General features: G+C 51.8%; 2 protein-coding genes across 13 annotated transcripts; both read right to left on the reverse strand.

Moving 5' to 3' along the window:
* Nucleotides 1–12601: 12601 nt before the first annotated feature.
* On the reverse strand, nucleotides 12602–29446 carry ASB1 (ankyrin repeat and SOCS box containing 1). Of its 3 annotated transcripts, none has more exons than XM_058699403.1 (5): nucleotides 29279–29446; nucleotides 25241–25382; nucleotides 22481–22783; nucleotides 14236–14621; nucleotides 12602–12970 (listed from the first exon to the last, which is right to left on the reverse strand). In XM_058699403.1, the coding sequence occupies exons 1-5, from the start codon at nucleotides 29325–29327 to the stop codon at nucleotides 12843–12845; spliced, it is 1008 nt and encodes a 335-aa protein (XP_058555386.1). In that variant the 5' UTR covers nucleotides 29328–29446; the 3' UTR covers nucleotides 12602–12842. The 3 variants fall into 3 exon arrangements, with proteins under 3 accessions (XP_058555386.1, XP_058555394.1, XP_058555402.1); XM_058699411.1 differs by having other exon boundaries at nucleotides 22481–22866; nucleotides 25241–25387; nucleotides 29279–29428; XM_058699419.1 differs by lacking the exon at nucleotides 29279–29446 and adding an exon at nucleotides 28363–29091 and having other exon boundaries at nucleotides 22481–22866; nucleotides 25241–25387.
* Nucleotides 29447–50834: 21388 nt separating this feature from the next.
* Nucleotides 50835–114030, reverse strand: TRAF3IP1 (TRAF3 interacting protein 1). 10 transcript variants are annotated; one of them, XM_058699443.1, is made up of 18 exons: nucleotides 113757–114028; nucleotides 110951–111019; nucleotides 110395–110556; nucleotides 108492–108635; nucleotides 107976–108389; nucleotides 105454–105525; nucleotides 104246–104321; nucleotides 101793–101894; nucleotides 100246–100341; nucleotides 96690–96791; nucleotides 94493–94513; nucleotides 93542–93602; nucleotides 93051–93134; nucleotides 91840–91963; nucleotides 91603–91639; nucleotides 86107–86183; nucleotides 54020–54243; nucleotides 50835–52484 (listed from the first exon to the last, which is right to left on the reverse strand). In XM_058699443.1, exons 1-18 carry the CDS (start codon nucleotides 113877–113879, stop codon nucleotides 52319–52321), a joined length of 2154 nt encoding a protein of 717 aa, XP_058555426.1. In that variant the 5' UTR covers nucleotides 113880–114028; the 3' UTR covers nucleotides 50835–52318. The 10 variants fall into 10 exon arrangements, with proteins under 10 accessions (XP_058555426.1, XP_058555416.1, XP_058555434.1 ...); XM_058699433.1 differs by having other exon boundaries at nucleotides 93542–93605; XM_058699451.1 differs by lacking the exon at nucleotides 101793–101894 and having other exon boundaries at nucleotides 93542–93605; nucleotides 113757–114027.
* Nucleotides 114031–121896: the final 7866 nt, after the last annotated feature.

The following is a 121896-nucleotide window of genomic DNA, read 5'->3' on the forward strand; positions in this document are numbered from 1 at the left end:
CTGTAAAGGAAGCTTTCTCCTTGTAGTCACAGGGCTGATATTTCCCTTTCTCAAGGGAAAGCCAGGACACTGACTGGGAGAGGATCCTGAAACTCGGAGAGGGGACATCTGGTCAGACCCAGATGCAACTGACCATCATAAACCCTGAGTCATTCTGTGCCTCTCTTATCAGTAGTAAGTTTGCCCCACGGTGTCTTAGAAGATTAATCTTCCTTTGCTTGAAAATCCTGTGACGACCTTGCCAAGGAAAGGGATGCCTGGAAAGGGGATACTCATTCACCACAATACCCTCTGTTGCCACCAGACCCATAACTAGGCCCAAAGTGCAGAGTGCTTCAGAGGGACACACGGGTCCACACTATGCCCCAGGAAGAACGGCTTGCACACCGAGGAAACAAGTAAGACTTTGCTAGTATATATCAGCAGAAATATGGGGAACATGTGTGGATTCTAAGGGTGTCAGAACAAAGCGGATGGAATATAACACCAGGTCAGACCAAATTTATTGATGATGGTAAAGTTACTAGAGTCCAGATTTAAGGTTCTCACTTGGGCAGCGGGAGGTGGCTCTAAGAGCGTATTTGGTTGCTTAAACTGAAACCTAAACTCAAAAACGGCCTCCATTTAACAAGGTGATAGGAATGTCGGACTGGATTTATCGTGTGAGACCTGCACCTTTATCTCCTAACTACACACTTCAAGAAGGCCCGGGAGATACTCCCTTCATGAGGGCACTAAGAAACACATTCGTGAGAGGAGCACCCGCATCCTTGAAAAGCTCTGGGATTACTCTCCTTGGCAGGTAGGTGTGATGGAGGGGATACTGCCACTGGGATGGGCTGATGGCTCATTTCAGCGGGGGTGATGGGATCTGGAGGAGCAGAGGCCACACGGCAGGACTTGACCGCCAAAGGCAGGGGGCTGCATCTGCCACAAAGGACGGCAGGTATGTAGCAGTCAGCAGAATGCCACAGTCCACAGGGATCTCTGACAGTGGTTAACTGAACGCGGTGCCTCTAGAAAAGAATACTGATGATAAGACATGGCAAAAAAAACACAAAACACTTTAGATCCAGTAGCCCAAAACCTGACTTGAGTCTCATCTGTGGGTCGTGACTGCCTCTCAGCCAGTCCCTAGAACTAATTCAGTGTACAGGCCTCCAGCCCCTGGCTGAAGGGGAGGCTGGGTCCCCGGAAGAACACTGCCACCCGGCCTCAAGTACACCACCTGGATCCAAGCCTTCCCAAATCCATTCTCCACTTGTCAATAGAGGGCGCTGGGCGGGGGGGGGGGGGGGGGGGGGGGGTCCTGCGAGGAGGAAGGGGCTTCTCTTCAAAGGTCCATTGCACTTCCTTCCTCCCTACACCCAGGCACTGGGCAGGTACGGGACACGCTGGTTTCAGCAGCACCCAGCAGCTTCGCGGCGTTCCCAGGGAGCCCGGCCTGCCCCGGCTAGCTTCCCACCAAGTTCCATCTCGCCCCCTACACTTAGGCGGCTGCCCAGCAAATTCCTCTGGCACTCCAGCAGGTGGACCAGCCAGTGGCCTTCTCTGCCCTAGAGTGGGAGGCAACCACTACAGACCCCCTCTTCCCCTCCCCCACGATCTAAAAGTAAAGCATTCCTATGCAGCCTCCGGTAAGCCAGAATACCACAAAGCAAAGAAACTATGGCCATTCATTTATATGGAAAATTTTTGAGGGTTCCCAGACCCCAAAATCACCTTTTAGACTCTTCTGATTACCTCAGGACACAGCTTGCTAACAGATGCACAAAATAAATCGAGACACAACACAGATGCTCACACAGTTCAAAGCTACAGTCTCCTGGTGCTGAGATGCCGAGCGCGGGTTCCTGGGGAAGGAGCTTAGCGGGGCCGCTCTCACCGCTCGGGGTACGCGCTGCCTCCGTGATGGTCACTGCACGATGGATGCTCAACACTACTTTTGCTTTTCACCTTTTTCACAGAAGTGAAAATGCCCTTCAGATTTCTTTCAATCAGCAAAAATAGGCACTAATACAGGTCTATGGTAAAAGTGAAGAGGTGCTGATGCAAACTTTCAAAACGTGGAGGATACCTGTAGATGTGGACGGTGAGCATAGGTACAGGAGATCCGGGTCTGAAGATCCTGAGAATTTCTGCACACTCTCCTCTGGCGAAGCTACAGTCACCAGAGCATCCAGAAATGCCCATTTGCAAGGGCACATCCCTCCCAACTGGGCCAGTCTTCCCCACTCCCTATTACACCTGGTGTTTCTGCACTAATTACGGCTCCTACATCGCCCCTGCACGCCCCACAGTCAAGGACACCTGCCTCCTAGGTTCTGGACTTCAGGGGTCATGGCTCCTAGGTAGATCGTGGGCAGCTTTCTTCCCAGCTCAGCAGTGCTGGGAAATGTGGGGCATGCCCTGGGTGCAACAGACCAAACTCAGGCCGCCTGAGATGCACTGCTGGGGACTGGGGGACGAGCAGCCACACCAACCACCTCTTCAGGGTGACCTCCAGACCCCAAAATAATCCTGACATCCAGGCCACAGCACTGAGCCCACAAAGCCCTTCAGTCATTCCCTGGAGGTCTTGGGGGGCAATGCAAAGCAAGCCAAAAGCAGACTGAGAGTTCTTCCCTGTCATCAACTCTCCCTCACCACGCATCCCCTCAATGCTGCAGACCCCAATTCTGCGCTCAACGCACCCCACAGTCAACAGAAACCCCCAGACCAAAAAAAGGTGGCTTAAACAATAAGGCTTTTATTTCCACACCCAGGAGATTAATGGGAGGAAGGCAGTTCCTTGGGAAGTTTGACCTGGAAGCTGGACGAAGCCAACAAGAGCCCTATGAGGCCAACAGTATCTCTGAAAAAAGGTAAACGATCCCTATAAGCCACAAAACGAGCCCAGCTGAGGTCCTCCTCGCCAGAGCTGAGACACACATAGACCCTAACTGGTCAAGCAGAGAATAAAGTCCACCAGTGGCCTCAGGCTGCTCCTGAGTGTCCCCAGGGACTGGGAAGAGCAGTGAGATGAGTCCCTCCCAGCTGGCAGAGCTGGTGACGGCGCTTCTGTCGCAGGCACTGAGAAAGAACTTTGGCTGGGGTCCCCGCAGATCAGAAAGTGATCGAAGCTCGGAAGAGCCTCCCACACACCTGGCACTCATTAGGAATATAGCCAGCGTGGGTGTGTAACCCTACGACGTTCAACTTCCGGCCGATTGCATCCTCTCGGAGGCTATTCTCAGAGGTTCTCTCCTGCGCATTGGGTCATGCTCGACAAGAACGCATTCCCTGCACACTTAAAGCCTTTCTCCAGTGTGCTGCCGAACGAGGTAAGGCCCTTGGCTGAAGGTTGTCTCACACTGGCTGGCTACGCTCAGAAGGCCTTTGTGGAGACTTTTCTGGTGCTGAATGAGGAAGACTCTGGTGCAAGGCCTTCGTCCCCCTCTGCATTCATAAGGTCTTCCTCGAGTGTGAATTTGCTAGAGGTGAAGGCGGCCGGATCTGCAGCTTAACGCTTTCTCACACTAGTCATCCTTCCAAAGCTCTTGTGCAGCACAAATGTGGCCTTGGCAGAAGGTTTTCCCACATCGGCTGCACTCCTAACAGCTTTCTAGGCTGGGAACTGCCCAGCGCTGCATTATAGCAATTCATTCTGCGCCTTCAGAGGCAGTCTCTCCGGTGTGAGCATCCTGATGCTGGCTGAGTGAGCTCAGCTGTGGCTAAGACGCCAGCACTACGGCGCTTCGGGGACCATTCTCTCGCGCACCTTCCCCGGATGCGGCCTTCCCACACCGGCTGCGCCCACGAGGCTGTTCTCCAGTGGGAACCGTGCTGCTGGCTGCGGGCGGCCCGCTCGCGTCTGCTGTGCCTTCCCGTGGGAAAGGCGGCCCCAGCCGCCCAGCTCCTGCGTGGAAGCCGGCGCGGGCGGGGACGGTCCTCCCCGGCCCCCGGACTCGGCGGCCCCTCCGCAGGCTCTCTCCCCGCGGCTGCTTCGGAGCTGGTTCACGCGAAGGCCGAAGCCTCGCTCGCACGCCTCCGCACACGCAAGGTTCTGCCCGCGGCCACGCCTCGCCCGGACCCGCCCGGCCGCCCCGCCCCGAGACACTGACAAAACACCCCGCCCGAGGGAGCCGGCCCCGTCGCATCACCGCGCGGCGGGCTCCCAGCCTCGTCCGGAGGGGCGGGGGGTGGGAGGTGGTCCCACTCCTCCCGGGGCCGGCACCGGGCCACGTCCGCGGGCAGCGGGTCCTGAAAGCTCCCGCCCCGCCCCGCCCGCCCTCTCCGCGACGGCTCACCGGCACCGCGAGACCCCGCCCGACCGCCGAGAGTTCGGCACCAGAGGCCCCGCCCCCTCCTAGTCCGCGAGCACGGGAACACCCTCCCGGCTTTTCACTGGCCCGACGCTGTGTGACGTCACCAAAATGGGCGCCGGGAAATGACATTTCCACACGGGGCGGGGCTTCGCGTCCTCTTAAAGCAGACGCGCCAAGACTTATGGGGCAGGTGCTCCAATGACACTTCCTGCAGAGCGGTGGAGGCTGTGGTTATTGTCCGAGCACCTCCGTAGAAAGTTCTATTTTTCCAGAAATTTGTCCATGTTCTCCAAATTTTCACATTTCTTATCACAAAGTCGTTGATGATATCCGTATTAATGGATAGCAACATTACCTGTAACACTGCCCTTTTTAATAGGGATTTGTATGCCTTTTTGTCTTGACTAGCCTTTCCGAAGGTGTGTATATTTTACTTAGAAAGCAGCATATTTTGGCTTGGTTGCTGCCCTCTCGTTTTTGTTTTTTAATGAATTTCTGCTCTTTCTTACTTTCCCCCCTTCTCTCTCTGGGTTCATTTGGCTGTTACTTTCTTACCTCATACTATCAGCCTTTCTTTTAGGCTTCACCCCTCCACCTCTCCCCACAGAAAATGAGGATCGTATGTACAGCTTTCACTCACACACACTTCCCCACCCTCTGACCCTCTTCAGAGCTTTATGGCTGTATGGTTCAAACTCAGTGTTGATCCTATTAGGACCATGTCAATACTAACCCCTGCTGAGTCAGCTAGTATTACCGGGGTAACTTTTTCTTTCCCACCCACCCTTTTCTTTTCCTTGGAGTATGTCCCTTGGTTTCCTAGGAACTTGTCAGTAACTGAGTCCCAACTCCTGTACAAGTACGTTCAGAGACGAGAAGCAGTCTTAATAACTAAGACATCTCTGGGGCTCGCTCACATCTAATCGAGACTGGATGCCTTCTCTTCTGACGTACAGCCGCCATCCTGGAAGCTTTCACTGTGCCAGCTTCCACCTTGCGCCTTGGCGTTGGGTCCGTTTCCTGTATACCGTGGTTTCTCCTTTCTTGGTTTACTTCATTTTGGAGGAGTAGTACATTAACTAGTGGTTTCTGCGGTGTATGTGAGACATAAATTTTTAAAGAAACTAAATCTTTAGCTTGACTTTTAAGCTAGCTCAAAATATTCCCTCCAGAATTATGAAAGTCAAGGTCCACATTCCTCTACGGTCCCATGTGGCAACTGAGGACCATGCAGTTATTTTGATAACTGATACTTTGTACGTGTCCTGTTGATTCTCTCCAAAAGCTGTAGCATCTTTTCTCTCCGGTATGGACATTTCAGTGATGTCCTGGCAAGAGTCTTCCATTGTGTTAACACTACATTGGCTCTTGTAATCTGGAAAATTTGGCCTTTGTTCTCAGAATGCTCTTGATCTGTTGGAATCCACTGCAAGACATGTGACCATTTCTTGGCTCACATTCAGTACTGGTATGTTAGGTCTTTGTCAAAAACATACCTGCATATGAATTAAAACATAAAGACGAGGGGCACCTGGGTGGCTCAGTCGGTTAAATGTTTGATTTCGGCTCAGGTCACGATCTCACGGTTCAAGGGTTCAAGCCCCGCATCAGGCTCTCTGCTGTCAGTGCAGAGCCTGCTTCAGATCCTCTGTTCCCCCCTCTCTGCCCTTCCCCCACTTGCACTCTCTCTCAAAAATAAATAAACATTTAAAAAAACAAACAGAAAGACGAATTTATTGCAGGGCTTTCGGCCTGCAAACCAGGTAACTCAAGGCTCCAAAAGCAATCAGTTCCAAGTTGCTCACAGACTAAAGGACACTTACAAAAGTTGTTTTGCTTTTTCAGCTGATTGGTTACCTAGTGGTCTTCTTTCTTATTTGGATCAGGGTAGTGGAGTCGGGGAGTGGGGGGGGGGGGGGGGGAGGGGAGAAGTCCAGAGAGAGAGTGAACAGACCCGGTGTTTGGGGGCTGGCTGGTGTCCTCTGCTGACTTCTAACAAGAGCTTTCAATTCCTGTAAGGTTAAGTTTCCTTTACGCGCCTGTGCTGATGGGGTACATTTTGTCCCTGACATAAGTGACTCCATTTTAGTCCGGTTCTACACCATCAGGCTGGTGAGATTCCCCAAGAAGTCTCTTTCTGCTCTGCTGCTGCCTACAGGATAGGAGCCCTTTTACCCAGCTGCAGACCTTACACACTGAAGGCTGAATGTGGCACACCTCCCTTCAGGGCCCACTGGGCTGGGGCAGGCACAAGCATCCCACCGTGTGTAGTGGGGAGTCCTGGCGATCCCGTGACCTGGCTCTCTGCCAGTCCTCACACTCTCACCCTCTTTCACGGCCACTTCTAAGGTCCCTGGAACTGCCGACTCCAGAGCCTTTGGGAGCTTGGCAGTAAAGTCAGATTCTCAGATACGCTCACTTCTTACAAGGTCGTTTTCTCAGATGTGTCTGTATTAGTTACCATTCATCTATTTTCTTGAGGTTCCAAAATTTGTTGCCATTCAGTCATCTTAAGGGATTTATACTTTTTTTTAAAAAGTGAAATTTCCTATCATTTTAACAGAATTTCAGAAAGGAGTTCTGGCAAACAGCCACACCTACCATACAGGAGACTGGAAAATGAAGACTATTCTGGGAATTTAAGCGTCCAGCTAAAACTGTGGGTTCTATTATCACAGATAAAAAAATGGACAGTGAAGGAAAACTAGCAACTGTGCCACACAAATTGAGCTGGTTTTGAGACAGAGACAAGCCACCTTTTCAGTAGAGCAGGAGGGGTGTGTGTGTGTGTGTGTGTGTGTGTGTGTGTGGGTGGGTGGCTGGGGGTGAGGGGGATCAGGGTGAAGAATGAAGAAAATATCTGAAATCACACACACAGAGAACGTGCTATAGCATCACTGAGATATGAATAAATGTCTTTATTTAGTTCATCCATTCCTGGGTTCATCCCTCCCGCTGTCAAAATAAGTCACGTATAACATGGGCCCAGAGACCATGGTTTTTCCCACAGTTCTCCAGCACCTCCCCCCTGCAGAGCACTGTAGGGATGTCACCTTACTTGAAAGCCATGGGTTTCAAACACTTTAGGGGCCCGGTCTCTTCAAACTGGAAACCCCACTAAGTAAAACAGGTTCCATCCAGCAGTATAAGCCTGTGCCACACTCTGGGAGCCTCCCTACAACACAGCAAGATCCTTCAGGGCAGCTCCCAAAAGTCCCTCCTTCCATATTGTTAGAAACTTTCCAGAGAGAAACTTTCCCGAAATGTGTATTCAAAGATTTCACAAGACCCATTTCTACCCATTGAGATAAACAGTCCCCCAAATTAAGGCATGGGCAGGGTGAATTAAAGGGTAATAAAGCATTTCTTAAAGTTACAACAACGTATCGAAGACATTCATCACACTTAGAGAAACTCGTCACCAGGCACAAGGGCAGGCACAGTCACGGTCCCCGCTGCTGCGGGGGACACTCATTCATCACCAAAGCGGAAGGGAGAAGCAGGCCACGGTGAACACACCCTGCAGCACGCCTCCGGGCACACTGGCCCCCTGCCTGTCACACTCTTGTGCCCAACACCCAACAAGCACCGGGAGCCGTGCAAACGGAGCCGAGCAGGGACGCTGCTGTGGTGTCATATGTACGGGAAAGCTGTGTGCACACCCACCATACTCCAAATGCATTTGTGCACACCTGGAAGCAAAACAACTTAAAAAAAAAAGATCCCCACGTATTCCAGACACTGAGCAATTACGTGTTAAGGCAACAGAAGTCACCCCTCCTCCCTGCCTCACTCCCCCATCTGATTGTCTGTCCAGAACTTATAGTATATGTCGTGTACGTCACTACCCTCCACTTCAAAATCCGCACGTCCCTCCGTGGACACAATCCCACAAACCATTAATGAGTGCACATCAGTTACTCTACTCCACACCAAGGGGGTCAGGCTGGGGGTGGAGGGGAGGATTAATGAGTAAGCCAGAGACAAAGAGGTCACACGGCCAAATGAGGCACTTCCAGCGAGCAGACACAAGCCGGAAGGGAATCCAGACCCCTCAGGACTGGTCGCTGAGTGCCCGGCAGGCACAAGACCCACCACTAGCGTCGTCACCAACATTCGGCGGTGCCACAGGCCCCCAGGGCCTGAGGTAAGGGCAGTCGTCGCTGAGAAGGCCTGAGAAGGCCACGCGAAACTTCCCGGGGGTGCTTCTCACAGACCCAGGAAAAGGCCAGAGGCCTATCACCACAGGGAGCTTCCGTCACTGCCAGGACGTAAGCATGCACTTCCTAACGCCGCACGTGGTGATCGTGAGATCAGCGGGCAGCAGAAATGCTGTGATGCCCTCCCGTCAACAATGTATAAGCTGTTAGAAGAGTCTGAGAGGAACTTCTCATCACCATGTAAACACACGCCATAGCTAGACTGCGGTTCCCTGACTTTGAGACCTAAGAGACTGGCAAACTTAGAAAGAAATTCTGGGGCTTGACAAAGAGCAGCCACTATATGATAACCAAGAGCATTTTAAAAAATAAAAATATTGCCCTATATTATCTCCTTGATTACATAAAAGTACATTTTATCACCCAAATTAGGAAGGTCATTATCTCAGAATAAAATAGCCTTTAGGTCGAATAAACTTGACTTTGTACGTTATTTAACACATGTCCTTATCCTTGTGACCTGCCCAGAGCCCCCTGTGCCAAGGCCTACGCTGTGGGCTCCCATGACCTTCGCTGCCCCATGAGACACAAAGGACAAGCCCGATCCCCAAGGTCACAGACTCTTCAGCACCATCATCACCTCTAACGCATATCCGCTGAGAAGAAGGACAACAGTCACAGAGAGAGCAGTTTACAGTCACAGGGACCGCTCACGCACAAAGTGCCGTCACACGCTCTCCCACGCGTCCTCACGAAGTCCCGTGGGGAGGCACCGTCGACCGGCTGCCAGTGTGAGAGCACAGCCTCCACGTCACCTGGGACCTGCCTGGGCCACACGGCAGGGAGCGGAAAGGCACAAAGCGCGTCTCTCTCAGGCCGATCTCCCTTTGCTCAGGCCTATGCTCGCGGCACGGCACGTTCCTCTCCTCCTTCTGCCCCAACCTGTATTTACAGAACCAATTTGTGGGAGAGGGAAAAAAGAAAATAGGACGGCACTTAAGCCTGAAAACGGAAACACACTCAACATGAGGCAACTGCTAACTGTCCTCTCTTTTCAAAATCACCTGACAGGTGAGTGTTGACGGAACCTTAGCAAAGATCAAAACAGAACATCAAAAGCCAAGCATCGCTGCCTTAATCCCTTTCCGTGAGCAAGGCAGGGCATAAATAAATAAATACATAAATAACATAAATAACATGAAAAGGCACGGCTGGGCGTGACATCGATGGCTTTGGGAAATGTACTCAAAATCCCCACCCAGGATGCCAGAGCTGAATTCTCAGATATCGACGCTGCCCCGCACCCTAATCCCTGCCCATCTGTCCACAGCAGCCAAGGCCCCTTGTGTGGGGACAGTAAGGACACTCCTGGGACCAGGCTGGCGGGACACCAGCTCCTTCCCATTGGTTCGCTGTGCCCCTCCCTGGGGACGACTCTGGGCCCAGCCAGGCAGCAGCCTCACCACCACATTTCCTTGCTACCCCGGACTCGGGTGCCCCATGCCACAGAAACGTGATTTTATGAAGTGTTCTGACAGTTACTCTCTCTTCTCCAGGATCCTATCCTTGCCAACAAAAGGAAAGGAGGCTTTAGTACAGTGTCACTCAAAACAGGTAAGAATGACCTTAAGCAACTATCCCTGTTTTCAGATTTGTGTTTGGCAGCAGAAGTTTCAAACTAGAGGCTGAACCTCAAAGTTGCGAGGATTCCGAAACAATCAGCAGTCTGGCTGATCAGACCTGTCCTCCTCAGAGGAAATGCTGAGGCCCCAGTCCCCTGCAGACTGCCCCGCGGCACAGCGACATTCTAGGGGCAGAGTGGGAGACACCCCCGCCACCCCACCCCACCCCCCACCCCCCACTCATGCTACCTCCCTGGCCAGGTCTGGGTGAGGCCCAACTAGGAGGATCAACTCAGTCCATTCCTTTTAGAAAGACCCTGGGAAAATGGTTCCACCCCCCAGAAACCAGCCCTGCACCTGCTCCACCGGGCAATGGACGCTGACAACACTCTGTGCTGGGCCCCTGGCTCCGTGCAGCCTGAAGGTTGCACCTACAGGTGCGAGACCTCTGCACTGGCCGCATGCCCAGGGGCTGCTTTCCAGAAGGTCCGAGAACACAGCTACCCTCCTACCCTGGGCAGGGCTGGAGAGGCCCTGCCCCTCACAGGCCTCCGCAGAAAGCACCCAGCGGGGCAGACCCCGTGCGTGCCCCGAGTCCGGACGCAACTCACCCAGAGAACCTGGGCCGCAAGGGGACCCAGAGCCGGAAGAGCTGAGAAGTGAGGTGAACTACCACCTACTCCGGACTCCTCTCTCAGGCCTACCAAGGTGACCAGCCACGGCTTTCACACCTCCAGTGACACGCTGCCCCTGCCAGCATCCAGTCCACCCACGGGGCGCTCAAGCTCCCCTGTGCCCAGGCAGAGCCATACCTCCCCGAGGTCCTGGCACAGCCCGTGGGCCTGCTCCCACCCCGAGTGCACAAGGAGCACCCCCAACCCTTCTCAGCGGAAACCATGGCAGCACTCGGCCGCGGCTCTAATGGCGCTGGTCCCCAGCTACCCGCACCCGCAGCTCCCGGCTCGGCACACGCCAGCCATCCAGGGTCCCAGGTCTTTGGTGGCGGCACACAAGCCCAATCTCAGGCTCAGACAGCCATCCCACACTGACACCACGCACGGCCAGAGCTTGTGACAGGATCACTTCAGCCGCATAAAGCCTCCAGTGACTGCGTCTCCCCTCTGAACCATCCAGCGACTCCTCTGCCCTCAGACCTGACACCGGCACCCGCAGGTCACGGCACGGCTTTCCGGTGGAGCCGTCCACCGCACACAAGGCGGGGCTTAGAATTCTCTCCCCGACCGCATACGACAATGACCGACACCGCCTGTCTGCTGGGCTACGACATACAACGCTGTTAGTCATTAAATAAACCTGTATCATTCATCAGTGCAACTGTTACAAACAAGGTATCTCTTCTTACAGAATATCTACACGCAGATTGGCAATCTGCCCATTTCTAAAGCCTTCTAAAGGTTAGAGTCGCCATGATTCCACACAACGGTCCTCGGAGGCTTCAAAGTGCCACATGTGGTTTCTCCAGAAGCAGCATCTCCTGGAGGGGCTCTGCAAGGGCAGCCGGCGGCCCGGCCCGCCCCACCCCTGTGGACACAGCCGAGCCGCACAGCCCAGGTGTGAGTGAGCCCTGCCCACAACCGCAGCCTTGGGGATGGTGACCCGGCTCATGTCACCTCCCGGCACCCCAGCAGGCCAGCGGAGGCCCTCTGACCTCACCGCTATCCCCGTCCTCGGGTTCTAGGAGCAATGACCAAGACGTTCGGTCCCCAACGGTGAAGACCAATCAACCAAACGCCGCATGTTTTGTCCTCTGGACACCAAGCAACTGAGACTGTGGAACCACCCGGAGGACGACCGAGTCTCCCCGGTCCGGTGCGCGCAAGGACTAGGAGGCAGCGCCACGGGGACTCCCTTGTCGGAACTGGCAGTGAATGCTGTTGGAGCGGTCCTTGGTCCGAGTGTAGGCAGTCAGTTTACTGGCTACTTCTTCGGTGTGCGCCTCCCAAGATCAATCCCCGTCGGGAAGCTCCTCAAAGAGAAGCCGCGAGACCCGGTGGCGCAGTGCCGGGCACGGTCAGTATCAGGACAGGGGCAGCGCTGCGGAAGGTACCTCTTTAGATGGTGAGCAAACGCAGCACTGAGACAACACAGCCGATCCGTGAGGCCAGGGGACCCTCGTGCAGTGAGGACAATTAACGGAGGACACCGCCACCACGAGAAGACAATGCTCCAGTGGCAAGGGAGGGCCGTGTGTAGACAGGTGCCACAGGCCACCCCAGGGGCAGGGAAAACAACCCAGCACGTCCATGAACTGCGTTCCAGAGCTCTACTTTTCCACCAAACTCTCCTTGCCTTTAGGCATTAGAAGGCTTGAATCAAACAACTGAATGGAGAAGTACAAACATCAGCGGAAGTACAGTTCTGGAAAGTGCTAGCCGTCCTCCCTGCCGGAGCTAGCTATCCGCAGGCCTCCGACCTCAGCCCGTCCTTGCACACGCGGCACGGCCCATTTCGTTAATATGCGACTGTGAGAATCCAAAACAGAGATACTGAGGAAGAGCGAAATTAGGTTTTGTATGAACTTTCCAGCCGACAATGACCCAAGGACTGTCCGGTGCCCCAAGCACCCGAGATGGAGTTACAAGCCGTGGGAACAAGGCCGTTTCTGCTTTACCAACAGCCAAATGGGACTTGGTCAGAGGACAGGGGGTGGTTGGTTCACAGGGGCAGGACCCGGGGTCCGCTTTCACCGCAGTCACCTTCCTCTTCGCGCAGTCGACCGCTGCATCTGAGCTCTACTCGTAGAGCAGAAACTTTTTTATGGGGTCCGGCAGAGGCAGCGAGGGAATCAGATGGAGTCGGTATTTGCCAAGAGCTCTTCTCACAGCCACCCGGCACAGGTGCAGCAAGGTCCTGGGGACACCTGGAACGCCATGGGAGAGAGGGACAGAGAGGGAGGGAGGTTAATTCCTCTCCTAAGCCTGAAGACGGAAGGCTGGCTGCGACTGACAGAACGCACTGACGCTCACTGCCAACCGCCCAGCTTCACGGGGGACAGGGCAGTCCCTGGCGAGGAAGGTTTTGTCACCTGCTCCTCCCCCGCCTGCCCAAGGGGCGAGAGCTTCGTTCCCCGGGGCCCCTGCTCACCGTGACGGCCCCTCCTTGACCGTGTTTCGTTTCCTAGGGAGAAACAAGGGCCGACTACACGAGGCCCCGCCAGGTGTCAGCAAGTGACCCACACGCGCTCAGTCAGCCTCCGCGCTCGGTCATGTCCAGAAACTCCAAGGGGGGCCAGGACAGACAGGCCAAGCAGTATGTGAGGCGTGCGGGCCAGCAATGCTGCTCTGGGACAGGAGAGCCCAGCCACGGCTGTGCCCTGTGGAGCGGGCAGGACGCAGGAGGCTCCACTCCCCCGGGGTGGCTCCCGCTGGCCACCCACCAGCTCTTCCGGGGAAGCCCCGGCAGGAGCGGGTTCTAATGACAGCCTTCGGAAACCCCAATGACAAAAACACAACAAACCAAAGTTCTGTGAGAGGTAAGGGTGGGGGCAAAGGTATTCAACCCAGATGCCCTGGAGACCCAGGCGAGAATGAGGCCGGGCGCGGGCAGGTCGCAGAGGGCACGCAGCAGCCTGCAGAGGCGCACAAGGTCAATTTCTGAGTCCCAGAGACGGACTCTGGCAACAAGACCAAGCCCCGGATCAACTGCAAACAACCTATCGATTTGTTAATTCGTTAGCAAAACCGTTCTTCCGAAACAAGCGCACAATGGGCTTTATCCTAACAAAAATCAGAGGTACCACACAATAAAAACAACATATTTGTGTGGAAGCGAAGAAGGGGGTGAGGACCCCTGGAGGAGGCAGGACCGGCAGTTTGTGTCAGGCCAACATTTAAAAACCGCGTGTCAGGGAGAGAACTAGGGGGCCACAGAGCAGAGCAAAGGGGCAAAGAGCACATAATTTCAGGCACTCTGAGAAGACGCGCTTCCACGGATGTCTTTTTATCGACTCCTGGTGTCTAGGACTTTGAGAAGGAAAGACCCGTCTGGAAGCACTCGTGAAAATTCCTAGCCGTAACTGAAGATTCTGACTAAGTGCTCAGTTGGAGGCTTTTTTCGTCCCTGCCACTCGACTCCTTCAACCGACCCAAACAGCCTGCGAGTCAGAACGGAAGTCGGGCCACTTACTTCTGGCCTCTTTAAAGACCTGCAGTGCCTCGGGGTCCACCTTCCTTCTGCCTCTCGACTCCGGGCCCAAGGAGTCCCACGTCACCAGGCTCAGGTTGGCTCCAAACTCCACGAGCAGGCTCACGAAGGCGGCCTCGCAGCCGTGGCGCAGGACGGCGTCCATGACGCAGCCGGGGGAGCCCCTGTAGAAGCCCTGCGTGTTGACGGGGCCATTGCAGTTGAAGTCGGGGTTCGCCCCCGCCTGGAGAAGCAGCTTGAAGCACTGGAGGTTGTGGTAGGCCGCGCTGATGTACAAGGGGCAGACCACCAGGGAGGTGAGGCGCCGAGAGAAAGGGGGCCGGATGTCAGGAGTCAGGTGGTGGTTGACATCAACGTCAGCCCCGTACCTGCAGGGGAGGCACAGGGACAGTCAGACCCAGGTCGGCAGCTTCCCACGGTACCCTCGGGAGACAGCCCGACCTCCGTGAGCACCGGGGGGCCGCACAGGAGCCTCCGCAGATCACAAGGGTCTCGTGACTTCCAGCAAAGGTAAGACAGCGGTTAAGAACTTGGAATCCACTCACGCAAGAAATTTACAAGGGAACTCTCTAAACCCTCTGAAGAGCCAACAATCCCACAGCTATTTCAGCTACTTCAAAGCAAAGAAAAAAAAGGAAAAACTCCAAAGTCATCTGATGAAATTGGCCAAACAATCCCAAAACCCGACAAAGGCCCCACCACAAACTACCAACCGATTTCTATTGTGAATATCAATTTAACAACCTTCAATAAAATGTTAGCAAAGAGAATCCAAAAGTATATTAAAAAAGCAACGTACCATGACCTCATGAGGATTATTCCAAGAATGCAAGGGTAGTTCCAGTATTAGAAATTCCATTAACACAGTCCATCATATTCACAGAACTAAGGGGGAAATCACGATTATCTCTACAGGTGGGAAAAAAAACTTGAAGGCATGTGACAAAACTCAACACTAATGCAGGTTCGTAAATACTCAATAAAATTAAGAAGTGGTAGACATTTCCTTCTCCAGATAAGACCCAGATGTCGCAGTCTCACCTAATGGGGGGCAAACAGGGGCGGCTCTCCTCCTGGAGCCCACTGTCCTGCCTACCATCAGTCAGGCATTTTATTTTATTTTATTTTTTTTTTTTCAACGTTTTTTATTTATTTTTGGGACAGAGAGAGACAGAGCGTGAACGGGGGAGGGGCAGAGAGAGAGGGAGACACAGAATCGGAAACAGGCTCCAGGCTCCGAGCCATCGGCCCAGAGCCCGACGCAGGGCTCGAACTCACGGACCGCGAGATCGTGACCTGGCTGAAGTCGGACGCTTAACCGACTGCGCCACCCAGGCGCCCCCAGTCAGGCATTTTAAATAAAAGTATTAGTGCAACCAGACAAGAGAAAGCAATTAGCCAATTAAGATTAGGAAGAAAAGGAAAAACCTTCCCTATTTTCAGAAGGTATGATTATGTCTGGAAAGTCCTGAATAATTAATAAAAATACAATAAGCAAGGAGAGAATTTATTAAGTACGTTAATAAAGCTATAAAACCAATAGCCTTCATCTATACAAACAAAAACAAGTTCAAAAGCAAAACGGAAAAGACCTCATTTATGACAGCAAAATTAAAGTGAGATATCTAAGCATAAACCTAACGGTACGTGTCTAAAATGTACATGAAGGAAGTTATAAAATACTACTGAAGGCATCACACAAGTAGCTCTCAGAAATGGAAACACCCACCACCGTTGCCTTGGCGAGGAAGGGTCTACATTAAGAGGTCAATTTTCCCTAAGTTTATTACATAAATGAAAATCCCATTCGAGAACTAAGTAAGTTCATTATAAATATAAACAAATAATAGTAACATCCCGGGAGTTATAGAAGTTGATTATAAAGGTCATTTGGAAGATCAAATAAGGAAAGATGTAAAAGCAAAGGTTTTTAACATGAAAATTAAAGAAAAACTTTTACATAGAAAAAAAAAAAACCAGCATAAGCAAAGTAAAGCAGTATGTACAAAATTAGGGGAATGTTGCAAAGGATTAATATCCTTAATATATAAAGAGCTAATAAACGGAAAAGATCAACTGCTCTATTGGAAATGAACTAGAGAGGCTTAGCCATGTAAAAGGATGCTCAGCCTCACTCATAACACAAATGCAAATTAAAACTACCTTTACGCCTGAAATCAATACAACATTATGTCAACTATAGTTTAAAAAAAGAAAAACTAGGGATGCCCGGGTGGCACAGTCGGTTAAGTATCCGACTCCTGATCTTGGCTCAGGTCATGATCTCACGGTTTGTGAGTTCAAGCCCCACGTCGGACTCCGTGCTGATGGTGTGGAACCTGCTTGAGATTCTGTCTCTCCTTCTCTCTGCCCCTCCCCAGCTTGTGCTCGCTCTCTCTCAAAATAAATAAAAGAAACTTTAAAAATTAAAAAAAAAAAAAGAAAACAAGAGAAACTACCCTGAGATACCACTTCTCACCTATCAGACGGGGATAAACCCAAAACTTTATTGACCAGGCTCTAAAGAAGCAAGAAGTCTCGTTCAGTTCTGGCAGCAATACAAAATGGAACCGTCCCTACAGCAGGAAATTTGGCAACAGCTGGCAAAGTTACGTATGCATTTACCCTCTGACCCATCCATCACACTCTTGGAGTCTATTCCCAAGATACATCTGCACAATTCTGAAAAGAAGCATGCACACAATTCATTGAAACATCATCCACAACGGCTGAAGGCAGGAAACAACGCACAGGTCCCTCAACAGGAGACCGGCTGAATACACTGTGCTCCACCCGCATAAAGCCGGGCTGTACCACAATGAAAAGGCGTGAGGACTGTCGCTAAAGACTGCTCTGGAATGACCTCCAGAATACGTTTCACAAGTGAGAAAGGCAGGACAAAGTGCGTAGTATGCTACTGTTTATCTGGGGGAAAGCGGTTGCAACATGTACGTGTATGACACTCCTAGACACATCCACGCTAGGCTTACAACTTAACAAGGGGGAATAAACCATAAAAGTTTTTAAATGGTCATCTACAGGGGAGTCGAAGGAGACCAGCATAGAAGTTGCTAGACTTTTTAAATATACTTTGTTTTATAGATTTGACTTTGGAACCAGCTAAATCTATGTCGTGAAACAAATTAAATAGAAAGCAATCCCCAAAAATTAAAAGCAAAAGAAACCACTTTAACCCAACTGTGTAGCCACCTGGTGCCATCACGTCCTGCCTGCAGGGTGGCTCCTCTCTGCAAAACAACCAGACGATCCAGACCACTCCCAGCATCAGATTCACCTAGAAGAACCCAAGGCAGGAAGCACAGCTTGCCAGTAGGACAGCTTCATGCAACACCCCCCGCTCCCAGATGGGCATGCTCACGGCAGTCCCTGAGCTAACCCTATGGCTGTCCGCGAGCTCTTCTCTTCTGAGGCCCGGTGACAGCCCAGGCGTGAGGAAATGCATCTCTCACGGGACGGGTGCGTGGGCGGCCAGACCTAGAAGCCTCAATCTTCAGCAGGGCCCATCTCTAAACCATTCTACAAAGGCAGAGTCTTCAGGGTCCCCACAAGGGACCTGCCCTGGTCACTGCGCTCAGGGAAGTCCAAATACACAACTTACTGTCAGGATTTGGAGCTCCCCCAGCCCAAGTGCAAACTATCAACCCAGGTCACTTTAAGCAGAGGCCACTGATTAAAGCACAAAGGGTGGCCTGGCTCAGGTTATCAGTGTCCTGGCAAAGCTTAGAGGAGGTCTACTAAAAAACAGACTGGCACAGGGTGTTAGAGCCCACGTGGGGTGAGGAGGCATGTGTGGGAGGGGGCAGCAACATTAAGACATCAGTTATAGATGGAGGGACTGGCAAAATAAATAAATATGTTAAGGATAAGTGGAACCAGGCTTCTGTCGGAAAAGCCAATAATAAATCTGGAAAGGGAGAAAAGTAAGATGACCCCTGTGGTACCAGATTGGATTAGAAGTATTGGGGTGAACTCAACTGTCACTGTATTTAGAGACAGAAATACAGATAGAAATGTGTATATGTATGGGGCACCTGGGTGGCTCAGTCGGTTAAGCTTCCGACTTCAGCTCAGGTCATGATCTCACGGTGAGTGTGAGCCCCGCATCGGGCTCTATGCTGAAAGCTCAGAGCCTAGAGCCTGCTTTGGATTCTGTGTCTCCCTCTCTCTCTACCCCTCCTCTGCTCTGCTCAGTCTCTGTCTCTCAAAAATGAATAAATGTTAAAAATAAAAATAAAATTAAAATTAAAAAATTAAATATAAAAAATAAAATAAAATAAAAAATAAATAAAATATAATATAAAAAATAAAATTAAATTAAATTAAATTAAATTAAAAAATAAAAATAAAATAAAATAGAAAAGAAAAGAAAAGAAAAGAAACGTGTATAAGTAACCTTAGCTCTGTCCAGTCCAAGAGCCCGAAAAGAACAGCCCATAAGCAATAAACACTCCCAGTAACCAGATCTTGGCTTCTAAACACCATTCTCCACTAAAAAGAAGCCAGGACTCCTTGGAGAAATCTCTAATCCCAGAGCTAAGACAGGCACAGTACTAGATGAGCTTAGAATATATTGTTATAGGAGAAAGTAAGGAATTGTTCAAAGGATGTTGGGGGACAGGTCATAAGGACAAAGCTGGGTTCCAGTTTGACAGGGCTCCCTGTAGCCAAATTTAAGACAATCTGAGCATCAAAATAATAAAGTAAGGGATTATTACTCACTGGGAAACCACAGGTCTAAGACAAATAAATGAATACAGTAAAAATTTGATAAGAAATAGGATAAACACGTGTTTCATGGTACCCCTCCACAAAACACTTACTAATTAAATAATTACAGAGGAGAAAAAGAATAGCTTTACAGTGGAGAAACATGACAGACACCACCTTAATCAAAAGATCCAAGCGAACTCCAGCGGTAACGGGACAAGTGCAATCGGGTACAACCTGATAGGGTGTGATGAGAAGAGCCCAGCCTCACCCCTGTGAGATTCCCGCCCAGCACGCCCTCCCCGGCTCCCAGCTGAGTCAGCACCTGCCTCCCTGAGCTTCCCCCACCCAGCCCTGCAATGCCACATGGGCTCTATCAGCACGTGTCACTGAAAATAGGGAATCGTGGAAAGCAGTGACGACGGGCCAACGAGCAGGGGTCTAGGGCACGGGAAACAGCATCGTTCTCCACGGTTGGCCAGCAGTTGTGTTCTATCACCCGTCTCTTAAGCACTGTTCTGAGTGTCCGAAGGGACTCCTCCCTGAAACCGACACTTCTGCTCTCAGGCAGCACAGGCCTAAGGAAGAGGAAGGAGGGGCACACAGGCCGATGTGCTCACAAGACCATCCGCTGCCCCACGGATGCCACGTAGCATCGTCAGACACCACAAACGCAGACATCGCCTATCCTCTTAGACCACGGAAACATCCTAAAACACATACCAAACCAAGCAGAGACTGGTGTTTCGTTTCACACACTCAATCAATTAAGAAAAAGAGAGCTCGATTTTACACAGTGATTTTTTTTCCCTCCTTTTCTTAGGGATAGGTGTTCCAAACTGTTTGTAATTTTGGGCAATAGGACAATCTGGTATTAGCTGAGCTACGGGAGAGACAGCCCCTCATAAAAACATACTGGATAAGATCCAGTTCATTTTAATCCTGAATATTTTCCAAAATTCCCCTCCTGCTTTTAATATTCTGGCAAGGCTCCACCGGGACAACTCAGTGAATCAGTATAACTTTTGCACATACAGAAACACCACTCCTTACCTTTTTAAAAAAAAAAAAAACAAAAAAACATCAGCAACATATATCAAGGGAATTTAAAAGCAACAAAATGGAATTTACTTGCAGAGAAACAGCAAATTACAACGTGACAGCAAAGGGCCCTGCATATAAGGGACGATGACTCAAGGCAGGAGCTGACACTGTATGTAGATTGTATTACTTGTTCAGTAACTGAACCACCCCGTTCCTATTTTCCAAGTCAATAAGTCAATTGCCTGGTAATTCAGAGAAAACTTTTTAGTATATGCTCTTGGTACCTCAGTGTAAAAGTAACGTCCTGGGCTCCAGTGAGGGAAGGAGAGGTCTACTAACAGTAACACTTTCTCAAACAGCACATCTGTGTGTGGACTTCTGAAGGACGAGCCTCAGCTAACCCAAAGCAGGTATGCATCATGAACTAACTGAGATGCCTTCAAGGATTTCTGGAACCAAGATGAAATTTCACCGACCAATCCTACTCACGAATACTTCCAAATTAATGACTGACATTCTCCAAGATGCAAAGACAGGGGACTGAGGTGGCTTAGATCATCAAGCTAAAAATCCTTAAAAAGAAGGCAAAAAGCATCACAGCTTTATCACCTTCTAGCCAAACAACCATATTACCCTCATTTGTCTCTCCAAAAGCCAATTCTGTGGTCACTTAAAAAAATTTTTTTCTGATGGAGTAAATATATTGTCAGTACCTGATTCAAAACCCACATTCTGCACTGGGCATGGGGGACAGCAGACCTCCTGCTCCTCAGAACCACCCCCACTGGGGCCTGGCACAATGGGACCCTTATAATCCTTTCCACACTGCAAACTGGCTACCTCAACTACACTCTGTCCAACCGCAGAACAAAATGCCTCCAGAGCAAGGCACGGAAAAAGGCACCCCGGTAGAAAGAAGTCACTGGAGGCAAAATATGAAAACGTAATCTTGTTCAGATTTTTAAAAAGGTAACTATTAGCACAATTAAAATAAGACCAAAAATAAGTAAGTTAATTAAGCAAGTAAGTAAAAGTAAGTAAGTAAATAAGACCATAAACCATGTAAAGTAACAGAAAGCGGGGCGCCTGGGTGGCTCAGTCGGTTAAGTGTCTGACTTCGGCTCAGGTCACGATCTCAAGGTTCATGAGTTCCAGCCCCACGTCGGGGTCTGTGCTGACAGCTCAGAGCCTAGAACCTGTTCAGATTCTGTGTCTCCCTCTCTCCCTCTCTCTCTGCCCCTCCCCTGCTCACTTTCTCCATCGTTCTCCCTCTCAAAAATAAAATTAAAAAATTTGAAGTAAAATAAAATACAGAGAAAGCAAAGAAAATACAGATCATGGAACATGATACAAACTAAGGAACAGCTAAAAAATGAAAAGACAGACACAGACCTAACATCAACTATGGCAATAATGTTAACTCTATTAAAAAAACAAAGAATCCCATACATGCAAAGAAGAAAGGTGAGCACCCAAAGAACCACTTAAACCCAGAGTAAAACTAAATGGCAGAATGCTATGTAAATGAGCCTTCAGTGAAACCTATAGTTCCCTTTGGTTTCGATAATGTGCATACAACCCACAGGCAAGAACTTCTAGGGGCTCAATTAGCATCAAAACATAGGAAGCAAAAAATACTAGAAATAAAAGGGGACACTGACAAATCACAACAGTGATTAAAGACCAACAGACTTCTCTAAACTTGTGGCAGATCCAATGGCTAAAAATGTAAAAAAAGAGAGAGAGAGAGAGAAAGAGAAAGAGAAAAAAAGAAAAAAGAAAAAAGAAAAAAAGAGGGGCCATGAGATACAATTGAGGCTACCATACTGTACTACGCAAATAGAACAGCCACGGTCATGTACTTTGTTCGAGCAACCACAACAATGTAGTTCGACATTAAAAAAATAATAAACTCAAAAGAATCCCCCAAATGCAAATTACACACTCTACATTACCTGTGCACAATACTATACAATTGGTTCATAAAAATTTGTATTCAACCCTTCTCCTCCATGGCCATAAGAACAAAGAGGAGAGCGACTTCAAAAATACCAATTTCAAAATGAGGAAAAAGCTTAGCAGATATGACCGAAGCTATAGGCAAAGACAAATTAATAATCTTGCAAGTTTACACTTCAAGAAGAAAAAAAATAATCATTCGACTGCAAAAGTTTGGGGAAAAATAAAGTAAGGCAAATGGGAAAAAATTAAAACAAATTAACCAGTAAGCACAAAAATAAGATAACTGATAGAGCTAAGAAGGAGCTGTTTAGAAAGACCTACAGTAGACAAATCTTTTAACAAGCCTAACGTGAGACAGAGAGGGGCAAATACAGACAACAAGGAATGAGAACACGGCCACAGGAACTAGCAGCCATGGGGCCACCACCCACCCCCCCCTCCCCCCGCAGGGACCCGTGCGGGACAAGGGTGGCCGGGCCTCCGCAGTACTGACCTGATGAGGGCCTTCAGAATGTCAGCCCTGCCCACCCGCGAGGCGTGGTAGACTGGGGTGCTACGGTGGTGCCGGCTTCCGTTGGGGTCGGCGCCGGCTTCCAGGAGGATCTGGGCGCTCTCCAGGTGCCCGTTCACCACAGCCACGTACAGGGCGGTCTGTCCCTTTACATCCACGAGGTCCACCTCGGCCCCTTTCCGGATAAGGAAGTCCACACAGTTGCCGTGGCCGGCAGTGGCCGCGATCCTCAGCGGTGTGCAGGGCAGCCAGCCGCAGCACCACACAGACTTCTCGTTGATGCGGCTAAGAAAGAACATAGGGGAGCCAGGCTGTGAGGGGCAGCCTGGAAAACTGACGAGCCGCTCGGCTTCCTCTCTTACTGGTACCTACATGAAACAGACAGCAGGAGGGCAACCTCTTCAGACGGACACTCCTGTGCTTTAAGAATGCCCCACGTGCGTTGTTTTATGAAATGCTGGATCCGTGCACGTGGCAGAGGAGATCCGAAGGGCCCGTTCCACGGCAGAGGAAACTGAGGCACAGGCAGACAGATGGGCACTAGGGCTGAGATCTCAGATTTCCTGGTTCTCGGTCCAGAGCTCTCTGCTCCACAAAGGGTAGACGGGTCTGCCCAGGGCGTCAGTGCAGGGTGGAGAGCAGGACACTCACCGGGAATCTGGGTCAGGGTCCCGAGGCCCCTTTTCACCCGCTACCAGCTGTGAAGGCCTGAGGTCGGGCCTCGGCATCGTCACTGGAGCCAGGCGACCACTGTGGTCCCTCGACCTGTGACACAGCACAAGTCACAGCCTGCAGGAATCACTAAGGCCACACGGGGCTACCCTCCTGGCCAACATCAGCAGAGGGAAACTGGCCAGACTCAGCTCTCATCAAAAGGGAAAATCAGGCCACGGTTCCCTGTCAAGGAGTGCCACGGCCATGCAGTCCACTGACCCACCACGTCCTCAATCAAGACGCGGTTCGCTTCACGCTCCCGAGGCAGCTGTGACCAGAGCCTGGTGATCCGGATCACTGAAGCAGTGACGCGGAAATACGTAGTGGGCCAGGGGCTCCTCCTTCGGTGCACTGGCTTCCACAAGCCAAGGAGACCGAGGAACGCTCCAAGGACTCCTCATCAGAGAAGTACACAGCAACAGGAAAATATCGTCGAGACAGATTTACTAAACCCCAATATAAAAAAAGAAAAAAAAGTACTTGGAAGAGCAGTATGAAAAGTCTAAGACCCAGCTGAACTCCGTCTCATTCTGTTGTTTTTATTGTTACCTCTGCAAATTCAAGCGTTTCTTTGGGCTTGAGTCATTCATATTAAATATTCATGTGGAATCCATCTGATGTCTTTGTATGATAAGCCTTCCTAGATATTTACAGCTTTTTTTTTTTAATACTGCTATCTATTCTGAACAATAATGCTAAGACATTAGAAGTAGAAAAAGAAACCTACTCTTGTATTGTTAGAAATCCTTCTCTTGGGAGCTATTCATAAAATGTGGCATTAATTTCACCACTCATACGCAGGCTTTTCTTCTATCAACTTCCCTGAAGGGGAGACAGAAACACAGAGCATGAGGAGTTTCCGGTGGCAGGTCAGTTTCAAATCTAGCTGGGACTCCAGTCCTGGACACACAAAACAGAGAACCCCCGGAGGCAAGGAAGACTCTACGCTCTCCCAGGTGTCCCCAGTGGGAAAAAGGTAACATCAACGCTCCCGCTGCTACGAAGGAAGAGCCTGACGGGGTTGGAGGACCTGACGGGCAACACGCAGAGCTCTATGGACAGAGGGAATAAGAAGGTGAGCACAGAGCAGATCCCAGGAGGGTGAGACAGCTGACCTGAGACAGAGCCCCAGGCCCAGGAGGCAGACAACTGGGGACCAGAGAAGCTAGAGGAGAGCACATCAGGGGTGATTTATAAATGGGGTACATCAGGAAGTCCGCGCCCACCAAGGGGTAACCAAATGAAAATAACAAAGGGGAACTTATGTATACAGCTTAGGGTAAAAGGCCACGAAAGACTTGGGGGTGCCTGGGTGGCTCAGCTGGTTAAGCATCTAATTCCTGATCTCAGCTCAGGTCTTGATCTCAGGGTCGTGAGTTCAAGCCCCGCCTTGGGCTCCGTGCTGGGCGTGAAGCCTACTTTAAGAAAATTAAGAAAAATAAAAACTATTTAAAAAAAAAAAGAGGGGCGCCTGGGTGGCGCAGTCGGTTAAGCGTCCGACTTCAGCCAGGTCACGATCTCGCGGTCCGTGAGTTCGAGCCCCGCGTCAGGCTCTGGGCTGATGGCTCGGAGCCTGGAGCCTGTTTCCGATTCTGTGTCTCCCTCTCTCTCTGCCCCTCCCCGTTCATGCTCTGTCTCTCTCTGTCCCAAAAATAAATAAAAAAAAAAAATAAATTAAAAAAAAAAAAAAAAAAAAAAGAGCCGCAAGAGACTTGGAAGGGGACAGGACCACTGTCGACGAGAGTAACAGTGCTGCCATCAGGATTACCATCAAGAAAACTGACACCAGAGAGGGCCAGAAGTTTCCAGGAAACAGAAAGGTCAATGACAGAGCGAGACTTGAACTCAGGTCTCCCTACAAGTCTGACCATGCTTCCCCGGTCTCCTTTCTCCACCTGGCCTGGAAAGCACCAGGGCCTTCACCTGCAGACCAGGGAGTCACATGGACCCCCATGGATCATGCACTTCAGCTCCGCGCAGACCCACGGGGCCCAAGTACCGGGCCAGCCCCAGGACAGTGACGCTCACCTCCGGTAGCTGTCCTCTTGCAACAGGCTCCTGAGGGTCTGGAGGTCCCCCACGTAGGCTGCATCATGGAGCCTTGTGTCCTCACAGTGCTCCAACGGATGGTCACAAAACTGCTCCCTCAGCCACTCCTTCAGATTAGGACCTGCACTGAAGAGAGGGGCTCCTGTCAGCCAGGGGAAACCCTGCCAACACCAGCCAGGAGGGGGCGCCATCTGCAGCGAGCTCTTTGTCCTCTGGCTACGGGACCCCTCAAATGCTCAACAACAAATCATTCATTCCCGTGCTCCAGAAAAACAGAGAAATACAGAAAGTTTCCCGTAATGAAAGAAGCACATTCCCGACACCAAACCTGGCAAGGGCAAGAATTTTAAAAACGCTGGTGGGGTGGGAGGTAAGGAGTCAACCGTACTGAAGGATACAGAAGATCCTACATAAAATATTAGCAAGGTTCAATTTAAAATACGTATCAAAAAATCCACCATAGGGGCGCCTGGATGGCTCAGTCGGTTGAGCTTCCGACTTCAGCTCAGGTCATGATCTCGCGGTCTGTGAGTTCGACCCCCACGTCGGGCTCTGTGCTGACAGCTCAGAGCCTGGAGCCTGCTTGGGATTCTGTGTCCCTCTCTCTCTGCCCCTCCCCCACTCATGCTCTGTCTCTCTCTGTCTCAGAAATAAACATTAAAAAAAAAATTTTTTTTTAAATCCACCATAATATCACTCTACCTATCCCAGGAATGTAGGAGTGTCTTAATATTGGAAAAAAACATACGATCACCTTCCGTATTACAGAAAGACACTTGCCCTTGGCAAAATTCAACAGCCAAACAAATGCGGCTGTTTGTAACAAGCTGACCTGGGTAATGACCTCAGAGGAGTCTACGTGAGTAACTCATCAGCCGGTAACCTAAGATGGGGGCACTTCACTAAATATAAGTTACACCTCGGTAAGAAGGAAAATTTAAAAATATGTGCATATAAATAGAAGGCCAGCCTCGCATAATAGACTATAAACCTGGAAAATAACAAAGACTAGAAGCGGTGAGCACATACCATGCACCCGGGTTAAGAGTCGATGCTAGGAAACTTTTATTTTTTTTTTTAATATTTTTTTTAACGTTTATTTATTTTTGAGACAGAGAGAGACAGAGCATGAACGGGAGAGGGTCAGAGAGAGGGAGGGAGACACAGAATCCAAAACAGGCTCCAGGCTCTGAGCGGTCAGCACAGAGCCGGACGCGGGGCTCGAACTCACAGACCGTGAGATCATGACCTGAGCCGAAGTCGGATGCTTAACCGACCGAGCCACCCAGGCGCCCCGATGCTAGGAAACTTTTAAGTGGTACCACATAAATTAAGAGGTTTAACAAATCTCTTGGGAGGGGGTATTTATTCTTTTAATGTTTATTTACTTATTTTGAGAAAGAGAGCATGCCAGCGGGAGAGGGGTAGAGAATCCCAAGCAGGCTCACAAACCCGTGACATCATGACCTGAGCGGAAACAAGAGTCAGATGCTTAACCGGCTGAGCCACCCAGGTGCCCCATCTTCGGGGTTCTTATATGCAACACAAATATCATAAAAGTTTATCTGGAAATAGGAATGGGAATCATTTTTTTTCAGCACATATGACACGAAATCTACCTTACCAGTTAGTTAACAGAACTGATTATTTGTCATCAGAATAAAAACATAACCAGAATCCACTGCTCAGGAAAGACCTTAATATAAAGATAAATGGGTGTCGAAATCTGTAAGGGATAGAAAGAGTAGTTGCTATAGACTGAATGCTTGTGTCTCCCCCAAAAATATGTTGGAATCTTAACCCCCAAGATGATGGTTTGAAGAGGTAGTGACTTTGTAGGTGACTGGCTCATGAGAGCAGAACCTTCATGAATGAGGTTAATGCCATTATTAAGAGAGACCCCAGAGAGCTCCCGCTCACCCCCCACCACGTGAGGACAAGGCACTGCTGCTGTCTATGAACCAAGAAGCAGGCCTCCCCCAAAGAATCCGCTGGGGCCTTGGTCTTGGACTTCCCAACCATCAGAGCTAAGGAAAATAAATCTCTATTGCTTTTAAGCCACCCAGTAGTATATGGTATTCTGTTATAGCCTGAACGGACTATAAGTAGTCAACAAATTTATAAAATCAGATACCTACTTGCAAATTCTCGAGTTTTTCACCTGACACTAGAGCTCAGAAATAATCTCCAGATAATCAAGAGTTCTGCATACAACATCACAGACAGGGAGGGGCGTAAGGAAAGCGCACGAACTCGGCTCCCTGCAATCAAGTTCCTGCCTTGCCACCCTGTTCCAGCATGCGACCAGGCACAGAAGGACACCCCTCCGCAGGTGCACTCCTTCCAACGATGAAGTCGGTTTTTATATTCAACCCGTATCTCTTCTGAATACCTACTGTATACAAGGCTTGGCCCTGGCACAGTGGGGGTGACGAATGTTTCCTTGCCCTTCAGGACTCAACGGATCACTGGCAGATGGGCAGGGCAGCAAGGGTTCACAAACACATGGGTCCCTCAAGCTGATCCCACAACACCTGTGGCAGATCAACAGGCAGGCCCCAAGGAACCCTTAGGGCCACCCCAAACTCTCCTCCACTGCAGTTACCCACAGTCTCACCCCACAGAGTGAAAGAGTTCAAAGCAGGAGGGGGTAAAATGCAGAAAACATAGAACAAAGCCTGACAGGTTAAGTGGGGGGCCATGGACTTTTGCTAGGTTCTTCTCGGGGCCTCCCCTCGCTGGCCGCTTTTCAACCCGCTCCCTGGCCCAGCTCAGTGCAGCCTCCTCTTCCCCAGCTCCAGATCCCAGGATAACTTCAAGTTTGTGCTTTTCTGATCAGCTTCTCCACTGTCAACGCAATTACTCCGCAGAGCACTTAGACCTTCACTGGAAATGTCCGCAGCCCCTCCACTCCCGGGCCTGCAACACTCTAAATAACAAAACAGCACTGCACAGATACAAAAGAGCCCTGTATACAGGGGCAGAGCAGCCTTTCTTCCACACGGCTCCCGTCCCTACTGGGAAGGGGCCCTCAGGCCTCCTCTCAGCCCGTTCCTCTCCCTCAGGCTGAAATGACAGCCCAGGCACCAAAGTCCTGATACCTGAGGTCAAAGTCAGTATCAGCCGAATCTCAGGATGGAAGGCGCTTTGTCTGACCTGCCCTGGTTCGCTGGGCTGTCCCCCGCCCAGGCAAGGATCTGGCCTGCATGAGTTCCTCAATAAACGTCTGGTGGAAGAATGGAGGGATGAAAAGGCCCACTTGAGCCAGTCTCCAGGTGTAAGAAACTCTTGGGAGACGAACCCGTAAAGTGCAGAGCACACAGAAGCACTCGGTAGGCAGCGCGAACCCAGACAACTGACACGGAGGAAATCCCGCCACAGGTTAGGACGAGCCTCTCCTCTCCTGTGCTTAGGAGGAGGGTCTCAAGGTGGAAACCCTAAGTCTGAGGGCTATTGTGGGAGGTCGCCGTGAGCCTTCCTAGCTGCCTCCTCTGCCGGTGGGCCCCTGGACATGCTGTGTCACGAAGAGCTCGCTGGGCACGGTGTTATCGCTGTCCCTTGCCTGTGCGTGTGATGCACCTCCCCAGGCAAGCCGTGGGTGGCGGGGCGGAGAAAAAGACACCTGCCCTCCGGAGGGGCTGGCCTCTGGGGGCTTTCCTGACCCGTGCGTTCGGAGCTGGGAGATGACCCATGTCCTACTGTTACAGTTGGGGTCCTATCACATCCCCACCGGCTCAGGAGCCGGCAGTTAGAAAAGCAAGTTCCACAGGACAGTAACTCCGGCGCGAGGACGTCCACGCGAGGCCGAGGAGCGGGCACACGCAGCGGCCGGGCCGCCCCGCACGGAGAGCCGCGCTGACCCGCCCCCGGCGGCAGGGCGCGGCTGCGTGGGCCCGGCCGGCGGGGGACGAGGAAGCACGGCCCGGGCGCGGCCGCCGCGTCCCCCCCGCGGGGACGCCGGACCCTGCCCTCCGCTGCCCCACCGCCCCCGCGGCCCGGCGGCGGCGCGCACGTTACCTGCGGGCCCCGGCCCGGCCCGCCCGTGGGGGCCGCCGCCCTCCGCCATGGGCGCTCCCGACTTCCCCCGGTCAGCGGCCCCGGCCCGAGAGCGCCCCGCCGACCGGAAGCAGAGCGGCCACAGCCACTTCCGGCGCCGCGGGCAGGTGGGCCGCGTCGGGGGCGCGGCTTCCGGCGAGCGCGCACCTCCCTCGCGGGCTTCCGAGTGGGGCTCCGGCCTCCGGTCCCGACGCCTCCCGTCCCGACGCGAGGCCCAACGAGCGCCGGCAGCGGGGCGCTGGCTGTCCGGGGGCGCGGCCTGTCGGGGGTGCGCGCCGTTGGGCCCGGCGGTGCGGCGGTTTCTGCACGAAAGTGGAGCGGTCTGGAAAAACAACCTCACCTGGGGGCGGAGCCTAGCGCTCTCCCGCGAGCGCTGGTTGGGCGGCCCCATCCCCGCCCCCGGTAGGGGGCGTGGCCTTGCGCGCGCGGGTGTCTGCGAGACCACGGGCGGGTCGGGAGGCTGGTGGGAATCGGGTTTGTGCGGGGCTGACGGCGCGCTCCCGGGAGTGCGGGTTAAAGAAGGCCTGCGTGGGCAGCAGCGGCCCGCTCCGGAGCAGCCCCGGGAGAGCGTGGATGCGAAGGCGCCGGACTTCCAGCTCGGTTCCCCGCGGCCGGTTCCGTTGGCCGGGCGCCACTACGGGGTGCATGTATCAATGTGCTACTAGCAGAATGCACCCCCAGAATGCTTTCTATGAGGGCAGGGCTCTCGTCTGTTAAATTATACCATTTATTGACTGCCTGATACAAAGCATTTACTGAATAAGTGAACAAAGGAATAACTTCTGCGTTCTCGCTTCTTGCAACGTTGTCAGTACAATGTGTGTATTGAGCGTGGGTTCTGGAGCTCGGATTCCCTTGGCCGCAGACCTGGCAGGCCCGCGGGGGTGTTTGGTGGGGGAAGAGGGCTTCCTGCAATGCTGTTGGACTTGATAACAGCAGACAGCATCCCTGGCAGAGGGTTGGGGGTGACGCCCTTGGTGCTGCACCGCCGGGAGCCAGGGGTGTGGCCAGCCCACTGGGTCCGGAATCACAGAAACAACCCAAGTGTCCATCAGCGCCGGAATAGATAGAGTGTGGTCTGGTCATACAATGGAATGATATGCATGTTAGGAAGGACATTCTACGACATGGATGAACCTTGAGGACCTCATGCTAAGTGAAATAAGCCATTCACAAAAGGACAAATGCTGTATGATTCCACTTGTGTGAGGTCCCTGGAGGAGTCAAACTCTTTAGAGAAGGAAAACAGCACAGTGGAGCCAGCGGCTGGGGGCAGGGAGAATGGGGATTTGTTTAAAGGGCACAGTTTGAGTCTGTGAAGATGATAAAGTTCTGGAGATTGACCACAGATCAATCACACAACAGTGTGAATGCACATAACACTGCTGAACTGTACGCTTTAAAAAGGTTAAATACGTGTGCCTGGGTGGCTCGGTTGGTTAAGCGTCTGACTCTTGATTTGGGCTCAGGTCATGATCTCACGGTTCATAAGTCCGAGCCCCGAATAGGGGGCTTCATGCTGACAATGAGGAGACTGCTTGGGATTCTCTCTTCCTCCCTAGCTCTCTGCCCCTCCCCCGCTCACATGTGCATGCTTGCTCTCTCTTTCCCTCACAAGATAAACTTGGGGGGGGGGGGACATTTAAAATAATAAAGTCTATAATGTATAAGTTACCACAATTTATTTTTTTATATTTTTTTAATGTTTATTTATTTTTGAGAGAGACAGAAACAGAATTGAAGTGTGTTAGGGGCAGAGAGAGAGGGAGACGCAGAATTGGAAGCAGGCTCCAGGCTCCCAGCTGTCAGCACAGAGCCCGACGCGGGGCTCAAACCCACGAGCCGTGAGATCATGACCTGAGCCGAAGTCGGAAGCTCAACCCACTGAGCCCCCCAGGAACCCCTAAATGTTACCACCATTAAAAAAAAAAAAAAAAGGAAGGCTGGCCCCACTTACCCCCACCCCAGAGGTCCTGATGCAGATGGTCTGAAGTGTGGCCTGGGCCTTCACGATTTTTGAGGCTCAGGTGATTCTAATGTGCAGCCCTGTCCCAACCAGCTTCAGCAATGCTGCCTTCCCGGTCCCCAGGCATCAGTGCCTTTGTATCTAGGGGTTAAGTGGCCAGAGCAGAGCATCACTCTGTGCCTAGGCCTGGCTTTGATGTTGCCCTCGGAATCCTGTCTCTTCTTGAGAAAGATCTGAGACCCCACTCCATTCATGGCCTCCCACCCCTCCTCCTAAGCGCCCACCAGGCGAGGACAGTACTGTCAATGCCAGCAGGTGCCAGAAGAGGCATTAACCCTCCCGTTTTTCAGGAGCCTGAGGTTAAGGGGCCTGGTGCCATTCCCAAAGCACACAGCGGCTGAGACGGCGCTCGGCACCCCCGGGGCCGCTCTCCTCAGGCCTCACCTCTCTCCAGGGCCCACTTCCTCCAGGTCCTTTAAGCCCCGAACACCCACCAACAAGAGGATGATCAGTGAACTCTGCAGATGGGAGTAATTCAGCTCACGTAATCTATAACCAACAGAGTTTGCCAGTGCCAGCCCAGGCGTGGGCTCGTGGGGCATGCCAGCCCATGGACACGGGGCTGGTGCCACCCCGGGCACAGTGGGGGCTGTGTCTGCCCCCCTCCGAGTCCCGGCAGCACCCTCACATTCTCCCACACCCACTGCTTCCTCCCACCCTAAGATCACCCATGGCCTCCTGTTGCCATCTGACAGCTCAGGCCACCCCCACAGCAGCCCACCCATCTATGACCCCAGAACAAAATGCCCACTGTCCCCAAGATGAGCCCTCCTCGAAGTCTAGCCCAGTCTTCCTGGAGGACACCTTGATCAGAAATTCCTCTTCTAGGCATTTATTCTAGGGAAGTAACCAGATGTGTGAGAGATTCAGGTATGGTGCTACTCATCAGGCATCATCTTTATAGCAAAAATGTCCAACGATAGCTTTCTGGCTCAGGAGGTCTGGGCTGGGGCCCCTCGTCCCCGCTCCTGTCCCTTCCCCTCCTCCCAAAACACTGCTAGTGCTCCCAGTGGCTAGAAGCCTGAGCCCCACAGCTGCATGTGGTGAGGACCCCGGCCCGGGGTTGGGGGTGCTGGCAGCTCGATCCCCACCACCCAGCTCCGGGAACAGGCAGTAAATCACCAAACGACAGGGTGGGAGAGGGCAGCTTTCCTGGTTCTGGGGACCCTTTGGGCCTGCGTTTGGGGCATCTCCTCCCAGGAGCCTCAGGCCAGGCCCCCCTTCTCCCACACTGCATCCCGGGTTGGGGACCCACCCTCCTTCTCTGCCCAGGCTGGGAGGGAAGCAAGGGTCAAAGCAAGTCAGAGGCAGTGTCCCAGCAGGCCTCCAGCCAGGCTGGGGCAGGGAAAGGCAGTGGAGAAGGGTGGGGAGCGGTCAGTGTGGCCCACAATGCCTCTTCACACACCCACTCTCCCGGGCCGGAGATGGCCGAGGACAGCGTGGAGCCCCGGGCTGACCTGCTGACGTGTGTGTCCCCACAGGTGGCAGTGAGACCACGTGTCCTCCATCTTCTCCTTTCACCACCTGCCTAAGCACCTGCCGAGCTCCCGTCACAGGGAGGGGGAGGGAGATTCTGGGGCTTGACGAGGAAATCTCAGCCCCAGGCCTCCAGATGCAGGAAGGGCCTGTGTCTGAGTCTGCAGGGGGTAGCAGAGCCCACAGACTCAGGGACAACTCGCCCAGTCCTAAGGGACCAACCCTCCCGCTGCGCCCCCGACCGAGGGGGTTCCCGAACGCAGGACTCCCAGTTTTAAAACCAGAGTGAGTTGGGCCCCTCCCCCAGCCCTGGAATTGCTGTTGGTCGCCCTGCCCTGAACTGCCTCCCCCCCCCCTCGCCACCAGGTCAATTTTCCCTGCAGAGAAAGCTGAGATTCCGGCTCTGTCATGTGGGCTGACAATTCCTATGACATCCTGGGAACTCCCACGTGTTCCTTCGCTGGACACGTGGGGCCCTTCACCCCAGCCTCCTCCCTCGGGCAGCTCCCAGGACACATCCAGAAGCCACTGTCTGCACGACCCGGACCCTGCCGTTCCCCCACAAAGCAGCCCAGGGCGACGTGTTTCTCCGGCTCCCCAGATGCCTCCCTGCCCCCACCCGAGCCTCTCGGGGGCGCCTGGGCTCCCCGCCAGCCCCCACGCACACATCCGCCTCGTTTATCTCTTCCCACCTGGACTCAGAGCCGTGTTATCTCTGCTGGCAGCCACGGAGCTTCCTCGAAAGCTGCCTCTGGTCGGACAAATATTTTGATTCTCTCACGGGAGCTGCCCAGCACTTGTTATTGAACAAACGGATAAAGTCATTCATCGACCAGAGCTAACAAGCGTCCTCGTCCAGGCGCTGTGCGTGGTCCCGCGTGCAGGGGTGAGTGGACCCGGCCCCGGCCCCGGCCCACGGCACCTGTGGCCCAATGTGGCGGGGTGCGCGGTGGCCCCCCCCAGAAGCAGAAGCCCACCTCCCAACCTCTGAAACCGGACAGCGCGACTTTGTTCGGAAAAGGGGTTTTGCAGATGAAATCCGGGCAATGATCTCATGGCCCTGGACTCAGGCTAGGCCCTAACCCCAATGACAAGTGTCTTGATAGGAGAAGGGCAGAGGGAGATTGGAGACTCAGACACACAGGGAGAAGCCACATGAGAAGGAGGCAGAGATTGGAGGATGTGGCCACAAGCTAAGGAAGCCAGGGGCCATCAGGAGCCGGAAGAGACAGGAAGGACCTGCCCCTGGAAGCCCCAGGAGGAATGCGGTCCTGCAGACACCTCGATTTCAGACCCCTGGCCTCCAAACTGTGAGAGAATACATTTCTGTGTTTTTAAGCCACTGAGTGTGTGGTGACTTATGGGGGCGGCTGCAAGCAATGAATACCCCCAGTAAATGGAGCCGGAATCACAAATCACCGGCTGAGCGGCTGAGCGAGGGCTGTGAGAGACAGAGCAGGGCTGAGGCGCGGGGAGGCTTCCGCAGGAGGCAGAGAAGGGCGGAAGGTTAACCACGAAGGGAAGTCCGGGGAACGGGCAGTTGGGCAGTCGGGTGAAGGCCAGAGAGGGGCCGGCTTACTGACCGGGCCTCCCCTGGTGTCACAGGGAAGGCTTCGGGGTACAGGGATCAGATCAGGTTTGACAAGGGGCACACTGGCTGCCGTGTGCAGAGGGACGAGGAGGAAACGCATGCAGGACTCCAAGGAGACCGGGGGTGACCCCACGCCACCCACACCAGCCCAGCCGGAGCCCAGAGGACAGAAAACACCTGTGTCCCGTGGGCTGGGCAGCGTGGGGCACGGGAAGGTTGCGTTCATTCCTGAGAGAGGCCCGGTGGCCAACAGACACAGACCAGGCCCACTGAAGCTGCTTTTGGTCCAAAGGAGTCTTCAGTTTGGCTTGGGGACACAAGGTGGCCTAGAAAGGCTGGCTGCACTGGACTCAGAAGCTTTTCTGACTCTTGCTGTGTTTCTCTCTTGCAGCCTGCTCCGGTACGGGTCTCTGTATTTATCTCTGCCTGTCTCTTTCCCTTCGTGCCCCTTGTCTCTTTCCTCATCCATTACCAGGTAAGCGAGAACTTAGCGACTTCCAAGGACAACGATCCTGGGTCATCTCCCAGGGTGTCCGCGGGCCAAGCATTTGGATGGGGCACAGCAGGAAAGGCTTGCCTCTGCCTCACGATGTCTGAGGCCTCAGCTGGGAGTTCAAAGGCTGGGGCTGGGGGTGTCTGAGGGGCGCCGGCTCCCGGGCTGGTGCCATCCGAGCATGGCCTCCCTGTGGGCTTGGGCTCCTCACAATATGAGGGCTGGATTCCCAGGGGAGTGTCCAGAGAGAGGGAGAGAGTAGACCTTGCCCACCTCTCTATAAGGAATGTCAATGTCGTTTCCAAAGCAAGGATCGCAGTGGGGGAGGGACGTATATTGCTGCCGCTATTTTAGATAATTCAGTCGCTCTCTCGGCCTTTCCGTCGATCTCTCCCCATCACTCTGTCTCTCTGTCTCTGCCTCTCACTGTTTCCCTGAACCTTGGTCTTGCTCTGCCCCGATGTCTCACTCTCCCTGACTCTCTCCCTCTAGCACCCTATGTGTCTCACCCTCCCTCTCTCAGCTTGCCAGCCTCTCCTCTACCCCTCTCCGCAGATGGGTTTCCTTGGTCCTCTCTGAGCTTCAGCCCCTCCCCCTGTGACTGGTCGTTGGTCTCAGAGACAGAAACTCCAGCCTGACCCTTCGCGACCATCAGCTCAGGCATTCACCTCCACCATGGGTCTCTCGGTTCACATTCTGCAGACAGAGCCCTGGACAGCCAGTGGGCCAGGGTCAGGCTCCTCTGGCCCCAGAGCCTCTGCTCCAAGCCTGTATCGACCAGCAGAGTCTGGCCACTTGGATGATTACGAGTTTCTGCCATGGTCTTTGGGAAGGCGGTTCGGTTCCCCTCATTCACGCAGCCCGTGGGTGACTTGTCAGGACTCCCCATTGCTAATGAGGGTCTCAGCTCAAACCAGTAGGGACAGAAGCATCTATCCCGTTGTAGCAGACACTGTTCATGCCCGCAGCCACCATTCTGCAAAGAGGCAAGAGACAAAGAAGTACGTGGAAGTTACACCCCTTGCCGGAGGCAGGATTCCCACTCCAAGCCTCCCACGGTTTGGTTCCTGCCGATGCCTGAAATCACATTCCACCTGCGTCCCCCCTTCCCTGTCCCCTGCCACTGTCTGCTCCACTCCCCTGGGAGCCCATGCTTAATCTCCTGCACACACTTTAGGGTCTGCCCTGGGAAGCCCTCTGTATCAGTCAGGGTTCTCCAGAGACACAGAACCAATAGGATGTGTGTGTGTGTGTGTGTGTGTGTGTGTGTGTGTGTGTGTGCATTTATATGTGTCTATTATTACACACACACACACACACACACACAAAGAGGTTTATTTTAAGGAACTGGCTCATGTGATTGTGAAGGCTGGCAAGTCTGAAATCCAGGCCAGCAGGCTGGAAACTCAGACAAGAGCTGATCTTGTAGTCTTGAGTCCAAAATCCATAGGGCAGCCTGGCAGCCTGGAAACCCAGAGTCTGTATGCTGCAGTCTTGAGGCAGAACTGCTTTTTTTTCAGAGAAACCTATTTTTGCCATTAAGGCCTTCAACTGATTAGATGAGGCCCACCCGGATTATTAAGGATAATGTTAATTTAAAGTCACCTGATTGTGGATGTTAATTCCATTTGCAAAATACCTTCACCGCACATCCAGACTGCTGTTTGACCAAACAACTGGGCACCATGACCTAGCCAAGCTGACAAAACTGAATACCCCCTAAGACGTCTATAGAACAGGGGTGTCCAAGGTGGGATGGTCTTCAGGCACAGCTGGATCCTGGAACCCAAAGTCTGGCCCCAAGTGTCATCCATCTTTAGAGTTGTTTTGCTCTGTGTGCAGCCTCCCCTGTGACAGTTTCCTCTGCGTGGCGTCACCATCAACCTTCAAACACCTCGTTCAGCAACTGCGAGAAAACAGCCTCTCAGCCCTCATGCTCCCTCCATGCCAGGGAATACTCTGAGTGCCGTCCTGTGGCCCCGTGCCCACCACAGGGGCCAGTGCCAGTCCCAGAGCTGGATACCCCCCCCCAGGGCCTGGGAGGTCCCCCAAAAGTAGATAAAGGGACAGAGCAAGAGGGCCACAGAAGACAACGCAGCCACATAGCCCCTTTCTGCCACGTCACTCAAAAGCACGTTGCTTCGGTAACTGTCTTCCAGAGATTTTTTGATTTTGATTTTCAGAAACTTTTCCGATGTTTGAAGATGAGATGGCGATATTCTTTTCTCAAAGGTCAAAGCCAGAAAGTGCCTGCCATTCAACCTTCAGTTGCCTCTATCCGGTTGACCCAGAGCCACCCTTGCCCTGTCCCCTGCAGCTGTGGACACACTGCGGTCAGCACCGAGGGCACGTGCTGGCTGCTTCTGAATGCATAAAGTAACCCAAGAATGCCCTGGGCTACAATTAATAAAGATCATTGTTCCTAGACGTGAACAAAGCCAGCCTTTATTTCTTTATTTGGTGGCCCATTTGGTGAAGCACTTAGGAGGCGCCCAGGCCAACATACACATATAGTGGTTTTAATTACATCCTGTGAATTTATTTTTCCAGAGAGAAATATTTCTTGGGGAAATGTCCATAAAAGCGACGTCAGCAGACGTGTGATTGTGTGTGTGTGTGTTTCCTATAGGAAGTCTGTTTAGTTTAAGTACCAGCTTGAGCACAACTCCTTGCAGAGGCAGGGGGCTGGCGAAGGCCGCCCGCAGCCCCAGAGATGGGGCATGGGGATGCCATGACCTGGGGCCTCAGGCTGAGCTGGGCGTGTGGCCCCTGCCACCGGAGGAAGGCAGGTTGGCCGAGGGCGGACGGTTTCCATAGACTCACTGTCCAGGCAAGCCTCACGGGTGCTCCCACGGCTTTGTGCACACAAGTCTGCTGGCTGCTGCACGTGTTCCTTTGGGAGACTTCTGAGCGATCGATCAGTTTTAGAAAGAAGGAGAAGGATCCCGGATGGAAGTCTGAGATGCACGACAGAATGATGAGCAGATACTGGTAAATAGGTGAATACATTCTGAGAGAGTTGGCTGCCCAGATAAGCAACAATAAAACAGTTTGCAAACTAAAAAAGAACAGGCAAAATCGAAACACAGGGCGGGGGCGGTGCCTGGGCGGCTCAGACCGTCAAGCATCCAACTCTTGGTTTGGGCTCAGGTCATGATCCCAGGGTGGTGGGATCAAGCCCCGAGTTGGGCTCTGTGCCGACAGCTCAGAGCCTGGAGCCTGCTTGGGATTCTGTGTCTCCTTCTCTCTCTCCGCCCCTCCCCTGCTCATGCTCTGTCTCTCTCTCTCTCTCTCAAAAATTAATAAACATTAAAAAAATTTTTTTAGGGGCGCCTGGGTAGTTCAGTCGGTTGAGCATCGGACTTCCGCTCAGGTCATGATCTCGCAGTTCGTGAGTTCGAGCCCCATGTTGGGCTCTGGTGCTGACAGCTCAGAGCCTGGAGCCTGCTTCGGATTCTGTGTCCCCCTTTCTCTCTGCCCTACCCTTGCTTGTGCTCTGTCTCTCTCTGTCTTTCAAAAATGAATAAACATTTAAATAAATAAATAAATAAATAAATAAATAAATAAAATGAAATTTTAAAAATTTAATTAAAAGAAACTTAAAACACGAGGTACTACATCATATTAGTCAGGGTTATCCTCGTATTGTTGGAAGGAAGCTAAAGATATGGATTAATCTTAGACTTTGTAAACTCGTAAAGTAGCTAAAGTAACTATGAAAATAACAACCATAGTTTAAAAGCATAACTTTCAAACTAGACAGGTCTAGGAAAATGGAGTAAGAAAAATAAAAAATAGGACAAAAACTTTTCTTTTTCCAAAACAAGGCAAAAAAAAAAAAAAAAAAAAAAGGTAGGGGGGAAGTGAGCAAGAACAAAAAAGTAGGAAAAACCGAGCCCACGTAATGAGAGAGTATAATACGTCCAAATGGAATAGATTCTCCAGGTGAAAACAAAGACTGCCTGACAGCATGTTTCAAGAGACACAAAATGTGAAAATTCAGAGAGATGTAAAGGCAAAGGATGAAAATATATATCAAGGGAAATAATGTTCCTAGTGGGCAGCACACTTTTCAATACCTCTCTCAGTAAGTGATGAAACAAGAAGGAGAAACATCTTCCAGGATGCAAATTTGGGTGAGACCATCAACGGGCTTGACCGAATGGGCCTGGATGGTATAACACGGTGCCCAAGATCCTTTTCAAAATTATGCAGAACACAAAAATAAGTGTGGGCAGGGATGTGGGGGGATGGGAACCCTGGGCGCTGCTGGTGGGGAAATACAACGGTGCCCCTGCTATGGGAAACAGACCGGGGATTCCTCAAACAATCAGAGAATCCTCATGTGATCCCCGCAACCCCAGTTTCGCGCATCCATCCAAAAGAACGGGAAACGAGGACGCGAACGGGGATCTGGACAGCCACGTTCACAACAGCATTACTCGCGATAGCCAAGCACTGAGAGCAACCTGTGTGTCCATCAGCGGACGAACAGATAAACCACATGTGGTCTCTCCATGGACTGAGATGTGTGTCAGCCTTGAAGTGAAAGGCTGCCGCTGCTACAACCTGGATGAAACGCAGCCGTCGTGCCTGGTGAGACGAGCCAGTCGCAGAAAGACAGCACTGTGTGGTTCCACTTCCGTGAGGTCCCCAGAGCCGCCGTCACACCCACAGGGTCGGAGCAGAAGGGTGGGCGCCAGGGGCTGGGGGGGCTGGGGGGGGGGGGTGGGGTGGGCAGGGTGTCCTGGGGACAGAGTTTCAGTTTGGGGAAGACGAGAAAGTTCCGGAGGCAGGTGGTGGTGATGACCGAGCCACCCGGGCTCCCCTGTAAAAACGGTTTGTAAAGATGGACCCAGGCCAGCGGCCAGCATGTGAATGGGGGTTCACTTGGGAAGGCGGGGCCGTGAGCCATGTTTATTTCCCTCTTGGCGCTGGTTTCTGGCCGAACAAATACTCGGCGAGCAGAAAGCTCAAACAACAAAGGTCTTTGAGCCAGAAGCAGCAGCGGCTGTGGGGGCAAAGGACCGGGAACCGCCACCCACCTACCTCTTGAGCCGCTCGGTGCTGCTGCTGCTGGCCTGAGGCCTGCCCCACACAGGATCCACAGAGGCATCGGTGATCAGGGAAGGACACGGGGGACCCCGCCCCTCCCCTGCTTCCCAGGTCAGGACCCTGGCTGGGGCAGCCGATCTTCCCTGGGGTGGAGGAGGCAAGTGCTGCCCCATCTGCAATGCCCCCCCACCCCCAGCCCCTGTGCTCCAGCTCTTCTCTGGTTCTGGAACCCCCCTGCCGCATGCCAGACCCCTAGGAGCGCCTCAGCAGCCTGGAGCCACTAAATTGACGGGGAGGAGGCCACATCCAAAGCCCCCAAATGCGCCTGTTCCAGAAAACAGAGGCTGAAGGAGCTAGAACCTCAGGAGGCCGTTTTGTCTGCTGCAGGGTGGGTACGGTTGTTTGTAAAGCGATCAGCTCACCTTCCTTGCGCTCCTCCCGCGGCAGCCCCCCCAGATCCAGCGGACCCGCCTTTACAGGGGCCTGGGGACTCGGGAGGAATGCCACCTGATGAACCACTTCTGGAAGGAGATGGTCTTGGAAGGGAGGATCACCCCAGGCACCTAGGGGGGTTTGCAGGGGCTGCCCTCCGGTGGGCGGAGCCGGCAGGGGGGAGGCCCCGCACCACAAGGAGACCCTCCTGCCCCCCAATCCCAGCCAGAGGACCACACCTGAGACGTCTCCTCCCCTGGTCGGGGTGGGGCGGGGAGAGGTGAATTATAAATATTAACAGGGATATAATACATCTATTCTCATAGAAGAAGTTGCTGATTTTGGCTGGACTCCTGTGTGCGTTGTGGCCGCGACTCACAAGTGTGGCTCTGACACGTGCGTCATTATTGGGGTCACTCTGTCACTTTGCCCGTTTCCACAGTGTCACTGCTCCCAGCCTGGCTGAAGGGAATGAAACGAAACAGCAGCTGGGAAGAGACGAGCAGTCCAGATAAAAAATAACCTCAGGGGCACAGGAAGATAATTAAGCGATGAATTCTCCCTGCTGACTACTTCTGTTTTTACTATAAAGTGTGTGGGGCGCCTGGGGGGCTCAGTCGGTTGAGCGCCCGACTTCGACTCAGGTCATGATCTCACAGTCTGTGAGTTCGAGCCCCACGTCAGGCTCTGTGCCGACAGCTCGGAGCCTGGAGCCCGCTTCGGATTTTGTGTCTCCCTCTCTCTCTGCCCCTCCCCCTTGCCTCCTCTGGGTCTCTCTCTCTTTCTCTCAAAAACAAATAAATATTAAAAACTTTTGAAATAAATAAACATTAAAAGCAATTCTTTACCGTAAAATCACGCACAATTCCCGGAAGCGTGACATTCGTGGGGCACAGGCGGCTCCGGCCTGCCCGGCGCCCGGCGACCAGAGCTCAGGGCCTCGAGTGCCAGCATCTGGGGGTCGGCCAGGCAGGCAGCCAGGCGGCCGGGTGTGGACTGGAGGCGCCCCGCAGGCTGGGCCCCGCCAGGCCCCTCTGCAGGGCACGGGGAGGGGAAGCCGCATGACACGTGGTCCACCTCACCCCCCGGGAGACCACCTTGCTCTTTACAAGCTGTGACCTTCCTCATTCCACTGCTGAGGGGTCCGAGAATCTAAACAGCACGCACGGTTGTTTGGGCAGGTGTACAGATGAGGGAGATACAGAAACGGGTGTGCAGCCTTGCAGGACAGGAGCCCCGTGGGGTCGGGGGTGGGGGGGTGGGGACCGCCCTTGGCTGAGGCACGGGGGCCACTGTGGTGGGGGGGGGGGCATCGGGGAGGAGCACACGGGCTGAAAGAACCAAGTCCACGGCCAAGGTTCTGATTTCACAACCATCCCCATAAGCTGAACGCTACAAATCTGGGTTTAAGAGGGGTTTTTTTGGAACCTTCTATTTTTAAATGCATCCCAGTGTTTGTATTGAACGTGCCCCAAAGACAGTACCCTTCAGACGCATAATCCCTGAAGCGGAAAACCCACCGGAAGAACGCCAGCTCTGTGGGCCCCCTGGACGAGGCGCCGGGCGGAGAGCAGAGAGAGGGCAGCTCCGAGGTGGGCCCAGCCGCGTGGGGGACGGGTTGGGACCCGGCACCCACTCAGCCTGCGGGCACTTGTGTCTTCGTGGGCCCTTCCTCCGCCAAAAGCATTAAAAAATGATCTTCTACAACTTTGTTGATAGAAAGACGACTATGTTAATAGTATATATGAAAACTTCTACTCTGACCTAAAAGTTCCTTTTTATCTGATTATAAAAGAAATCAAAACACCTTCACGGGTCCCTAAGGTACCGGGGGCCCCACAGACCCACTCAGATTTAGCGGCTGCGGCCCGCAGGTGGCTGTGGGTCCAGCCCGGGTGCGGGGTTTGGAGCAGGGCCGGGGTCCCCCACAGCGCGCTGGGCTCCCTTAGAGCAAGGGCCTCCTTAGCGCTGTGCTCAGATGACAGGACAAAGCAGCCCCACCGCCAGCAGCAGCCTCCAGGGCTGCTCCTCTGGGCCACACGCTCTGCAACTCAGCCCCGGCCCCGTTTACCCCAAAGGTGCCTGGGATTTAGAGCTGCCGGAGGCCTGTGACTTGCCCCCGCAGCCTTGGCTTTCTCATCTGTAAAATGGGTAGGAGGCCTGACTCCCAGCCCCGGAGAGGCTCACATGGGACACTGGAAGCGAAGGATCCTTGTAAACGATTTCCCACCAAGAGGGTTCTTTTTCCCCGAGGCCCCAGCAGAACGGGAGAGGAGACTTCCCGGACAGGGAGCCCTGACTGAGGTTCAAAGCCCAGGGTGACTGCAGCCAATCCAGGCAGCCAGGCAGCCAGCCAGCGCCGGGCCCGTGATCGCAGAAGACAGCCTTGCCCCGGAGTGTAAATGACAATTTTGGAAAATCCCGGAAGGATCTCACACAGGGAACGCCCTCGTCCCAATCAGTATCTGTTCCGAGAGGCACATCTCATCAAGAGCTGCCTGCAATGTTCCCCTGGTGTCCCCGGGGCCGTGGCGGAGGCGGTTTCCGTGCAGGAGAGAAGGACGGAAGCTCCCTGGCTGGAGGAGGGCACTTGGGGCCCAGACAGGCCTCTCCAGGCAAACTTGAGCGGTGACAGGGGCCTTGAGGGGACCAGCAGCCACAGCCAGGCTCAGCCTGCCGGGGTCCTGAAGATCTTCTGTGCTGAGGCCTGAAGCTCTAGCCTTTGTGCACCAGGGGGTGTGCGTGTTAAGAGACAGCAGACAGGGCAGTAAGGGGCTGGGGTGGGGACCCGGGATGGTGGGCTGGTTTCTTCCTTCCTGGGGGTGGGCAAGGACCGGGAGTAGCTGCAGGAGCATCCAGTGGAATCGTCAACAGCTTCCCTGAGAAGTGGTCACCGGTTCTGCCTGCATACCTCCTGTGACGGGGCTCTCACTATCTACCCGGACCAGCCACGCCGTCTCTGAACCAGTCTGTATGGGAGTGGAGACTCCTTCCTTATTCAGACCCAAAGTCTGTCACTGCACGTTTGTCACCCAGGGGTCAGTCCTACAGCCACAGAGAACAGGTGCTACCCTGCTCCCACCCTCCAGACCTTTTATTTGTCGATGGCGGTCATGTGTCTGCTTCAGCTTTCTCCTGGGTCGGAAAAAGATTTCCCGTTTTTAATTTTGAGAAGTACTTCCAAAACACCCTTTAAAAATAGTGAACAAGTTAGGGGCGCCTGGGTGGCGCAGTCGGTTAAGCGTCCGACTTCAGCCGGGTCACGATCCCGCGGTCCGTGAGTTCGAGCCCCGCGTCGGGCTCTGGGCTGATGGCTCGGAGCCTGGAGCCTGTTTCCGATTCTGTGTCTCCCTCTCTCTCTGCCCCTCCCCCGTTCATGCTCTGTCTCTCTCTGTCCCAAAAATAAATAAAAAACGTTGAAAAAAAAATTAAAAAAAAAAAAAATAGTGAACAAGTTACACCACCACATCCTCGACCACACCACGTAGTATTGGGTCTTTTTAACTTTTGCCAGCTGCAAACTGCACCCTGTGATACTGACACAGATCGCGATGAATGGCCAATACTCGTATAGAGCCTACTGTATGCCAATGACTGATATTTATACTTTGTAACCAGGAATGCAATTTCTGACGATAACCCACAAAGTAGGTGCCATGTGGATTAACCCAAATACAGGGGAAAGTGAGGCAGGAAGTTTCGGCCACTTGCGCAAGGTCACAAGCCAGTAAGGGAGCCCAGCACAGGCCGAAGGCAGGGCGCCCTGACCTGCTGGGATTCCAACCCAGGTTAACTCTGTCCTGTCTGGATTCTAGACTCTCGGCCACGTTATTTCTTGACAGGAAGGCTAAATGTCGGTCTCACCTGCTTCTTCCCCACTGGCATCTTCTATGAATTGACTATATCTTTCATCCATCATTCAATTGGGCCATAAGTATTTTGCTTATTAATTAAAAGTCTTCATCTATTATGAATATTAACTCTGTTAGAGATGTTGTAAATATTCTTCCAAGGGGGCCATCTGATTTTTACTTTTGTTTGGCTAGACCCTGAGATATTTTCCCCACAACCCTGGAATCATGACCTGAGCCAAACTCAAGGCTCAGACACTTAACCGACTGAGCTACCCAGGTGCCCCAAAATAGAACTATTTAAAATTTTTAATGTTTATTTATTTTTGAGAGAGAGAGAGTGAGCAGCGGAGGGGGGGGGGGGGGGTAAGGAGAGAGGGAGACACAGAATCCAAAGCAGGCCCCAGGCTCCGAGCTGTCAGCACAGAGCCCGACGTGGGGCTCGAACTCACACACCGTGAGATCATGAGCTGAGCTGAAGTCGGACGCTTAACTGACTGAGCCCCCCAGGTGCCCCAAAACAGAACTATTTTAAATGACATAAATATATAAATAGTATGATAATAAATGTGCTAAGAAATAACAAACACATCTATGAATATGATCAATGCAAAGTGTTCTTCAATTATTTTCTTCTAGCCATCTCATATTTTTAATTTTTTTGGAACTTAGTTTTGCATGTGGTCCGAGGCAAGGTTATAACTTTAGTTTTGCCACGTGGATAACCGTAGGCTTCAATACCATTCACTCTCACAACAATCCGAACCGCCTGTTTTGAAATACCACATTTATCAGAAACGAAATCCCCGGGTTTACCTCTGTGGTTGGAAGTTCCTGTGCTGTTTTATTGATTAATTTATGTTTTCCTATACTTCGTTTTAATTACGATAGCTCTGTAGTATAGCATCGGCTTAAATTTCTTCCATATCCCCATGTGGACATTTTTTTTTCACTGCATTCAATTTACAGATTGGTTTGGGGCGGTGGAGGGCGTCTGCGCCTCAGTCCTCCAGGGTTGCTGGCGCTTGGGACCATGACAACGTCCAGGGCCCGGGGGACCCGCACCTGACCAGCCATCGGGTGGGCGGGCAAGCGGCTCCTCTGCCTGGGGAAGCCCAGAGTCTCACTGGCTTCTCACTGCCAAGCCAGAAGGGCCTCACTCACTTTGGGAAGAGAAAACAAATCTTCCCAGAAGTGCCGGGCCCCGTTAGCTCTAACGGGCCCCGTGCCCGGCTTCGAAGCCACGAACCTCTGGCAGGCGTCTCTATTTTCAGTGCCACCACCCGGCAGGCGGGAGCCCCCACGTAGGGGCCAGCAGGCCATGGCAGACCTGTGCCCTTCCCTGCCCTGTTTATCCTCAGGCTCGAGGACCAGGCAAGGCTTTCCTGCGAGACTTCAGCTCAGACCGCCGTCCTGTTCCCTCCCAGGAAAATGCTAGTCGTGGGCTCTCTAACCGCACAAGACTGGACTTGTATCTGGACTTAACTGCGTGTCTGCGGCACATTTCAGTAGGCGGCTTCCCTCCGCTAGTAGAAAATCAGGTGTGAGAACCTCTGCCCACAAGGGGATGTGGGCCAACCAGCTGGGAACACCCCACGGCTCCTGCCAGGCCCCCGGAGCCTGAGGGGGCCATGACCACAGGCTCAGAGGTACAGGAGGGGGTGTTCAGGCCACACGGACCCCAAACCCCAAGCTCCACTCCCAGGCCACCGTGGCCTTCTTCCCACCAAGATCTTGTCTTTGCCTTGGGGGTTTCTTAAGGGAAAGGGAAGCCTCTGTCACCAGATGAGAACAGTTCATCAGGGCAAAAGGCACCTGGTGGGGCGCCCGCCCCCCAGGCCTCACCAGACTGTCCTTCTCTGCCAGCGGAGGCGAGGTGAGGCGAGGACCGACACAGGGCCCAGGCCGTGCGTGTCACCAGCTCCTGCCCCCCTCCCCACCCCGTCTCCTCCCCGTGGGCGAGGGGCACAGTCCCATGGATGACCCCAAGGCCCGTCGTAGGGAAAGCAGGCCTGTTGTGCCCCGCGGGCCAGCAGGCCGAGCTTCTGGCCTGGGCTCCCGCCTTGTTACGCTTGAAACCCACACCCGTCCACCGACTATCGCTGATACAAAACTGACTGTGCTTCAGCAAAATGCGGTGACCCAGGAACATGGCACAGAAACCAGAGATGAAAAGTCACCCGAGCGTCCGGGTCCTGGTTTTGATTTTCAAGTCTGCCAAGGGCCTTTCCAGGTATGGGTTGGATTAAGACCCAGGAGGGGACCATCCATCCGAAGTGACAGTGGGGAACACAGCCCGGCCGGGAATGCGGGCTCCCTGGGTGGCTGCCGGCGGGCAAGAACGTGAGTCCCGGGGGCCGTGGGCGGCGGGGGTCTGCACCCTCCTCACAGGTGTCCTCCACACCGTCTCGGAAGGCACCGGAGAAAGCTTTCACCAGTGTCCCTTGTGGTGCAGAGGTGAGGAAGGGAGCGGCAGCCTCTGGCAGGGGACGCACAGCTCCCCGCACCGTCAGCCTGCGGCACTCCAGGAGCACTGGGGGACCACGCCCCAAGGACAGGGCACCCACAGAAGACTGGGGTAACTGACAACACGGCGGGGGGGGGCCCATCTCTCACAACCAGATGGCAAGCACTGGGCGACAAGAAACAGGGATGATGAATACGTAACAGAACTAATCGATGAGTCAGAATAACCCATCCCGATCATGGGGAGTTGAATCTATGAGTGTAAGAGGAGTTTATTAAATTTTTTCAATGTTTATTTTTGAGAGAGAGAGAGAGCGCAAGCAGGGGTGGGGCAGAGAGAGAGAGAGAGAGAGAGACAGAGCATTAGAGGGCGAGGGGCAGAGAGAGAGGGAGACACAGAATCCGAAGCAGGTTCCAGGCTCCGGGCTGTCAGCCCAGAGCCCGACGCGGGGCTCGAACTCACGGACCGCGAGATCATGACCTGAGCCGACGTCGGACGCTTAACCGACTGAGCCCCCCAGGCGCCGCAGAGCACACTTGAAAAGCAAGGTGTGGAACAGTGTATACGGCATGCTACCCTTCGTGACTCTGTGTGTTGTGGGGAGTAGAAGAGTGTGTACTCAGTCTGCTTGCTTTTCCCTAAAGAAACAGCGAGGCCAATGGGACGGCTGCCTGCAGGGGCAGGGACGGGAGGGAGGGAGGTCTCCGTGTGGTCTCCTTCCTGCCACTTACGTTACTGATCCGTGTCAACAGATCACCTCTTCAAAAATAAAGACGACCTTAAATGAAACTGTAGAGCCGTGTTTTAAAAATTATAATGATGCCATACAGAAATACACAAAAAACTGGAATGATTAAGGATAATGATACATAAAAGAAAGGGTAAGTTTCTTTTTAAAAAAAATCATCTTCAGGCACCTGGGAGGCTCAGTCGGTTAAGTGTCTGACTCTGGATTTTGGCTCATGTCATGATCTCGTGGTCATGAGATTGAGCCCTACAGAGGGCTCTGTGCTGACACTGCAGAGCCTACATGGGACTCTCTCTCTCCCTCTCCCTCTGCTTGCACTCTCTCTCTCTCTCAAAATAAATATTAAAAAAAAAATTGAACGTTTATTCATTTTTGAGAGAGAGAAAGACAGAGCGTGAGCAGGGGAGGGGCAGAGAGAGAGGGAGACACAGAATCTGAAACAGGCTCCAGGCTCCGAGCCGTCAGCACAGAGCCCGACGTGGGGCTCAAACCCACAAAGAGTGAAATTGTGACCTGATCCAAAGTCCAACGCTCAACTGACTGAGCCACCCAGGTGCCCCTCAAAATAAATATTGAAAAAATAAAATAAAGTACATTTAAAAATATTAAAAACTCATTTTCACACAGCACAGTCCCAGGGTGCCCTGCTGGGCTCTGGTGGGAGCCACGATCAGTCCGTGGCCCAGGGCCAGCCGGGCCTCGTCTCCTCCAATGCCTCCCAAGGTCGCAGAGTCCGGCTTCATGAGACAACACGGGGGTCTCCACGGTGCTTCCAAGGCCACGCAGCCCCCGAGGCCACGCAGCCCCCGTCACGTCCTGATTCTTCCTGCCATCTTTCACCGCGGCAGGGCTGGTCCCGATTCACGTTCCCACGTGAGGAGTCGGTTCTCCAGTGTGTGGGTCCGGCCCACACACTCAGACCGGGTGTGAGTCACACAGACCCGCCTGCCACAGCTCCCCCCAGACAGTGGTTGGGAAGGATGTCCAGGAGGCAGGCCCACCGGCAATTCCCTCCAAGGCAACACCATTCACAGACGCAGCCTCTTTGGCGAGGTCCTTCCACTGATGACGAATCCGGACATTCCCACATCTGTCCCCAGGGGAGCGGACACCTCGCCAGATGCCTGAGGTCTAGACAGCACAGCCGCGATCTGGCTTAACAACCCCGCCGGCTGCAGAGCCCACGAGCGCCTGATGGTCCTCGACGCCCCGACGGCCACGGGCCACCACGCACGTCCTGGGCCGTCCCTACCGGGAGGGACCCTGGAGAAAAGCCAGAGCCCGTCGGGGCGGGACCACGCCCCCGCGGGGGAGCAGCAGCGCCCGTGTTCACACCAGTGTCCCCCGGGGAGGGAGCCCCGCGCACACCAGCTGGTAGCGTCCAGCAGGGTACTGGCTTCGAGGAAGGTTCTGAAGGGCAAGCTTAAGTGCTTTCTGATCGTTACGGTCGTGGCGATGATGGCGCTAAAAGGCTTTTTCTGAGACCCAAGTGGGAGACGTGAGAGCACAGTGAAGGACAAAACAGACGACGTGAGGGTGACCGATGAGCCCGGAGGCCCTCCGTCCTGCGTGCCCTTGCGACTGCCTGGCAGGTGACAAGGGGGCGGGGGCCCGAGGGCGCCCTGCTGGCAGCTCTGACCCGGGGAGGGCAGCGTAGGTTTTGATCACACTGTGGTCTACAACGCCCGGACCCCTCCCTGGCTAACCGGGCACAGCCTCCGTGTCATTTACGGACTTCACGTTTTGAACCCTGTTTTCTTACCAGAAAGATCTCCTTGCTTGGTTTAAGAAGCCATCAATTCGGAACTCAGCTCTAAATATGGATTTAAAATTTTTTATAGTTCCAAAGCCATTTAAATGTCTTTTCTCTAGCTGAATTTTAAAAAAGTCCTTCCCTGGGGCGCCTAGGTGGCTCAGTTAAGCACCGACTTCGGCTCAGGTCATGAGCTCACGGTTTGTGAGTTCAAGCCCCGCATCGGGCTCTGTGCAGACAGCTCGGAGCCTGGAGCCTCGTTTGGATTCTGTGTCTCCCTCTCTGTTCCTCTCCCGCTAGCACTCTGTCTCTCACTGTCTTGCAAAAATAAATTAAAAAAAAAAAAGTTTAAAAAATGTCCTTCCCAATCTCCCTTTATGAAGACGCTCGTTAACGAACAAAAAAGGAGTCTTGTAGGGTCTCACTTCTGCCTTACTGTAAGGCTTGTATAAACTATAGTTATCAAAACACCTCTTAGAAAAATATAAAAGCTTTTTATTTATAAAGCGCATCGCAGGACAGCTAACCTCAGAGCCCAAGTGCAGGCCCCAGCTCGGCTCCGGAGCCGGACAGGAGTTCCGGCCTCTGCCGCTAGGGGGCCTCCGCGACTCCCGTTCTCACTTCCACCCTCTGCTGCGGACCGCGTGGAAGCCTGCTCCAAGGAGGCGGTGCTTGGCTCCTGGGAGGCGAGCGGCTCTCTGCATCGCCGGCGTGGGTGGAAGATTCCGGAGCTGGGCTCAGAGTCCAGCTCTGAGCGGAATGTCTTCCCCATCGGCGGGAACGGCTGCGCACATGGTCTTGCTGTGCGCGGCCTCGTTTGAGCCGGATTCTTGCGGAAGCTCGAGCAAACGGGTCACCCTCGGCCTGTGACCTTTGACATCTACCTGTTCATTCGGATGCGGGTCCCGGCCCTGCTGGCCCTGCTTTCGCCCTGACACTGCGCACAGACGGAAGATGCGTCTCAGTGAGCCGGGCGCAGCTTAGCGATCAAGTCCAAGTACACTTCAGGGGACCTGTCAGCACGAATGCAATTCCAAGCCACCCCAGATCCTAACCCGCACTTCGTGCCACTAAATGACATCATCTTCACAGATTTCAGTCGTTACTATTTTTTTAAGTTGCTTACTGAAAAGAAAAATAAGCGTGAATACGGGAGCAGAAAGCTCAAATTTTAGTCCCGAATTAATTTTTCCAAAGCTTTACGCATTCTCTTCGAAGAGCTCAACTTTTAAATTAAAATTCCTGCAGTGTGACTTCAGTACTTCCTGGAAATGTCTCAGCCGAAGTAGAGGAAAACACTTAATGATCTCCTTTGTGTATTTTCTCAAAGTAATGAATAACCTGAGGACTGACTGTGCCTATGATAAGATACGGTCATAATCACATGCAGAGACTTTCTACAACTTCATGAATGATCCTGAAATTTCTGATAAGTGCTTACCTGGCTTATAAAACCTCAATTTACACAGAAGAGGTGTAAGTGTCATGATATGAACGAAAAGATAAATTTCCCTGAACTTTCTTCACCAGAAAAAGCAAAATACGCACATTTGAAAATAAAAAAAACTCCCAAATGCTTATAAATGTTTTTTCCAGGTGTGAACTGAATTGCACAACCCATACGCTTCTAGCAAAAATATGTGATCGTTTTTAATGATTTATGTATAAAATAAAAATAAATTTTATGATACAATTTGATAAACTACTTCATACAAAATCTGACTCACATAAAATGTATGCAATTTTTTTGCAACACAAAAACTCTATTCAGATATACAAATTCATAAAAGGCAGACATCTTGAAGCAAAACAGTCCCTGTAGGGCTAAGTCGTTCAACTCAGTAGGAGAGAGAGAAGTGTACAAAGGACAGTTAACTCGCCGGCCGCCCGCCTCCCACAACATACTCAGCACAATCTGATCACACAATTTAACGGTGCGCTGTAGAAACGAGGAGATGGCCCGGGTGTGGAAACGGCGGAACTTAATCATCGGATGTCAAGCGTATTCAGCTTGGAAGATCACGTGACTACCTTAGAAAAGGACGTATTTTGGAAATGCCAGGAAGACAACCTACCCATGCCACTCGTGCGAATCCTTAAAGAAGCAAAACTCCTCAGGCAATTCTAGCGTTTCAATGGCACTGCGTGGGTCACACAACAAATATCTAGAAATAACGGTATCGGGACCCAGAACCCAAGACCTGTGAGTATGTCTCTGACCAGGGGAAATCCTTTACATACCAAGTTAAGACTTTCGTAAGTGTTGACGATATCGTACGTGAAAAACTAAATATAAACCATGTTTTTAAAAAGCCTTGCTTTAAAAAACAATTTCCAAAAAAAAGTGGTAACATCAAAAAAATGGGGTCAACTGGTGCATCCTTCGAAGCCTTCCTGCCTCCCAGGGACGCACGACTGAGCGCGGAAGAGGGAAGAGGGAAGAGGCCGAAGCCGCGGGCGCAGGACAGCGAGGCCCCCCCACCCGGGCTCACTGCTGCCTCCGTGGGGAGAACCCGGGGGCCAGACGCCCGCCAAGGACATACTGAAACCTCCTCAAATCTCTGAACTTTAAGGCTGTAAACACAAGCCAGAGGCAACAGGGACCCATGAGAAAATGACCTCGAGCAGCGCGGGCCGTGGGTAAGAGGTTTAAAAACCTCCCGCGTGCCTCCTAGAGCTACAGGCTCAAATGACCCCTCTGCAAGGGGGGATGAACTCAAAGTCAACCTCGCTCACCTTGGGGCCCCGTTCTGCGTGTAAGTGCCGGTGCCCGACTCGAGGCCTGAGACCTGAAGACGAGGGACGCGGGTCTCCCTCGGCGCGCCAGCACCGCTCGCCTGCTGGAGGATTCTGGCACAGAGCTGAGCACACAGGCCGCGGCCGAGACACGGAGAACACGCGTGCGGGAGTCCCCTCCACGGGCCACACGCCCGCGGGAGGAAGGTACGAGAACACGGCCCTTCCGGGCGGGAGCGTGCCTGCGCGTCGGTCGGAGGACACCGAAAACTTCATTTTTTTCGGGAAACTGAGCTTAGAGAGGAGCAAGGCTCTCTCTCCCTTTTTATTCTCGGCCCGAGGAGGACTGGCGGCTTCCGAGACGTCCGAGCGTTCACCTTCTGGAACTCAGAGTGATGCTGCACACCATTTTCTGGATCTTCTCGTCGTTCCTCAGGATGTTGGCCTTCACGGCGCAGATCTTGTCCTGCTGGTCTCTGATCAGCTGCTCCAGCTCCGCCAGCTCGGCCTTCAGGGGCTCCACGGCACAGTCCGTGATGCTGGCGGGAAACAACACAGGGGCTCGTGAGGACCACGCGGCCCCGCGGACGCGCGCTTCTTGACCAAAACGACGCAAGAAGACAAACGGAGGTTATTCACGGCATCCAGAGAAAAGGGCTAGGAGTACGAACACGCTCGGGTGATGACACGGAGGGACGAAAGCCTCGCGCCTGGGAACGACGGGGGTCACAGCCTCACCGCGACCCGAAGTGGAGTCAGACGTGAAATTATACACAGGAGCCTAATGTGTCTGAAGTCCTTACGTGACGTACGCTGCAGAGAGCCCTGGGGACGGCGCGGCCACCAAGACCGCCGCCCCGGGCAGCCCTCCGCCTCCCTCACCTTCCTCCAGGGGGAGGCTCACCCAGCTGCAAGGGCTTCCCCCCAGAGACCCTCCCTCCGGAGTCCCTTGCCCAAGGCATTGAGGCCTTTCAGTGCTGGGTTACATGCCTGGAAAAATCTAGAACATACTTGGGAAGGCAGAGGTCAGATCAGCCTTTCCCTTTAGTTTTTTTTAAGCATATCAATACAGAATAAATACAAAAAGAGTGATGGTGTCCAACCACCCTGCCATAAAGCAACATCAGTTTTGCGAAGGAAGAACCATCTGGGTGCTACTTTTTAGTACGTTAAACGAAACGTAAGACGTGCTAACAAGTAACCACGCTGGACCCGGCACCAAAAAGTTCTCGGTGATTTCCTAACTCCTGTCGTGCTGGAATTTAAAATCTTAAGGAAATTTTTAAGAATAAGCAGACTAATAAAAGAGTATAGCTTCGTTATAACACAGCTTATTATATGGGCTTAGAGATATATCACTGAGTCCAATCAGACACTTTTCTGAAAAAAAAGAAAAAAAAAACATTAACAATTGATATAGTTTCATGCTGGGACGATTATAAATACAGACTGTCAAACATTTCCCCAAGATAAATCTCTCTTTAGTGGTTCCATTTCCTTCACGGTAGCAATTTCAAAATGGGTTCACCTGCATTTATTTGTTCTGGAGTAAAAAGTGAAAACACTGTCAAACTACAAACAGTTACAAAATTGGGGGGATTATGGCAAGACACATAAAAAATAATACCCCTACTGCACAGTTCCCCATAGTTTTTACTGCCTACGTCTAATCGCGTGCGAAAGGTAACTCCAAATCTTTCCTACTTGTTACAAAGAAGTGCATGTTGCGGTATGAATGCAGAAGATGCTGCTTTTGGGGAGGGTGGTGGTTTCCTGGGAGATGCCCCCCGGCCCTGGGCAGATGTGGGGCCCCCCTCCCCAGCCCCATGCCCCCACTGACCGCTGTTCCTCCTGCAGGGGAGATGTCCCCGAGGCCCTGGGCAGAGGTGAAGGCTCCCCATCCCCCCCGGGGCCCTGGGCAGATGTGGGGGCTCCCCATCCCCCCGGGCCTTGGGCAGATGTGAGACCCCTCGCCCCTGCCGACCTCTATTCCTCCTTCAGGGGAGATGTCCCCCGGGGCCCTGGACAGATGTGGGGGCCCCTCGCCCCCCTCGCCCCCCTCGCCCCTGCTGACCTCTGTTCCTCCTGCAGGGCCTCGGCGTGCTGCTTGTTCTCACTGTGCCACAGCTGCAGCTCGTTCTGCATGGCGTCCACGTCCTCCTGGATGTAGTCCATGATCTTCCCCAGGGGAAGCGCGCTCTTGCACAGGGTCTGGATGGACACACGCAGCTTCTCTATCTCCTTGGAAACGATGTCCTTCTCCTTCTTCCACGCTGACTCAGAGACAAGCAATTTCTCCTGTGGTCAGTGGAGGAAACAGGAAGAGAAGGAAACATCCTCATTTCTGCGGGCCTGCCGAGGGCGGAAAGACACGGGAGTGGGGACAGTACTGGCTCGGGACCCACTGTCCCTCCTGTGAACGTGACACTTGGGCCAGCCGCAGCCCCGAGCCGTGGGAGCACGTACACTGTGCCCACCGGGGGTCCGTGCCTTCCCTTCTCAAGGGTAGAGGGGTCTTGACCCGGAAGGCTGTCTGAAGGGCAAATTTCTATAAAGTAAGATTTATTCCCCAACTGACCAGAAACTTATTGTAGTTACTGTTACCAAGGCTTAGGGACACTGATGATTTTCCCAGACAGACTGGCAGAAAAGGGATCTGACCCTGCACCTCACTCCTTGAACGGACCTCTTTTCCATCTCAAATGACACCGCAACCCAGCTCGCCAGGCGAAAGGAGGAAGGGAACCCTCCAGAGAGGAGGAAACATGGCAACGTGGAAGGGAAGGAGAGGAAGTCTGCAAGCAGGGCATGGCCAGCAGCACCAAGCCAAGCAGAGGGTCAGCTGGAGAGGGCTGGACTGAGCTGGCTGGTACAGAGGTCAAGGAGCCTGGGGCCTCGGTGGGAATCACTGGGGCAGAGGGTAGGGGGGGAGGTCTCACACAGTAGCAGGCAAAGGAGGGAAGGAGACAGAGGCAACTGGAAAACTTCATTCGCTTTTGGCCAGGAGTTGCTGGGCTCTTTGGCAACCAACGTTTACAATTCTCTTCATGTGAGCTTTTATCACAGACATCTCTGAATTTCAGAAATTGATGTAAGTGACAAGAACCAATGAATAGTTTGGCTTCTTGGAAAACCGTTCCCAAGATAATGGATACTGTTTAGGAAGCCCTCCCTGGATGTTCCCGCTCCACAAGGCTGGCTAAGGTGTCGCTGCTTTACTGACTTAGAGTATGAGTCAAATGCTGTTAATTAAATTATAATTAACTTGGGGGCGCCTGGGTGGCACAGTCGGTTAAGCGTCCGACTTCAGCCAGGTCACGATCTCGCGGTCCGTGAGTTCGAGCCCCGTGTCAGGCTCTGGGCTGATGGCTCGGAGCCTGGAGCCTGCTTCCGATTCTGTGTCTCCCTCTCTCTCTGCCCCTCCCCCGTTCATGCTCTGTCTCTCTCTGTCCCAAAAATAAATAAAAAACGTTGAAAAAAAAAATTTTTTTTTAAAAATTAAATTATAATTAACTTGTTTTTATCATATAACCATTTGTGTTACTTCTAATGTCAGTTTCAGACTGTAGGATCCAGGAGGGCAGGAGCCCTGTGTCTGCATCCACTGTGGCCCATATAGGTTCTCCTTAAATATCTGTCAAAGTAACAAATGAAGTGACCAAATAGTCTGCCTCTCAAGATTCTGGCTCTACTACCTACTGAACTTGGACAAGCACGTGGAAAGTCTTAACATAATGCCTGGCACACAGAAAATGTTAAATAAACGTGAGTAGAAACAAAAGGTAAAACTCATAGAACTAGTAAGAGTTAGGCAAGGTTGCAGGATATAAGATAAATATACAAAAATAAATTATATGCCTATATATTGTCATCACATGAACACTGAATTTAAAAATACAGTGTCATTTACAATTGTATACGTAAACAAAAGAGAAAAGTATCTAGGTGTAAATCTAACAAAATATGTGTGGAACTTGCATACGAAAATTACATAATGTGGATGAAAGAAATCAAAACAGATCTAAATAAATGGGGAGACATACCATGTTCCTCAACTGCAAGATTCAAACATCGTGAAGATGTCAATTCTCCCCAAATTGATATACAAGTTTAATAAAATTCCTATCAAAATCCAAACTAAATTTTTTGGAGACACAGAAAAGATTGTCCTGAAATTTATCCAGAAAGACAAAGGATCTAGAATAGCTAAAATATTTTTTAAAAAAGAAATAAAGAGGGAGCAATCAGTCTATCTAATTTCAGGACTTATTATGTAGCTACAGCAATCAAGACTGTGTGGTATTGGGGCGCCTGGGTGGCTCAGTCGGTTAAGCGTCCGACTTCGGCTCAGGTCACGATCTCGCGGTATGTGAGTTCGAGCCCCGCGTCGGGCTCTGTGCTGACCGCTCAGAGCCTGGAGCCCGTTTCCGATTCTGTGTCTCCCTCTCTCTCTGCCCCTCCCCCATTCATGCTCTGTCTCTCTCTGTCTCAAAAATAAATAAATGTTAAAAAAAAAAAAAATTAAAAAAAAAAAAAAAAAAAGACTGTGTGGTATTGGCAGGATAGACACATAGACCAATGGAACAGAATGAAGACTCTAGAAATAGACCCTCAACCAAGTATGCCCATCTGGTTTTTGACAAGAGTGCAAACGCAATTCAATGAAAGAAATAGAGCCTTTCAACGTGTGGCACTGGATAACTGGATATCCAGAGGGGAAAAAGGAACCTTGACCTAAGTCTCATTTCTTGTACAAAAATTAACTCAAAGTGGGTAATGGACTTACATATAGAACGTACAAGTTCAAAACTTTTAGGAGAAAACCTTTGGAATTTACGGCCAAGCAAAGAGTTCTCCCACTTGACCCCAAAAGCATGACTCATTAAAGGAAGAGGTGACAAAGCCGACTCTGTCACAGTCAAAAACTTTTGAAGACCCTGTCGAGAGGCCGAAAGACAAGTTGGAGAGAGAACATACTTCCAAACCGTGTATCTGACAAAGGACTAGTATCTAAAAAATATAAACTCTCGAAACTCAGTAGTAAAAAAGCAAACAGGAAATCCAATTAGAAATGAGAAAAGACGCAGACAGACATTTCACCAAAGAGGATACACAGATGGCCAATAAGCTCATGAAAAGATGTTCAAAATCATTACTTATCAGGGAAATTCAAACTGAAGCTACAATGTGGTATCACCCTACACCTACCAGGGTAGCTTTAAAAAAAAGGAGTGACGATACCAAAGGCCGGTGAGGATGCAGAGAAACTTGATTACTTGGACATGGCTGGTAGGAATGTAAACTGTACAGGTTTTGCAAACAGGTTTTGGAAAACAGTTGGGCAGTTTCTTGAAAAACTAACATGCAACCAGCAGACGACCTAGCAACTGTACTCCTGGACACTTATTCCAGAGGAACGAAAAGTTATGTTCACACAAAGTCTGTACGTGAATGTTTACAGCAGCTTTTTTCTCAGAGTAGCCAAAAATCAGAAACAACCCAGATGCCCTTCAACAAGTGAGCAGTTCAAGAAACGGCGCTACACTCACAGGTGGGACAACACTCAGCAATAAAAAGGAACGAACCGCTGATTCACGCAGCCACCCGGATGGTTCTCCAGCCAGTTATGCTGCGTGCAAGCGGCCAATCTCCAAAGACTACACGCTCTCTGACTGCATTCACAGAACATTCTTGAGATGACAACATTGTAAAAGTGGGGAACAGGTGGTGGTTGCCCCGGGCTGAGGAGGGGGTGAGGTGGGAGGGGAGGGACTAGGCGTGGTTGTAAAAGGGCAACAGGAAGGATCCTTGTGGTGATGGAACCGTTCCGTATCTTGACTGCATCAAGGTCAACATCCTGGTGTGATATTGAACACGGCTTCACACGACGTATCGGTGGGGAAAACGGAGTATACGGGAGATCTCCAAAGGCCGGTGAGGATGCGGCGAAACTCGGTTACTTGGACGTGGCTGGTAGGGATGTCAAATGTACACTATTTCTTGCAACTGCACGCTGAGTCTACAGTCATGTAAAAATAAGCTTCGCTGACGAAACAAGTTAGTGGCCACACAAATGCCTTTCAAGTAAAATGCTAAATGACTAAAGTGAACTCAAGACAATAAAAAACTACTTCTCGAGGGAAAAAAAAAAGGGCTGTCTTTATTATATCCAGATTAGTAAAACTCTGACTGAGTTGAGCAATTTAAAATTCTACTAAAACCCATTCGTAACGCTTAGGAAATAATTCCCACGTACTTGGCATTGCGTTGAGTCTGATACAAAACTGTTCAGGGTGCAGAGCTTAGCATGGCTAATATGTGTAAATGTGCGATAAAACAGGTGAGTTGCAAGGGAGACAAAGACACTCAGGGGTTATCTGGCCAAGCTCCCTATTTTGGGTCACCGTGTCAAACTCCCTCATAGCTCTGAATCACAGCGCCAAGCAGAATGGGGAACACTAATCTTACGTTTATAACTTTATTTTTAAGGGGTTAAGAATTCAAAACAAAATGCATTTGGGCTGGGATTATGAGTCGGGAGAAACTTTCATCGTTGCTGCAAACACGCTGTGGCAAAACATCAAAATTCTGGCATTAAAACAAAAAAAACCCAACAAACAACTTCCATCTAAACAAACATGGCAGGGTGGGGTGGGTAAGCCAGTGATTATTTGCTTTAAAAGCACACCCCTCTGACGACAGACTGATTTATATACAGCCCGTATAGCTGTGTCAGCAAACTTCCAGACAAACGTAACCATTATAAACCCTTGTTTTATAGACTTTTAATACGTATAGTGAAATATGAGAATCTAGCACCGTATCCACCACCCAGGAATCAGTCACACGAGCCACGCTTAATTTCTGGAAACACAAGAGCAAGATACAGTGAAACTCCACCATTATACGTCCACTACCGAAACGACGGGGAACACAGGGAGCCTTTGGGGAAACGCGCGGGCCAGCGGTCGGAACACGTGCTCTGCACGTACGAAGCCTCGCCACGTCCTCACTTTATGGCCCCGGGAGCCTCGCTTGACCTGCCTGTAGCTCAATGTCCTCACCATAAAATGGAAATAATAATATTTACCCTGTAGGTAAGATTAAATGGAATCATATAAAATAGGCAGCCCGGAGCCTCGCACGTAGTAAACCTTCAATGGGCGTTAACCGTTGCCATAAATTTCTCGGACAGAAAGAACGGAAGCACGAGCCCCTGCGGGATGAGGCCCGCGTGCTCTGCCTCCAGTGCGGCGACGTGGCCCTTCTCTCTCGGGCGGACTCGTCAGCTACACAAGACTCGAAGTCGGGCCTGCTCCGAGCACTCCGGCACGTACCGGAAAACACGTGCGGGTGGAGCGGCGGCACCAACTGACCAGCTTCAGAGAGACAGGACCGTTCATCGAGAATACGCCCTCCTGCCCGACACGGTCCCGTCCCCAGCTCTACTTTGTAAACATGTAAATGCCCCGCTGCCACGAAATCAGATCTCGAAACCCTTTGCCGGGAGAGCACATCTCCGGGCCACACTTTTCCGCGGCACTCCGGCCACGGCCTCGCTCTCCACGGGCGACGCGCACGGAGGCGGCAGCGGCGGGTCTCGCGGGGACACAAACCCACCGGCCTGTGGCCTCTGGCTCCTCGTGCAGGCTGCACACTGTTTACTCAGCTGCTTCTCCGGCAGGAAGGGCCTCTGACAAAGCGTTTCGGCGTCTGGCTGCCCACTTTGCACATGTGCCTCGGAAAGCGTGAGTTTCCAAGACTATCCAGGTGAACGGCTACTTGCTTCTGGGACTTCATACGATTTGCATTTACCGCACGCACACTTGTCCCCAGAAATGTAAGCGTTTGTGTTTATGGTGACTTTTTAAGTTTATGGTGATTTATTCTAAGTCAAATAAATAAGAACCACTGACGTGAAAGATTTGTTCCTTTAAATTTCAATCGCGATGCTTCACCAGAAGAAAATGCTGTTTTTTTTTTTTGTTTTTTTTTTTTTAAATTTTTTTTTTTTTTCAACGCTTTTTATTTATTTTTGGGACAGAGAGAGACAGAGCATGAACGGGGGAGGGGCAGAGAGAGAGGGAGACACAGAATCGGAAACAGGCTCCAGGCTCCGAGCCATCAGCCCAGAGCCTGACGCGGGGCTCGAACTCACGGACCGCGAGATCGTGACCTGGCTGAAGTCGGACGCTTAACCGACTGCGCCACCCAGGCGCCCCAGAAAATGCTGTTTTTAAAAGAATGCCTTAGAAGCCTGACCCTTAGGCACCGCCAGAAGTGTCTCAGGAGCAGGATTTAGGGTGCAACACGAGGGCTGTGGCATGTGCACACTGCCTTCCACTCTGTCTCTGGATCCGAGGGGTCACGAACGCTGCCGGGCAGAGCTCTACCCTACGTTAAGCAAACCCAATGAACAAAGGCCTGAGTAATGTCGGGTGGGGAGAGGGAATAATAAATCAAAGAGTGTGAGTATTTGCTTTAAATAGTATACTCTCCCATGACCTCAGGAACTGATTTATGTACAACCTGCCAAAAGTTCATTTTCTTCGTAAGCCGACACTGCCTGCATCCGAGTTACAAGAGAAAGGCAGAGATCGACAGAGTAACTATTCAGAGTGTCCTGTTCATCCAGAGATATTCTACCGCCAAGCTTCTCTGTCAACCAAACATGTGTCCCTAGCGTGGGTCAAACCCGATCCCTTGAACGCACAGTAAAATAAAACAGTCTGCCATCAAATGCTTTAACCTTTTTGCACACATACAAAAAAGCGCATAAAACATAAATGGTACAACAAAATGCTAAAGTGACTCCAGCAGCCTTCACCTGGGTCAAGAAAACCAACCTTCCCAGGGTCCCCAAAGCCCAAGGCTACGACCACACCGCCCTCCACGTGGTCCACTACTGGGTCTGTGTGCACCTGCGTGTTTCCCTGTGTGCCCGTCTCCCTCGTAGGGTGCAGACGGAACCACACAGTGCATTTCCACACGTGTCTGCCTCTTCTGTTCAACGTTGTATTTAAGAATCAACCATGTAGCTACAAGCACCTGTATACTGTTCATTTGCATTGCTGAACGGTAGGTATTTCATCACACAAATATACCACGATTTTATTCACCCGCTCTACTGCTGATGGACATTTGGGTTGTTTTTGGTCTGGGGCTCTGACAATAACTATTTAGGAAAAGTGATTACTCTGAACAGCTAAGTAATGAGTCACTACAACTGTTAGACCACTGTGGACAATCTTATATATGTCCCAATACACACGTGCACAGGACTCTCTGGGATGTGCAATGACCAAGGGCATTGCTGGGCCAAAGGGTGTGTAGGTCTTCACCTTCGTGACATAACGTCAAAGAGTTTTCCATTTAATGGTTGTACCAACTGACAGCAAACATTTTTCATGAACCGGCATTTTGTTTCTGTGCATATAAAGGAACATCAACTCCTATGGCATTTCCACAATCTGACAGCTGCGGGTAATATCTACTCAATTATTTCACGGGCAGTGGAGAGAAAACCACCGGCACGTCAGGAAGATGCTGTTAAGAGAAACCTTCCAGGAGAAGCCACGTGCCCGGACAGGGCCACACAGCCACGCGGGTGATGACCCGCCTCTGCCACTTACGGTCTAACAACCTCAGACACAATAACTCTGTGACTCTGTTTCCAGGCCTAGGAAACGGGGATGGCGCTTATCTAATAAATTACGGTCAAGTTAAATGACGCGATGTCTGTAGCTCCTTAGTCGTAACAAGTGCTCTAGAAACGGCAGCTGTTGTTCTAGTGGTCTCTGACTGAGAACTGGTTGGTAAACTTCCACGGGAGGAAAACGCACGCCACAGCATACCTCGTAGCACCCGGCACAGAACCAGAGCTCGCTACACATTAGCTCCTTCCACAGACACTGGCGGCCGTGGACGGCAGGGGGCGGGGGAGGAACCGTCGTGGAAGTCTGTGGAAAGTACGAGTGAGGAGGCTCGGCCTGAGGCCCAGCGGGGTCACCACAGCGGCTGCAGGTTAGGGCACAGCACAGAAGAGACGGCTCTTCAGATTGGCCTTTCTGACTTCCTTGAAAATTGGAAATAGTTTTAAAGCCATCTTTTATCCCACAGGGAGCCGATTGACTGACAAAGCCAGCAGGCAACAGGGAAATGCAGAGCTCCACTCCTCAGCCCCGACAATCTCTCCTCTACTTAAAGTAACCAGAGTCATACTGGCCTAAAACTGGTCCTTTCAAACATTTTTATGAAAAGCTATTCTCACATATTTACTCTCAGATGAACCTGAGAACATTCTTTGCCAAGCTCCAGAACATCCACTGAATACTTACTGTAATTCCATTAAATTTATACAGTAAGCCGAGGGAAATAACATCCCTATCGTATTGATTTTCCCACCCAGAAACACTCTCTTGACTTTTTCCAGGCCCTTTGCATCTCTTGGTAAAATTCTGCGGCTTCTCAAAATAGTTACTGTAAACTTCTTGTTAAATGCATGGCTTGGTAAGTTACATTTTTGTTCCCAGTTCTGAAGAGGAACTTCAGGCACATTATTTTCAATGGGTTATTGCTGACTTGCAGGAAAAACATGGACTTGGGATATTTATTTTGTCACTGGCCACCCTATGCATTTTTTCTCTAACAGTTAACCTTTTGGGGATCAATTTCCTTGGCAGACTGCTGTCATTTCAATTAATGATGACCCCGTCTCCCCCCGTTAAAGAACTCCACGCCTCGCCTCTTTCTGTGCTGGCTAGAGCCCCCAGAATAGTCGGACAGGGTTGTGTTTCGCAGCCCTGTTCCCGAGTCTGGTGGGAACACACACAGTCGCTCGCTGCCACGTAGGTGCTGATGGGGACACGCGCTCTCCTACGGAAGCACCTTCCCATTCCCAGGTCACTGCACACTCTAGTTGCAAAGGATGCTGCAGTTTGTAAGCGTCATGTCTTCTTAAGAGGCAACACACTCACGGGGCGCCTGGATGGCTCAGTCGGTTGAGCGTCCGACTTCAGCTCAGGTCATGATCTCATGGTTTATGGGCTGGAGCCCTACGTCAGCTCTGTGCTGACAGCTCAGAGTCTGGAGCCTGCTTCGGATTCTGTGTCTCCCTCTCTCTCTGCCCCTCCCCTGCTCACAGTGTCTCTCTCTCTCTCTCAAAAATAAACATTAAAAGAAGATAAAAAAAAAAAAAAAAAGAGAGAGAGAGAGAGAAATAACACACTTACTAGTGACTTTTTTTGGTTCAAGAATAGATTCTTGGGAGGTAAGCCATGGTCAAAGGGTGCTGCAACCACTGACCTCCACCTGGTTTTAGCTGAAAGGCTGCCTCTTCCCTGGATGTGGCGGCAGAGATGAAAAGGAAATGCTATTCATGGAAACAGAACTATATTTATCTGATAGAGGTGGATCTTCAGTCCTAGAACATATTCTAGTTCACTCTTAATTATATAAAATACATGACTTAGGAACAAAATATTAGTTCCTAACCATGATTTCTAGGGTTCTGTAATTCTGTTAAAATATCCCAAGGAGACTCTGGCCAGAATGGAAAGGCTGGAGCCGAAGTAGGAAACAACTAGAAAACAACAAAACATCGGATGCAGCTGTTTCCAGCCCACATCTGACTGAGAGCCCGAAGAGGGACAGGGGCCAGCCCGCCCTCACCCTCGCTCGCTGTGTGGGGACAATCTCCCGGCTCTGGCTCAGAGCGTGAGGGTGTTGGTGAACCGAGGAGGCAGAGAGCCCTCCGTGAGGCAGCAGACGGGGAGGGCCAGCCTCCAGGAGGGGCCGGGAACCGTCTTAGACAATTACCCATGGACGAAAAGAGCCTGTGTGGAAACCCCGGTTTCCAGAGAAGTTCCAGCACACCGATGGAGGAAAAAAAAAACAAAAAACAAAAAACAAAACACACACACACACACACACACACACACACACACACACACACACACGAGTTTGGAAGCATTGAGAAGGGTAAGAGGAACGGTCTGACTCTACCCCGATCACCTCTCCAAGGGGGCAGGGTGGAGGGCCAGGAGAGACCTCAGCTCGTGATCTCTCCCATGGGGGAAAGTGACAGGGTGACAGGGGGTGAGGGAGCACCTGGCCTCCTCAGCCATGCAGGACGCTGCCGAAGAGGCCCAACATCTCTCTCACCCTCGCCAGACCACTGCATCTTGAGCCGTATGACTAGGGAGTCGTATGCAGGGAGCAGCTGGGAGAAGGCAGACAGGACTCTCGGAGGGCATCAGAGGGACCCAGGTCCTACTGCACTGCAGACCCCGCCAGAAAATCCACCCTGCCCGTGGATCCCCACCCCCACGGGCCCACACCCACACACCCCCACCCTGCTGCTGGCTCCCTGTGTGCACTCCTGATGGCAACACAAGCAAGCTTTGACAGCCAGCCAGGGAGAACTGCAAAGCCAGTGCGAACCTGCGGGCCAGGGAGCGGCCACAAACAACAGCTGTAGTCGGCCCCTGGGGAAGCAAAAGGGAGCTGTCAGCGCCTGCCCGCCTGCCCGCCTGCCCTGGGGCACTGCAGCGTGGAGAGAAGGCACAGAAACTCAAGAATTCTGCCCCAAGAGGGAGCAAGAGACACAGGGCAGGTGGGTCCACACAAGGTCTGAAAAAGCATCTGAATCCCCAGCAGGGCTGACAGAGGTTACGTGTCTCCTGAAGTCGGTGAGGCAAGATGAAAGCGATCACTGCTACTTCAAGGGCAACACAGCAACACAGGACTCCGTGGAACATGACAGGGAAACACCGACACCACCACGTATCTCCATAACTGTTCGGTAACTGACCCCAAAACGGGGAGATCTGCGATCTACCTGGTGAGGAATTCAGAACGGGTCTTTTAAGGGAGCTCAGTGAGCTACAAGAAGACACAGAAAGACAGTTCAATCAATCAGGAAGATTATACATGAAAAGAATGAGTGGTTTAACAGAGAGAGAGAAATCATAAAAAAGAACCGCACGGAAATTCTGGAGCGGAAGATCCTATGAACAAAATGAAAACAACACGACGGAGAATGCACCAACGTCATGATGCATCAGGAGGAAAGAATGTGTGAATTACAGGACAGACCTCTGAGGACAACAGAACAGGACAAAAAGAGTGAAGGGGGTAAAGAAAGGCCACGTGATCGTGGGATACCATCAAATGAGGCAATCTGAGCATTACTGGAGCCCAGAAGGAGGGGAAAGGAGGGGCAGAAGGCTTCTTCAAGGAACAATGGCTGAAACGTCCCAAGTCTGGAAAGAGGTCTGGGTATTCCAAGTTCACGAAGCTCACGAGGTTCACCAAACAAACTCACCTTCAGGAGATCCTCTCCAGACACCTTATAACAGAACAGGACCACACACAAAGAGGGAATCTTCAAGGCAGCAAGAGAAGAGCTTGCACCTCACAAGGAACCCCATAAGGCCGCAGATTTCTGGCCAGGAGGGAGCAAGAGGATACGTTTAGAGTCCGAGAGACACCAAGTGCCCATGAGAACACGACCCCACAGAGCTGTCCTTCAGAAATGAAGGCGAGGAGACAAACACACTCCCAGACAGAGAGGAGGAGATTGCCAGCAGCAGGCCCGCCTCACAGGAAATCCCGAGAAGAGTCACCAAGCCGCAGTGAAAGGCGCAGATGAGAACGTGAGCGGGGCCGAGGAAACACTGGCGGAGATGAGCAGCCAGACTCAGGCCCCTCACGCTGCCGGGAGGAGGGGTGTCAGCCACTTAACTCTGCATAAAGGTGAAAGAACAGAGTACTAAAAATACAGTCATAACCATTTGTTAATGAACACACAATATAAAGAGCTGAGCTGTGACACTGAGAACATAAAAAGGGGGAAGTCAAAGGGTTTTAAAAAGAGTTTTTGTGTGCTTTTGAAGTCAGCTTATGACCAGTGCAAAGTAGAACCTTACCTATAAGATGTTTTATGTAAGCTTTGTGGTAACCACGAAGTAAAGACCTGCAGCGGATTCCCAAAACACAGAGGATGGAATCAGAGCATACCATGTGGGAAACCGTTAATTCACAACAGACATCGCAAGAGAAGACCAGAACAAGAGAACTACAAAACAGTCAGGAAATAAGATGGCATTAGTACATCCTTACCTATCAGCAATTACTCTAAATATAAGTGGGTTAGATTCTCCAATCAAAAGGCAGAGAGCTGCCGGACCAATTAAAAAAACGAGACCCAGCCATACCCTTCCGACAAGACTCACTGTAGCTTTAGGGACACACAAATTGGCTCAAAAGGATGGAAAAAGATCCTCTACAAATGGAAACCAAAAGAGAGGAGAGGCCACATGTATTACAGCGGACGAAACAGACTTTTAGCCAAAACCTGTGACGAGAGACAAAGAAGGTCATGTCACTATTTGCTGAGGAGGGCCAGCTCGTCCAGAGGACATGAACACTGTAAACACACATGCACCCCAGGTCAGAGCACCCACGCGCCACGCAAATGCCGACCAGGGGAGGAAGATCGCTTCTGGACCCCAGCTGCTTAGCCCCAGAAGCTCCATGCACACAGCCCTGAAAGACACCAGGCACCATCTTGCATGCCGTCTGTGGCGAGAAAACCGGTGGCGTTTTGTGAACAGGACGGCGGGCTCCAGGAGAACCCTCGGAAAACCAAACCAGAGGAGCAGACTTAACAGACTGGGAAGAACTGAGATCATCGCAGAAGTCGCTCCCAGGAAGGTCCTTGCAGACCTTTCCTGCCGCCGCACTAGCGTTTACGCAACCCCCACACATGTGCACGCAATCGAAGTCACGGACACGCGTCTCTCCCACGTTCATCCCACCACACACTCCCCTGGTCTCTTTACGCCTGTGTGTTACATAGGTTTCGGGGCTCAGAGATCACCAGGTGTGTGCAGGCCTCTCACAGCAGTGCTACCTGGAGGGCAGAGCGCCATGAGATCAGCGAATGTGCTCAGGGAGGGATGGGCTCATCCCTGGTGCTCACACAGCAACCTGGGCACATGGGTCATCCAGGGATCCGTCCAGGTACCCACCCACTCATGGGAGCAAAGGGAAGATGTATAACTGGCCCACACCCAGGCCACCGGGCAAGGGCAGCGGGGCGCGCTTTCTATTGGTTAGGAAGAAGCTTTAATATCGGCCTCACCTCCATAGGTTCCCGCTCAAATGAGCCAGATCCAGTTACCACCACCACCCAGGGACCCAGGCAGGGACAGGCTCTGTCCTCTCCTAGCATTAAGACTTCTGGGGGGGGTCTTTGGAGGGGTTGAGGTGATTAGCCTTGTGCACAGGAACCAGAGGCCGGCATAGGCAGCTTCCCACCTTGTTCCTCCAGGGCCCAGCACCATCTGGACCAGAAGCCGCCGTAGAACTTCTGGTCCCTGGCTGTGCATTAGAATCACCTGGGGGGGGCGCCTGGGTGGCGCAGTCGGTTAAGCGTCCGACTTCAGCCAGGTCACGATCTCGCGGTCCGTGAGTTCGAGCCCCGCGTCGGGCTCTGGGCCGACGGCTCGGAGCCTGGAGCCTGTTTCCGATTCTGTGTCTCCCTCTCTCTCTGCCCCTCCCCCGTTCATGCTCTGTCTCTCTCTGTCCCAAAAATAAATAAAAAACGTTGAAAAAAAATTAAAAAAAAAAAAAGAATCACCTGGGGAACTTTGTAAGCTACCGATGCCAGGACTGTGCCCAAAGATTGATCTAACGGGTCTGAGGAGGGGCCCTGGCACCAGTATTTAATAATATGGTCCTAATGCACCAATGGCTCTAAGCAGACGTACCTGTAAGTACCTTTCAAAGGACGTAAGATTCCAGGTTCACTTGCTTTACATTTTACAATCACTTTCCATGCTACAGGCAGGGGCCACAAAAAATCTCAGTTTAAAAATACACTTTAGGGGCGTCTGGGGGCTCAGTCAGTTAAGTGTCCAACTTCAGCTCAGGTCATGACCTCACAGTTCGTGAGTTCAAGCCTTGCATTGGGTTCTCTGCTGTCAGCACAGAGCCTGTTCTGAATCCTCTGTCCCACCCCTCTCTCTCTGCCACTCCCTTGCTCGCACTCTCTCTCTCAAAAATAAATAAACTTAAAAAAAATACACTTTAGTGTTTATTTATTTTTGTGAGAGAGAGAGCTCACGTGAGTCAGGGACTGGGGGAAGGAGGAGGAGGAGGAGGAGGAGAGGGAGAGAGAGAGAGAGAGAGAGAGAGAGAGACACCCAACCAGGCTTAGAGACCGATATGGGCCTTGAACTCACAAACTGTGAGACCATGACCTGAGCCAAAATCAAGAGTTGGATGCTTAACCGACTGAGCCACCCAGGTGTCCCTAAAAATACACTTTAAAAGTATTTTTCCCAGAGTGCCTGGGTGGCTCAGTCAAACATCTGACTTCGGCTCAGGTCACGATCTCACGGGTCCGTGAGTTCGAGCCCCACGTCGGGCTCTGTGCCGACAGCTCGGAGCCTGGAACCCGCCTCGGATTCTGTGTCTCCCTCTTTCTCTCTGCCCCTCCCCCGCTCACGCTCTCTCTGTCTCTCAAAAACAAATAAACATTAAAAAAATTTTTTTTAAGTATTTTTCCCTTTTCCCTATCATCTCTGGCAATGACCACCAAGATTATTAAATTATTTTGCTTTTTATTTCCATCCCTTTATTAACTACTTGGATTTGCTATTTTAGATTTCATCATTTTGTGCCAGGCCTACTGCGATAATCTTTCTGACAGTTCTGGTTCCAGTTCTGCGTTTACATATTTAGCCTCCTACGTTCTGACTGTATTTCCTAGCCCCGAAGTACCAGATCGAATTCACCATCAATCATACCCGGCAGTCTCCGGGCAACGTGAAGGCCACGCGTGTCAATGGTCGGCACGTGAACTGGCAAAGAAACGTGCAGGCCTGTAACGAGAAGTCAGGCCATCCGAGGTCTTCGGCGGAAAATGAACGTCATGGGGTTAGTGGAGACTGTACGGAGTGAGTCGAAACACTAGAAGAGCAAAGGCAAATTCAAATACAGGAAGTCAGGTCCCAGGTACCCCTGCAAGTGGCGAGGCCACGCTGGCAACCACGTGCGGCGGGTGCCCTGACCCACTGGCGCAGACGAGGCGGTGAGCTCTGGCTTGTGCTCGCCACGCCCGACTCCTCCAGCCACCAAAAGTCAATCCAAAACCACAGCCACAGTCTCAGTGAGCGGTGGACGCCGGGGAAGGAGGTCAAGCAGGGTCAGAGACTGGTGGGCGATGGGGTGGGGGGAGGACTAATGGAGCCGCTGGACAGGGAAGGCCCCTCTGAAGGGCGGCCTGTGTGCAGGGACTTGCGTGGTGACGGGAAGGGTCTCTAAGCGAAATGGGAGTTTTCTCCGACAGGTCCTCCTACAGTCCAGCAGGCCCGAGATACCAGCAGCCTGCCTCCAGAAAACTCTGGACCGGCAGCACAGACGAGGGCAGGGAGAGACCTGGGCCTCAGGAAAACAGGCCCCCGATTATGTAGAGACACCTGCTCCTCCCTACTTCCCAAGGACAGCAGGAGTACCCGCGAGGAACAAACCGCGTAACTCTGGGATCCTGCTGAGCCCCTGCCACAGGGCAGCTGGACTCTGTTCATCCCAGGGCTCCTGGGGCCAGGACGGAAGGGGGACAACACGAGGAGTCACTGGGACCACACCGGAGAAGGACTCTCCCAGGCCCCCAGGCCTCACACCCACGTGCCCCGCAGGCAAGAGCAAAGGAACCCGGGCCGTGTCGGCAACGGCTGCCCACAGAACCACGCAGGCTCCGAGCTGCTGGACCTCAAGTCGTCATCGAATAGGAAGTGAGCTCCTGCTTCTAAGCAGCAGCCCTGGGGAGACGCACCCCCAGAGAGGACGGAAGGGCACGCAGCCCCACAGTTCCACGACCTCCGTGAACCAGATCACTCCTCTGACTTACACTATTCTAGGGCATGGGAAAAACTTCTATAAAAATTAATTACACAGGGGCACCGGGGGGGGGCCCAGTCAGTGAAGTGTCCGACTCTTGGTTTCGGATCAGGTCACGATCTCACGGTTTGTGAGTTCAAGCCCCACATCGGGCTCTGCGCTGCCTGGGATTCTCTCTCTCCCTCTCTCTCTTTCTGCCCCTCCTCTGCTCACTCACTCTCTCTCAAAACAAATAAACTTTAAAAAATTACATAAAATGAACATAATCGTGTTCCTAACAACTAACAACAACAGCACACACATGTGTGAAAACTTCAGGCCAATGTCACTTGAATATAGACTTCCATTTAAAAATATTAGTAAACTGGGGCGCCTGGGTGGCGCAGTCGGTTAAGCGTCCGACTTCAGCCAGGTCACGATCTCGCGGTCCGTGAGTTCGAGCCCCGCGTCAGGCTCTGGGCTGGGCTGATGGCCCAGAGCCTGGAGCTCGTTTCCGATTCTGTGTCTCCCTCTCTCTCTGACCCTTCCCCGTTCATGCTATGTCTCTCTCTGTCCCAAAAATAAATTAAAAAAAAAAAAAAAAAATATTAGTAAACTGAGGGGCCTAGCTGGCTCTGTGAGAAGAGCATGTGACTCCTGATCTTGGAATTGTGAGTTTGAAACCCACTGGGTGTAGAGATTACTTAAGTAAATAAATAAAATGTAAACAAACAAAAAATAAATTAAATATTAGTGAATTGAATATGGTTTTGCATTGGATAATTAATAGACTATGACCAGGCAAAGGTTATTTTAGGAACATAAGAACTGCTCAGCTTTAGGAATCTATTAATAGATGATAATCTCAACAGCTGCCAAAAAGACATTTGGTAACGTTACACATCCACTTCTGATTACAAGCCTGGGAGATCGCCCAACAATCAGCAGGTGATAAATAAATGGCTGGTGAGGGAATACGGACTCACAAAACACCGTAACTTGTAATCATAAAACAAGTTCATATTAAGGTTTAAAAGAAGGCTAAACAAATATTAGTAATGTGAGTGTCCGACTTAGAAATCAAAAGGACAACAGAATAAACACAAAGAGAGAAAAGGAAGGAAATTAAGAAAACAGGAGAAATCAATGAAAAGAACAAAGATACAAAACAGAAGGTCAATGGAACCAAAAACTATTGGTTTAAAAAGACTAACAGACAAACTTCTGGAAGCACTGCCTCAAAAAAAGAAGAAAAAATACAAATTAGTAGCATTATTAATAAAAACAGAACAAAACTGAATTTCAAATAAAGCAGATGTTAAAAAAATTCTATCAAGAGCTTCTTTCCAATAAACTTGAGGACTTAAATTAATAACCAAAACTGACTCAAGAAGAAACAGAAAGCCTGAATGCTCCCATAATTAATACAAAAATAACAGCAGGAGCCTAAAATTTTCCTATAAAGGAAACATCACACTCAGATGGTTCTATGGACAAGTCCCACCAAAATGTCAAGAAACATACCTTTCTTTCCATCATCTACTGTATCTTCTAGAACACAGACAAGAACTCTCCCTGGTTCACTCTTAACCTTGGGACTAACACAAGATAAGGATCATATGAGGAAAAGAAAATCATGGGCCCATCCCATCCGCGAATATGAATAGAAAAATACTAATTAGCAACCAGAATCTACCAACAGATGAAAAAGAGAAGACAGTGTAGCAATGTTGGTTTCATCTCAGAAATGGAACGATCACTTAATATCAGAAAGCTATAAATGCCATTTAGCGAACTAAAGAAATAAACGGAATTACCTCAATGCAGAAAAAGCATTCAATAAAATTCAACGCCCATTCATGAGAAAGCCCCATAGGAGGAAAAAATCAGACTTTGTCAGTCTGTTAGGTTGCTCGATGCTACGTTAAGTCAGTCGGAAACGGGTAAATTCCAGAACTGTTACTAAAAATCAGAAAGGAAGAAGGTGTTACTATCACTGTTATCGCTCCTCTCGAACTGGAGGTCCAGTGGGAGTAACTGGACAGTGGTGAGGACAGCGTTAGGACCGGAGAGGAGGAACAAGGCCACTGGGTCTCGGGGCAACGGCGACACGGGCACAGCGCAGGGGAGGAGCTCAGACGCGGGCCACACGCCTGCACCTGCGCCCGGGCTCTGGTTCTCAGCAGTCCCATGGCCCCAGACAAGTCCCCGCTGATGCCCCCGCCTCAAACCGGGGGTGACAACAGTACCTGTCTGTACCTCACTCCTCTCTGGGTTAGTATCCAGCTGCTCCCATGGCACAGGAAACACAGAAGGATCAACAGACGTCTTTTTCAAACAACAGTTTTATCGAGGAAGTGATTGTAAGCACTCAACAGCTTGTACCCACCAATGACCAGGAAAAAAACCTAAAGGAGAGTCTTTCCAAGAGCAGAACAACCTCTAGAGTGCCCAGATACAAATCTACCAAATGATGGGCACAAGCGCCACAGAAAAAAGTCACAGATGTTCACTGAGAGGCATCAGAGGAGGCCAAATACACGGAGAGATCGTGTTCACCAACACTCCTGCTGAGTTCCCAAGAGGGTTTTTTGTGGCATTCATGAAGCTGCTTACATGGGGCGCCTCGGTGGCTCAGTCGGTTGAGCGTCCGACTTCGGCTCAGGTCGTGATCTCGAGCCCCGCATCGGGCTCTGTGCTGACGGCTCGGAGCCTGGAGCCTGCTTCCGATTCTGGGTCTCCCTCTCTCTCTGATCCTCCCCCCGTTCATGCTCTGTCTCTCTCTGTCTCAAAAATAAATAAACGTTAAAAAAAAAAATTAAAAAAAAAAAAAAAAAGAAGTTGCTTACAGTACCTCTACGGGAGGTAAGGACCGGGAAGAGGCACATCACCAGACACAAGGCCTGTTCATAAAGCTGATCGAAGCTGTGTGGAATCGGGCAGGGCCAGGGAGAACAGAACTTAGCCTGCAGCCGGGCCCACGGCCTCTTCTTTTGGTTCAGCCCACAAGCGAAGAGCGGCTTTCACAAAACAAATAGTTGAAAGCAATATCGAAAGGGTAGTATTTTGGGACACAAGAAAATTCTAGACGATTTGCCTCTCAGCATCCGTAAATAAAGTTTTACCGGAGCCCAGCCACACTCGCCTGTCTGCATGCTGTTTATGGCCGCGAAGCTGAAGACCGGTGACAGAGCGGGCGTGGTTCTCGCAGCTGCAAATGCGTGCGTGCCTACCCTTTCTAGAAAAAGCCTGCTAAGCTCTGGGGTCCAGGATCCAGAGAACGCCGCAGGCACGCGTAACTTTTGCATACAGCAGAGGTAACATCACGGAGCCATGTGGGGAGGATGAAAAGCTGGTTATTCCTACTGGGCAAAAAAAAAAAACCAACGGCACCTCTGTCTCAACACAACACAGGAAAATCAACTCCAGGTGGATTAAGGACTGAAGTGTCAAAACACAGTTTTCATCTTTTAAAGAGAATAAGTATCTTTCTGGCCTTAGGACAGAGGAGGATTTCTTCACTAAGACACCAAAAACATGAAATGTAAGCGCGAAGGCCGAGCAATTTAATTACATTAAAATTAAGAACTCAGCCATCAAAAAACACCTAAAAGAAAGTGAAGGGGGCAAGTTCTGAATGATGATTTTAATGTGACTTTACCTCCCTTGGCCCTCTACCGTCGATTCTTATGTTATTCTTCCATAAAACTGTGTTTCAGGCCAGACTGGCTGCTTTTCTTCTCTTTGCAAAACTTACTCCTGAGAGAGCACACGCTAGCAGAGGAGGGGAAGAGAGAGAGGGAGACAGAATCCCAAGCAGGCTCCATGCTGCCAGCGCAGAGCCTGACGCGGGGCTTGAACTCATGAACTGTGAGATCATGACCTGAGCCGCGACCAATGGTCAGATGCTTAACCGACTGAACCAGCCAGGCACCCCCCTACTGCGAATTTTATACTATGTGTTTCAGGTCGGACTGGAGCTTTTCAGGTGCTTACACACCCCAGGGGACAGGTGGCCCCTGCACCCGTCGGCACAGGTCTGCACGCTGCTTCTGCAGAGGTGTGGGTTTTTCACGTTTGCTTTTCCTAGTTCTCTGGGTGAACTAGGTCTTAGGCAATTTATTTTTTCGAGAATCCAAGAGCAATGTTTTTTGAGCCCCTCCAACATCTGGGTAGATCTTTCCTGACTTCTACATCTGTAATGCCAACGTAACTAAATAGTAAGAATCCCGAGTCCACCTGTTTCCCTACAAATCCTGCAGTCCCAGCTCCCTCTTCTTCCAGCAGTTAGGGCTGCAGAGCAAATCTAAAAGCAACTCTGACTGGTTTTTTTTGAAAAGAACCTATTGTTTCTTACAATATGTTCTCTCCTGGAACATAAAAGCCCTTTTAAGGGCAGACCCACAGCAGGCTAAGTGCTCGCTCTCTGTGAAAGGACCCAAGTGCCTCTAAAAAACCATACTTTGTTCAACATCCCATCTAGGTCAGAAACTTACCATTCTCATCACACTTTACTTTGAAATCTGTATTACTGTCCAAACTACAACGTCCACGTTGGGGCAGAAAACCACGGGGCAAGACAGCCGTGCCTGCTTCCCAGGCCTGGGGCCAGGCCACGCAGGGCTCCGCACCAGGACACAGGGTGAGGGGTCAGTGTGGGGCTCCCCGAGGCTATGGCACCTGCTTACCAGGTCCCCTTTTCCTCCAGAAGCATCTGAAAACTTCCACTGTCTTTCCGCACAGGGTTTTAGTTCATTCTGCCAGGTGCTGCCCTCATACGTGATCATTTGTTCCCGTCCACTTACCCGTCTCTTGTAACTTGTGTTTAGTTCATTCGCTGAAATTCATCTAGTCGACAAGTTAAGGGTAACTTTCGTCTAGCACCTTGCCAGCCACAGAAGAGACATAGGTCTCCACCTGACGAGATTCCATTCCAGGGGAAAGTCGGTGGTGGTTCTTTCCTCCTGAACCATTCAGTTCCGAAGCCCGTTAGATGGGCCAATCGAGGGAGCACCTGCACCGGGGTTGGGGAGGGGAGAGCCACAGGGCCCAGAGTGAGGACATCCGCGTGGGGGAGGGGGAGAGCCACAGGCCCGGAGTCAGGACATCCACGTGGGGGAGGGGTGCAGCAGCCAGCACAGGGTGGAGGGAGTCCTATCCGGGGAAAATGGCTAGCCCAGCAGCGATGAGGCGCCTGCCCACGGGGCAGGGGTTGCTGGAGCCCAAGGTGGGTGTAGACGACACGCACCCTGGACAGCGGTGACAGCAGCAACAGGAGACACGGGATGCATTCACCAACTCGATCTATTAAGGACAACAACATGTTCCTCATGACCGGACAAGGGAATTATAAACAAAGGGAAGAAACAAGCCCGATGCCCATGGTGTGCACACACACACACACACACACAGTTCCCGTGGCTCGGACACTGAGCGGGCCTGGGAGCTGACACACCACAAAGGCAGTGGGCACACAGACAGCAGATCTGGCTTCCGCCAAGAGGGAGGAGAAATGGCGGCTCCGGGGGCAGGGAGAGTAGAGGAGGCGCTGGACACCCCAGTGAGCTAAGAAGGCAGCCAGAGCCGCCGGCAAGGGCGCAGACGCCCACCTGAAGGGGCCCCCACTGGACAAAGCGGACACACCGTGAGCACCGACACAGGACACAGGAGGCAGAGCGTCTACGCCCTTGAGGAACCCCGCCCACGTGAGCCCGCGATGATATGAACAAGAGGTCACACTGAGAGTAAGAGCAGGACACTCACACTTCACGGTACTTTCCAGAAAACGCGACTCATCACAGGGGGAAAAGGAGGCAGACAGTGGAGCAGCCTGGCAGGGTCCTCCACGTGGGGAGACCCGGGCGAGCACCGCAGTCACGGGGTGGCGGGAAACATGCCCTGGGACGGATGCTGGGCCATCAGCGGCCTCCCTTCTGGGAGATCCCTGCCCCCGGAGGCACTACCTGCATCTAACTGTGAGCAACCCCCGCCACCCCCACCCCCCAGCCCAAGGGCCCCTCCACAAAACAGCTGACCCTCTTCAAGATCGACAAGGTCACGGAAGTGCAGAGGGCGCACTGTTTCCAGGCTGGGCGCTTCTATGCAGGGTGCACTGGGAGGCCCGGGCTCCTGCGGTGCTGATGCAGAAGGTCCCAGTCTGCAGCAATGGGTCAAGTACTCAGGGATGAGGTCGGCCATTGGTTCTTGAGCAGTTTGCGGGTGGGGGTGAGGGGCCCTTCTCTGAGCCACAGAACACCCAAGCGAAGCTGGCCGAGCGTTGGGACATTATGGCGGCCGCTACCACGCACGGGGACACGCAGTCGGAGGAGCCCTTCCTTCCCAGACCGGGGGCCGCTCCACCTGCTGGAGGCTGAGCGCAACCCACAAGGCCCCAAATGGGCCCAGCAGGGCAGACCCCGCGAGGACAACGCGACATGCTCTGCCAGGACCTTTAACACGGTGATCAGATCTCGGGAGGATCTGAAAGTTCCCAAAAGTGCCCCTCACAACTTAAAATGTTTGACCTGCTTCTAAATCTGCTTCTCTTCAAAAGTTGCTTTTAACGCTGTGTAAAATGATTAACTCCATTTGGCTTATTTGTTACAATCACAACATAATTTTCTATCATCTTTCAATGCAAATGAACTCTATTCGTAGTACAACGAAGCTTTCACAAGCTACCTGGAAACCTAGTGAGTACCAAAAATATGCGTATTTGGAAATTACTCCTGAGTTTCAAAACCTAATGAAGAAAACATTTAGGATGCATCGTGTTTGTAACAGGAAGCACACCTATAAGAGTGAACTTCAGACCGTGCGTTAACACGTGGTGTATTTTATTCATAATTTACAGAAAACCAAATGTCTGAAATAAACACATTTCTGTTTTATCTTAATTTTTTTCTTGTAAGGGATTTAAGAATATTCTGTGAAATCAGAAATTTTTAATGTTCATTCTTATTTTTGGGAGAGAGAGAGAGAGCGTGAGAGCCTGAGTGGGGGAGGGACAGAGAGGGAGACACAGGATCAGAAGCAGGCTCCAGGCTCTGAGCTGTCAGCGCAGAGCCCGAACTCGTTAGCCCTGAGATCACGACCTGAGCCGAAGTCAGACACTTAACCGACTGAGCCCCCCAGGCGCCCCAAGAATTTTCTGTGAAGTTTAAGGCTTATGTAGAGCAAAACCCTGACATAATGCAAGCTCTTCACTAAGTGGCTGTCAGTCCTGGCCTCGGTGAGAAGGCTTTCCAAGAGGCTCTGTTAGTTATTTAAGGGGTCCCGGCTGGTGGGGAGGGGTCTTTGGCCAGAAAGAAAGGTTTGGAGAATTCAATCAGAAAACCTTGATAATGCTCCAATATGAAAAATTATACGTGCATCACTGCTACAAGTAGGAAATCAAAGTATGTATTGTGATGTCAAGCATTTCAGTTTTTTACCCGAAAAAATTCCCTTGAAACCCATCTCCCAGAGAAAAGGGATAAAGCCATGTCACTGGTTGGCCATGTCGGCCCCTTCTGAGCCCATGTCGCCCAGGTTAACGGGTCATTTATCCGCCAAGCCTGTCCCTCGGGCAGCAGAGTGCTTCACGGGAAGCTGCTTCTCAAGTCAGAAGCAAACAGGCAGGAACAACACAGATGGGAACTTGGAAAATAAAACAAATGCATTTCTCACTTAAAACAATGAGCACAAATGTGTATGTTTTAGAAAAGACAAAAATAAGAATAAGGAAAAAAGTCACCAAGAAATAAATTTGTCTATAGTGAAGCCAAGAAACATGGAATTTCGGGATGAAAATAACTCTGGAAACAACTGCTCCACCTACAGCCGAGAGCTCCACGCACGACAGGGCCTGTGTCCCAACACGTGCGGGGCTTCCTGGAAATCTGAGACCCGCCTGCTGTGGCCAAGGAGCCCGTGTGCCTTCCTGAGTTAAGACCCTGTGTCCAGGAGCCAGATGACAGATGGGGCATAGGCCTGGAGCACAAGGCCTGGGGCCGGGTGCTGGGGCGCCCCGACCCTGTGGGTGCCGGGCGCCAGGGTGACACTGGAGGTGGTCACGTGTGGGGACGAGACCCAAGAGGGGAGAGCTGCCGTGGCTCTCCTCACCGCTGTCACTTGAGGAACCCCCCCCTCGCCCCCGGGCAAGCAGAGACCCCAGGGCCCCCGCCCAGCAACATGGCTCCCAGACAAGAATGAAGCCAGACCACGCCAACGGCTCGCCCAGGCTCAGCCCGATCGAGGGTAAGCCTCTCCTCTCCAAGGGTCTTTTTCCCTTTAACACCTTCGTGAGGTCTCACTGGGTACTTCTGAAAGTCTTCATGGCTCTGCAAACCGGAGAGAACTCTCCAGCAGGGCCGGGGCCTCACCAGTCTCCCCCGCGGCAGGCCCACACTCGCTGGGCGGCCGTAGCTTCTAGAACTGCTCCCCGACTGCTCTCCGCACAAGCGCACTGGGGTCCGCTGAGCTTCGCCCACCTTTTACAGTCACTGTGACTGACCTCGATCTGCATTCTAATCCTTACTAACTGATTTTCTTCCCGAGGCTAGAACTCGATCCCTCATTAACGTGCTGCAGGGACCATGTGTAAACACTGGCACCTGCACTGAGCCCCCAACTCCACAGACTCAGGCTGTGAAAGTCAAACTCAAGACTTGTTTACACAAAGCAGATAGGATATTGATGGACACGAGGCCACAATGACTGGTCAGGCCAAAACTGACTAAATCTAGAAAAGTGACAAACATAATGATACGGATTTCAAGTTGACGTTTTGAGTAAAAATAAAATCTTTATTTGTGTTACCATTCCCTGAGTGAACGTACGAAACAGAAGACGATGGGTATTTGAGTTGGAAATGTTTTTAAGACTACAGCTAGTCACAGTTTTGCAATCCAATTTTAAGTCACCCATATGTATTTTCAGGAAAAGGACTCTGATACTTTATCCACATTATGACCTTTGTTTATACAAAGAAGGCCTATTTACTCGTAATGATCTTCACAAAGTTCACATACATGTGATATTTTGATGGTGTCCAAACCATTTTCACAGTCTAGGATATATCCATGGCATGTATCTGTAAATATTTTTAAGTGATATTGTTGATAATTTGCTGGTGACAATCTAGTTTTACATCCAAAATCTAAAATCCGCAGCCTGCATACTGGAAGAAACTGCACTTCTTGGGAACATGAAGCGATGGCCTTATTTCCTGAAATAAACAAAAACTCACCCGTTCTGACTAAAGTCAGGGCCAGTGGTTCCCCGTTTGGCCACCAAAGTCTCATCAGTGAAGAATATCGTAGTATGTGTCCCCTGTTTCCTTCATAGAAATTTAAATGGAAAAAGTATTTCTATTTTCCCAATAATACCGGGACCACAAACGTCCAAACTAAACATACTTTTTATCAGGTGCAGAATTTCAGTTAAGGGGGGATTCTGAAGAGCATTTTTCAGACAGGGTTCAAGTATTTGTGATGAAACTGCACCACCTAGTGGCCAAAATGAGACATAACTTAAAGATGTATTCAGATCGCCAAGCTAAGGGAATAAAATAGAAATCCCCGATGTTCATGTAAGAATTTAGCTAACAATTGTTCACTATATACGACTTACTGTAACTAAAATACAACATGTGCGTGATAAGGTCATTTCATCCGTCAAGTCATTTCAAGGGGTGCCTGGGTGGCTCAGTAGGTTGAGCGTCCAACTTTGGCTCGGGTCATGATCTCACGATTCCCCACCCAGTTCATGGGTTCAAGCCCCACATCGGGCTCTGTGCAGTCGGTGTGGAGCCTGCTTGGGATTCTTGGTCTCCCTCTCTCTCTGTCCCTCCCCCGCTCTCTCTCTCTCTCTCAAAAATAAACATTAAAAAAAAGATGCACATTCCCACAGAAATGCTTCTTTCAGATGACTGTCCATAATCTCTATAGACAGCTGATAGCTACATTAGTCCCTCGTTACAACTTTCACCGAGAAGGGCAGTAAAATACATACATTCACGTCAAATTAAACACACACACCAACTTCACATGTGAAAAGATGTACAACCTCCAGAAGATGCAGTTTACGTGGCCAAGAAAGAAGGTGAAGAGAGTTGGGGAGGGTGGCTCAGTCGGTTAAGTGTCCAACTTTGGCTCAGGTCATGATTTCACGGGCCGTGAATTTGAGCCCCGCATCGGGCTCTCTGCTGACAGCTCGGAGCCTGGAGCCTGGAGCCTGCTTTGGATTCTGTGTCTCCCTCTCTCTCTCTGCCCCTCCCCCACTCACTCTTGGTCTCTCTCTCTCTCTCTCAAAAATAAACATTAAAAAAATTTTTTTAAAAAGGTGAAGAGAGTAAAATCACAAAAACTTTAAATAAACTAAAAAAGAATCCAGTAAGAGAAATACTCTATTTCAAAATAAAGAATTTGAATGAGGGGCGCCTGGGTGGCTCAGTCAGTTAAGTGTCTGACTCTTGATTTCAGCTCAGGTCATGATCTCACGGATCATGAGTTCAAGCACCACACTGGGCTCTGGGCTGGTGGCAGGGAGCCTGCTTGGGATTCTCATTCTCTCTCTCTCTCCCCACCCCAACTCACACCATCACTCTCAAAATAAATAAATTTTAAAAAATAATCTGAATGAAAAGAAAAAGGATCTAAAATTTACATTCGATTAGAACGGACACGAAGTGGAGAAACCCAAAAGAGAATGTAGGAGGAGACAGAAGCAGGCCCGAGAAACCCCGAGCAGCACTTCCCGGTGAGGGAACCATCTCTGAATTGCCCCCTATCACTCTCAAGCATCTTATTTATGACGTTCAAAAAGCAAGTATTTTTAAAGCGTAAGAAACACTAATAAAACTGCTCTTCTGGCTGGTTTTCAAAAACTCCTTCATAAATGTGAAGGAAAAAAAATGCTGGCATGGGCTTCGTATCTTACTCTTAGCAGAGTTTATATTTCCTCTTGAAAAGAGAGCAAGTTGGTCAGGACAATGAAGAAAATGCCCAAAGCGGCCTGATTCACATATTTATTCTATAATGTGTTATTCAAGTCCATTAGTGCAATAAGAAATAGCTTTTCTTCCAACACAACTTCAAAGACCGGCTGGAGAGACAGCTGGGCTGCAGGCATGCGGAAAACACACGCTGCCTCCAAAGAAAATACAAAGTACCGAGACTAAAGGCAACTACGATTTATGTGAAAAGCAGAGGAAACCTCTACCGTTTGAGTTTTAAGTGAGAGACAGAGAAGGCAAGCAATTACTATTACGACGGGTATGTATAAACCAATAACGGCAGCAGGCAGACGCGGCCGACGCAGCTCGAAGAGATTCTCACAGCCGCCTCTCAGCAAACCAGGCGCGTTGGAGTCTGGATCCGAAGTACGGAAGGTACACACACCTTGCGAGCTTTCCGGAACACCTGTGAAAACTGCCCTCAGACTAGGCCTCAGAGAAAGCTCGACTCCAGATAATCGATCTTATATAGACCATATTCTTTGAACGTGAGATTGTATTAGAAATCGCCAGTAAAAAGACTTTTTAAAAACCCTTACGTTTCAAAGCTATGGAACAGACTCCTTAATAACCCACATGATAAAAAGAAATAAAGTATTTCATCTTAAAGTTCAAGGAACTGTTAATATTCATATTAAAAATTCAAAGATAAAGCATGCTTAAAGAGAAATGTACGGCCTTACATATATTTGTTTAAAATGACAAGAACTCAGGGGGCGCCGGGGTGGCTCAGTTGGTTAAGTGCCCGACTTTGGCTCAGGTTATGATCTCGCGATTCACGAGCTCAAGCCCTACACTGGGCTACACACTGACAGAACGAAGCCTGCTTGGGATTCTCTCGCCCTCTCTCTCTGCCCCAACCCTGCTCTTGCACTCTTGTTCTCTCTCTCTCTCTCTCTCTCTCTCAAAATAAATAAATAAACTTAAAATAGATAAATTAATTAATTTTTAAAAATGCCAAAGACTCAGGCACCTGGGTGGCTCAGTCGGTGGAGCGTCCGACTCTCGATTTCAGCTCAGGTCATGATCCCAGGGTCGTGGGGTTGAGCCCCGAGGCAGGCTCTGCACTGAGCGTGGAGCCTGCTGACAATTCGGTCTCCCTCTCCCTCTGCCCCTCTCCCTGACTCATGCTCTCTCTCCCTCTCAAAAAAAATAAATAAATAAAATAAAATAAAATAAAATGATAAAGGCTAAAAGAGCTAAGTATTTTACACAAGGACTAAAAACATAAATAACCAAGGAAATTAAAAGGAAAAATAAAGAATAGAAATCAATGAAATGAAAACAAAAGTTGTCTATCTACAAAACCAAAAGTTGATCCTTTGCTAGAGGGTGTCTATTTCAACTGTTTCTTTAAAGTCTCAAGGTAAAAGGACACAAAATTTTGGGAAGAAAAGGAAAACTGGAACTATAGGCGTATTTTTAAAATCATAAAGGCACAGCTGAAACATGTTTATGTCACGACTTTGGAAAACGTGGACGCAACAGTTGCCTGGAGAAAGGCTGGAGAAGGCACAGCCAGGGACGCCGATTTCCGCTCTCGCCTCTACAGCAAAGCTTCTTTGCCCCATGTGCAGCCCGCATGTGGGAGATGCTGGTTCCAGAAACCCTCGGGCCCTAGCCAGGCGGCCAGCCTCCTCCACTCACCCATGTGCCTTGCAAATATCATCTTCTGAGCACTCCAGGCAGTGAGGAATTTTGGCAAATTCTCGTCTATGTGAAAACCTTGATTTTTAACTGAGCACGCTGACTCCTGGAATAAAGATTTCACTTCATGGCCCCTTAGTGACAAAGATCTGGCCACTATCGCCGAAGTGGAAGCGGTAGGCACAGCTTCCAAGGAAGAGTCTGGAAGGAAAGGGGCATGCTTTTCTCCTTCTCCCCTTCCTGCTGGCTGGCAGGCAGTCCTGGCTGGACCTGGGACAGCTACCTTGGCCCATGAGGTGCCCTGAGGCACGGGGGTCACACGGGCGCCACCTCCAGACTCTGACTCAGGAGCTAAAGCACTTTCCACGTCATTTAAGCCACTAAGGTTTTCGATCTCTCCTTCACTCATAGGTGAACCTAATCCTAACTGATTCAAATATGAATTACCCAAAGAGACTCAAAAAGGAAATAGGAAAACAGAATATACTCACTCGAGAAATTGACTTGGCAAAACAAAAAGAAAGGATTCGTTCAAGAGAACAGAAAAGCTAGCAACATTAAGACTTCAATACGAAGAAAAGAGCAAGAGGGGGAACCAGCAGTGAAGAGAGAATAATCATCAGCCATTAAGGAAACGCAAATTAAAACACAAAATATTAGAAAGACTGACCGTTCCGAGTGCTGACGACGACGTGGGGAAGCTGGAATTCTCCTCTGCTGTGGTGGAAATGTAAATGGTACAACCACTTTGGAAAACAGCCCGGCGGGTTCCCGGAAAAGATAAATATACGTTTACCACGTGAGCCAGCAATCTTACTCTTAGGTGTTCACCCAAAGGAACGAAAGGGTTTGTCCCCACAAGGGCTCGTAAGGGAATGTAACTGGCCGAAACTGGAAACAACCCGACGGCTCATCAGCTGACAAATGGGTACACCCACTACAGAGGATGATAAATCCTTACAACTGCAGTGGGTGTATCTTACAACGCGCTCACGACTCAGCAAGCAAAAGGACACATGCTGAGAAATGGATACATCTCAAAGTAACACGATGACTGAAAGAAGCCAGACCGAAAAGGAGCACACGCCATGCGACTCCATCTGCGACTCTGGGAAACAAACAAGAGTGACCAGGAGCAGAGGAGCAGCTGGCGGGTCCTGGCGGGAGCGGGGCGTGGGGAGAGGTGGCCGGAAGGGATCCCGAAGGGCACAGGCCACTGTGGAGGGCGACGCACGCGTTCACCGTCCTGACTGTGGATGGCACAGACGTGTGGAAACAGAGTCTCACTCCGCTGGGAGAGTAAATCAGTGCAGCCACTCGGGGAGTAATTTGGCGGTATGGGGTGAAATCAAAGCTCTGTGCACGCTCAGGAGCTCTGGGTCTGGGCACAGACGCTAAAGCAAGGTCGCAAACCCCAGCCCCAGGCTGGGTCCCCGCTGCTGTGAATAAAGTTTTATTGGAACACGGCCACGCATACCGTTTCCTGTTGTCCTCCCTAGGGCTGCTTTCAGGCTATCAGCAGAGCTGAGAAGTTGCAATAGATTGTATGGCCCGTAAGCCTAAAATATTTACCGCGTGGCCCTTTGCAGAAAATGTTTGCTGACTACTGTTCCCGGAGACACTGGCTCCCATCTGCCTGGAGACGTGGAGGTGTGTTCACAACAGTGGAAGGCGGAGTCAACACGACATCCGTCAACAAAGGAATTAATAAACCACAGAATACTAGTTACCAGTTAAGAGGAACAAGCTAGATCCACAGGTATCCAAACGGGGGAGGTCTCAGAAGCACACTGTGGCCTGAAGAAAGCGACCAGCAAACGTACCAGCACTGGGGGGAAGCACCGAAAACCCCCGAAGCAGTAGGAACTGCTTATAAAGTAAGGCTCACACCAACTCTTCCCTGTGACTGCCCTGGGGACAATGGGCCTGGGGCGAAGGCAGAAAAGACATCAACTTTTCCGGTGTGTTTTAATTTCTTTTATTTAAAAAACTCTAAGAGGTTTTTAGAAGACCAGTCAGTGAAATGTAAACCTGACATTTTACCAACACACTAAAGAAAAGACAGCAGCATGCGTTTCCCCTGCCTGTAATACACAGACCTTGAAACACTTACTAAACTGTACTTTTTTGGGGTGCCTGGGTGGCTCAGTGGGTTGAGCGACCGACTTCAGTTCAGGTCATATCTTGCAGTTCTTCAGTTCAAGCCCCGCGTCAGATTCTGTGCTGACAGCTCGGAGCCTGGAGCCTGCTTCCGATCTTGTGTCTCCCTCTCTCTCTGCCCTTCTCCCACTTGCGCTCTTTCAAAAATAAATGTTAAAAATAATGAGAGAAAAAATAAACTGTACTTTTTTATTTTTCTGAGAGAGAGCGCGCGAGCGAGCGCTCCTGCACACACAGCAGAAGGGGCAGGGCAGAGAAAGAGTCCGAAGCAGGCTTCACGCCCAGCGCGGAGCCCAACAGGGGCTCGATCCCACAACCATGAGATCAGGACCTGAGCCGAAATCAAGAGTTGCATACTCTATCGCCTGAGTCACCCAGGCACCCCCATACTAACTGTCCTTTTTTTAAAGCAGCAAATTGTTCACCAAACAAGGACTTTTTTTCCTTGTATCTTTAAAGTCAAAATACCTACTCTGAAATGGACTCTTCCGAGGAAGTCTGAAGCAGACCTTCACAGACCTAGCATGCTGTGCATAAAAAGCAAGGCTATAAAATTTAAACCAAGCGAAGCCTCAAAGGTTACCTCCAGGAACAGCCTGGAGGGACACATTCAAGTGCCAGGAACACGGCCAGGGACACCAGGCCAGCTCCGCAGGCCTGAACGGGAGCAGGACACATTAAAATTCCACAGCAACAGACAACAGACCACAGAGGAGCCAGCGCGGCGGGGGCTGTCCAGCGAGGCCTCAGCAGCATTACCCCCCCGCCCCTCCCCCTCCCCCTCCCCGTGACACTACAGGGGCCCTTCGAATGTCACTCTCACCAGTCTTCTCACTGGCGGCTTCAGGCCACATCTTCATGACAAACTAGGACGTTTTAGGCAGAATTATCCACGTGTGCATGTGTGTGTGTAAAACTTATTGGAATTATTGGCTGCCAGCAAAACTATCCAAAAAACATCTTTCTGTTAAAAAACCAGTAAGTGAAGATACACTCTTATTTTTTAAAGTGGCTGTAACAGAAACCTGGCCGTGACGTTGGAGGCACCTGGCCTGCAAGCAGGCACCCCAGGGTCACACGCCCAGGGGTGGCGGCGGCTGGCGGGAAGCCCATGGGTCCCGACAAAAGGACGTCCCACACCCGTAAGCAAGACCGCTGGAGGCCACATACTAACAGCAGGTAGACTGAAAAGCCAGACCGGAAGCTGCCCAGGCTCTTCTCCTGCCATCGGCCAGGGCCAGGCGGCCAGCCTCCCGACCCTGCAAGCAGGGAGACGGGATGCACCAGGCAGGAAGGGGACGGCCACCGGGTCAAAGCAGAACAGGCCTCTGGCCTTGACTCCCGAGCCCCCAGGCGAGGCCGCGGCCCCACCTGGGACACACTGGAGGAGCCCTGAGTTTTCTATCCTCCCGGCCGAGGAGGTGGGGGGAACCTTCCAAGTGTGTGCAGCCTTTGCAGAAAGCCCTCCTTACCTTCTCTCCAGGTCTGGGCGGCTGCTGAAGCTTCTCATAGTCTTTCTTGGTCTCCAGAATCTTCTTCACAAGCCCTCCTGTTGAGAATCAGCGGTTTTATGTTATTGTCTGCCCTGAGGAGCCCTTCCATTCTAAATGGGGAGGGGGTGGGGAGGACACGAATTTCTTGTTCTTCCTCTTTCTATACTGAAAACAGCTTCAAATAATCTTTATTTGGTGCAAGAGAGTCTGCAATACACTGATAAGTAGCTGGTGGTGGAAATTAAGGATAAAGTTTCAGTGTTTCACTACTAGGTATCCAAAGGATACAAAAATGCAGATTCGCAGGGGAACATGCATCCAATGTTTACAGCAGCAGTATCGACAAGAGCCAAAGTATGGAAAGAGCCCAAACGTCCATCAATGGATGAATGGATAAAGAAGATGTGGTTCATATATATAATGGAGTATTACTTGGCAATCAAAAAGAATGAAATCTTGCTACTTGCAACGACGTGGATGGAACTGGAGGGTATTATGCTAAGTGAAATTAGTCAGGGAAAGACAAACATCATATGACTCCACTCACATGAGGACTTTAAGACACAGAACAGATGAACATAAGGGAAGGGAAGCAAAAACAAGATAAAAACAGGGAGAGGGACAAAACCTAAGAGACTCTTAAATATGGAAAACAAACAGAGGGTTACTGGAGGGGTTGTGGGAGGGGGGATGGGTAAAGGGGTGAGGGGCACCGAGGAGGGCACTTCTTGGGATGAGCACTGGGTGTTGTAAGGGATGAGTCACTAAATTCTATTCCTGAAATCATTATTACACGGTATATTAAATAACTTGGATTTAAATTTTAAAAAATTTCAGCGTTTCAAAGAAATGAGCTCCTCAAAGGTGAAAAAAACAAAACTTTGTAAATGGAAAAGGATGAAGAGGAAGAGTAAATTAAACAGGGAAGTGTTGCAAACACGTGTGACAATTCTGAGCTGGTTCTAAGCACAAGATACTCCTTTTATATTAAGTCAAGAGTCTTCAGCTTCCTTAGAAAAAAAGAATTACCCATGGGGTAAATACCATAAAAAAAAAAAACCACCATTTTCTTTAAAACATCATCTCACCCAAATGTACATCAACATGAAACTGGCTGAGTAAACCCCAAGCACCTGGTCGGTGAGGGAGGCCGGGGCTGGGGGCAGGGGTGAAGCCATTTCCCCGCACCGCTGCAGAGCCAATGCCAGCACACGCTGCCCAGTGACAAAAGCCAGATGGAGAAGCATAGATCCCGGTGAACGGACAGACACACACACACACACACACACACACACACACACACACACACGTATTCACGTATACTTTTTAAAGGAAAGTATAAGCCGTATTTCTCACTGTTTCCTACAGGGGGAGGGAGAGGACAGAGCAGAAGCCCCGAATCTCTGAATCTCTCTTGCTTGGTACATTTGACCTTGGAAACAAGTGACTACTTTACATACATAAAACAAAATTAAATCCAATTTTTCAATGCCTAAAAACTGAAGCCAAAATGAAACTAAGAAACTTAACATCAAAGTGGCAAGCGTAGCCTAACAAAGAACTGTTCCGTTAACTGGCTGTCCGTCCCCGATGGGACGCACCCTGAGAACAGACAGACCTACCAAGAAAACTCCTAGTGTTTTCAGTCATCTGTTGCGGCTCATTACTGGTGGTGGCGTTCTCCAAGTGCTGTGCGTGCCGTAGGGGACAGCAAATGGACGGCTGACGGCGCTAGGAGCCAGGATGCGGGGCATGAGACAGATATGCATGTATAAAATCAAAGATTTAGGAAAAACTCTAGAAGAGTAAAGCTGCGTTAGAAATGCCAACGTGAACTTGGATACCTTTTTCTCGTCTTAAAAAAGGTAAGAAAACCCCTAGACACGATGGCCAATCCAGAGGCAACATGCAGCCAGGCTCCGTGGAGAGATGGAAGGTTCCAGATATGGGGCGGGAAACACGCAGAGCGAGCCTGAAACATCTTCCCCATATCAGAAGACGAGGAAGCTGCAAAGTCTCCCGGTATGTGTCAAAAGGTCCCAGACAGCCACTCGAACAGGCTCCACTGAGTCAACACTGGACAGTCGGAACACTGATGAGAAAGACTGACTTGGCTTGAAATGAAGCACGTTACGTGTATTAAAAGGAAACCCGTGATTTCATACAGGTATCAACACCAACCCTCAACAGCCAGCTTGGATGGCGACAGGAAACAAACTCAGGAAAACCCATCAACAAAGGGAGAGCATGAATCATGCCGCCCACCTTTCCCATAGAGACTGAGCCCTGGGGCCACGGCTGGGGAGGCAAAGCTGTGCACGATGGCGTCCTCCGGCTAACCTTGAGGAAGGGCAGGTCCGTCCTGCCACCAGGCTAACATCACAAGCAGAGAGAGACGCAGACGTCAGGAAGAAGCACCACCACCTACTAAGTATTCTGGCACCTGATTGGGTCTCTGGAACCAAGTTACAAGCACAGAAGAGCATGTGAAAAACCACAGGCATATCACAGGCAACACCCAACTGTGGGAAACTCTTACGGACAACCAACCAGCTTCTTCAACAAATACGTTATGAGGGAAAAGGGGAGGGAGGTTAAGAGAGACCTAAGAGTTAACATCAATCAGCTGCAACGCAGGGGCCTTATTTGGATTCTGACTCAAAGTAGAAAAAATATACAAAACAACTAGGAAAACAATATTTGCTGACATTAAGAAATTGTTTTGTTACCACAGTAGAATTATAGTTATATATATATTTTTAAAGAGCCCTTCTCTTTTAGAGGGACACGTTAACATGACATGTTAACAGAAGAAATGATCTTCTCCAGGACTTGAAAACAATCTGGAGGAGACAGGAAACCATCAAAATCCTAGAGGAGAACAAAGACAGCAACCCCTTTGACCTCGGCCACAGCAACTTCTTACTAGACACATGGCCGGGGGCAAAAGAAACAAAAGCAAGCATGAACCACTGGGGCTTCATCAAGACAAAAAGCTTCTGCACACCAAAGGGAACAACCAACAAAACTAAAAGCAGCCAAAGGAAAAGGAGAGGATCTTTGCAAACAACATATTGGATAAAAGGTTAGTATTCAAAATCTATAAGAACTTATCAAACTCAACACCCAAAAAACAAATAACCCAGTGAAGAAATGGGCAGAAGACATGAATAGATACTTTTCCCAAGAAGACATCCAGATGGCCAACAGACACATGAAAAGATGCTCAATGTCACTCATCATCAGGGAAACACAAATCAAAGCCACACTGAGAAACCACCTCACACCTATCAGAGTGGCTAAAATTAACAACATAAGAAACAACAGGTGTTGGCAGGGATGCAGAGAGAGGGGAACTCTTTTGCACTGTTGGTGGGAATGCAAACTGGTGTAGCCACTCTGGAAAACAATATGGAGGTTCCTCAAAAAGTTAAAAATAGAACTACCCTATGACCCAGCAATTGGGTAATTTGGATAAATATGAATAGGTATTCACCCAAAGGACAGAAACATACAGAATTGATGGGGCACATGCACCCCAATATTTATAGCAGCACTACCAACAATAGCCAAACTATGGAGAGAACCCAAATGTCCATCGACTAACGAATGGATAAAGAAGATGTGATACATACACACACACACACACACACACACAAACACACACACACACACACACACACACACTGGAATACTACTCAGCCATCAAAAAGAAGGTAATCTTGCCAATCGGAGAAAAACAAATATATGATTTCACTCATACATGGAATTTAAGAAACAAAACAAACATGGGAGGGGGAAAAAAGAGGGAAACAAACCATGACTCTTAATGAAAGAGAACAAACTGAAGGTGATGGAGGGAGGCGGGTGGGGGATGGTTCAGAGGGGTGATGGGCATTGAGGAGGGAGCTTGTCAGGATTGAGCACTGGGTCTTTATGCAAGGGATGAGCCACTGAATGCTATTACTCCTTTTGAAGAATTGTGTTTTAATGTTTATTTTTGCAACTTTTTTTTTTTAATTTATTTTTGGGACAGAGAGAGACAGAGCATGAACGGGGGAGGGGCAGAGAGAGAGGGAGACACAGAATCGGAAGCAGGCTCCAGGCTCCGAGCCATCAGCCCAGAGCCTGACGCGGGGCTCGAACTCACAAACCACGAGATCGTGACCTGAGCTGAAGTCGGACGCTTAACCGACTGCGCCACCCAGTCGCCCCCAGGGTCAGGTTTAATATCCGTTTAAGGGACAGTCAGAGTGCCCTCCGTTTAAGGGACAGTCAGAGTGCCCTCCTCTTAAGGGACAGAGTGTCCTCCGTTTAAGGGACAGAGTGCCCTCTGTTTAAAGGACAGTCAGATTGTCCTCTGTTTAAAGGACAGAGTGTCCTCCTCTTAAGGGACGTCAGAGTGCCCTCCGTTTAAGGGACAGTCAGAGTGCCCTCCTCTTAAGGGACAGAGTGTCCTCCGTTTAAGGGACAGAGTGCCCTCTGTTTAAAGGACAGTCAGATTGTCCTCCGTTTAAAGGACAGAGTGTCCTCCTCTTTTTTTTTCAACGTTTTTTATTTATTTTTGGGACAGAGAGAGACAGAGCATGAACGGGGGAGGGGCAGAGAGAGAGGGAGACACAGAATCGGAAACAGGCTCCAGGCTCCGAGCCATCAGCCCAGAGCCTGACGCGGGGCTCGAACTCACGGACCGCGAGATCGTGACCTGGCTGAAGTCGGACGCTTAACCGACTGCGCCACCCAGGCGCCCCTTAATGTTTATTTTTGAAAGAGAGAGAGACAGAGCACGAGCAGGGGAGGGGCAGAGAGAGAGAGAGAGGGAGACGCAGAATCCGAAGCAGGCTCCAGGCTCTGAGCTGTCAGCACACAGCCCGATGCGGGGCTCGAACCCACGAACTGCGAGATCATGACCTGAGCCAAAATCGGACACTCAAGTGACTGAGCCACCCAGGTGCCCCACTGAATGCTACTCCTGATGCTGACATTACAATATATGTTGACCAAGTGGAATATAAATAAAAACTTAAAAACAAAACAAAGAAAACAGCGTGGGGGAATGGGGGTCTGCAGCAGGCAGAGGCTTAGAGAAAACGAGATGAGCCGATCACGGCTGAAGCCATGTGATGGGTACAAGGGGGTTGGTTCATTAGAAGACTCTTCCTGCTTTTGCAACTGTTTGAAATCAAAGACATTTGGGAAGAGAACAAATATTACAAATATCATCGATTTGGAAACAACCCCAGAGGTCGAACCTCTACCCTAACCCCACGCCACGCTGGAAGCTACTGACCGAGCCCCAGGGTCCCGGGGTGCTGAGCCCCTCGAATCCGGGACTACGAGCCACCAACCGAGGAGGAGCCCATCCGTGCTGCGGTGTCTCACTGATGCTCCTCAGAACCCTGGCCGACACGGGGCGCTCAGAGCTCAAGGGCACGGGACCCCTCCCGTGCACAGCTGTGCGCACCCCACACTCACCATGTTTCTCCTCTTCCTCCACGTCTACCGCTGGCACCTGGGCAGGAAAGGAAGGAGGAAAAAGCTGATTCTCGAAATCCTGCCTCTGCGGAGGTCCCCAAAGCAACGACAAAATTAAAGAAGGCGGACATCTAACTGAAAGGTTAGAGGAACGTTCGTCTCCGGAACCTGAATGCGGGAGCACGGATTCCAGAGTTGTCCAAGCGCAACTACAAAAACACGCTGCCGTTAACTCACCACTTCAAGTTCAGACATCTCAGGGAGCTGGGGGGCGGCCTCCACCACAAACTGGTCGTCTTCCTCACCGTCGGAGTTCTGTGCATCCACAATTACACTGGCCACGGCTTTGCCACTCCCTGTCCTGGAGCACCAGAAATCACATCACACAGGAATGTGCTGGCCACACGTCTGCATCAATCCCATGCACCCCGGGCGCCAAGGGAGGAGTTCAACCACCAACCACCTCCAGAACATCACAGAATGCAGGCCTGGGTCCCTGTGAGTCCTGCCCTCTGTGCCCCCACTAATGTCGGCCTCTGGTCCTCACCCAGCCCCCTCCCTGTGCCCCTATCTCACAAGGGCCCCCAGAGCCTCCCCCACCCAGAGCCTTGCCCCTCCCCTGGCCACACTCTCTGGACACCAGCCCTCCGCCAGCAGCCCCTCACCTGGAGGGCCCTATTCTTCCAAGTTGCAACACCAGGGCAGGGGTGGCAATGTGGCCACAGACCCCTGCTTCTGGGTCTCTCCCAGGAACACAGCAGCCTCCCCCGGTCCCACTTTTCTGGGTCCTGCTCCCTGCCCAGCACCTCCTCTCCCCCGAGTCCTACCACCGGTCTGAGTCAGCCTAACACCCAGCTGCCCAGCCCGCAGGCCTGGCCCTGTCTCCCCAGGTGACCGCTTCCATCCTAGGGCTCTCTCAGGCCTCCCGTGGCCACTCTCAGGAACTGCCCCGCCCACTGCCACCCCACTGCAGGCCGCTGTCAGCTCCCCTCTGCTCGCACACTAACTCCTGTGTGCCTGGACCACAAGCCTCCAGACCAAACGCACTGCGGCTCCCACCTGCCTTCTCCTCCTCCCGACCTGCCTAACACAACCACGCTTCACCGAGCACCCGTAACTCCCTCCCCACGATCACAGCACAGCCAAGTGCACGCACACACATGCAGGCTCGCATGCACACGTGCACACCCTCTTCCTGGCTTCGGGGACCTTGTACAAGGTCAGGAGGGAACCTGTGCTTGGGCGGGAGCTCTTGAAACAGTACACGTTTCTCCGGCACCAGGCCCTTCAACCCTCAAAAGCATCACCCTGCCCCCGGCGGGGCCCAGCCTTGCTTTGCCCCGTGCTCCCCCCCCACCGCCCCCGGCGTGCCCCGAACCCCTCCCACACACACTCCCCCATCAGGAAGCCCTCTCCACCCTCACCCTGCCTCGCAGCAGAGGCCTCACCTGTCCGCCGTGAGCGCCTCCGCCCCGTCTTGCCGCTTCACCCGGGGAGGCGCTGGTCTCGCACTCCCAGGCCGAGGTGGTTTTCTAAACCCAGATATTGGAAAACCAGAGAGGGAATGTGACACACTTGCACATTTCAAAGGGGACAACAGAAAACCCAGGTCAATGTCATCGCTAATCTCCCACCGTCAACTGGTCAGGACGCAGTCTGCAGAGCATTAAGAACATTCCAGTAACCTGACAAGTTGGAAGTATCCGTCTTTTAATCCTAGATTTTCATTAAATTTAAGATCCAAAAAGTAATCAAAACATTACCATAATTATGAATTTCCCTAAATCTTTAAAATGCCCTATGTGTAGTTACTTATACCCAGCATGTGAAAATTAAGCAAACGGTTTTTGCGTGCTTTGTACAGGTATTTCCTCATAATTAAGCTCAAGCACTGGACAAACGGCAGAAGGTGCAAAGAGAGAGCACGTTGGCCGCAGACCTGATGTTGGCCGGAAGCTCGCTCAGCAGCTCGGATTTCTCCTGGACAGAAGGTCCGACTTCTTCTGAAGCGTGACAATCGCATCAGCAATTCACAAAGGAAGAAACACAAATAGGTAAGTGCTTGAAAAGACAGCCATCAGGTAAGTGCAAATGCAAATGAGCTTTATTCATCCATCATTTTAATGAAGACAGAACAGTCGTTTCTAGAGGTGGTGAAGATCTGGGAGACGGCGTTCAAACCCTGGAAGTACAAACCGATTCCGTTTCTTTCAAAAGGTGGGTGGATCCGGTCAGCTACAACCTGAGAAGGATGGACGTGTGTAATCAGCGGTGTCAAGAGGGTCACCTGCCACCATGTATTAGTGACGGGCGGTGGGTAACTCCAGCCGCACACCGGGCCCTCTGCACAAAACGTCATCACTCCAACATGTAACAGTAACGGGCGTATCTCATCACCACACACACACACACACACACACACACACACACACACGACAGGGGTCCTAGAAGGACGGTCATTTCCATGAGAAACAGTGCTTTTCATCTCCTTCTTCATGTTTTTCTGCATTTAAACAGATTCTACTTTGGGTATGGACCAAATTGTTTTTATAATCTGAATAAAGCTTCTTCATTTTGGTGAAAAGACTTAATCAGTAAGTAACAAACTCTACTAAGGCAATTAAATTCACCCCACTATTTAAAGTAAGAAGCCTTTATATTTTAGAGAATAGGATGAATCAAAATTTGAATTTAGAAATGTACTTTTTACTCTGGAAAGAGTCCTAAGATGCATTCTTCTGGAACATAAGGTGTGTAGATTAAATCTTAAAGTGGTGCACATATGGTTCCTTAACAAATCTGAGAGTACATGTTCTTATTGACACACACACACACACACACACACACACACAATTTATAGCAAACACATTTAGTTCAGGCCATTCCTTACCTGTATCACTAGGGGAGTCACCTAAAAAATAAAAAAATAAAAAAAGGCACATCAGAAAACCGACTTTTGTTTTAGTGAAGCTCGGAATATGAAACGAGCAGGACTAGGGAAAAACACAAACTAAGTAACACAAACGCCTGTCGGGAAAACACGGCCCCTTCCTCGGAGCCTTTTCCAGTGTCCCACTGTGATCACTTCGTTTTCAAAGATGGAAAGACAAAGAAGAAAGGAAACCATGACCCATAAAATGCCATTAGTGAAAAGACAAAAGGGATACGAAGAGAGGGGATCACACACACAGATGAAAGATACACGGCAACAGCTGATACGCCCAGGGAGCCGCCAGCAGACCGACGGGGACACGAGGGACGAGAGGGGTGACCTGGCAAACAAGGCTCTGGGCACTCTGACGACTGGACAAGAGCGGCGGGGCCCTCCCCGCAGAGCTGGCCAGAAGGGCTCTGCCAAGGCCTAGCTCCCTATGGGCTACCTTTGCTCTTTTCACCCAGGACCCTTCTTCAAGGGCTGCTTTTTGGGGACAAAGCTTTTTGTGGACCTACGTGGCCACAAGCACACGAGTGGAAGCACAGCAGGGGTGGGGTGGACCCCAAGTCACAGGAGGACAATCTCTGTGTGACACGACCACGTTTGCAGAAGCACTGAAGCTGCATGGGTCCGAGTCAGCGCCAGGGACCCGGGGTCGCCCCGAGGGCACACACGCACCCACAGGGGGAAGAGTGCTCCTCGGACACCTCGGGCCTGCCCGCTGAGGCGCACTTGAGAACGTTCTGGTCACCGGTCATAGAGCCACGTGAATGGTGCCCCAAAGAAGGTGGCTCTAGGGACAGGAGAGACCACGCCTCCGGGGCGACGGGAACCGGGAGGCCCTACAGGGCCCATATGTAGGGAACACAGGAGCCTCCCGGAGGTCACGCTGCACAGAGTGACACGGCAGGGGCCAGGCCCAGTGCAACTGTGGATTGGTGGTTAGGAAGCACCTGGAAATGGCGCTTCCAGACAGCACCACTGGAAGGACGGGGTGATGGCAACGGGGGGCTTGGGCTCAACCCCGGGACGGGCCTGCCCTGGGGCCAAAGCAGGTAGCAGCAGACCCTCTCCTCGACACCGTGCTGCCTGGCCCTGGACCCCAGACTCCTAAGCTCTCGTCGAAACTCACGCCATCGGGTTGGGGACACACCGCGCGGCTGCTGGAGCTCAAGGCCGACACCCGGATGGTGAGCTCACGGCGGCCTCACCCCTTCACAGGCGGGGTCCCCCGCCCTTTGGCGAGGGCTCCAGCCTCAGGGGTGCAGGTCTCGTCCGGACCCTTCACCAGCTCTGCCTCTTTCCCCGCCCACACACACCCCCTCCCTGGGCAGACCCTGCCCGGAGCACCGCAGAACCTGCCTGTCCCCCCACCGCCCACACGGCCCAGGCTGCCCCCGCCTGGACCAAACTGACGCGACCCACGTGCGATTCAGCTGCTCAGCCAGCACGCACCCGGCCCCATGTGGCCCCGTGGCCCCCACGCTCCCGGCCAGTACCCCTCACCACACGGCGCCCCCCAGGCCGGGTCCCCGCGCCCACCGCCTCGGGCCTGCCACGCACCCGGCCTGCGGCGTGCACGAGCCGACAAGTGTCACCCGGCCCGCAGACGCTGGCTGCAGGACGTCCCCTCAGAGCCCGACACGTGCCCAACAAACGCCGGACGCAACTTTCACCACAATGTTTTCTCGATGCAGACAAAAGCCAGGCCCAGAGCAGAATCTCACCAAGGTGCGACTTAGGACACCCCGAGGACATGACAGAAACGTCGGGTCAGGGCAGTGTCCCGAGCTGTTTAAAAGTCCTCTTTGAACACAAAATGTGGGAGGTGTGCGGCTGGGCCGACGGGACTCCAGCAGTGACTCTGAAGCTCGGTTCGGGTCGTTCCCGGCTCCGCCCACCACCCCAGAAAGGACACTGGGGTCACCACGCAGTGACCAGCCTGCCCTAGCCCAGCTGATGTGAAAAGGCAACAGTGGGCCACCCACCACATCCAGTCCCGATGAAGAACCAGGGACTGGACTCCGTGTGGGTCAGAAAGCCAAGGGGACCTGGCCGCCGCCCTCTGGGGAGAGAGGAGCCCCCCGGGGTTACATCTGGGGGGACCCCTCTCCCTCCCGAGAGAGGAGTGAGGAGACGGTGTCCCGCTTACCTTTCCGCTTCACTGCTGGTTCTGGCTCGACGTGCTCACGCCTCAGACTAGCTGAATTATCGTGTGAAACGCTAGCTGAGTTAGTATTAGCTTCTTTCGTGCCTGACGTAAAACAGTTTAAAATGGGTCATGAAGACGCACGCAGGCAGGTCCCCTCCGGCTCCAGCACTTACCCGGCTCTCCCACCCCACAAACTCCCAGAACACCCACCGAAGGCAGCTTTGGAGAACTCACACCCAGAACGTTCCTCTCAGCGGGGCTGTGGGATCAGGAGAGGGAAGGGGTGCCCGGACTGTGAGCAGACCCCAGGCCCACTCAGCCCAGGCGGAGGCATGGAGTCCCCACGGCCGAAGCCAACTAGCCCCTCCACCGCCATGTCCAGAACCTTCTCCACCCGCCTCCCCACCGCGGCCAGGCCCAACTGAGAAGCCGCAAATAGGTGGCCGTGTCAGGAAAGCAGGGCGAAGAGAAAAATCCTTCCAGCACGGTACACAGTCCTAGAGATTGAAAGTTCCCAAATAACTTGTGTACTGATGGCTAATGTGCCAATGTCTATGAAAATAGAAAAAATATCAAACACCTAATAAAACATTTTTTATACTAAAAATAAGGGGTGGGAGGTGCTAGAGGAACCGATTTTAAACTGTGGCAGGACCCAGGGTAGAAAGCTAACCCATCACCACAGGACCTCACTCTCTAAAATGAAATCAGGAGACAAAAATAAAATTAGAAAAATTGTTCCCTTTCCTGAAACACAACCTTACAATTTCTTTAAAGTATTCAAATAAACAGTTTATATCAGAATCAAGCTATCATTGACTATCAAAGACCTGATTTTATGTAATAGAACTACATACAACAGAAGACATGCGATTTTCTAAGGAAATTTTGTTTGATCTATAAAAATGCTTTAAACAGCCTGATTCCAATAATTATTTATGATCTATAAGACAACCAAAGAATCAATATGATATACCAACCTCAAAAATAAATCTGAACTTAAACATCAGCTTGGCGACTGTAGATTATCAATTTTAAAAGAAAACCCTAGAACTATAGGTTGTTACACTTTATTTGAAAGTGTCAAAACTTTCCTACACTATACAAACCCACCACACGGTAAGTGATTTCCAAATGCATCGCCTCTGCCTATATCTCAAGGGGACCAATGACACTTTGCACCATTTCACCTCTTCCAAGGTCTTGTGGCATTCTTTCTTTCTTTCTTTTTAATGTTTATTTTTGAGAGAGAGACGGAGAGACAGAGTGCAAGCAGGGGAGTGGCAGAGAGAGAGGGACATACAGAATCCGAAGCAGGCTCCAGGCTCCGAGCCGTCAGCACAGAGCCCGACACGGGGCTAGAACCCACAGACTGTGAGATCGTGACCTGAGCTGAAGTCAGACACTTGACCCTGAGCTACCCAGGTGCCCCAACTCTGCATTTTTATAATAAAAAGTTGTACACAACAAAGCAACAGGACATGGGTGAGAGCACCCGAGCACAACGCAGCTCTAAGGATGTCCCCATGTCCCGTCAAACAGCGGCAGAGAGAACGGGCCCATCACGCAGCTGGCGCTCCGATACGGAGCAGGGAAGAAGCGGACAGCTTCCCTGTGGGGTGGTTCGGGGCGCCTGGGAGAGCAAGAGGGAGGACACAGCAAAACGCAGGAACGCTCCTGTGACGCCCCGGTCCCGCGGCCGGGCCACTGCGGCCAAAGTCAGGCCAGGGCCCGGGGAGCAGGCACAACAGGGCCAACATAGCTTAGCAGCACCAGCTCAGGGTGAGGAGACCCGGGAGGAAAGGCTCAGTGAGCAGACCCAGCACTGGATCTGGAAATCACGCCCAACTGGAAAATCGGCCACGGTGAGGCAGCTGAGGAAGCGGAGTCCCGACAGCACGAGATGACCCCTGTGACAGGCATGCTGGTGACCTGCAGGGGCGGGACGTAGGGACAGGGGGCGGAGGGAGGGGACCGCCCAGGGACGGGGTGCAGGGCTCCACTCGTGGCCGCCAGGGGGCACCGGGCTCCGTTCCAATCTCTGCGAAGCTCTCGACTGAGAACTGTGTGCCACAGGTTTCCAGAGAGAACACCCACCAAGTGAGGGCACAGGTCTAAACAGCCACTCGGGTGTACTTCCATCCCATCAGACCATCTCAGCACGAGACCCACAGTAACTAACAGGGTATCTGCAAAGCAGGTGCCGTGTGGCCCACGTGCGACAAGCTGGCCACTTTGTGAGCGGAGCTCATTCAGCCTCAAGGCAGGTGCTTCTACACCCACTGAGCGCAGAGGGGCCTGCGGCTCGGACCACGCACCCAGGAAGCTTGCTCGAGGCCAAGAGGTGGCAACGGCAGGAATGGGGTCTTCCCTCTGGTCTGGGACACGGGCAGACCGCCCGGCCGGCTGCCCCAGGTGGCGGTCTCCGCTCACACGACCGGCACCACCCACCCCTCTCCCGTGCTACGGGGGCTGCCCGGGGCTCCCCTCCTCGGAGCTGCCCGCAGCTGAGCCTCCGCAGAAAGGAGATCCATATACTTTGAGAGGATGTGGCCGAACGGCAGCACGCCCCCACCCCCCGCCGTCAAGTTCGTCGGTGAGAACCCCCTCTGCCCCACCCCCACTCGTGCTCACGCTGTCTCTCTCTCTCTCTCAAAAATAAATTTAAAAAAACATATGGGGCGCCTGGGTGGCGCAGTCGGTTAAGCGTCCGACTTCAGCCAGGTCACGATCTCGCGGTCCGTGAGTTCGAGCCCCGCGTCAGGCTCTGGGCTGATGGCTCGGAGCCTGGAGCCTGTTTCCGATTCTGTGTCTCCCTCTCTCTCTCTGCCCCTCCCCCGTTCATGCTCTGTCTCTCTCTATCCAAAAATAAAAATAAAAAACGTTGAAAAAAAAAAAATTTAAAAAAATAAAAAATAAAAAAATAAAAAAACATAAAAAAAAAATTTACGCTGTATTTTCTCTTAAATGTCACTCAAGCTTAATATCTCTGAAGAATTTAACGTCACAAATACTGACACTCATCAAGGATCACCCATCTGAAATCCCGAATTCATGCACCTAATGGCCCCACAGCAGCAGGGCGGGGACGCGACGCACACGTCCCACTGCCGCCTCAGGGTAAGAGCGCAAGCCGCGGGCAACAACGTCCCCTCGTGCCGCAGCAAGCACCCTAAAACCTTTATCGGGGGCATTCCCTTAATACAACACAGCAGAGCAGGACCGGAAAGCTGAATAATTTCTCTATCCACCCGTCCACGTCGTTTTTCTAAATCCCAACAGCAAGATGAAGAAAGCATCTTGATCTAGATGCGAAAATGAGTCACGTGTAAAAAGGCACGTAAAAGTTAACTAAAACTGAGTTAATATTCTTTATCATAACGTAGCAAATTAAAGCAAGTGGAATATCAATGTCATTGATATTGTATCAATATTTGGTATCATTTCTGATCTTCAGTATATCATGATTAGAATAATAAAGAACATAACTACACCGAGATAAATACTTTACGTCAAAGTGGTAAAGAATTTAAACTAAAGAATACCTTTTTCTTACCTATATCCGAGGCCGTAGTTTCCTGATCTGGTTCATCATTTAATCCACACACTATGGAGCCTAAAATTTTAGCTGACATACTATCTTCCTTTCTTCCTGACACAAAATAGTTAACAACAGATTAAAACATTGCAGAGGACTCTGCGTGTGGGGCAGGTCCTCCCGTTGGGACGGTCAGGGCTTTACGCCAGGCTCATGCTCGCTCGTCCCCTCCAGAGTCACAGGACACACGCCTCCCCCCCTCCTCCCGCCGCCCCTCCGGCCCCCGGCTCTCAGGACACCCTCTCTCCGGACTGTGGGACCCCCAGCAGTACCGCCTCCGCCCTGCAGGTCCTGGCGGGCTCCAGAGCCCGCCCTCTTCATCTCCACGGTCCCCTACTTGAATTTCACACGAGTTTCCATGTCGGGGGAAGACCACCGTGCGAAAGACCCCCGCCTCCTTCGACGTCACCGTCAGTGGCTCCTGCCCCTCCCTGAACCCCGGGCCTACGCCTCCGACTGCTGTCTCCACACGCCACCGGGCTGTTCGCAGACACTTGAACCTCGTGCGCGGGAAGCAGAATTCCTCGTGCTGCCGCCCATCCCCCCAACCGTCTCCTCCCAAAGACCCATCGCTTCAGTGAATGGGCCACACAGGTGCCCAGCCCCCTCCCCACCGACCTTACCTCCGTGCCCTCTCCTTTCTAGCAAGTGCCCCGCGGTCACCCCGCGTATCTGTCATCCTTCTATAAATGTGTCCTACACCCAGTCTGCTCTCACCAGTGACACTCGGGTCCCTGCCATCACGGCCTCACCCGGACACCTACCTGCCGTCCGGCCTCCATACTTGCGCCTCTCTAGTTTCAAAAGGAGATGCTTCTAAAACCTGAGTCTGATCAGGCCTCTGTCCGGCCTCATGTCCTCCCAGGGCTTCTGCTCACACTCGCTACAAACACTTGACCAACGTGGCCCACACCTCGGGCCTCCCTCCTCAGGGGCCCCTCTCCCTTCCCCTCCCCGCCCACCTCGCTGCTGGGCCTCCCATCACTCACACAGGCAAGGCTGTCCCCCGCCCAGGGCCTCTGCCTGTTCCCGGACGCCCGCACGTCACCTTGCCAACTCTCTGTCCAGATGGCCCGTCCTCGGAGCCTCTCTGCCTACGCACCATGCCCCTACCGCACCCACCCCTCTCGGCTACAGTTTCCATCAAAAGTCTCGTCATTAACGTGAAGGCAGCACCCTCGTTCTCTTTATTATCTGCCTTGTCCCCCTACGTTACACTCCCCGGGGGGGCAGGTACTCCAGAAATATCTGCAGAACACTCAAATGGACAATTTCAGCCCGTCACTGATTTATGGTAGGAGACCCACTCACGGTTGGGGCAGCTCTGGCGGGCAGGGCTTCACGCCCCGAGCCTGCACCACCCTGGCCAGAGCCACCCCTCCAGAGCCCCGGCCCGGCTCAAGCAGGGCTCCACCCGCAGAGCTGCACCTGTCCCCTGGTCAAAGAGAAGCAGCGGTGTCACTCTCCAACATTCACAGCCCCCACGAGGGCTTGCTTCGTCTTACCGAGCTGTTTCACGGTATGTTCCTTCTTAGCTTTACTGTAGGAAGGGTTATGTTGTTTTTCAGGGGAGGCACTATTTTCACTGCTTCTAGAGTCCCTTCTTCCTGATGTGAAATTGCACATGAAAGTATGTGTTAAACTTAACTTGTAATGCTTCATTGTACAGTCACTCGTAGTATATTTTTCTGCCATAAGACACTACTTAATCATAAGCAAAAATCATCGTGTTGTTACGAAGAATGTTTTTTGGGTTCTGTGGGGATTCTGGAAGAGCTTTAAGAGTCTGTGTGTCTAACAAACCTGGGACCCCACACTCCAGTAAACGTAGGCTCATCTCCTTGAGTAGAACATAGATGTCCTGTGCCTCATGCACCTTGCGGATGCTGGACATTTGCCCGAGTGCCCTGTGCCGTACCCATTTGAGCACGGCAGCTCTGGTGGGGGAGGCTGGGCGCTGAGGTCCGCCTGACTGGCAGGCAGGGGAGAGTCCACCAGCTTGTTGACACCTCGGTAAAGCTCAGCATCACAAAGCCTGGAATCTCTGGTAATTGGATCTCAGTGAGACCACGGGAAAGGAGCCCTAAGGCACAAGCTCCCCAGTCAACTCAGACTACACGCCCTGAGCTATTAGAAAAGCAGACAGTAACAACCGTCAGCTTGAAACAACCCGAAACCAACAGAACTATGGGCTGAGATGAACACGGGCAAGGTTTGGGGTGCAGTGACAACAGTCAGCGACACGCACACGTTCTGACACTCATCGCTAACAACAGGGGGGAGAGAAGACACCATAGCTGAACAAAGTGACCACGAACGAGCGCAATCCTGACCGCCGACACCGCCCAGCACGGGCACACGCGTCCTCTTGGGGAGGCGGAGACATGCGTCCTGACTCGAAACCACAGGTGTCCAGTCTTCCCCAGTGAGGGCACAGGCAACCTAATCCTGACAAACTAATTAGTTCTGTTCGAGGGACGTGAGACTCTTTGATGCAATGTTGTAAAATAACCTGGAAGAATAAGCGCATAAAATGGCTTAATATCAATAATTCTGGAACACCTGGTGAGCTATTCCGAAAAAATAAACTGAGAGCCTCACCTTACAGAGTCACTAAAAAGATTAAATATAAAAATGCAGGATAAAAGCACAAATCTTCGTCTCTTGAATCTCTAGACAAACTACAAAAAAAACCAAAAAACAAAACACGACTGGCCGCTTCCAGTGCAGAAAAATCAAGCACTCAGGCAAGTGAGGAACGAAACACAGCGAGTAGAGATGAACTGGGGGGGGGGGGGGGGGGGATGGAGAACAAACACGTATCTAAAAATCGGCAGACATGCTTCATAGACAGCGAGCTTGCGCAAATTAAGGACAACACGGAAACTCCATCGCGGCGGTGACGAGCCCACAAAGGAGAGGACAGGCCCGAGAGGTCAATACACATGATTAACACACGTTAAAAATGCACAATTTCACTAGCAATTAAAAAGAGCCAGCACTGTTCATTTTTCACGGACCCAAGTCGGCAAGCCTCAAAGACACCGGAAAAGGCGTCGGGCGCGGGGAACTGGTGTGCACCTCGGCTGACACCCGAAAGCCTGCCTGCCCCGGGCACCAGGGGCCCCTCCTGGGAGCCTCGCCCACAGAGATCGCCCACAAGAGGCCAGGTGCCGGCACAGAGACGCTCCAGGGCACCGCATACCATTATGAGGAGAGGACTCGGCCTCCTCTCCGTGCCACTTCTCACGTCCAACTAGGGCATGCTGCCACGCTACCTGGACCTCTACGATGTAGGAAAAGGATGCCTTCTCGGACACAACCGCTGCTCAAAGTAACATGACACTTCCCTGGAAAGCCTGCAGGGGCGCTCACCGGCACCGGCCTGACCCTCGCTCCCGCCTACCGGTCCGTCAGAACCGGGTACTGCCCATAGGCTAAGCCCCTGCCGGGCCTGCCCACTTGAGCTCCAGCTCTTAGCTTTTGGCATGATTCCTGGGGACCATTTCTGCTGATCTTTAAATGGTAAACATCACCTAAGAGCAGGGTGCTTTCGTCGGCCACTCTGCATCAGCATTAAATTGAGCCTACCGATTCACACGACCAGAGTCAAGGAAACACGGGCGACCGGCAACCATTTCCGGAAGATTAAAATTTGAGCACATCTTCCAGACTGCAACAGATCTCCAGCAAAGAGGCGCTCCCCCGCCCCTGGTGTCATGGGCTCACACACACACATGCACGGGAGACAGAGGGAGAGGAAGGGAAAGAGGAAGGGAGAGAGGGAGGGAGAGAGGGAGAAAGAGACAGACAGACAGACATATCTTCACCCCTTTCACATAGTCTTTGTTCATTCCCCCAATGGTACATCTGCCTTCTAGCCACAGGACTTTTTTCTACCAGATACGGTGACCCATTTCCATATTTTCAGTTACTTATAATGATAAATTTGCAGTACCTTCCATTGAATTTTTGGATCGCCGTTTTGACATCTTTGCTGTCATGGACCCAGACGCTCTAGTGGAAACCTCAGTCTTAAAGAAAAGAGAAGGAGAAGGAACGAATCAGGGCGTGTGTCACAGCAACACGTTGAGCAGACTTCCTATGCAAGCTCTGCTTAACAAAGAACGAAGAGCAAACCGAACACCGCCATCCAGACGCCCGAGAGCGGAACGGGGCTGCTCCAGACCTGAGGCTGAACTGAACACACGGAGGCCCCTTCACTCTCCAGTCAGAAACCAATCTTCTGCAAAGGCCTAAAAAGGCCAGCAGTCCACCAGCCACACTGAGAAACACTATCTTAGCAGCTGTGTTCCCGAGGACTCACTCTCGGCGGCGATACGCTATTCACTCACACGCGTCTGTCCGTAACAATTCACAGTGCGAGCGTTCACGTTTAAAGACAGCACAGGGCGCCTGGGTGGCGCAGTCGGTTGAGCGTCCGACTTCAGCCAGGTCACGATCTCGCGGTCCGTGAGTTCGAGCCCCGCGTCAGGCTCTGGGCTGATGGCTCGGAGCCTGGAGCCTGTTTCTGATTCTGTGTCTCCCTCTCTCTCTGCCCCTCCCCCATTCATGCTCTGTCTCTCTCTGTCCCAAAAATAAATAAAAAACGTTGAAAAAAAAAAAATTAAAGACAGCACAAAGCAGCCGCTGTGGTTTTGCTGCACCTGCCAGGATGACTCCTAACCGGCCCCCAGCCTCCATTCCACACCTCGTCCATCTTCCCTGAAGCTGCCTGGATACACTTTCTGAAATGCAAACTGGACTGTGAAAGTCGGGATGAGTCTAACCTCTGGGGCCCAGAGGCGCAGAGATGACATGGCCCAGCCTCGGCTGTCCCCCAGCTGTAGGATACGCACCGCAGGGTTCCACATAGGCCGGACACAGCTTGGAGGGGTCCCTCCAGTGCCCCTGCTTTCCCTGTCTGCCTGGAGATTGGACCCTCTCCCGGACGACGCCCCCATCCCTTTGTACCCCATACATCATACTTGTCAAATAAACGAATAAGGAAAGCCCACAGCCCACCATGGACATCCGGACTCCTGCGTGAGCCTGGCCATGTCCCGCGCCCGGGTCTCCGTGGGCGGGAAAAGGCCACAGTGCTGCGGTCACCACATCGACACAGCTACCCGTTTACGTCTCTTGAAATTATTTTTTAAAGTTTACCTCTGTTTCAGCTTTGGAGTCTTTCACAGATCCATCTGACAACTTTTTAGACACCTCCCCTGAGTTCGAGGACTGTAAAAAAAAAAAACAACAATAACTCATCATATTCTGTTGGTATTCAAATCTGTGACATCTACAAACACATCAAGATGCGAGATGTTTCTTGCTGACCAGCAGCAAGATCACTTTCCCTTAAGAGCATCGGTCACACTCCAGGCCTGACGCCACCCATGTTTCCAAAGGGCCTTCCGGGACCTTTCTCCACGGGGCAGACCGGGCAGGGCCACGGGGTCAGGGCGGTGCCTCTTGGGAAACTACGGAACGGCATCTCCTAGACATGCGGGATCCCCACACCAGGCCAAACTTCTCAGCGAGACACAGGAATCTGGAAACGGGGTAAGGAGTGAACAGAAACGGACACGCAGCCACAGTCCATGCTTCCGAGAGTGGGGCAACGTCCGAATGGACGCTTCTTTGTAAGCAAAGGCTTCAGGCTGTGCATCGGGAAAGTTCTCCCAGAGCAAATTGCGCGCAAACTGCACACGCCGACTCAGTCCTACAGTCAGGTCTCTAACAGACACATCTTGATGTGAGGAGGAGAGAGCAGGAGAGACTGCACAGAGATCGCCCTCCTCGAGGACTGAAAAGCAAAGGACAACGCTTCAAGTCAACGACCACGTGTCCTCCTAACTCCCTGCAGAAGGCACCAGGCTGTCCTCCTAACTCCCTGCGGAAGGCATCAGGCTCTGTGCGCAGCCCCTCGCCCGCCCCGCTGTCCCCTGAGGGTGAGGAGTCACCGTACCCCCAGCCCTGACACCTGGCCCTCCCCCCCCCCGCGCCCCCACACTCTAGACACACCAACCACCCGCCTCATCTGAGGCGCCGCCAACCTGAGAAGGTCTGGTCATCGTCTCTTCCAGACAGAAATCGAGTGGAAGAGAGTCAAGGGAGCTGACGGAGGGTGAGGACGGGAGCCTCCCCAGAGCCGCCTGTACCAAAGTCCCGGAGCCTGGTTCCCTGGGAGGTGTCCACACGGGGTGTCCTCACCACCAGCGAGCACTGCCCTGCAGACCCCGCAGAGGAACCCCAGATTTACATGGGAGCAGCTGGCCCCGCAAAACCACCCGACGGCCGGCTTTGGGGGCCTGGAGGACCAGCTCTGAGCAGAAGCACAGGCCCAGGGCGCCCGGCTGGCTCAGTCGGTAGAGCAGGCGACTCTTGATCTTAGGGTCGTGAGTTCAAGCCCCACGTTGGGCAAGGAGCCTACTAAAAATTAAAAAACAAATAAGTAAATAAAAATAAATTAAAAAAAAAAAAAAAAAGGCAGCAGCAGCACAGGCCCCTCGCCCTGGTCTTACCCGCGAAGAAGTCAAGCCGTCACTCCCACCAGGCTCCAGGGTCCCACAGACCTGCCTGTAAAAACTCGTCTTTGGAATTAGCTTTCTATTTATAACACCGGTCACAGAACCAGCAGTTTCAGTGAACGTACAGTATGGGAAACTTCGTAAGACCTGGACAGCTGAGAAGGTCATCCCGTTCCGGGGGCTGCCCAACTCGGGCACAGAAAAAAACGAGAGAACGTGCCAGCGCCTCAGAAAAATGAGGTCAGTGAAAAATACTTTTTCTTAGACCTCTAAAAAGAGGCAAAAGGTGCGGAATGCCTTTGTTATTTCTAAAGCCTTTCTCTAAGGGAAGCCTGGTTTTCAGGACACATACCACAGGGCCCATCATTCCAGGGGGCTCCTGGGAGACCCTGAGGCTCCCCCAGGGTCATGCCCACTGGGCCCGTCATCGCCCAGTACAGTACATCCCAGAGATGCCACAGGGCCGGGAGGCACAACCCCGAGTGCCAGCACTGGCCCTGCTCCTCACTACCCAACCACCTCACCTGGGCAGACCCTGAACCTTGCCCGGCCTCGGCCCCTCCTTCCTAGTAGCTGGAAACCAGCAGATCTCCACATTCCGCCTCTGGGACTCCGAAGTGTCCCCGTGAGAACAGGCACCGGCAAAGCCAGTCCTGACGGAGGCCTCCCCACCTCTATGAGCCCAAAAGTCACCTGCACGTTTAGAAAACACCGTCTGAAACCAAACAAATTTTCTGGCCTGTCGTAAACGTACCTGAAAACTTAATCAAACGAGAATTACAGCAATCAGAGGTCTCGTGCTCCTCCACTAATGCGCACGGGACTTAGAGCGTGGCCCTAATCCTGCCAGAAGTCAGCCGTGCCCACAAGCCAGCCGGTGCGTAAGAGCCTGCACACGGCTGAGGCACACGTAGGAACTGCGCGCACAGCGACAGCGTGAAGCTCCGTCTTCCAAAACGCCCACGTGCACGCCCACGGTGCAGAGGTGAGGGGAGCACCTCGTAAAACACCTGGCAACGCCTGGGGTCGGTCTGGGGTTCCCCTGGGAACCCAAGCCTGCCGTAGGTGGTGCTGGAGAGAAGCGGTTTCCTAATCATGCCACGACAACGACAGAAATCGCTGCAGGTTAAAGGCAGAGGGCTGCAACCAGGACTTTACCTTCCTCTCCGGTTTGTCGTGCTCTCTGCTCTTCTCCCTGTCGGGGTTCCTGGAGTGGTCCCCGTCCTTGCCCCTCCGCCTGTCGCGGTCCCTGTCCCGGCCCTTGTCTCGCTCCCGCTCTCGCTCCTTCCGTCTCTCCTCCTTCCCGGCCTCACTCCGTCGCTCTCTCTCGCGCTCCACGTCCTTGTCCCGCTCTCGGGTGCCTCTGTCCCTGTCCTGCTTGGCCCGGATCCTGGCTCGCTCTCTCTCTCCTTCTCGGTACTTGTCCCTCTCCGGCTCCTTGTGTCTCTCACGGTCGTTCTCCATCGTCTTGTCCTTGTCCTTGTCCCGTGCTTTGCTTTCTTCTTTCATTTCTTCCTTCTGTTTCCGGTCTCTGCTTGCACTTTCCTCATTGATCTCAGAGTATCTTTTATCCTGAAGAAAAGGTCAAATAACAGCATCACTTATAAACGCATTTACCTGGGCTACAAAAAGACTCATTATCTCCCTTCCGGATATGCACAACTTGCAATTCACCTCTTTATCTTCACGAACTCCGGGCCCTTCCTCTCGCGCGTTCCTATTGTCCAATTCCCGAGACTTGGACGTCAGGGAGGTCCTTGCCTTCGCGTCCCCCCTCTCTCCAGCCAACACTCGTTTCACCGCATCGTCACTGGAGAGCTTGTCATCAGAGCGGGAGGAAACAAAAGGCAAGGTGAAAGTGACATCAGCACAAGTGACAAATGCGAGTGTCGGCATTCAGGGACAGCTCGTTAAACGCGTTCTGCGTCTCCCCAGGAAGGTCCTGGGAGAAAATACTAGAAGGAAATGCTGTTAGCACAAAGCACGGCCTCTCCTGGTAACTGTCGCCTCTGGTGCGTCAGCACGGACAACAAAGGTGACCCACACAGTTCCACAAGTGCCTGAACTCCGCCCAGGATCAACGGGGCCCCGCACAGAAAGGGCCTCACGGAATGATCTAACTCGAGCTCTGTGAAACACAAAAACCCTCCTGCAGCGTCCCTGCCACCACGCAGAGGCTTCGAACACCTCCACTCAGGAATCCCGCCTGTTCATTCCACAAGGATGCCCTGAGCGACTGTCACACGCCAGGCGCTAGACCACAGGTCAAGGACGCTTGTGCGTACTGGGCTGGAGAGACCAAATGCAACAATTACATGACTGGGAGGGAGGAGAGGCCAGGGCTTTGGGACAGCCGATCCCACACCTGCTGCCAGACAAAGAAACAGGAAGCATGACCATGCAGGGGACCTCAGGGTTCAGGCACGGGCGTGAGAGCTGAGAGGGAGCCGGGGGACAGGAAGTAGACGAGATCTCCAGAAGCCTTGTGAGCCAGGCCATGGAGAGGCTGTGCCCAGACACAACAGGAAGCTGGCAAAGGATTCAGCAGGGAAGGCAGGAGTCAAATGTGTTTTGAAAGAGAAGGAACATGAAGGATGCAGGGGTGGGGACTGGGGACAGAGCCGGGGCACTGGCGGAATGAGCTCCTCGTTTCCAAGCCTGAGAGTTGGATGCAGACCAGGGCGAGAGTCTCTGGAGGCCTCCTCGGGGCCCTGCTCCCCACCCCCACCACCGCTGTGTGGGCTGAAGGCCACCCTTTCCCACTTTGGCAACATGGAAGGTCAGCCCCGCCCACGATCCATAGGGTCCACGAAGGGCTGTATCAGCTATGCCCTCTCCCCAGGCCTTAGAGACACCTGCTGCCATCACCAAGCTGAGATGTCCTTAACGTCCTTGGCAAGAATGACCCGGGTGGGTCCAAGCAGAGACCCCTGCTTCTAACCCACAGTGAGGATCCCAGAAAGTAACCAAGCGGCCCCTGTACAAGTGACACAAGGTGTCTCTGAAGGCAGCACAGCTCTGCAGCCAACAGCCAGGAGGGGAGGAGGAGTGGAGGGACAGTGCAGGGTTGGGGGAGGGAAGGAAGGGATGGAGAGAAGCAGAAAACAGAGGCTGGAAAGGTAGGCAGAGGACAGGAACATCCCACGAGCCCCAGAGAAGAAGAAAAGCAGGTCCTCCGCCCTGCCCTCCCCCTGCCCCCGCCCCCGCCCCCGCGCTGGAAGGAGGCCCAAAAGGAGAAGGCACGCAGGGCTGGGTGCACGGGCACGCAGCCTCCAGCCACCCGCCCCGAGAGCAAGCGCCTGTGAGGTGCCCTGGTTCACAGTGAAGCCTGGAGAAGGTGTGCGTGGCATCCCCTTACTTGTTTCACGGTACAGTTTTAAATCGCTTCTCCTGCGACTCGGAGGCTGCGAAGCATAGCCTTTGCCAGACCCCCCTCTCCTGGGTCTGTCTGGAGGGTCCTGACAGACCCTCTCCCCACGCTTCCGACCCTAACGTCCCCATCTTGCTTTCTGGTCCTGCCAGCTCTGCACCCCTGCACTGCCTTGCTGAGCCACACTTTGCGATTCGCCAGCATTACCTTGCTGAGGCAGCACTTCGCAATTCTCTGCAGCAGCTCGTTAGTTCTCTCAGGCTCGTGCCCGGCCACGATGCGCACTGGTTTCGCCGACAGCGGCTCTCCTGAAACCATCACCACCACGTCTATGGCCTTCTGAAGGAAGCTAAGTTTTGCATCTTTATCCTGAAAGATTGCCATTCAAAACACAAACAAGAAAGTACTTCCAAAGAACTCTGCACCCTCTTCGGTATGTTCAACAGGCACGCTTACTGTTGGGAGATGTCAAATCTGGAGATACGAACCCTCTGTCACGAAACGAAACGACTCGCTGACGCTTTTAATTCTAGCGGAGAGGCCGGAAGAAACCTTGAAACCCTGACCCCATTTGTTAACGGATAAAATCAGCACGATGCGCACTTGGTGGAAAAAAGGAAACGGAACGGGAAGGGCGAACCGCAGCCCACGGAGTAACCGACTCCTCGAGCCGACACACGCCGGCGTGTAAATGACACACACCCGGCACGCCGCTGACAAAACACCCATTTGTTAAGGTGAGGGTGTGACGCCCCCAGCCTACCTTAACGTTGTCGGACTTCATCTCGGCATCCGTGTAGAGGCCCTTCATGAAACCAGTCACCCTGATCACCTTCAAAAGATCAAGGCCATGGTCAGCACCTCACGGGACAGCCCCTTCATCAGACTCACCCCCTGAGCCCCACGGTCAGGAGCCGTCAGAGCCTGTCCACATGCAGGACTTAATTCCTTCACTTGCTCAACAAGCTTTTGAGTATCTACCGCATGCACGGCCTTTTACCAGGCAGGACCCAGTCTGGAAGTGGGGACAGGTGAACGTTACAAAGACTTGCGGGGCACTAGGGAGCACAAGATCGGTCCCCAACCCAAATGCAGGAGGGGCAAGGGGGTCACGGAAAGCTTCCCAGAGGAAATCAGATCTAAACTGAGGCCACCGCTACCAGGAAACGAGAGTGGGGGGCGGGGGTGTTTAGGAAACACGTGTCAGGCTGAACGGTCCCTGCAAGGTCCCGGGGCCAAGAGGGTCCCGTTCAAGGGAGCAAAAGAGTTCAGTACAGGGGTGCCTGGGTGGTTCAGTCGGTTAAGTGACCGACTTCGGCTCAGGTCATGATCTCACAGTGCATGGGTTCGAGCCCCGCGTCGGGCTCTGTGCTGACAGCTCACAGCCTGGATTCTGTGTCTCCTCTCTCTGCCCCTCCCCCACTCACACTCTGTTTCTCTCTCTCTCTCTCTCTCTCTCAAAAATAAATAAACATAAAAAGAGAGAGAGAGAAAGAGAGAGAGAATCCTTAATATTCCTGGAACCTTTTCATTTTGTCTCTTGACGTTTTCCTAGTTTGCAGGCAGTAAAATTGTGAATAATAATTTTAAGGGACACAAAACATTAACCTCACAAGATCAATGCTTTGATTTATGAAAGAGGCTGAGTTAGTTGAGCTGTAGCTAAGATACCAACGGTGATTTGAACACAATACTCAGAGGCAGTGAAGAATTTTCAGAGGACACTCTTCACCCCCTACCTGAAAATGCTTTCCGATAGGTCAATCATCCTAATATCCTTAACAAGTAGGTGCCAATTAATGAATTTACCTTTACACAGGGCAGAGAAATTAATTTCAGCATTAGATTAGGAAAGAAAACCCATGAAAGAAAAGCAGACCGTTGGTTCCCAATGGAGAACATGTAACTCCTTCCACACAGTCTGGCTGCCTGGTCAATCGAGTCAATTCCTGCTAGAATGTCCCTCCTCCTCCACTTCAATGTGCTCTGGCCTTCCAGGAGACCAGCACCACACCAAGACCCACAGGATGAGGCATATGCCCCCTGCCTCCCCACTTCAGTGGCCAGACAGGACTAACACAGAAGATAAAGGTGTCATGTCGGGCCATGGTGGCCAGCACTGGGGTCAGGCAACCTCACCTCCTGGCTTAGAGGTCACTACCTGCCTACTTCGCAGGATAACACAGCACACAGCCCAGCTCCCACCAGGCTCTCCACACGGCCCTGTCCCCTCCCAAACACTGGCCGGGACAGGTGGAAGGAGGTAGAGGCTAGGCAAGACAGCCCTGGGATGTGGCTGGGATTCCAGAGTCTCAAGCACAGTTAGGGTGTTTAACACAGAGGTGCACATTATAAACTAAGTTGAGAGAGCGGATAAGTAAAGCAGTTTGTGGAGAGGAAGGCACCCCCCTGTCAGAAAGAGAAGTGAAGACGAGCACCAATTCGGGGAGCCCTCAGAAGCCTGCAAGTTCAACCTGATTCCTAACTCCCAGAGGCCACGCCCAAGTTGCTGGGTTCAATACCCTTCTTAGCTGCACCACGGAACGCGCCGCGGCCTGAGTTACCAGGAGCCTTGACAGCCCCGTTCAACGACGAAGGCTGGCTGTGCACCTTCTGTGTACCTTACTCAGTTCAGCTCACCCAGGATATGGCAACAAACATACACGGTCTCCACCGTTTGGTAATTCACCATCCACTGGGGAAAAGTTACAATCTCCATGGAGGCCAGGCTGTGCCCTTCAGCAGCAAATATCAACCTGCTCTTCTAGAGTTTTCCCTTTGGGGTCCCACTACAACCACCTTCAACAAATTCACCCCCAGGTATTTACCAAACATCTAAAACATGGGGACCACGGTGCAGTGTAGTGTGAAGAATGCTTGGGAAACATGAGGATAGAAAAGAATAACTTCAATATCCCACAATGTCTGGTCACCTTTCACGAGCCAGGCACTGAAAGGGGGGGAAGAGGGGAGGTCACAAAAACGGCCCTGCCAGGCTAAATGGAAGATGAGCTCTGACAGATACATAGGAAAGAAATAAGGCTCCCTGAGGGGCGGAGGGAGGCAGCCCAGTGGGGGTGGATGAGAGGGCAGAGCAGGGGTGAAGGCAAGGAACTCGGTGCACAGGCACCGCGGGATTGGGCCCAGCGGGCCCGGGGAAGCGGCTGTGCTCGGCTAGGCGAGGCCGACTCTAACGCCAACCCTGATTCTGGCCTCGACCCCTACCTGGGCCCCGATCCCCGGCTCCGACCCGGCCCGTCCGCACCTGGGCCCTGACCACCCCCCAACCCCCGGGCCCCGCACCTGGGACCCTGACTCCCGGCACTGACCCTGACCCGGGTCCCGACCCTGGCTCGTCCGCACCTGGGCCCCGGCCCGCACCTGGCACCCCAACTCCGGCTGCACCTGGGGCCTGACTCCTAGCGCCGGCGCCCACCCGGGTCCCGACCCGCACCAGGGCCCCAGCCCCCACCTGGGACCCTGACTCCGGCCCTCACCTGGGTCCTGACCGCGACCTGCGTCCCGACCCGCACCAGGGCCCCCGACCCTCGGCCCCCGGCCCCGCGCACCTCCGTGATGATGTCGTGCAGGTAGCGGAACGGGGGCTTGTTCAGCAGCTTCTCCGTCAGCGGCGGCCTCCGGATCACCTTCCCCAGGGCCTCCTGCGTCCGCTTCACCACGGCCGCGTTCATGGCGGCGCCGCCCGAGCCCGCGCCCCCGCCGCCCCCGCCAACCCGCCGAGCCTAAGCCGCGCTCCCGGGCCGCCGCCGGCCCCGCCGCCGCCGCCGTCCGCTCCGGCCTGGACGCAGCGCCCGGGCTCCCATCCCACAGTGCACCGGAGTCGGCTACGGCGCGTGCGCGGGGCCGCAGGAGCCCGTCGCCAGGACGGCGCGGCCTTAGCAACGGACGCGCCGCGGCGCCCCGCCCCGCCCCGCCCGCAGCGCCTGCTGGGAGAAGTCGGCCCCAGAAGTCGCGCCCGCGCTTCGCAACTTGGACGAAGCCACGCCCTTGGTGTTCTAGCAGGTGTTGGTGATCGTGTCCCACCCGTCTGCGGGCCGCCGCGCGCAAGTTCACTGCAGAAGTCCTTCCAGCAGTTTGGAGGCTTTGTGATCTGTTTTTAGTTCTTTTTTATTAAAAGATGCTGATTGTAGCCCCATTTTTAAATCCTTTTTTTAATTGAGATATAATTGACATATATGGCATCAGTTTCAAGTGTAGGACATAATGATTTGGTATTTGTGTACGTCGCAAAATAATCACCACAGTAAGTCTAGTTCACATCCACCACCATAGTTTCAAAAGCTGTTTATTGTAATGAGCAACTTTCAAATCAAGTATGTAACACAATATTAACTAAAGTCACCATGCAGTCCATTATATCCCCATAACTTAGTTATTTTATAACTGGAAATTTGTACCTTTGACCCCCTTTATCTGTTTCTTTCTTCTAATAGTACTTTTTAAAATTTTATTTACATTTATTGTTACCATGTTCAATGCTCTTCATTCTTTGGGTAGATTCAAATTTCCATGTGGTATCATGTTTCTCCTGCCTAAAGAACTTCCTTTACTATTTCTTTTAGCAAAGATCAGCAGGCAAAGAGTGCTCCCACGGTTCCTTTATTTGAAAGTGTTTATTTCACCTTCACATTTGAAAGATTGTTTCACAGAGCATGCAAAGCTGGGTTAACCAGTTCTTTTTCTTTGAATACTTTATACATTTTACTCCATTGGCTTCTTGTTTACATAGTTTCTGAAGAGAAGTCTGCTGTAGTCCTTCGTTCTATGTATCTGGCTGCCTTCAAGATTTTCTTTTATCATTGGTTTTTAAAAATGTGCCCATGATGTTTCTAGGTGTGGGAGTTTTTTTAACTTAAAATTTATATTTGATTATTATTCATATGCAATAAGCTTTATCTATTTTGAGTATACTTACTGGTCAATGCATTTTGGTCACTATATACAATTATGTTACCACCACCACAATCAAGATATTTCCTCTCACTCACATGCAGTCTATCTCCTCTCTCTGCCAGCAGGAGGCAACAACTGATCCACTTTCTGTCATGATAATTATGCCTTTTCTAGAGTTTCATATAAATGGAATCATAAGGTACATAGTCTGTTGTGCTTAATTCTTTCTTTTACAATTTTGAAATCCATCCATGTTGCAACATACATTAATATGTCATTCCTTTTTGTGGCTGAGTAGTATCCCATAGTACATTTTGTTTATCCATTCACCAGTTTATCAACATTTGGGTCGCTTTGGGGTTTTGATTATTTATAAGTAATGCTGCTAGGGGCACCTGGGTGGCTCAGTTGGTTGAGCATCTGGCTCTTGATTTCAGCTTGGGTTGTGGTCTCACAGTCATGGGATCAAGCCCTGCATCAGGCTCTGAGCTGAGCGTGCAGCCTGCTTGGGATTCTCTCTCTTTCTCTCCCTCTCTGTCTGTTCCTGTCCCCACTCCCTTCTCTTCATAATAAGTAAATAAGCTATAAAATCTTTTTTAAAAAAATAATGCTGCTAAGAACGTTTACATACAAGTCGGGGCAAACATAGTTTTCCTTTCTCTTGAATAAATACCTAGGAGTGGAATTCCTGGGTTGTATGGTAAGAATATGTTTAACTTTACAAGATGCCACCAAGTTTTCAAAGTGATGGCATCATTTTTCATTCCCACCAGCCACGTGTGTGATTTCTACTTGCTCCATATCCCTGCCAAGACCTGACAGGTCAGTCCTTTTTTTCTTTTTTTAGGTCACTCTTTTTTTTTTTTTTTTAACATTTATTTATTTTTGAGAGAGCACGAGTGGAGGAGGAGCAGAGAGATGGGAGACACAGCATCCGAAGCAGGCTCCAGGCTCTGAGCTGTCAGCACAGAGCCCGACGCGGGGCTCAAACCCACGAACCATGAGATCATGACCTGAGCCGAAGTCAGACGCTCAACCGACTGAGCCACCCAAGCGCCCCCTAGGTCACTCTTTTTAACTGGAGTCATTCCTGGGGCACCTGCGTGGCTCAGTCAGTTAAGCGTCCGACTTCGGCTCAGGTCATGATCTCACGGTTCGTGCGTTTGAGCCCTGCGTCGGGCTCTGTGCTGACAGCTCAGAGTCTGGAGCCTGCTTCGGATTCTGTGTCTCCCTTACTCTCTGCCCCTCCCCGGATTGATCTCTCTCTCTCTCTCTCTCTCTCTCTCTCAAAAATAAATAAACATTTAAAAAATTAACTTCAGTCATTCTAGTGGTGCTGTGATGGCATCTTATTATGATTATAACTTGCATTTTTCTAGTGATTGGTGATTTTGAGCCTCTTTTCATGTACTAATTGGGTATTCATATGTATTTGGTGAGGATAACTCATAAAGTGTCCAGGTGTTCATGGAATCAGTGCTATGTGCTGTGAAAATTAATAAAAGAAAAGAGTGTTTAGCATAGTCAGAAGGCCAGCAGGCTGAGCTCTCATTCCTAGCATTGGTTAGCAATTGCAGATCCGACAGGAAGAGAGGGAACTTGCACATGGATATTATTTTACCATCCCAGCAGCAGGAGGGAAGATTTCCTCCTGGCCAGGCAACAGCCCAGCCAATGAGAGACAGTCACAGCTCAGCCAATGAGAAGCCACTGTACTTCCAACTCTCGCTTTACTTCAATGGACTCTGTTTGTAACAGCCCTCTGAACTCACCCTTTCCTCTGTTGGAGAGAATTTCTCTCCTTTGTCCTAGGGACTTGCCTATGGTTTTGCTGTAGGTTGCTTGCCCCTGATTGCAACTCTCTGCTATTCCAGAATACACCTATCTTGGCTGGCAAAATAACCAACAGCTTTATTTGTAAGGTTAACAGGGGCCGGGGACTTCTTGGAGGACCATGTACCTTCCAGTAAGCAATACCCATCCCATCCTCTGATATCCGCACATCACTCACCCTGCTGCTAATGGCGCCCAGGACAGCATTTGGTCACCCACACAGAGGCCAGGTGAGCCACCAGGGCTCATTTCCCTCCAACAGTGCCAACCTTGCCTCTTTCTGCACTTCACCAGGCAGGCAGACTGGCTGTCTGAGACTTCACTGAGAAGTTAGGGGCCACCTAAGACAATGACAACCTAGGAGGGAAGGAATTCGACAAGCCTCGTTACATAGAGCTGTTCCGTGCCCCGCGGGGAAAAAGCTCGCGGCAAATTGCACCCTCAGAGGTGTTCCCTCCTGAGTGGCCCTCAGTTAGTAACCCTCCCCCCAACTTTCAGGTCTTACCCCCTTGGCCAGAGCACTTCCATCCTCTGCCCCCTGCCTCGTCAAATTGCCCTGACTTTCTAGAAACCCCACCCTCTACATATGTATCTTCTCATCCACCCCCTTTCTTTCAGCACTGGGTTCTCCATTCCCGACTCAGCCCAAGGCAGGGGCAGGACTGCCTAGCAGTTCAGTCCCTTGGAACAGTCCAGCGTGACGGTGGACGCTGTGAATCAGGTCCTTCCGGGGTTCCAGATCTTCACTGTCCTCGTGTTTGTCCACATATCTGTCTTTATCACACACATGTCCCGCCTTCCTAGAATGAGCGGTAAATCAAACTCCATAAAGAAGAAGAAGAAGAAAAGAGTTCCCCAACCACTTCACCATTTCTGAAAGTCCTTGCCCACGTTGAAACACTTCTTATTCAAATGGAGAGCAAGGTTAGCCCCTCTCTTCCCCTTCCCTGCCACCCCCCTCTGACGGCGCTGAAAGTCTTCTAAATGGCGGGGTGGGCCATAGTGAGACCGAGTCCTCCTTCACGGCTGTGCCCTTCGTTCCCGAAAGCTGGCCCAAAGCTCTGAAGCGATTAAGCCTTCAGACAAAGACCACCAGCTTCCTGCCCTCCAGGTGCTGGGGAGAGAAGGGTGGTATGTCATTCTCACAGGATGGCCGGATGGAGCCCTTCGGGGCTGCACCAGATACAGGGGATGTCATAGTGTCTGAGAGCTGGAAGGTCCTGACGTCTTCCCTGATCTCACCGTGGCCGAGCTGGGAGCCCAGAGGCTCCTATGAGGAACGCCCACCTCTGAACTCTGAACATCGGCTGGGGTTGGCCTGAGTAAGGGTAGAGGGGACACTCAGGGAGGTCACTGCCTGGCCTCTGACCCCAAGTGCCCTCCCTTCCCCAAAGACACTGCCTAGACCCTTTCCTTGGAAGTTCATGCTGGGCAGAGTCATCTGGGCCCAGAGCCATGGGACACCATGGCCAACAGTGGCTTGTCTATGAGTGGTCGGACAGAGCAGTGGGGCCAGGGGGCGTGGCCACGGAGGGCCCCTGAGGGTCCACTGAGGAGCCCAGCCAGAGCCACACGAGGGGGAAGCCTGATTTCAGTTTCTCCCACAGCCTGTGGAGAGCAGGGGAGCCATCTAGGCCGAGGAGGCCCCATGCAGGCCTGTGGGTACAGGCCTCGCTGCTCTCTTTGGGACCACAGGGCCATGAGAGAGGGTCTCTGAGAGGATCTGGGACAAGGAAGCTGAGCCACCAGATCCCACTGAGGGCCTGTCTGGGGGAAGCAGGCCACAGAGTGTGGGAACATGCTCCAGCCATCCGCAGCATCATCCTGAGGCCTCCACACGGAGACCCGGGGCAGGAGCGCTGGGCCCCGGGCAAGCGGGGCCGGCAAGACGCAGCGAAGGGTCCCAGATGCCGAGAAAGAGACACGGATCCACCTGAGGACAGTGGGGAGGCAGAGGGGCCCAGAGACCAGCGGGCGGCCTCCAGTTCCAGGGGCCGGCGTCATGAGGGCCCTGCAGCCTGAATTACCCCTCAGCACCTCAGAGTCATGTAAGGATTAGAGAAAAAGAGAACGTAAAAAAGAGCCATTCATGAAAGTGGCAAGTGGTTAAAGACGCATAGGAAATCACGGCACAGGAAGTGTTTGAGGAATAAAGAGCCAGCAGGATGCTTTGCAACAAGCAGTTTCTGAATGAGTGAAGATGTCAGTGGCCGTGACTCATCCCAGGAGAGAGAGCTCCGCAAAGCAAAGGGCATCCAGACCCTGCCTCTCCTCCCCCGAGACAAAGGCCAGGGGAGGCCAGGAGCCCAGGATGTGGGTCAGCCTGCGGGAAGGACTGGGGAGGTGAGCCCAGGTGAAAGAGGAGTGACCCAGAGCCTGGAGACAGCCTCACCAGCCCTGGATCTGAGACTGGACTCCCTGGCAGGCTCAGAAAGGAAGGCATCAGCTTGTGCGGCCAGTCAAGCACCTTGCTGTGTGCTCCCCATCTAAGCTGGGAGGTGACCGACACCATTTTGTGAATCCCGAGGGGCCTGCATAGAAGACTTTGTCCTGTCCTCTCCAGCTGAGCCTCGAGAAAAAGAAGACAAGACCTTCTTCCTACACTGGCTAAGATCATTTCTGCCTCAGGACCTTTGCACTTGCTGGTCCCGCTAACTGAATAGCACTCATCCCCCAGATCTTCATACAGCTGGATCCTTGCCATTATTTGGGTCTCAGCTCACATGTGACATATCAGAGATACCAAAAATAGATCACATCTGAATTCTCCAGCCTGTTATCTTTACCTTATGTCCTTCAAAGTGCTTATCACTCTGTGAAAGTATTTTTTTATTCCTATCTGCGCTTTTGTTGTCTATCTCTTCCCCCACCCCATTCACCCCCTAGAAAGTGAGTTCAATTAGTAGAGGGGCCCGGTTGATTTGCCTACCCCTGAACCCCCTAAACCTTTAACATTGCCAGACACTCGATAACTGTTTGCTGGATGTTGAATAGACTATGCTCTTACTAAAACTGCTCTTTCAAAGGGCTCCTAATAATATGATTTGTTTATACCACAATTTTAAATAAAAAAATTAAAGTGCAATGTTATGTAAACGATGGGATCTCAGTGACGTTGAACGCCTATGTGTGCGAGTGGGAGTATATGTGTGTGTGTAAATACGTCCAGCGATTTCAAGGTTTCAGAGACTATCTGGGAGTTGGAATAATGGGACATTTCTTCTGCTTCTTTATACCTCCTTGTAATTTAGATTTATTTCTCAATACGTGAGAACTTTTTAATCAAAAACAAAAGTTAAAAGTTGTCAGAGGAGGAAATCATGGTATTGATAAACTGTGTTGGTAAACTGAGTCCCAGGTCCCATTTGTAGCCTCATTTATGTCTAACTGCTTCTAACAGGGTCATTTACAAGACTTAAGTTGACCCGTGAAGGTTCTGTGGCAAGCATCCCAAACTAGCAGTGAGGGTAGCTGTCACCTGGGGCGGCCTTTACCTGTAACCAGGTGTCCCAATTGGGTGGGTTCCGACCTCGTCAGTCGTCAGGAAAGTGAAGGATGTGAAGTACATAAGCTCAAACATCTCTCCCAATAACTATCTGTGACAGCAGGCACTCAGAGCATGCCCCGGGAACCATCAGGGCAGAGCCCCCATCCCACACGGTCCCTTATTTATTTTTTTAAATTGTTTTAATGTGTATTTGTTTTTGAGAGAGAGACAGAGAGACACAGAGCAGGAGCAGGGGAGGGGGAGAGAGAGAGCGAGACACAGAATCCGAAGCAGGCTCCAGGCTCTAAGCTCTCAGCACAGAGCCCGACGCGGGGCTCGAACCCACGGACCGCGAGATCATGACCTGAGCCAAAGTCAGATGCTTCACCGACTGAGCCACCCAGGTGCCCCCCCCCCCACATGTTCCCTTAAACCGGGTCTCCTAGAGCCTGGGGGCCTGACGGATGGCCCTTGGATCCCTGACAACACACGCAGATGAATGCTTAAGGGTCCTGGAGCAGGGACCACGGCTCTCATGCTCTTTGCACAGGAGACTGGTTCTCCAACAAAGGGCAAGAGTCTTCTGCTGCCAGAGTCCCAAGCAAGCCCCTTCCCCAAAGGTCTGGTTAACTAGTATCTAGACTCGGTCACTATTTGCTCCTTCCAGAAGTACACGAGGACGAGGCACGTGTGCAGACCCGGAGCTTTCCACCAGAGTGGGTGTCAGCAAGAGGGCAGGGAATCGAGGGACCCCACCCGGGGACTCCCTCCACCTCCCTGTGCCCAGCCCTTCCCGTGTGTGCGTCCTTCTCACGCAAGCCAGGCTGGAGTTCAAGAGCACAGCTTCCTTTCGAATCACCCAAAAGCGGAGTCTCCCACCTGAGCTGTCCCCAGCTGCCACCCTGCAGTGGACTCCCACCAACACGTGGGCCCCTTCTCAGGGGCCACCTGACCTGTGCCTCATGGCGCCCCTGCCTCGGGGCCACGACTGAAGAATTGTGTGGCTGGCTGCACAGTGTCCCCGCCCCGGGAGAACGTAGGCTCCAGGAGAGGGAAACGATTCTGCGGTCTCTCGGGGCACACCATGAACCTCGGCCACCTGAACCAGAAGGAGAAGGCTTACACCACCTTAGTGCCCCCAGGTGCCCCTCCATGAGGAGTATCGGTCCTTGTCAGCTCCCGGCTAAGCTCCGCTCTGGGAGACCACCAGAGGGGTCTACTCACCTCCTGCTCCCCAGAGGCAGCCCCCATTAGAGGGCTGACCGAGTTGGGGGCACAAACCCACATTCCCAGGGACCTCCAGCTGAGATCGCTGCTTTCGGGAGCAGTCCGAGGAGGCAGCCCCTAACGGGAGAATTTGGGGCGGCATCCCCCACTGGCAGCTGACCTGAAGTCCCCAGGATGGGGGTCAGAGGGAGACCAGAGCCCCTGGTGCTGCAGTCACACAGCCGTCCGGCAGGGGGCGCCACCGGAGG

The sequence above is a fragment of the Neofelis nebulosa genome, chromosome 2 (genome assembly GCF_028018385.1).
Source record: "Neofelis nebulosa isolate mNeoNeb1 chromosome 2, mNeoNeb1.pri, whole genome shotgun sequence".
NCBI lineage: Eukaryota > Metazoa > Chordata > Mammalia > Carnivora > Felidae > Neofelis > Neofelis nebulosa.

Excerpts from the sequence above, each read along its gene's own strand:
- ASB1 (XM_058699403.1), bottom strand. The coding sequence starts at position 29,327 with ATGGCGGAGGGCGGCGGCCCCCACGGGCGGGCCGGGCCGGGGCCCGCA. Across the intron at positions 22,784-25,240 it reads CAAGAGGACAGCTACCGGAG|CCGCATCAACGAGAAGTCTG; the intron begins GTGAGCGTCACT and ends GTTCTTTCTTAG. Across the intron at positions 14,622-22,480 it reads ATTCTGAAGGCCCTCATCAG|GTACGGGGCTGACGTTGATG; the intron begins GTCAGTACTGCG and ends CCTCCCCTGCAG.
- TRAF3IP1 (XM_058699433.1), bottom strand. The coding sequence starts at position 113,879 with ATGAACGCGGCCGTGGTGAAGCGGACGCAGGAGGCCCTGGGGAAGGTG. Across the intron at positions 110,557-110,950 it reads TGAAGTCCGACAACGTTAAG|GATAAAGATGCAAAACTTAG; the intron begins GTAGGCTGGGGG and ends GCAATCTTTCAG. Across the intron at positions 91,964-93,050 it reads GAGGCGCTCACGGCGGACAG|GACAGGGAGTGGCAAAGCCG; the intron begins GTGAGGCCTCTG and ends CTGGTGCTCCAG.